The sequence below is a fragment of the Trematomus bernacchii genome, unplaced genomic scaffold (assembly GCF_902827165.1).
Source record: "Trematomus bernacchii unplaced genomic scaffold, fTreBer1.1, whole genome shotgun sequence".
In the NCBI taxonomy this organism is placed as follows: Eukaryota; Metazoa; Chordata; class Actinopteri; order Perciformes; family Nototheniidae; genus Trematomus; species Trematomus bernacchii.
The window spans coordinates 17,412,494-17,556,672 of NW_022987714.1; the positions used below are offsets into that span (position 1 = coordinate 17,412,494).

Here is a 144,179-nt window from a genome sequence, read left to right on the forward strand (position 1 = left end):
GAATGTAACTGGCTGATGTGCAAACAGATTATCCAGAAAGGTCAGTGGGTTGGTTTGGACTCATCTAAGGAAAAGGTACGCTGCAGACGTCAGCCATCCGTCACACAGTTTATAGTAAAGAGTCACTCCAGATGGGATCAATCACACAGAGGCATCCAGGCTGATGCTGTTTACTTTAACCATCTCCAGCTCTGAGAACTGCTTTCAGTTAGATTCCCAGGTTTAGAAACACTCACACACATACAAACACGCACGAGCAAACACACGCGCAAACACACACACACAATAATATTTAAGTCCTATTTAGTGCGTGCCTGATCAGCAGAACTAAAGCTGACATACACACTAAAACACACACATGAGGACATACTCACATATTTAGCATCTTTTCTCTCCCTCACACCCATACACACACACACACACACACACACACACACACACACACACACACACACACACACACACACACACACACACACACACACACACACACACACACACACACACACACCACTATATTCCACAAAAGTAGTGTGTACCTCATCAGCAGAACTAAATCTGACATGCACGCAGGTACATACACCCAGAGTCACACATGTGTACATACTCACATACTGTATTTAGCACCTTTTCTTTCACACACACTGATACAAATACTCTCACACACATACACTTTTACATGTGGACAAAAAGCAACAAAAGTCATTGTTGTAAAAGTGTTTTTGTCCTAGCTCAGTTTTATTATTCACACACACACACACACACACACACACACACACACACACACACACACACACACACACACACACACACACACACACACACACACACACACACACACACACACACACACACACACACACAAACAACATTTGATTGTAGTACTTTAAATATACAGGTAAAGTCAAAGTCAAAATCAGACAGCATAATAAAAGGATTACGAATAGATTGCAAAAAAGGAAATGGATCAAACTTTTTTCTCACTAACTTCATCTTTTTGCTTCAATCAAAACTTGCCCATTAACGATGAAACCCTTAAACCCTATATTTCCATAATCCCTCATACATTTGTCTACACTATAATAAACTGGAGGAGATGAGAGAATAAAAAAGGTGCGGTGATGAGGAGAGTGACAAGATTACTAAGTAGCTCCAGAGGAAGGTGCAAACATACTATGGTGACACCTAGTGGCCAAAACACCTACTCCTATTAAATGCAGATATATCTTGTGAAAGTCTTTATAAAGGGATTCACAGCGTTTGAGGAAATGGGAGTGCTTTATATAAACCAGATGTCCATTCAGAAAAGTATGCATTTAATCCACAAGAATATTATGGAATAAAGAAACTACTGCTCATAATGAACATATCCTTTAAGGTTTTTTGGAATCAGTGAGGAGCAATTATCAACATTTGAAGTTCTTTTTTGCTTGTGTCCTTGTGTGACTTGGACCTAGAAAGCACTCCAGTAGTTGCTTCATATGTGATATACCATAAAACAGTCCCCTCTGCTCATTAAGTAATATTCATTGCTCATTTGATAACAAAACACTTGGATAATGTGTAATTGCGCAAATGACAGGACCAAGTTATGACCAGAGGTGGGGAAAAAGTACTCTGATCTTGTACCATAGAGTACAAATACTCTGTTACAAGTAAAAGTCCTGCATTCAAAATGTTACTCAAGTAAAAGAACAAAAGTATTAGCAGCAAAATATACTTAAAGTAGTCATTGTGCAGATTGGCCCATTTCAGAATAATATATATGATATGTTTTATAATGATTGATCATTAAAGTGTTCTCAAAGCTGGTAAAGGTGCAGCTAGTTTGAATGACTTTGTATACTGCAGGGTAGCTTGTGAAGTTACACCAGGTGGAACTCAAGTCTGATTTAACACTTGATTATATTTCACATCAGTTACTAAAGGTACTTAATAATGTAGTGGAGTAAAAGTACACTATTTACCTCTGAATTGTAGTGGAGTATAGAGTAGCACAACATTTAAATACTCAAGTAAAGTACTGAAGGAATTTCCTTTATGGTTTATATTAAGGCTTTAATTCTGTTTCATTTTAAATACATTTATTTGTATTAAGGGTTAGGGTTAGTTAGTTCGTTTTGATTAATGTATTTGATTAAACAGCATTTGTAAACTATTACTGTTACTACATTTTTTATATGAAAAATCTCGGTTTCTTCTTCAAGGTTACATTGTTACATTGTACTTAGGCTAAGTACAAATAAATCTCATTGTTATTACCTTTCTTTTTATATGCATTGCTACGGAGCCCCTAAAGGGACATGGATAACGGGTTAGTATCTCGTGAGCACGAGAACGTTTCTCGTGCTCACGAGAAAGTATCTTGTGCGCACAAGAAACTAACCCGTTATGTTTTTTGAGAAAGTTACCGGTGCGCCAAGTAGGAAGTGGAGCGCACTGGAGACAACCATTTCATTGCAGACTGTTATGTTTATGTGGGGAAATGACAGTGCATACATTATTTGAGATATATTTCGTACTCAGACTTCATTTTAAGGACATTTCGGCCAAGAGGCAGCGGGACGTGTAACTCAGAGAAGAGCAGCACCAGCGCTCAAAGAGCTTTTACACACCGCCTACACTGTGTTTACCTTCATTCGAACAGCTAAAAAGAGTGACCGCAGGCTGTTACGTTTTAACCACACACACCTCTACACACACACACCTCTACACACACACACACCTCTACACACACACACACCTCTACACACACACACCTCCACACACACACACACACACACACACACACACACACACACACACACACACACACACACACACACACACACACACACACACACACACACACACACACACACACACACACACACACACACACACACACACACACACTTTGGATGCCTGCAAAAGTACAACCAGCGAGTATTGAGTCTCATACAGCGAGTCTCGTTAGACATTGTAATGCTTGTTATTAACAATCTAAAAATGCATGAAAATATGTTTTTCTTACAGAAATTAAATTATGAACAACAATTTGTTGTTATTATGTTTTTGTTTTTTAATAACAAATGTATTTTGTATGTCAGATGTAAAAAGATAGTCTTTTATATTTGTCTTATGAAATTTGACATACAACGTAAATTAATATATGTATGTATGTATGTATGTATGTATGTATGTATGTATGTATGTATGTATGTATGTATGTATATATATATATATTGTAGTGTGAAGCTGACCGTTGAGCGGCCCGACCAAGCAAGGAGGCAGAGGCAGAACGTCCCAAATACAACCCGGTGTGGGCCTTTATTACTCATGGACACATGATTCACAGCCTCAATATTGCTGTCCACGTGAACACAGTCAGCAGCCACAAGGATCTCACCCCCACACTAACAGGCAAAACAGAGCCTAAATACACACAGACTAATCAAGCCAATAAGACACAGGTGAGGGCGGAGGAGACAACACAGGCACCAGGTGAACACAATCACCAACAATGAAGCTATACAATCCGTAACGGAGGCCGAGATCTATGGGCCCAGAGATCACCTCCGTTACATGTAGTAATAATGATATAATCTATTTATAATTGTAAATGTATATTGTATGTAGACATACATTTAGATGTATAGTTTGTTAAAAGAAAACAAAAATGTTAATTTAGTTTTTGGGAGAAGGGGTGGGGTTAAATACGTGTAAACTCCTTCCCACGCCTTTTCGGATGTGTAATTAGGTAGATCATTTGTTTATATATAATTTGTAAGTCAATAATATTTAGTTTATCAATTTGATACTGCTTACGTTTCTACAGTATCATAATTCTCTTGTTTCATTTCATTATTATATTACACGTTCTAAATAATCAAATCAAATGTGTCTTTGAAGAGGTAGTCGATTACTCAAAAACAAAAACAACTGTACAGTGTGTTTATGCACCTGGCTGCCAAAGATAAACATGCAGTTTGACCGAGAGGCATTTCAGTGCAGAATCTATCTTTATTTATTTAGAAGACGGGAACAATTTCCTTAACACGGACACGGAATGACCTCTGGAGTCCAGCATGTCTTTGAGTTCCTCTGACCCTTCCTCTGAAAGTGGAGAGGACACTGAGGATTCTTCACTGGGGTGAGGTGGGGTCTGCTGTTCCCACAGGCACCAGAAAACAGCTCCAGCTGCAGTACCCCGGGAAGCCCTCTTCGGAGTAAAAACCCTCCAAGATTCCTCACCGTCCACTTCCCTGGTAGCCTGCTGTGCCAACGTCCTTATAAAGATGGTCGCATTGAAAGCACCCGGTTTCATTAAACAAATAAACAAAAAGGCTAACAGTTGGTTTTGCAGCGAGTCATCATAGGCTAACAGATGACTGTTTCCCTGTAAGACTCACATTTAACACGTGTTACTTGTATTGCTGTCCAATTCAATACACCAGATTAGTTGTTAACTTTAAACAAACAACACGATTCACATTACTCACACTCTTACTGTAATTAGTGATTAAATCAACAATTAATGTAGGACACCTAGTTGGGCTTGCCAAAATCACGCTACAGTTTCATTAAACAAATAATAAAAAATGCTAACAGTTTATTTTGCCGAAAGCTATAGCTAATGAATCATTGTTTTTAGTGCCTTTAATACGGTTAGAAGCTATCATAAGCTAACAGGTGATTGTTTGTATTGCCTTAAGACTATCATAGTTAACGTTCGCTAATCACACTTCATTTCAAGACACCGGAATTGTTGTTAATATTAAACAAATAAAACTTTAAAAGCACTTCACATTACTCACACTCAGTGCGTTGTCGTTCATATTCATGTCTCCTACTCGCAAGGTGACAGTGTCACAAAAAACTAGGGTCCTAGGAGTGCAGTCCCAGGACTGCGGTCCTGAAACTGCAGTCTCCGACGCTGCAGCTTCATGCTACTCGGACTGGGACTAAAAATCAGCCCGGGAATCTCACTCAGCCCAGCCCACGTAAACTGTCAACAGGGGGGGGGTGCTAGTGAACTGTCAACGGGGTGGGGGGGAGCTCATGAGAAACTTTCTCGTGCGCACCAGTTACTAACCCGTTATCCCTACTTTATTTTTTTTCTCTCGCTCTCTCTTTTTTTTTTTTTTTTTTTTTCATGTGTCTTTATGGTCTCCGTACATTGCACTTCATATTGACGGCTCAATCTGTCCCCGGAAATGTCCCCGTTTTTAAATGTGCTTTATAAACACATAGCAAGGTGAAATAAAATGGTAACAAAGTTGATGTTTCAATGGTGTGGTGCTTGTTCGCAGCAATACAATTATTGTAGCCTTAGCGTTAGCATTTAGCGTTAGCAGCCTCATTCTTCTTCTACTACTTATTTTACTTATTCTTCTTCTCCTTCTTCTTCTTCGATGTAATTGCCCGCGAAATTTTGAATGAACATCTCGTTTCAGTGTGAATTCATTCCACAGTATGACCACAAAAGTGTTTTAAACCAGGTACGTTTTTATTATTTATGTTCTATATCGCTATGTGTGTGATTACATGTTTTACATATTGTATTGGTGCCGGTGCGTTAAAGACCCAGGGACGTGCACAGACATTTGGAGGGGTTATATATTTTATTATCAGTATGTCTGCACAGCAGTTACAATGGTCAAACTACATTGAAACAGAATTGTCCCCAATTTTTCTTTAATAGTTATAACATTACATATTTTTAAGAGATACAGTATGGGCCGCAAAACAAAAAATGTCCCTTGTTTTCATTTAAAAAATCAAGTCACTGAATAAGTAGTCGCCTTAGCTTATTTTGTTATGAGATGATGATGTGAATTACTGTTCAAATTAGTTAATGTAATAATCGTTTGGTTATTTTATGCATAGCCTAATGTTACATTTCTGTGCTTAAGAATGCTTTCAAGACAGAGGAGACTGCAGAGAGAGAGATATCTGAAGGAGGCAGCTAAAAGGACTGCAACTTTGCAGAGCTGGATAAAAGGTGCCAGCAGGGCATCTGCAGGTGAATCACTGTGATTATGTCAAGCAACTACATAAGTTGGAGTACACAAATAACTCATTAAAACAAATATTTAAATCAGTGATAAATGCAAAGCCTGTCTCTGTGCTGAGTGAAGTAAATATTTTTCTGTTGGGGGCTAACCCCAAGCCTCCAGTTCAGAGCGCATTTGAGAGCTTGGTGATCTAGTAAAAATACTACTAATAGCTGTAGTATAATATGGATAAGATGGCCAGATAACTGGTTCACAAAGGCTTTACAACAGGTTGTAAATATTCTATACAAGTAGGCAACATATTTATTTTCACATGAATGACTAGATATAACCTTCTCCAATCTAAAATGTAACTGACTGCACTAGTGTTCAGTTGTCTTTGTATGTTTTTATAGCAGTAAAGAATGAAGTGTATATGTTACTTAATTCTGATTCTAATAATTCTGTTTAAGAATACGAATATATGTAAAATGTTTATTTTGGAGACAGCTCCATCTTTGAACTCCTTTATAGTGTGAAAATGAGATCACAACAGTAATAATGCTTTCATTATTTGAACACTTAGCAACAATGCCTTACAAAGAGCTCTAAAACATTGTCTTAATTGTATTTGATAGATGGTGAGCCTGAGACAAAACACAATGATGCCCAGAACAGTTCAGACTCAGAGAATGAAGAAAGGATAGAGACATAATCTGAACATGAGGAGAAAGAGACAGGAATTGAGAATGAAGAGACAGGAACTGAGGACAAAGAGATGGAAGGGGAGGATATGGAGATTGAGAGGGTAGAGATGGAGAATGAGGCAGTAACATCAGAGTCCACAAAAGTGAAAGCACCTTCAGAATATTTTTTTTTTGCTACAGCTACCAAACCCCACCGATCCAGCCCATGTCCAAAATAACAATATCAAGTACAATGAGGCCTTCGTCAAATGTTCAAACTCAATTGCACCCTGTCGTCCTCTGGTCCAGTTCCCAACAAATCAAGATGGGCGGTCTTTTCAGGGCCACTCAAGGGTGTAACTTTGGTTTGAGAAGTGGGGGTGACACAAAACAGGGGGTCCTCCGCAATGAAACATTTTCTCAATTTAATTCCATTTCCTGCCTTTCTACAACTATATTAGGGACTATAGTGTTAACAAATCCAAGAAAAATGTGTTGTGTATATAATGAGTGTGCACACTTATCTAGTATTCTATCCATGTGAACCTGTTTTATTTGTGATGACCTCACATCCTCTAGGGGGGTCCCGGTGCATGCACCCCAGGAAGATTTGTTTTCTTTAAATTGAAGCTAAATGCATCAATCTGGTGCACAAATGAAGAGATGTATGGATACAGTTCTCAACACTCATATACAACAGAACTGTATATATTGCAATACTCCAAAAACCATTAGAATATGCTCACAACCAATAACACATCATTGATATACTCCTCTCTCCTATCTTTATCTTACCTAGTCTGCATTCTTTCTTTTTATTTATGCATATTTGACTAATCACTCCCCTTTCAAACTGTGGTTTTTTATTTTTGTACTGACCTATAGTACACATTGGAAGGATCTAATATTACATAGATGGAAATATTTGTTTACATCGATGACCAAACCGTTTGAGACCCACTGAGATAACTAGACTAAAGTTTACAACCTAATCGCTCAGCGAGTCCTTTACCTCCCTGAGCTGACGTTATCTCTCTCAGTCCCACAGGAGAGGACCCTCCCTCTCCTTATTGTTGAAACAGCTTCTAATTCTCCGTTAGCTCCGAGCTAGCACCAGATGCTAACAACAACCCCTGTAACTCTCTCTGTCTCTGTCTCTCCCCGTCTCTCTCTCTCTCTCTCTCTCTCTCTCTCTCTCTCTCTCTCTCTCTCTCTCTCTCTCTCTCTCTCTCTCTCTCTCTCTCTCTCTCTCTCTCTCTCTCTCTCTCTCTCTCAGTCTATCAAAGTCTGACAGGAAAGAGCTCTCCCTCTCCTTATTGTTGAAACAGCTACTAATCTCTGTTAGCTCCGAGCTAGCACCAAATGCTAACAACAACCCCCGTAACTCTATGTCTCTCTCTCTGTCTCTCTCTCTTTCTATCTCTCTCTCACAAGATGCGCTCGTGCCACACACACACACACACACACACACACACACACACACACACACACACACACACACACACACACACACACACACACACACACAGACGCTCCTCCGTGACGATGACCACTTGCTAAAAAAATAATAATAAACACATTTAAAAAGTGGGGGGGACACAAATGGGATTTTGAAAAGTGGGGGGGACATGTCCCCCCTTTCCCCAGTGGAAATTACGCCCATGGGGCCACTGGTATGATGAAAACCCCTGGTTGGAGTATCTCCACAGAATGATGCTATGTACTGCTTCAGCTGTCGCATTGTTATGAATGACGATAAGTACAAGAGTAGGTCTACAAGGAAGTCTGGAGGTGTAAAGAGTGGAGGCAGGCAAAAGTAAGAATGAAGGAGCACTGCTGCAGTGAATCGCACATGATTGGCGTGACCAAGTGGAATAAATATAAGATAAATCCATTGAACATGGCTTTTGCAGTAGCAGATTCACAGATGCAAGCAGCAAAAGAAAGAGAGAGGCAAAAAAACAGAGAGAGAGAGGGGGGGGGGGGGGGGGGCTTTTTCCAGTTTAGAGCAATAGCCCCTCCAAATGTCTGTGCACGTCCCTGGTATCAGGGGAGGGCTGGCTCTCAGCGCGGAGCTCCAGTTTGGTCCTTCCCTCGCTCCAGTCTAGTCAAGGAGACAGCCGCGCCTCACTTATTAGGCGCCCCCTCCTCTCCATCCCCGCTGCTGCCAAACTCTCTATCTACACCCACACACTGATCCTGGACCAGCAGCAGCTCCTCTCTTCTCTCCGCACCGCTCCACCGTGGTGCGCCCCGGACGCGCTCTTCCTCTCCAGTTCAGGATGGACTTGTCTCCTTCTCATCTCCTCTAACACTGACTGTGACGCTGCTGCAGTTTGGTGGGAGTTCCTCTGGAAAAGGGCTGAAGCTGCCTGTCCACTTATTTTGATCAAACTCCACACTGCGGGCTCCGAAATGGGAATGTATCTACATGTGCTGTTTTTGCAGTACTATTTCCTAACGAGTTTGGTTTGCAACGCCGTCGCTTTCGTGGAGGAGCCCTCCGGAGGAAGGTCGGACGGGTACTGCGGGCGGATCCTCCGGGCGCAGACGCAGGGGACCCGGAAGGATGGGCACCATGAGTTCAGGCTCCGTGTGGAGGGGGACCCGGAGTCCTACCAGCCGGGCAGCACCTACAGAGGTACGGTCCTTCTGCCCAATCAGTGCGTAAACTTGTGGAGCGTTTTGCAAGTTGGTAAACAGGGCATATGTATTCCAAATGTAATATTAATTGTATTATATTTCCACAAACCTTGAGTAGGCTACGTCTAACCAACTTACATTGCAATTAATAGCCATAGAATTAAAGTACAACTTCCAGTCAGTCTGCCTCCTCTTACCGGAGCTGGGAGAAGTAGGCTACTTAAGTAGAAGTAGAAGTACCAGAGTGTAGGAATACTCTGTTACAAGTACAAGTCCTGCATTAAAAATGTTACTCAAGTAAAAGTAGGCCTAAATGAAAAATGTAAGTACCAAAAGTAAAAGTAGTCGTTTCAGAATAATACATGTTTTATAATTATTGATAATGAAAGTGTTCTTAAAGGTGCAGCTAGTTTTAATGACTTTGTATACTGCAGGGTAGCTTGTGAATTTACTCCAGGTGGAACTAAAGTCTGATTTAAGACTTGATTATATTTCACATCCTTAATACAAATCTGTAAAGTAACTAAAGGTATTAAATACATGTAGTGGAGTAAAAGTACACGATTTAACTCTGAATTGTAGCATAAAATGGAAATACTCAAGTAAATTACAAGTACCTCAAAATTACACTTAAGTACAGTATTTGAGTAAATGTACTTCCACCCTTGCCTCTTTCACAGTGTTATTATTGCAGGAGGTCTTAACATGTGTTTCTGGTACAAGATATAGGCTACAAATCAAACCGTGAGGAATGTCAATGGTCCAGGCTAAAACAAGATCTGTACGAATACATGGTGCAAAAAAGATGACGCGTTTCAGTGAAGTATATAGCCTACTGTAAATTAGGGAATTATGTCACACAATGGATTAAAACAGACAAAAACAAAAAAACATTTACTTGCTAAATTAGACAGTAAAAATCTAATTCGCAATACCCAAAAGTAGATCAAAGTTGAATACTTTTACATCAATAACATTCAAGCATTACCTAACGAAAGAAGCTGAACATTTTCTGCATTGTTTCAATAGAGGAGAGTTGTGGTTTGTAAGGCTACTTCGTTTTTTAACGACCAACCTGCATTCACTTCCTCTCCTCACACACAGACAGTGTTGGAAGAAGAGCTTGTATTTAGTGAAAGTAGTAAAACCAAAGTGTGGAAATACTCTGTTACAAGTTTAAGTCTGGGCATTCAACATTGTACTTATCTAAACAATTATAACCATCAACAATACATCAAGTACCACACTTAAATTCTCATAATGCATAAAGGACATTTTTGGAATAATATATATTCTACCACTAGATCATAATTAATTAATGTGCTTTTTTCAGCTGTTAAAGGTGGAACTAACTTGAATGACTTTTTATACTGCCAGTGCCGGTTATATTAATACATAATATAACATCATGATTCATTACTTGATTATATTTTTAAATTAATAGTGGCAACCTGCAAAGTAACTCATCGTGTCAAATAAAGAAGTGGAGTGAAAAGTACACTATTTGAGTACAAGTATGAATTTGCTATACCTAAGTATAAGTGAGGTAAGTACAAGAACCTCAATATGCACTACAGTGGCCTTACTTACTCAGACATTCTTGGTGAGTTTATAGCAGTTTCAGAAACAACAAAAATACAGCTGTATCCCTTTACTTTTAAATCCAAATAGTATTCAGAATAAAATATCTCCACTGATAAAATGGGAATATTTCAGAAGACCAGGCATGCTACAGTGTTGAGACAGGGCTCAACAATACAGACGAAATTCAAGGGTCCTCATCCCCATATAACACTTGAGATTATGGACATTTTTGACAAACCAGGACTCTGTCAGTGACCTGCAGACATCACCCAAGGAAGACGAATAAAACACTGCCTTAGGTAGCAAATAAGTTCACTTTTTAGAACTGTGATTGCAAATATTGACATCTTCCTTATCAGCACCAGGAGCACAGTCTAATATAAATGGACTGGTATGAAGATGCAAGGTAGGGCACAGGGGCGATCCAAATAATATTCCACTCAGTTTTATCATGGATCCTCTTCTTAGCTGTGCCCTGCAAAAAACTCCCTGCAAAATATATTATGAAGAAGAAGAATTGGGAGGGATGAAACCCTCTTTAAATGGTCACACATGCAGAGCACACAGCACACAGTGAAATTTGGCCTCTGCATTTAACCCATCCTAGTACCAGGAGTCTAGTACTAGGAGCAGTGGGCAGCTATTGTACAGCGCCCGAGGAGCAATGGGAGTGAGGGCGATGTCCGTTGCCTTGCTCAAGGGCACCACGGCAGGGCAGGAGGTGAACTGGGACCTCTCCAAGTAGCAGTCCACACTCCATATTTAGGTCTGGTCAGGGACTTGAACCGGCGACCCTACGGACCTATAGTGTGAGATACATCTATTTCCAGACCCCACTCTTCCACATCACACTGAATCTCACAGAAATGCTGCTTTTGTGTGTGTTTCCCTCGCCTCATCCACTGACCCTGATGTATGAGCCACTTTAAGCACACAGTTACATCGGAGTAAAATATGTCATGTCATATAATTCAAATCAATACTACAGCTTTTTTTTTTCTTTTTTTTCTTCTTTCTGAAGAACCAGCACCTTACCGTGGTAGAGAGGTTTGTGTGCCCTGATGAACCTGGGGGCTGTGTTGTCTGGAACCTTGTGTTCCTGGTAGGGTCTCCCATGGCAAATTGGTCTCAGGCAAGGGGCCAGACTAAGATTGGTTCAAAAAGACCTCATGAAAGACGACACAGGAAGTGAGGATACCCGGCCCGGAGGAAGCCTGGGGTCCCCTTCTGGAGCCAGGCCCAGAAGGAGGACTCGTCAGCGAGCGTCTGGTGGCCGGGCTTGCCACGGAGCCCGGCCGGGCACAGCCCGAAAAGGCAACGTGGGCAACACCTCCGCTTCTCCGTCCCGCGGGCCCACCACCTACGGGAAACAGCGATGGGGTCGGGTGCGCTGCCAGAAGGGTGGCAGTGAAAGCAGAGGGTCTCGACGGACTAGACCCGGGCGACAGAAGCTGGCTTTTTGGACGTGGAACGTCACCTCTCTGGGGGGGAAGGAGCCGGAGCTTGTGCGGGAGGTGGAGCGTTACCAGTTGGATCTGGTTGGGATCACCTCTACTCACAGCGTCGGCTCTGGAACCTATTCTTCTCCGGAGTTGCTCAAAGTGTGAGGCGCCGGGCGGGTGTGGGGATACTCACAAGCCCCCGGTTGGGTGCTTCGTGGTTGGAGTTTACCCCAGTGGACGAGAGGGTCGCCTCCCTACGCCTGCGGGTTATGGGGGGGAAAACTCTGACTGTTGTTTGTGCTTATGCACCAAACAGCAGTTCAGAGTATACGGCCTTCTTGGAGACCCTGGAAAGAGTCCTGTATGGGGCTCCTGAAGGGGACTCTTTAACCTTGCTGGGAGACTTCAACGCACATGTGGGCAATGATGGAGACACTTGGAGGGGCGTGATTGGGAGGAACGGCCCCCCTGATCTGAACCGGAGTGGTGGTTTGTTACTGGACTTCTGTGCTAGTCATGGATTGGCCATAGCAAACACCATGTTCGAACATAAGGATGCTCATAAGTGTGCGTGGTACCAGAGCACCCTAGGCAGAAGGTCCATGATCGATTTCGTTATCGTATCATCGGACCTGAGGCCGTATGTTTTGGACACTCGGGTGGTGAGTTGGGTCGAGTGGCGGCGGAAGCCTCTGGACAGACCTGGTAAGCCCAAACGTGTAGTTCGGGCGAACTGGGAACGTCTGGAGGAGGCCCAAGTTCAGGAGGCCTTCAACTCACACCTCCGGCAGAGCCTTGGGATCCCCCAGTCAGAGCTGGTTGATGTGGCCAGGGAAAATAAAGTTTGGGGCTCTCTGCTGGAACTGCTACCCCCGCAACCCGACCACGAATAAGCGGGAGAAGATGGATGGATGGATGGATGGACTACAGCTTTTTTATAGTTTAGATTTATTGATATTATTGAATTAACATTATGGTTATGTTTCCGATATTATTTAGACAGGTGCCCTAAGAGCTTTCAGTGCGCATATTAAAGTGTTATTTAGTTCTCATGACACGGCCTAGTTGAATAGTCAATACTGATTGGTCAAATTGGACATTTGTGAGGTTGTTGATTTTCGCTAACAGACCGCCGCTAAGGAGAACATAAATATGTGCAGTCTTTTCAATCTGCAGAAAAAGTAACAATATATAATATAACATTAGTTTTCTCCATTGGAAAACACCATGGAATACTTTTTAAATACTTCATTTTATATTCACTTTCGTATTTGTTGAGAGCAAGAAAATTCCTATTTCCTTCATGATACCTAAACTGTCGCTAGGGAAAGAATGGAAAAATAATCATAAGAGAAGAAAAGAGGTCAAAAGACTGGGAACAGCAGAAGAAGACAGACAGGAAGTAAACACTAAAGGGAACAGCAGAAGAAGACAGACAGGAAGTAAACACTAAAGGGAACAGCAGAAGAAGACAGACAGGAAGTAAACACTAAAGGGAACAGCAGAAGAAGACAGACAGGAAGTAAACACTAAAGGGAACAGCAGAAGAAGACATACAGGAAGTAAACACTAAAGGGAACATGGTATGGGCTCTGGTAGTGTTTAAAGACGGGTTAATAAAGGAAAAGAAACCTCGAACAGACTTGGACAGTTACAGAAAACCTTATTCAGTGCGTGCTGCATTTTACGTTATGTTGTTGTCGCCGTAGTTCCAGCCAGTTTTACACAATGGAACGGATCATTTCTTCTTTCTGGAAGGAATACAATATTTTCTTTTCTCACGAGAAGCAAAATGATTGGTGTTCTTTTTAATTAATGTCTTCCTTGCGGAACATTTCTTCTTTCTTAAATGCAGTGGGATATAACAGCCAGGGGTTAAATTGGGCCGGGGCTGTCCGGGGCTCAGCCCCGGCACATAGGACGATGCTCTGACGTCATCACCCTCGCTCATTTGTCATATGTTTAAGCCATATGTTAAAACTTTTCTCGTTCTTCTTAATATAGACTATATTTAAGGTGGATATGTGTTGACTTTAAAATAGCAGATCTCTGTGACAGGATATCGTTTTTTGGCTTAGTGAACGTGTGTCTCTGCTCCGATCAGGAGCTGCAGCACCCCCCGGTCTTGTAACTCGGAGCCCGTTTCCTAAACCATGCTAAATATATGTCTGCATAAAGCTGAGTTATGATCGGTCATAATTACACAGAATTTGGTGATGATTAAATAGTTTACAGTGAGATCTACTCACATACTTTTGGCCATACTCACGCAGCCCTACAAATAAACTGAGATTTCCACACAAATGTTCTTTAGCAAGTGTGCAGAGCAATGTTGATTTAAAAAAGCAATTTGAAGGTTGGATATTTGTAAACCTTTTTTTGTGTATACATTAGGGCAATTCTTTTTTAACGCCACTAGTTATTTGAACGTGCGATTAACGCATGTGTATTTGTCCTCGGCCCGCCCCGTAGTTTCAGAGCCCAAAGGCTTGACGTTGTTGTTATTGTTGTATGGTGGGAGATTCTAGCGAGAGATATGGATACAAAAAAGGTGTTTTAGACAGCAAGCCAAGCACACAGCTGATGCTGACACGCTTGAAAGTTTGCCGGGGAGACGCCTGGACAACAACAGCGATAGCTAAATGGGTGGCTACAGCTTAACATTGTGGAGGACGAGGGGCTGCGTTAGATAATTCGGATCGCATCCAACGTGTCGACTGCACATCACAGCGCATTATTTTGACCCACAGTGGGAACTTCAGTCTCATGCTTTGACTGAAGATGAAGACAGAGGAGCGGCATTTCGCCGACAACTATAAACAGGCTTGTCTGTTTGAGCAACTGGCTCAGTGCAGAGAAGTGCACAGGGTTGGGGGAGAGGGAGAGGGAGAGAGGGAGAGAGAGAGAGAGAGAGAGAGAGAGAGAGAGAGAGAGAGAGAGAGAGAGAGAGAGAGAGAGAGAGAGAGAGAGAGAGAGAGAGAGAGAGAGAGAGAGAGAGAGGTTCCAGGTTGTTGTGTTGAGAATATTCATGAGAATATTTGTCATTGTTCCAATGATAATAAACAAACATTTGCATAAAGCATATTTGTCCACTCATATGTTGATAAGAGTATTAAAAACTTGAAAAATATATAAGGTACATTTAGAACAGATAAAAAATGTGCGATTAACTATGGACCTCATGCGATTAATCGCGATTACATATTTTAATCGACTGACAGCCCTAGTATATATTAATAATTTAAGATCCAAATTAATTCCAGTTTATTTGTAGTACTTTCTATTTTTATTGTGACATTTGGTGGCATCAATGTGTGCATTTGATACAGATAATGGAGCAGTTGCTTTAGGGCCTCATATACCCCCCCCCACATTAAATGATCGGCCACTATACATGCACCATGTGACGTTAACCTTGATTTGTTAGTGTATGTGCCTCTTCCTTACTTTGGGCTCTCTTCTTTAACAGTGATGCTCCTGGCAACCAGCCCGTCTTATTTCAGAGGATTCACCCTCATCGCTCTGAAGGAGGGCAGAGAGGGCACCACAGACGACGACTACACCGGCCAGTTCCAGGTAAGGATGAGCAGGTGTGGAGAGGGATGGAAGAATCGTTGAATACTCAATGAGTTGTTCTGAGTTGGGAACTCATTTACATGCATGTGGGAGTCGACTTCCCGCTGTTTTCTGATATAGAGGTTAACACAACACAACAATATTCACGAAACGGTGTCTCAGGGCTTCTTAACATTTAACAACCTATTAATGTGTCATACCCACTTAACGGGAAGAAACTCAGCTATCAGACAATATTAAAAATGGTTAGCTAAACGAAACACAAGGGTAATACCAAGCCTCTGAATTAGCACTAAGCGAAAAAATGCTAACGCACTTAGCACAGAACTCACGGTAGAAATATTTTATACTTCATCGGATCTGCACAAACAAGATATCATATGAAAGCTGAGATTCCACAGATTCCAATGGTTCCATCACTGTGCGAAAACTCAGGGCAGCGAAGGCAAGCAAAGACAATACACAACTTCACTTTACGTGGCCAAAACGGCAAATAGGTCTTACCTTTGCTGTTTTCTGATCAAAAGTTGTGTTCAATGGCATTACAACGCATATAAACGCTGCTGAAGGTTAATCCAATGTCTCTGTGTCACTTTGAAATGATTACTGATAATCCATCATAACATTTATGGCATTAAACAGAGTTTTCATATATAGCTGCTATGAGAGCTTCCAGTTTGGGCATGCTGGCTGCGCATCACTCTAACTCACCAATGGTAATGTTTAGATGGATTTACCGATGGGTTCCAGAGACATGGCAAATGCACCTAAATGACACCAGAGGTGGGTTTTATTTCCTAAATCTCTCTAAAAAGGTCAAATTTCACTTGTTGTGCATCAATCTTGATACAGGGTACTTATTATATGTTATAGTTTGGATTCCTAAAGCTTTTAGTCTACTATCCCATCATTCAAGGGTGGTTTTCACTATAAGTAATGGGTTTTTTTTTGGACATTATTTTACTATGTTCAATCTGAATTTACTTTAAAATAAAAACATCTATATTGATTCCTACTTTTCTACAAAAAGATTTTTAATTTACCCCTTTTAGAAGGGAAGATATAGTCATTTGTTCTGGAAATGTCATTTTCGAGCCGGAGACCTGAAAAACAGGCTCAGGGTTTAACAGGTTAAAGGAGGTGTTGCTGACAGACACAAAACTGAGCTGTGACTGAAAAGAAAAGGGAATCTAGTTGCCTCTTCTCTGGTGAGGCAGACATGGCATATTTTCACTAAGTAGCAAATATTTCCTTCAGGGGAAGAAAGGATAGAGAGGAAGAGGCATGTGAGGACAAAGAGATAAGAGAGATTTTGAGAGAAAGCAGGAGAGAGATGTGAGATGTTTGACTCAGCAGAAACACAGCTCCCACTGAGCAACAGAGAACTCCTGAAGAGAGAGCCAGACTTCCTTAATTACCTCCCGCTCAGTGTAAACAGGAACACACATCGGCGGCTGTGTTTCCACACACTGATCCTAACCAGACTCTTACCAGACGAGCAGGAGGCGGCTTTAATGCAGCCAACAGTGAGAAGATGTTGCTTCTTGTTTCCACATGCCCACCAACTTCGAAACAATGTTTGTTGAGATTTTGTAGGAATGCTGCCGTGCAGACAGAACAGGGAGTTTAGGGAATCTTTCTGACTTTTTATCTTCTTTTTTTATCATGTTAGCAAAATCTGTGTTTGATGGCACTTTTTTGGTTTCCATTGATGATGGAGGGAAATAAACTACAATGATACATTTCGGCCTATCATGTAGCAGCTGGCTCAGGCTTTTGACATTTACCATAGTTCCGTATTAGCATGAGTACAAACACTGTTTTAAAATGATCATTTTGTATTTCAATTACAATATATCACCCCGCGTCAGCAGGAATTTGTGAAGAAAACTTCAGGGGAAAACTGAGAAAAACTTTGGGTAAAAGGGGGATGCGTTTAACAACAGCAAAACCAACAAAAAAAAAATCTCACTTTCACACAACTTACTTATCAATTTGGGATAAACAGTCTTATGCCTGCACAGTCACGCTATTTTCAGACTAAACCAAAGTTTTAATTCACCTATTTTTAGACGCACCTCTTTCTGTTTATTATGGCCTTTCCTCCAGACACAATGGCATTTTTAGTAACATATAACCAACCCTTTGTAAACTCCAGCCAGGGTGAAATTCTTCAGAAACTCAGTTTTTAGTTTGTACGGTCATTGCCCGCCATTTTCTTCTTTATAAGGCATTGCAAATGAGACGTCAGTTTGTGCATTGGCTTGCATACATCCATCAACAATTCAACTTTTTTTTGTTTCCAAAAATATATGTGCTTACATTTGAATCCTTCATAAAATAAGTATTATTTCAGAATGGTTATATCAGACTGTATGGGTTTTAGCTGTGTTTACCTAATAAACTGGCAACTCAGTGGAATGTGCAAGTCAATGCCTTGGGGAAGGATTTCCACAATATTGTTGAACAAGGCTGCAGGAATTTGCTACGAGATCATAAGTGAGGTCAGCCACAGCAAGCACTGGCTCACAGTCAACGGTCCAGAACTTCTGCTAGTTCTTCTGAATTAAAATGGCAAAACCATTTCTCCATGGACATGACACCGGGGAATTATCGTATTAAACAGAAAAGGGCTACAAATGGCTGTTAAAAAATTGCAAGCATGGTTTTGTCATTCACTAAACACTTAAATGGACTAAAGGAAAACCACTTGAATCCCGTAATTATCTATCACCATTTGTGTTTTTATGCAAATCTAAATGTAGTGCTGTTTTTTACAGATAATTTTTATGATGTCTTTCTCTTTATTTGACAGTAAAGAAAGATATTTACTAATTTAAAAGTTTCTAAATATTTTTATTTTATTAGAAGAATCATAATTGTATAGTCCTAGGAGAGTTATAGGCTCTTCAAGTTCTTTCAAGAGCATTTATTCATTCAGTGTGAATCATCCTGCCTCTGGGAACTTGGTTTCTGACACTGTATGTCGACACATGTTTAATTTGGTCAGTCATTTATTCAATTTCCTTCTTCTGCTCGTGTAAAGTCTTGCATGCCTGGCCGAGGTTTGAACCTAAGCATCTTACTTCAGCTTTGACTGAGTTTACTCTTCTTTTTGAACCACTACGTTATAATGAAAGTATTTGCAAAAGTATAATCAATTACTGTCATAGTATAACACATAACACAACTCATTGTTTGTGTGAGTTTCCCAAACAGGATGGATAGAATTCGATTATATGGACTGATGTTTTTTTAGGGTTAGGGTAAGGAGTTGCTTGGACTTCAGAGTGTTACTTCTGATCAGTTCTTACAAACCAGCTGGTTTCAATTAAAACTAAAATACCATGGACCCTTGGTTTTGTCTGAATTGAGCCAAAGGTAATCTTGAAACCTCCAGTCTCTGTAGTTAGTTCTAATATACTCGGATCACTTTGGTACAAAGGTTTATCTGATTTCTACTACCTGCAAAACAAATACCTCAATGTCTCAACGTCAGAGTCCGAGCAGAGTCTGGGGTAAGGGGGAGAGCAGAAACTGGAACATTGTTGGAGCAATGGACTGATGTTTTTTAGGGTTAGGAGTTTGGTGCTAAGACTTCAGTCTGTCTTCTTATCAGTTCAATAGACACAGATTGTTTCAATGAAAACAAAGATACCAGGGAACCTTGTTTTGTCTAAAATTATCCAAAGGTAATTCTAAAACGGTAAATTGTTGAGCTAACTTTCTCGGTTCAGTTGGTAAAACAGTCTATTAGATTTCTTCTCCCTGCACAATAAATACCTCACAGTCTCAACCTCAGAGTCCCAGCAGAATCTGGTGTGGGGGGGTGAGCAGAAACTGGAATAACATTGGAGCTTGAACAAAGTTGACAAACTGAATAGATATAGATCTAGTACATAGACTGATTTGTTTTTAAGGGTTAGGAGTTTGGTGCTTAGACTTAAGTGTGGTTCTTCTTATAAGTTCTCCAAAACTAAATGTTTAATGAAAAGAAGGATACTAGGGACTGGTGAAACAGTCTATAAGATTTCTTCTCCCTGCACAATGAATACCTCAGAGTCCTAGCAGAATCTGGTGTAAGGCGGAGAGCAGGAACTGGAATATTGTTGGAGCTTGACAAAGTTGACAATCCGGCTTTACAAGCTGTTTAATACATACATTATTGGCCAATCCATCAGACACTTCTTGTCTTGTAATTGACAGTTTTATCCACACGTGCAAAATAATTAGGGCCTCTTGAGATAAGCTGCCGTCAGCTGTCAAGTGTTTAAAGGAGATACTTGGTTCTGAGAAGTACAAAACAAGATGTGTCCTGCATGAAAGATGTAGCCACATAAATGAGTTTTAGATTTTCTTTATCAAATTTGCTGTCCCAGTTATATCAGTGGATGGATAAGAGAAGATATGGCGTGACAGCGAGACTGACTTTTTAACTAAATGACCCCAATCCATCAAACTCAGCTTCTCTTTATCAGAGTGGTTTACATAATAATACTTATGTAAAATGAAATTCATACAGCAATTCATATTCTTGACAGTTTATTCTCCAAAAGTTAATTATGCGGTTAGTTTTGCAATGTCATGATTGTTATTGTTCTGTGGAAGAAAATGAACACAGTTGTGTGTTCTCCCCCCCCCGCTTGCTGCTACTCGGTTGTTTCTGGCAGCTGTCCTGGAATGTGCCCGCCTGCTGTTTCAATAAAACACCACAACTGAGACTTGCTTATTGTTTTTTTCCTTAAGCAATATCCTGCTCCTTGCACCAATTACTACCAATAAAGGACTTCTGTCTCAATGTGTCAGACCTTAAAGATTTTGTCTACAGGCATTGTCTGCTTGGAAATGTGTGTCTTTGTGCTTCTATATGCACAGCATGGGCATGTGGGTATATGTGTGGGTCTGCATGTGTGTTTTTCCCAGCGCTCCTTGCGTTAGTGTGGGACGTGGGTCATATTTATCTAGGCCAGCAGCGTGTTATTGCTCAGGGAGACAAACACAGCTTGTTTGGATAAGGGGAAAGATGAGCAGACATGAGATATTATCTTCTTTTTTCCCCCTGCACGGATTATCTAGGGTTCTGAGTTTAGCTGGGGATAAACAAACCCAATCAGTTTAAAGTGCCAAAGCTAAGTCATAGGTTTCAGATAGAGGCAATTACATAAGCCAAACAGAGCTTAGAGGGCTTCAGAGAAAAGGATGTGTGTGGAGTTGGAACGATGGTGACCTGATATGTAGCATAATCACACACAAATGTGATCCTTGAGTACCCAAAGACATTCAGGAGCCCTAGTCACACTGTTTTCCTCATTAAGAGGAGTTTACAAGGACAACTACGAGCCTGTTTGCTTCCTGGAAGACAATTTGCACATCTTTATTTATGATCCTTGACAAGCTGGTTGGTTCAGATGCTTGAGGTTTGCATACATAATGTTGTACTCTGCACTGATTATGGCTTATTTGCATCCTCACTATGAACGTGAAGCCACTGTTTTTTACTTATATGACATGTTTGCGATTCAGTTGTGGATGTCTGAGAAAATTTGTTTGCAGAAGGAGGTGACAAATCATCGGGGCGGAGAGGTTGTAAATTGATGTAAAGAATGTGAGCAGAATTGATTTTTTGCAGTCATCCATAACATTCAATCTAAATGGTCCTTATGCTAATGATTGCACACAGATGTGTTTTCATAGATTATACAAAGCTTTCACACATGCTGTTCGAAAACACTTTGTTTACTACTTATGGAAATTTAAAATCCCTTCTTTCAAAGAAAAGCAACACAGACACCAGTGTTTTTATAATATCATTGGACAGATTTTAAGCTGTGCAATGACAGACACTTTTGTCACCAAACTTTAAAAACTGAAAATACTTTGATGCATTAACATTATACCAAACAATAGCTACGTACATTTTTTAATCGTAGATAATGCCGAAGTATCCTAAAACTCCTGAAAACATGTCAGTACCGTAGCTACTGCAATGCCAACAAGCTTTAGACCAATGTGTGTAAAAAACTTATTATAGAGGAGATGAAAAAAGAAACAAGTAAATTATAAGAATATCGTGGTGTGTTCACCTTGTGAAGTCTTGTGAAATATTGTTTATGGCATGAAACTTGAATAATTATGTTTTTTTTCACAGCATTAAACAAAAGATAGGGAATTATGACCAGTTTAACCTCCTAACACAAACCAGTTTGATGACTTTATGATGAGATTTAGCCACTTGTTAGCAACCGCTGTTTTCGTAGAACAAAACGTGAAAATCTCTTAAGCTTGTGTTAACCACAGATCTTATTTCAGCAATAATACCAAACACGTTAAAAAAAACATTGAGATTGAGATAAGGGAAGCCAAAGTGCTCACGCATTTCCGGGTTTTGAGGTCTTGTTCCCTCACAACTCTATTGTCTTCCAACATACTTTGGGCTCTGCAAAGACGCCGCAGATTCCCCAATTCCACTGATGCTTTGGAGATGGCTACTAATGATCTTATGGAAAGTTTTGATCACTCACTGCGGAGCCAACCTGCCCTAAGTCGTGCAGAAACAATGCCAGTTTGTAAGGAAATAGGAAACAGTGTACTTTGTTTTGATGTTTTGATGGAAAATGTCTCCACTTATATAGTGTTTGGAAGCCAACATCGATTAAGGATGACCTCTGTAGTCTCAGCAGCTCTGTGACTCAGCCTGAGCAGGAGCCTGGCTAGTTTATTCATGCTGTCTCAATGACAATAGCCTTAACTAACTGAGTGGGCAAAGCTGGAAAACAGACAGAAGTAGGCGCACACAACACACACACACACACACCCACACACACACCACACACACACACACACACACACACACACACACACACACACACACACACACACACACACACACACACACACCCCCACACACACACACACACACACACACACACACACACACACACACACACACACACACACACACACACACACACACACACACACAGTCAACCATATTCATACGCACATGCATACACATACAGTACACAATGCCTGATTTTACATTTTCAGAATAGTAATGACCCCACTCTTTACTTAAGTGATTTACTTTGGCAACTCATGTATACAACTTGAGTTTTGTACTCAACTTGAGTCATGAATTTGGATATATAAACTAGAGATATTCTGGCCCTAAAACTGACAGGAGTCAATATGTTAACATGCCACAAAGGAACAGGTCAACCAAATAAATAATAAAAAGGTCTAGCCATATGTCATAGAACGTATTTCACTTTTACCACATTGCATTTGTACATCTTTGTGTGTCATTTAGTCATTTGCCTGAGTGGCCTCTTTAGTCAAGGTGACAGACTTGTCTTTTTTTGTCAGAGCTTTTCACACCAAAGCTCTGATAACGTCAAAGCTTTGGCACAGGGAAAACAGAGATGAGAAAGGGACATGACAGACGTCATTTGGGCTAGAGAGAGAGTCCATTTAGGTATCTTGTCTGCATGCAAACAAAAACAGACCACTTTCGTTTGAAGGCCAGCATTACCGCCCATAGAACATTTATCTGACAAACGGTTATTGTGCTAAAATGGATATATAACTAAAATAACTGGATTGCTTAAAGACCCTTTGGGTTGTTGCTGTATATTAAACAGGTTTTTGAACAACATGCTCCCACTTCTCTAATGTTGTTTTGTGTAAATGAATGCCAAAAGCCACAGTATTGGTTCCATTTACGAGGGAATAAGCCCTACACACAGTACGTTTTTTACAGAGTAGACGTTTAGATATGTGACACCACTGCCATGGTTTGATGGTTCAGACACAAAATGTAATATGATGCAATGTGTGTGATAGCCCAAAGATTTCTGCGGTATGCTGCAGTAATGGTACGGCTTTGATGGATGGAAGGCCCAAGGCAAAACGATGTCGCCTTGCAGGTCTTCATTCAGCAAGAGAATCTAGTTACTCTCTGAAATAAGTTAATCTTCAAGTGTGGATGTGACATTTCAATGTATGTCTGCCTGCATGTGCTCTCCTCTGAAACCTTTTCCTCTCTGCACTCAAGTCTCAAAGGTTTTTAACTGTATTCACTATTTGTATCTAATTTGCATTTAATTACAAACCTGCAATGTGTGCGCATACCGACCAACAAACACATACTTATACACCCCTTATTCAGTTTTCCGCCAGGGATCCTGGGTTTGCATTGTCTGTCACCCGCTTTCTGTCTCTTTGTGTGTGTGAGATGTGTGTGCGTCTGTGTTTGAACAGGGCTCTGCGTTTGCTTGTGCAGGCACTCTGAAGCATCTGTGTTTACCGTCTCGACGGAGGGTGAGAGATTGAGATAGACGAACCATGGACACACACAGACATGCCAGCCTCTGCAGTGAAAACAAACGCTCCTTTGCCACTCTTCCCACACTCCCTCTCTTTGTCTGTCCCTTTCTCTCTGTCTCTCCCTCCAAATCTCACACATTCTCTGTTATTAGTGATTGAACAAAACATATTAAAACAGTTTCTTTGTTTGAATAAAAGTCAGGACAGCAATACAACTAATTTGTATGTACTGGGTAAAACTAAATAAAAAAAAGACTTTCAGAAGTTTTGACTTTAACACTACAGACTCCTGATTTCCAGACATCACGCTAGAAGCTTTAAAGACTAGATTTCCCCAACGGAGCCCGAGGTTGGGAAGTCTTGATTGGACAAATACCATAGTCTAAGGCAGAGTTAGCAAATATACTACCCTCAAACATTCTGAAAATATTTTAGGGCAGAGCAACGAGAGCCAACCCTAACCATAACTTGGAATCCGAACTGAAGGACTTGGGATTTGGATTTACGCCTTCAGTTTGGATTAACCCTTCTTTGAGCTGAGTTTGGGACTTGCTTGTCGTAAGCTTGACTGTATTGCCTTTGGTCTTCTTGACTGTTTTGATTGGGATTAAAGTCAGCTGTGACTTCAGAGACACTTGAATGTGGAATCACCTGTGTTGTTTTTGCTTGTAATTTTAAAGAAAATATTCAGAATACATAAACTTAAAGTTAAGTACTAAGACTTACTTGTTTTTTGTGAAACACAGCTGCCTGGATATTTTACCATAGTCAATGCAGAGTAGGCAAATATACTGCCCTCAAGCAGGGGAATAACATTTTTTAAATATTTGAGTGCTGAAGAACTAGAGAACCCTAACCCTAGCTTGAATGCCAATTTGGGACTTGACTCTTTTTACTTACGCCTTCAGATTTGATTAACCCTTCTTTGTGCTGAACTTGGGACATGCTTGTCATAAGCTTGACTGTATTGCCATTGGTCTTGACGTCGGACCGGCTTGTCTAAAGTATGATCTGTTGATCTATTGACTCAGGACTATGTGCCTGTCTTTCCTGACTAAATTAAATTGGGACAGGACTTGGTTTTACATTTTCCTGGCTTTAGACCCAATATGGGTCTTAACTGTTTTGATTTGGGATTAATTTGAGTCGGCTATGACTTGAGACACACATTTCTTGAATGTGGAATCGACTGTCATGCTTCCAAAACATTCACAGTCTATATCCTCAAACTTAACATGTAGAACTAAAGACTTTAATTTCTATGGAACAAGGCCATGGTCTTTGGACTTGCCTTTGTTTATTGCTGTTTCACTGTCTTCACCTGGCTTTTAAACTTTCCAAGTATTTGACAAATGAAGATAAGTTAAGATCTGACTTTCTTTACTTTGGACTCAACTTGTGTGTCCTACATTTTGACTGTCTTGGCTTGGGTTTTAATTGTTTGCGATTCTGACATGGTGATATTGAGTTGGAACTTACCCGTCTTAAATGTATGCTGGGTTCACTTGTCTTCAGATCTGTTTTTAGGCTTGTTTGCACTGGCCAACGCTTTCCCAAGTTTGGGACTGGGCATATTAATTAAGACTTACCTGTCTTATTGTTGGCAGCAACTATGTGAACTTAATTCATGATTTAATTGTCATGATTTTTGACTCAATGTGGAACTTTCTTTCTTCAGATGGAATTTTACAATCTGAACTAGTCAGGACTTGACTGTCCTATGTTTAAACATGCATGTCTTAGATTTGGACATGATGTTCCTGATTTAAATTGGAACAGTACTTGGGACTAGATTGGGCCGGTATTACCTCAAATGTATATGATTATAACGTTTTATATCACAGAAATATAAATGAAAAGGATACTCTGCAGAAAAACAAGATTGAACCTCTTTTCAATCTTTCACTATTGGCAATGTTAGAGAACATAGCTTAAAGGTCACCTATCATGCTATTTTTAGGCAATAGCATAGGTCTCAGATATATAAAAATATATAAAAAACATGTCTATGAAGTGTTTTGCTCAAAATACCCAACAGATCACCCATTCTAGCCATGCCTCATATCCCTCTATTTCACTTCCTGTTTCAAAAGTGCTGATTTTGGGTATAAAGCTTTAAAAAAATGTAAATGGATAACAAATAAAAAAGGAGGGGGCTGAGCTCATGCGGGAGCTACTGTCTAAACTAAATACTGCCGTGATGAAACGCCATATCATGGATTATCAAGGATTATTTCTGAAACAGTATGGAGCTCAAAGGCTTTCTCTCTTGCCGGTTATACCACAAGGTGAGTTCCTTTTTATTTCCTGCTTCTTCACACACATGCTCTCCAGTACAGGTTAGCTCTGAGTGTTAGCGATGCTAATGTAAACACCTACCATATTACGTCCAAAACAGTCGGGCATTGTTTCTGATAGCAACGTTTCTGATAGTGCCGTGGGTCCACATTTCCGATATTACGTCATATCGGACGCAAATCTGGATCAGCTCCGTTGTACCCCCGTTTTTAGAGATTTGGGTACGGAGGAAAAGAGAGAGGGTTTTATTTTCTGACGCTGCGTGAGTTCCCTGACACACCGGGGACACATATTTATGTATAAAAGACATCAAAAAGTGCATTTTGCATGATAGGTCCCCTTAAAGAAAGAAAGAAAATAAACCTTTTCCTAAGCTAAAACAGAGTGAATATGATTTGCTGATAGCAGCAGTAATTTCAGGGATGCACTGTAGCAAAGACTACCTTTATTGTATTAATATTGCTGTCATTAAACAAACTGCGGTGCTGTCTGATGAGAAATCCAGTCTGAGAAGAGAAAGTGATGGATTATTGTCCTATTCATGCACTCTGCCTATCTTGTGCTATTGTCATCTCAATTTTAAGTGTGTACTTATACATCCTAGACAACAGCATCATTACACAAAACAAGCTTTAGTTGTCTCATGTCTAGACAGCAGCTCTTTATTAAGTATTCTCCTTGTGCCAGTGGCGAGCCGTGACTTCTATACCTAGGCCCTCTGACCCCCCCCCCCGCCCTTCCCTCGAAAAAAAAGAAAAAAAGAAGAGTTATTACGTCACAGCGTATACTTCAGCGGAATATCAAAACAGCGGCCCGGGGTGCAAAACGCATCAATGACAGCGACCCTCTACCACACAAAACAACACCATTTATATAAACACCTATCATGACAAGGCACCCACAGCCAAGTAACAATTACAAATGAATTAAGTCGGCACGGCGGCCCACATTGAAAATGACTTAGGCCTACCTTTGATGATCAAATCACTTAAACACAAAGTCCATCCTCCTGTCCTTTTGGATGAAGCACTTGATGGCGGGGTCATGCAGCTGATCCTTTGCCACTCCAATTTATCATTGTAACTCAATCTTGAAAATGACTTGGTTAATAATTTCGCAACGATGTCATCACTATCACTGACATGAGCCATCATGAACGAACTTATGCTAATCATAAATCTATCGATCATAAATATATCGATTAGATTTATGATTCGAAAATAATAAAAGTAGGGTAGACATGTGGATATTATCTGGCTGAACAAAACGTGCATTTATCTAACAGGTTCGTTTTCCACAGACCTTATTTCGAGCTATTTTCAAAAATCCTATGGAGAAATCCCATTGCTTTTTTGTCGAGGGAACCCGAGCGCAGCTTACTTCCGGGTGTTCGGACGCGTCACTGCACCACTCTATAACACACAGCATAAACTTCACAGCGGGCGGAACTTGTCATAAAGTCCGCGAAAATAAAGCCCACCCATTTAGAGGGAAGATATGATTGGTCAATTGTACTGTCATTTGACATTACTCTCTCGTTGAGCTACTATAGCGGGCCCTCTGTGAATTTACAGCAGGACCACCAATCAGCTCCTATCTTCACAGTGACTCGCAGAGACGGCTGAAGGAGCTTCTTTCATTTAACCATTCACATTCAAACAGAAACTGAACAGGCAGATTCGAAGGATTTATTTATTTGGAAATGTTAATTTAATTACTATTAAATATTGGAAAAAGAATATTTAAAAAAAACTGTTTTTTAAAGTTTTCAAATATTATTTTTTTGAATATCTTAGGCCTTCAGAGAAGCCTGTCTTTCTTTTTTTCTTTAATGTCACTCTTCACTCTCTGCCATTTTCTTCTTTTATGCTTTTTAGCCAGTTTTATGTGTCCTCTTTTGACAGACTGAACTTTAGTCCTGGAGACAAACTGTGTTAAAGAAAGCACAAAGAATTCCATACAGAAATACACAGAAGTATATGTATGTGTGCTTTAGATTCATGTGTCTTTCCAGGCATGTGATAGTTTAAGTATTTCTCAATGTAGGCATCTGTGTACTTCAGTGTCGATGTGTACATTTTAGAATAAAAATATGTGTTTTTGAAAGTACGATAAAAACAAAGAATGAAGCAAAGAGCTTTCTGTGACTTTTATCTCCCTCTTAATGTCCTATCAGGGGTTTGGGACGGGATGTTAGGTCATTGTTATTGTTGAGCTGAGGCAGCTGGGGAACACTAGCTACAAGGTCATAGGCCATGTGTGCATGTGCGTGTCAGTCTTTGTGTGTTTAGTCTTGAAAAAAGGTCCACCAAAGGAACTGGGCTAGACAGGTCTTGAATATACAAGACTGTTATTATCCAAAGATTCATTCCACTTTTTGGAGAACTACCTTCTTTCACATAACTTTGCTTTTAGCTCAAGCTGGTTCAATTTGTGTGATTACATTTGGTTAAAGGGATAAAAGTATTTTCCTGTTTCCAAAGTAGAAGCATGCACCTATTTTCTAAGCATCTGGTTCGGTATCTTAAGGTTTAACATTGCTATATGAGTGACAAAGAGAACTCTTGTACATGCTACCTAAAAAAAATCATCTTGAAACTTTAACCCTTTATAGAAAAATTAACACAATTAATCACATTACCAATTTTGACCCCAACTCCCATAGTTAAAGCAGGGATGTCTACCATGCATGGCAAAAAAAGCAGAGAAATTGGCAGAAACAACATGTATGGCACTGACTAGAGACCACTGGACATCAGTAAGAACCATCACTACTTCGGTGTTATGGAACACCTAATCCAGGACAAATCTTCTTCACTCATTCTTTACGTGTGGTAAAAACGGAGTAAAAGCATTTTGCTGAAGCATGCGCCAATTTCTTGAAGTTGCTCAGAAGCGGACATGGTCACCACTGTAGGAACAGATAGTGCTAACAGTATGATTGCGGCAGGGATAAAATGCCCTGTGTAGCGCACATTATACAGAGGTCATCACAGTGGCTTTGTCAATGCTTTAGCTACATTTCAGGGTTTATGCCAATCATTTAAAAATCATGTTATAATAAAATATAAAAACCCTTTAAGTACTCTTACCAGTTTTAGCATTTCTTTATTTCAACACCACACATGTATTGGTTGTATCTCCCCTCAAAATACAAGTGAATACTAGTATTTTAAACTTGTGATAAATCATACTTTATCACAGATTATGATTGTGATTAACACGACTAATAATGAACCTTGACATATCTGAGAGAGTAAAAGTAAAAAGCTCTTGTGGGCTGTCATTGCAAAGCTAGTTGCTATCTGTCGCGATGATTTTGGAAAATGGCCTTAAAAAGTGTTTGTGGTGACATTTTCAAAAGCAATGTCATTTCAATATGTTAATGCTAAATCTGTCCTTCATCTGCTCCTAGAACATTGATGAGGAGGACACGCAGTTCATGACCAACTGCCCCCCTGCAGTGACGGAGAGCACCCCCCGCAGACGCACCAGGATACAGGTCTTTTGGACGGCGCCCCCTACTGGCTCTGGCTGTGTTACCCTGAAGTGAGTTCCATTTTTCTATTTATGCTTCTACCTTTAAATAAGATTACATTTTAAAAGACAAGTCTTATTGTGAAGTAACTTCTGCCCAGAAAAATGAAGATGCAGGAGAACTGGATTTGAGGTCTTACAAAGTGAAGGTTTAAATTGAAAGGCTTGGCTAGGTAAAACAGATGATGAAAAGTACAAGAGAATACAAGTATGCAGTCACATTGAATGCCACCATCAATTCTGCCAAACTCTCCTAAGGTGTGCATATTAACTGATTCTTACGCTCCAAAACAAGGGGGAAGCACCTAGAGATTAAAATGGACGTCACAGATGTTAATATCTGCATGGTGTGACCTAGCAGTGATCTCAGACCTACTTAAAGTAATATAAAAAGGACACTGCCTTAAATATGCCTTAAGTCTAATGTTCGAATATATTAATTTGGGGATATTAAAAGATAGGAATAAGCTCATATATATTATTTATACTTAACATTTATGATGCTATTTTTAAAAATATTTTTGGAGATATAAAACCTACTAATTCCAAATCAGCTTGAAGATTCTTAAAAGTTGAGCTATAACGTTCATCACAATCAACATTAAACCACCTTTTGAAGCAGAGACTGTTTGAAATCTCCTTAAAGCTGAGACGTCTAACATTTCAAAGTCAGCAACAACCATAACATCTTGCATTAGCTATGTTGGTAGAAAACCACAAATAAAAAGAGAAGCAACATGATCTTGTGTTTTGCTTTGCATTAAAGGGCTGTTCAGAAGTTAACTGTCAAGTCAAGACATGAAATCAAAGACAGAATTCAAATGATTCCCTGTTCACAGTTTATGAAAAATAAAAGGGGAGAACATGTTAACTGGGATAAATGGCTTTCCTCAATCATGTTTCTGCAAGTGTGAGGAAATTAATATAAATCAATTGCTGCCTTAAAGAAAGGAAACCAATCTAAAAAGTATATGGTGCGATGCGGCTAAAGGAGAGTACTAATGGAAAGTATTTTATAGGTACAATTAAAAACCACATGCATGATCCCTCAAGTTTTATAATCCCACAGCAGCATGAGCACTTTATGTAATGCTTCACATTCACTTGCACAAAAGTAGAAATGTGGAATGCCTCAGTACCAATGAATACTTTCCCCTCCACGGTTATTGTCGTTTTAACAGATAGTTGAACACATAAAGTAAGCTAATGCCAGGTGTTCTTTCAAAGCCATTGCACGCTGTAGCTTCACAACAAAGAGACAGATATTGGGCAGGGGGGCAATTTGTGGTTTAAAGCAGGAGTTACTCTAAACCTGCACTGTGTGTGTGTGTGTGTGTGTGTGTGTGTGTGTGTGTGTGTGTGTGTGTGTGTGTGTGTGCGTGCGTGCGTGCGTGCGTGCTTGCGTGCGTGCGTGCGTGCGTGCGTGCGTGCGTGCGTGCGTGCGTGCGTGCGTGCGTGCGTGTGTGTGTGTGACCTTAGTTGAGTGTTAACTGCTAGTGCTGTGTCTTTCATAGTCCTTTTAAATTGTGACATAAAATGGCTGATAGCGCTTGTTTTCTGTGTGAATTCTAACAGTGGTGTGAAACTAAATCAGTGATTATGCCCGGAATGTTAATGATAGGAATCATAATATTCAGGAGTTAAAGAAGAGTCTTCCTGGCCCAGACAGGTTGATCAGTAGACATTATTCTATATGTAGAGGAGGACATGAAACGATTTGTTAAACTGCAATCCATTCACATTAGCCCTTACATTCACTTTTTATTCTTGGGAAAACAAGTCCTAACCACAGCATTCAACTTTAAAGGGGCCCTATTATGCCTTTTGGGTTTTCCATTTCCTGTTCTGTGCTCGATAGGTTTTTGTGCATGTAAATGGTCTGCAACGGCTAAAATCCCCAAGTTCCCTCCAGATCAAGTTCCCCCCCTGCCTGAAACACCTCAATAGTAGCCCTTTTTTTCCTTCCATAACATAATGACATCATAACGTAACAATCGCTCTTCTATTGGCCAGCGCTCTAACACTTTGTGATAGGCTGAGGGGCGGGACATCTCTTAGCGGTTGACAAATCACAACAGAGCCGGCCAGCTTACCAATCAGAGCAGACTGGGCTCTGGTTTCAGACAGAGGGTGAAAAGAGGTGCTGCAGCACAGGCAGTATGAGAAAAATAAAGAGCTTTTTGAACATCAAAGCATGGAGACATGTCCCAGTAGAGACACTTAATACAAATATGAACCTGGAAATGAGCATAATAGGGCCCCTTTAAGGTTTATTCAGCTTGACGTGACGTCTTATATGTATTCTTCTATAAGCTATGTTTTGGTCTACACTGCCTGTGATCTGACACAAGTTCTTGCATGCAATTTAATCATCCTCCTTTCCAACCCAGTACTATTATCCTACAGGGATTACGTTAACATACTTTAAATTGGCCTTAAACATAGCTACACACACAGATGAAATTCAAAGCCCCCGCTTCACATGCTCTTTTGTTCTGACCTAACGCGTGTGTTCATGCTTGTGCAGGCGGAACATAGGGTGTCAGAACAAAGAAACATACATTCTTTCTGGCATGGACTCCACAGGTGCATGTCTGCTCACACACACATGTACTGTAAGCTCACAAACACTTCCCTTTTGTTTCTTAAGTTAAGTATATTTAGTACAATTATATATTGTCTGATTTTAATTCTATTATCTTAGAAAAAAATGCTCTTGAATCTGTTTGCTGGTCTATTTGGCGTTGCACAAGAAATAGTGCTGCCAACCTACTATCCAGAACTCTGAAATCATTCAACCATTACTATAAATTGGTATGGTAATTTTTAGATGTAGGTGGAAAATTGCATACAGTGCATTTGGGTCTGTGGGAGGGGGGGCTGGTCACTGAGGGATTCCCCGCTGGAATCTGAGCTAAACAGGTTTCTGTTGAACTTGCATGATTATGCAGCGTAAAGAATAACTTCAGAAATACTAGATCTTCTCTTCGGTGGTCCCATTTATCCATGCAGGTTAAAGGCATCAATATTAGATTGAGAGTGTTTCATAATGAACCAAGTTCCTTGTTGCATCTATTCAGTCTGAAAACCCACCTGTTTTTCCTTCACCTTGGCCAATAAACCTTTAGGCTAGGTTTGATTCTTGCTGTTATGAGTTTGTTTCTTCATGTTTAATTGCACTTATTGTAATTTGCTTTGGGTAAAAGCATAATTTTAATAAAATGTAATTGTAATGCCCTTTAACATGGAGCATGTCCATCACCTCCAGCTAATGTTCCTGAAATTGGTTAAAAGGTAAAGGGAGACCTACAACTCAAAATCGATTGGGACTTGTTGTATGGCCCTGAGTCATGTTCTGAATCCCAAAAGCATTTACACAATAATCTATGCCACACCCATACTTAAATGTGGCACGAGAAGCTATACTCCCAGCGAGAGTTGCATATTTCTGTTTAGTACATGCACCATTACCTCAGCTGCTCTGAGGGGGAAAAGAAAGTTTGAACACTTAAATGTAGTGAACTCTGTGCTTAGCCTCTGGACTACAATACTTTTACGCTCATGTCATGATGCACTCATCAATTCTTAATGCTTTCTTACAAGAGCCCAGGGCTGTTGTGGAATTAAGAAAAAATCGATAGGTAGGAAGCTAAAGAACGCAAAAGACTCCAGTGAAAGGAATAGGGGATTGATTTGAACAAACAACTAATGTTCCTACAAATGTAATATTGTCAGAAAACAAATTGCTTTTACAGTTAATACATGATGCAAAGTACAATATGTGCTGTGAGAGCACAAATCATATGTGGGCTCGTGCAGTTACAGTGAATTATTCAGAAACGTTGCCGCTAGCTACTTTTAGACAAATTGATTACGCAAATGATAAACAGCCTATAACTCGGAGAGAACACACTTCTGAACACCATTGTTCCTCGCTCCATTTTGTCCACATTTCTACTTTTTTCCCTTCCTCTTGTTTCCGTCTAACCTCTCTGGCATGCATCTCTTCCTCCTCCTAGCGAGATGCTATACCTTACCTCCACAGTAAACTCACAGCTGTTACTTTTAATTTATCCGCCGCTGCTGTATGACAGATTGCACGTTGCCATCCCAGTGTTTGCTTGTCCAATAAATCCAACCCTGCGAATGGGAACATCTGCTATGCAAATTCACCTCGTATTACTGTTACTTTTGTCTGTCAGCGGCGAGATAGATATTTAGCATTACCTCGTCTAACGTGTTCTGTCGCACTCTATCTTCTTCCATAACTGTCCTCTATGCTGTTGCTTGTCAATTTATCTTTGTTGAGGAAGTATTTCTGTTTCACCCAGGTTGCTACTGGCACATACAGAAGCAAATACACTTTAGTCCTGAAGAGAAACTTTGCAGTAGGTCTTTTCTATAATTAAGCGGACAACATTAGCAACCGTAGCCTGTAAATCATGTCTCTGTCTACTAGCCAGTGGAAAAAGAAAGAAAACATAACTTTTTAGTGTCATCTTCACACCATATCCCACATCATATAGTCATTGGAAGGTATTGCCTCAACTGCACCATGGCAATGCTCTTTCTTCCCCAGTCTCTTTCTTTCTACTCTGTTATCAGTATACTGTATGTTGGCAAACCATAATGTCAAACTCTTGTCTGTCAGCTCATTCCAAGACAAATGGAATGCAACTCCTTATATTGTGTTATGCTCCAGCTCCCTTGAACACATTTCATTCATTTGGGCAAACCTCCAAGGTTGTTTTAAAAATATAATTCCACCTTCAAAATCTGCTATTTCAACATCAAGGCAATTCTCTTTTAGGAAGAGGGGTCACAAAACTGATACAATCTGTGTACAATACGATTTGATTAGTTAATTATCTAAAGATTAGATTTTTCAAATATATTTATTAAGATCGTTTTAAAAAGAAATATGGGCTAAAGGAATAGTGACATATTGTGAAAAAAGCATAACTCTAACCCTAACCCTACTGAGATAAAGAAAGATGAGAATATGGATACCTCTGTTCATACCATGCCTACATAAACCTGTGGATGGAGCTTAGCTAGCACTTATAACAGCTTAGCATACAACTGGGAAGGAGGAGGAAGCTAAAGCTAAAGGCTAGTGAACTTTCCAATTATGGCTAATCTTAAGTAAACAGGTCTTAATTTCTGATGGATCCTGCCGGAACCAGGATGGGTAATAAAAAATGGGGGCGAAATCCAGCAACAGACAGGACACAAAGAACTAGGATTGACAGGACCCCACTGGGGAAACATTGACGCGGAACTGACAAGAACAAAAGGGAAGACAGGCCTGTTTACACACACACAGGACTTATCACAATTATATGACACAGCTGTGGAGGGCAGGTAGAAAACAAGCGAATACAAGCATCCAATCACACAGGCGGGAACAAAAATACAGGAAGTAAAACCAGACAAGACACAAAGAGAGAACACATTCAAAAATAAAACAGGAAATATGAAACACCAGGATTATGACAGGGGGTGCAAAAACACCAGCCTTAAAGATGCTAGCAAGGTTCTAATTGTCAGGGTAATGTATCCACGCTTAAGGCACCACCTCTTCTGCATTCTTTTGGCAAATCATTTGGATCCAGTGTTTTCTATCTATATGAAATGCACATTTGTAAAGCAGTTCTCAGTTTTTGGGGGCTGATTATTTTAAAGATGCCAGTTTACCTCCTGGCCACTGCTTTGGTGCCCTTGAGCAAGGCACCAGACCCCCACACTGCACGCTGGGCTCTGTATAATGGCTGCCCTCTACTCCTAGTACGAGGATGGGTTCAATATAAAGGCTACATTTCACTGTGTGGGTGGTGCTGTGTACGGGTGTGTGACGGTTATAGAGTATCGTCAATTTCCATTTGAATATACAGTATATATTATTGTAAGCCCCAAAGCCGGTTTGCATTTGTGCTGTGCAGTGAGACGAGTAGGGTCAATTATAATTGCCATTGTTAGGTGTTTGTGGTGTTAGCTCTGCTCTAATGCCATGGAATGACATGCAACAATATTTTCAATGAATGAGCTGCAAACAACGTACTACACTTGAACCTTGTTACCCCATTTAGGGGGCAAAGGGGGCTACAAGAGCTTGATATTGCACACTTTTCTGGCATGCCCCTTTGCTTGTGCCCTACTTCAGTTTTCTCAAAGTCATGAAGCGTAGAACATCTCTTTTCTGCATACCCATTTTCCTCTTTCACTGTGCAAGTTGTAGTCTTGTCATACAAATGACAATCCAAAAACAAATTACATTTTCTGTTGACAATCACCTATATCACCTATATCTTGCTTTTAGTGCCACATGTTTTTGAAGTTCTCCCAGAGGTGTGCTTTTAGAGCTAGTTTGATTACCAGATTGGCCATTGCATCTTTCAGGCTTTACCAATGAATAGCTCTATGTCCTTTTCTGTTCATCAATTCCTGCTTGTCATGATTTTTATGTTGGAATGTATTTTCTATTTGTGTCTTTTCTTGTTTTGTTTTTTGTTTCAGTTTTTCCCCCACCTAGTAATTGTTTGCTCTGCCCTGATTCTTTCCAGTTGCGTGTGATCTCTCACACCGGCCGGTACCAGCCCATGCACTTCCTGTCCAGTCTGACTGTCCAAGTGTTCTTTGTCAGTTTGCCATCATTGTCTTGCCCAGTGTCTTTCAGCTTCCTGTGTTTCCTGTTTTCCATGTTCTTCCTCGTGTTCTCCCTGTGGATTCACCGCTCCATTGGTTTCATCCTGGATTGTTCCCTTGTTTTTTTATTACTTCCCTTTTGTTTTAGATTGCCTGCTCCTTCAGTCTTTGAGTTTTTGTGCCAGCTTTAATTAAATAAAACTTGCATTTTGTGCATACTTTTATGCCAGCCTCCCATAGTTTATACTGCACATGGGTCCTTCCTTCGTTATCCTCGTGACACTGCTGATATTGCACTCTAGAAGCTGAAATGTTCATCATGTTCTTTGACCTCCACCCTGATCCAATGGGATCAAGTTGTTTAGAATTCCTTTGCATGCTCTTAGTTTTTCTAGCAATGATCTTTAGTAGTCCAAGTGGTTTGCTGCTATCCTGAAGTCTATTTGTGTCCTCCTGAATGTATGGCATGCCTTTGGAAAAACAAGCAATCTGAGTATGTGAAGTTATCTTAGAGACATTCTGTTGAAATCATTCATTTGATAAACCAAACAGGAAAGTCATCATCAAATACAATGCTACTTTCTCTTGACCACGTACTGTAAGACATCTCTTGGGTCTACACTTGTTTCTTTTCACAAGTTCAGCCTCAGTTAAATGATGTGGGAGCTGAACACCTGAAAGAGGTCAGCTGCTAAGACATGTTCATCCGGATCTTGGCATCAGAACGAGTCAGCAGATTTGAAATAGCACTCTCTCTCATGTGTTATCTCTGCTTGTCTCAGCCGTTAGTTACTGGCACTGAAACTAACAAGTGCTTCAAGATACAATGTGCAACTTCTCTCCTTGAGGCAGAACATGTACTGTCAGGCCTGCCCTCCTCCCCCCCTCTTCCTCCCCCCCCCTCTTCTTCCTCCTCCTCCTCCTCCTCCTCCTCCTCCTCCTCCTCAGTTGGTCAAGTTTTCGCCTCAACTCTTGTCATTCTTCCCGCTGAGCTGTCTGCCTTGAAACAACATGTAGCCGGAGGCGTAGGAAACTAGCAACTGCAAATACTTCACAGGCAGAGCAGAAGCCCACATTTGTGTTGAGCAACACTTGCAAATAGGAATTGTTACATTGCATTGTTGTAAAGTTTTAGCTTGCAACATGTACAAGTTATGAAATACTTTAGTAACTTTGATTCAAAGATTCAATTTTGATCCATCATTTGATATGTGATAAGTCTAGCTGTTTTGCCTGTTGCACCTAGTTTTTCCTACTTGAACCAATAATGTGCAGTTTGGCACCAGTGATTTCTTTGATCATCCCATGATAAGTGTTAAAGTGTTAATCAGTGCCGGCTGAAAACAAGAAGCCTTCCAATGGTACTTGATTTATTTCCTACGTTGCAGGGAGGGTTGATCGGGGAGGGTTGATCGGGGAGGGTTGATCAGGGAGGGTTGATCAGGGAGGGTTGATCGGGGAGGGTTGATCAGGGAGGGTTGATCGGGGAGGGTTGATCGGGGAGGGTTGATCGGGGAGGGTTGATCGGGGAGGGTTGATCGGGGAGGGTTGATCGGGGAGGTTTGATCAGGGAGGGTTGATCGGGGAGGGTTGATCAGGGAGGGTTGATCGGGGAGGGTTGATCGGGGAGGGTTGATCAGGGAGGGTTGATCAGAGGTTTGTAAGCATTTCAATATATTAAATCAGGCTATTTTAAAACTGGGAACTGTATGCAAAGTGAAAGTGACTTCTAATGTATTGATGACATACAGTAATGAATGTGATGTATGTAGTTCTTCAACAGTAAATGATCTGTTAGGCAGAACTATTGAAGAAACATCCTTTTAGTAAATTACAAAGTATTTTCTGTAGCTATAGTTTAAAGAGGCTTCAAATACATTGCACCTTACAAATTACTTCAACAATATAAATCGTTTTTTTGCCATATGGTCTCAGCAGAAACAGGAAAACAACATACTATCCTGACAAATATTAATAACTAGTTTGGTAGTGTAAGTCCCATATTCACTTACTTTTGCTGAAATATCTTTTTTAAGCAGCTAAATCCTCTTTTTTGTTTGCCAAAGTTCAGTAATTCAGTGTATTAGAGCTTTTGAGTTCATTACACTTGTTGTAAATTACATTTCTGAGCAGTAAGACCTAATCACGACAGTAACGGGATGCTAAAATATGCTAAGTTATACTTCTCACAGCTGAGGGAAGGAGATACTTCTGTCTGGTTTTATCAATAAGAACCTTTCACATAACACCAATTGTCAATTTTTACAACTGTTTGGTGCTTTACGAAAAAAATACGTATTATTTTAGTGTTAATCAACAATCCTTTTGAAGCATTGACAAAGTTGCTTCAATGCAAATGCTAAAAAAAAGGATTTTACCAGCAGAACTTTTTAGCTTCAAATAAAAACAAATCTGAAATGCTCACGCACATAGATCTGTGAAATTATGTTTCAACCTCTATTTTGACAACCACTATGGATAAAAAATGGTTTAAAATGTTTTTGATTACCCTTCTGAATCATTAGGAAACTGTCAAATCTTTTTCCGAGCAGTCGGAAAAAGATTTTCTGGTGTCACCCACAATTCATCCACTCTCCTTTCTCTTCATATCATCCTGTTTCAGATGCTGCATGCTATGAGGAGGATTTTCAGGAAAGGCTTTATATGTTCTGCCTTGTTTTGACTGTTCACCTTTTTGCAAGCATGACACGCATAAGCCCCTCAGGGTGCGACAGGATGTGTTCGCACATGTGAGCGTGAGAGATTGTGTGTGCTTTTTGTCTTGTGATTTCCCCCCCAGGTCACTAGGTTCTTCTTATCGTTCTGATGAGCTCATCCCAAATCTGCTCTTTAATCTCAAGAAACTTCTGAAAAGTCTTTCAGTGTCTGTAAATGTTTTCGCCCAGAGCTAAAAGAGAGAATTGTGAGTGTGTTTGTAGAAAGAAGGTGAAGAAGACTGCTTTCCAATCTTAGTTTTGCTGTTCTGTTGATCACCTGTTGTCTGGTTATCAAGTCTACACATGCATCTCTCCTCTTGCCTCATCACTGCCCTCCGGCCGTGTGTTCATCACATGTTCACCTCACATCAACCCTCTGCCAGATCTACCCATCAGTATTCTGCTGATGTTACTCCGAGGCCCCTTGGTGAAAGAAGAGGCCACCAGTCATCTCCAAGATTTTCGACAACACAAGTTTGAGACTCCGGGAAGCTGCTTGACAGCTGGAACAAAACTCTTCTGTCTGAGTCACAGACAGAGACAAGCCCTTTGTGTTGATCACAGGAATAGATTATTTCAAGTATGCTCAGCTGTCACAACCCACTGCTGCCTGGCTACTATCTAATGTCGGCCTAGCAAGGTCCTAGGGTAATAAATGCAGGAATGAACTATGCACCCAATAAATGAACAAGAGTTCATTAAATGAGGATACATTTCTTTTTCTGAAACTCCTCACTGCATATTTAGCAAGCCATATGCAGTTTATTCAGAAATTCATTCTAGCACCACGATATGAGACATTCATATCGACCCCAGGATGAATTGAAACACTTTTGTAATGATTGTTATGCCTTTTACAACCTTGTACCAACAACAGGGCAACCTTTTAATTTGTCCTATTCCTTTGTTAATAACCAAATACTTCGTTAAACTGAAGATGTCCCCATGAACTTCTTACAAGAGAAATGTAACTAAACAAACAAAATCACCCTTTTGAGGAAAAATACTGTATAAGGCACTAGAGGCAAAACAATAAGGTTACTCTGGCTTGACGACATGCTGGTTCTCTGACTCACTAGACAAGACGAACTGGCACAGGAAAAAGGGAGACTAGGACAATATATACACAAGTTAATGGGGCACAGGTGGAAACATCAGGGCAGGGTAGACCATCACAGACGTGGGTGACACATGAGGGAAGGAAGCACAGAGACTTGAAACAAGAGGGAGAGTTACTTTTCAAAATAAAACAGGAAGGCTTGATACATACATTTTTTTTTAGAGGGGCCTTTCAAAACACCCAAGGACACCTTCCAATTCAGAATATAAAAATCATACAAAAGGACAGTAACAGGGATCATGTAGGAAAACAGGGGACATGTATCACTACAGTGAGTAGGCTGATCTGAACCGGTGGGTTTTGAGGAGGGACTTGGATGTGGTGATTGTGTCAGACTGTCGGATGTTCTAGGGGAGTGAGACCCAGAGTCTGGGAGCAGTGCAGCTAAAATCCCGAGCCCCCATGGTGACGAGGTTTGGGGTGGGGACGGTAAGCAGGCCAGCAGAGGAGGAGCGGAGGGAGCGAGAGGGGGTGTACTCCTGAGGAGGTCGGACAGATAGGTGGGGGCCAGGTTGTGGAGGGCTTTGTATGTTCGCTAGAGGTTTTTGTACTTAATCCGGTGTTGTATAGGGAGCCAGTGCAGATGGATGAGGATGGGGGTGATGTGGTCAGAGGATTTGGTGCAGGTGAGGATCCGGGCAGCAGAGTTCTGTATGATTTGGAGTTTATTGAGGAGTTTGATGGGAAGGCCCGAGAGGACAGCATTGCAACATCTATTTTGTGACATGACACAATACATTAAAAGAATAAGAATACAATAATTAAAAGCAGTGACAAAAGCAGTAGTAGCAGCAAAGAAGAGGTTAGAGTTAGATTCAATTCAATGTACATATTTACACATTTTACAAAAGTGTGGTTAGGTGTTTATCAATAGATGTTTGTCTATATTAATTTGTGATTGGTAAAGTGGTCATTTACAAAGTGTACCACGCTAACATGCTAAGCTAAAATGGTAAACATGGTGTGAACACACTTAAATGTCAACTGAACTGTGGTATTTGTATAGTAGCTGTTTCCTTTTCTTTATGTACACTCAATACTTGAATTAAAAAGGTTACAGGAGAAATGTGTCAATCTGAACACACAGAGGTGAGATTTGCTATCACGCCAAAATAGCTTTATTTTTCAGCAAGGCCATCCATTTATAATGGAGTCACCAATCCTAGAGCCCTCTCTTGCTTTTTACCAAGTATTTCAACAGTTGACAGCAGTAATGTGAAGGGTCATTTGGTATTTTTTGGTAAATGATTTCAGAATTTAATTAAATATCTAATGAGAGGTTATACCTTTCCCAAAATTGATGTTTGGTTTTTCCGCAGGCTCACTGAGGTTCTCCACTGCTGTCAAAATGAAGTCAGCTTGAACTAATGAGAAGCTTGTCTGGTTGTAAAAGTCAAAGCACAAGGAGCGTTGAAGTGCAGATTGCAATAAATGACCCAGATCATAATGAAAACAATTATTGTAAATTACTTATACAAACTATTTATAAAACGTGAACCACGGTCCATACTTCTTATATTCATTATAGCTTGTTCTCTTTCATATTTAATCGTATGTGGGCATTTAAACCTAATACTAACGTTTTTCAAACAAGCTTCATGCTTTTAATTAATACCATTTTTAACAAGGACTTGTAGAAATAAAGTCCTGTCAATTATGCTTTTTGGGGGTTTTCCTTTCCTGTAGTGTATTATATATATTTTTGTGAACATAAATGGTCTGAAAAAAGGCAAAAAGTTTCCTCCAGAGGGTTTCTCTCCCACACACTCCCCCCCTGCCTAAAACACCTCCATTGGACTCCTTTGTTTACTTCCGTAATATATTGACATCACTATGTAACACACGTGCTTCTATTGGCTAGCGCTCCAACACAGTGTACATGATAGCTTAAGGGACGGGACATCTCTAATCGGTTGACCAATCACAACAGAGCCGGCCAGCTAACCAATCAGAGCAGACTGGGCTCTGGTTTCAGACTGTTACAAAGTGAGGTGCAGGTGAAAGAACGATACGTGGAAAGAGGGTTTTCTTGCAAAAATAGACAGGCGTTTTATTCTCAGCCTTCCACATTATTCCACAGAAACAAAAACTGCATGCCTGGTGCTGCGTTCACCAGCAAGGGACAAACACCAAAATGCCCTTTCCCCTCTCTTCCCAACCACATTTATAGGAGACTGCCCGCCTTCCCAATCCAACCTGGCCAATCAGGTCATGGTTCTGAAAGCGGAGTGAAGGGTTAAATACAAAATTAAACACTGTGGTCTACATTTAATACAATCCTAAAGGCTTAAGTAAATTCATAATTGCATCAACATAAACATTGTACCTTCAAAAACAACAAGTTCTGCTTAAAACGGATAGTTTTTAACCTAATTGACACTCATAAAATCACTCATTTCCTGACCAATCACGTCCAAGACTCCGCCTACTCATACGGCACACATAAGGAGTACTTTGGAGGCGTGCTCCCCCTTTGAGCAGTGACACAAAATGGCTTCCAGGTCTGAACAAAGGAAATGGTGATTACTTTGTGATTGTGTGTTTTACAGACTGACAAATTAATTTAGATGCACTTTACTAGTTTTTCTATGTAAACTGTTTTTATAACTTTAACTGAAATAAAGACAACTCTGAAGAAACATGTACTACCTTTCTTAACAAACAAATTGTTAAGCCAAAATGTTAGTGAGGGAGTGTGTGCGCTTCCTCACACAGACAGAGGGTGAAAAGAGGTGCTGAAGCAGTATGAGAAAACTAAAGAGCTCTTTGAACATGAAAGCATGGAGACATGTCCCAGTAGAGACACTACATACAAATATGAACCTGGAAATTAGCTTAATACGGTCCCTTTAATATTTGATTTTCTACAAACTAAAATAAATGTATATTTCAAATTCTACAGATACTTGTGGACAGTTTCACAAATTCCAATCTAGATACATAAGAGTCACTTAGAAATCATATTAGGAATTCTCCATTCTTATCAAACAATCGAATATCTGCTTGTGGTTCCCATCTGCACAAGGTTATTTATATGAGTAAATCAAAAAAGAAGATAGAAGCAAACATGAGGAACTGCTTTGATTGTGTTAGCAACGTGTTGGGTTCTGTCGTGATTAATATGGCAGTCAGCAGGATTTATCATGGAACATGATTGTATGAGCAGTCACACAGCTGTATGCGTTTGAATCCAAACAGCATCGTAGAGATTCAGCTGTCCAAGCCTCCAGGGATCACGGAAGAGAAGTCAGCACACATGTCGCCGAGATGTGGAATCAGTGGCCTAACTATCGACGGTGCAGCCGGGGCCCAGAGCCGGCAAGGGGCCCATGCAAAAAAAAAAGAAAAAAAGAAAAATTATATATTTTTTAAAAATATTATTTTTAAATATTATTTTTTTGGGGCCCCCAATGGCATTGACCGGTTCACGCAGTCTTCAAAGTAACCAAGCAACCTAAATTAATTTGTAATTTGTCTGTCCAATGACCTTGCTCCCTTTCATGTCATGTGATACCTTGCGTGACGAGCGAACCGTTTAATCAACCTGTACTGTACTGTAGCTAGCAGCAGCAAGTTCTGCAGCATTATAAAAAATGTAATAGCTTGCATTTATAATGTACAGCAAACCAAAGCACAAGAGCAGCGCTCAAAAGAGAAAGGACAAGAGAGAACATGGAGATGTAACAGCTAAACTGACTAAATTAGACCGTTTTTTTTGTCATACATCGTCCTCGAAATCGAGCGCTAACGTTAGCAATGTTGAAGTGTAGCGGCAGCCGGAGCCAGAGGCTAACGATAGCTCACCTGCCTCACCACCATCATTGCCATCTAGCTCCACAAGTGAAGCTGTATCCGTGGCCGTGGCTGTGCAACCTTCTTCTCCAGCCAGCCAGGAGGAGAGGCTGGATTTGGCTGTGCCCGTGCCCATTCCCCAGAGACAAACATCAAGGAAACAGTTGTAATCCTCTTCTTAGTTCGCTGTGCCGTTGTCAGGCCGTGGTGGTCTGAGGCCAGGGCAGGCTGTTGTTGATAGCCTATACATGTGGCGCTTCTGAGTGGTTGTGTATGTCCGTGCGTGTGTGAGCGCATCGGCGTGCGCTTATGTTTGGGGGGGGGGGGCCCAAAACAATATTTGCACCGGGGCCAATCACAACCTTGTTACGCCACTGTGTGGAATATATATAATGCATGAGGCAAGAGATGCAAATGGGAGTATGTTTAAGAAGAACAAAAGGAGAGCTGGGAATAAAAACACATTTCAAACAGCAGTATGGCAGGTTGGAAGCAGATGGAAAAATATAGATATGGCAGCATTTATATTCTTTGTTTAAAGTGTTGTCACCGAGATAAATCCCTTTTTACCATAAGCATTGATGTTTCGCTTTTCCATGTTTATTCAGAGTTGAGCAACATCTTATAGGCGTCAGCTTTACATTTCGCTGCCAAGCATTCACAGTATATCTGCAAGTGTCAGAAGCATGGTGCTGTTTGACAGAACTGAGAGAGAATTTCTCTAGAGAGAAGCTGGATTTACTACACAATGTGAGAGTGTTGGTCTAAAGGGAGAAGCCTGGTGCTGAATCCCACAATGAGAGGGGAAGTGGCAAAGGGAAGAATCAAATCCTTCTGTTTGAGGAGGGGTCAGGGAGGAAAACTGCACATGAGATCTTGGTCTTTGTGATATAATCATTCATCATCATTTTCTGATTGATTATTTGTTTAACTTAAAGGCGCTTAACCCTCGGAGGACTTACCTTTTTTTGTATTTGTAGTTGGGGTGGTCTCCTTTTGTTAAGTGCTTGTACAACCTCAACCTTGCAATGCAACCAGTAAGTGTTTTTCTGTTTTCAATGTCTATATGTATACTTCACAGGATAAGTGTTTGGGCTTTGCCTCGTCTGTAACTAGGCCTTAATGCCATTTTTAAAAATGAATACAGTTTTTGGTCATCAGCCGTACCATGTTGACAAATACAGGTTAGCTATACATGTTGGTATGTTTCAGGGAATGCGAGGGTTGGGGTTAAGTTTCATTTTGCTCTTTACTATATGTGCCATTGTTTTCATTTGAAGATGTGAGATGTAAAAGTTGGTGGAGTGGATTGCTCACAGTATTGAGTGTATGTAAGTCGCTTTGGATAAAAACGTTTAACAAGTGACATGTAATGTAAATTACATAAACAAGTCAGCATTCACCCATTCACACAGGCACTGCCATGATCCAATACACCTGCCACGTGCTCAAGAAAACTAACATTCACATTCCATTGGCCATGCCTCAGGAGCAACATAAGGTTAAGTATCATGCCCAAGGAGACATGTGGACTACAGGGCCTGGGTTAACGAACTCATAACATTCCCATTGGTAGACGACCCCACTACCACTCAGCCACCGTCGCCCCCGTCATGTTGCCCGTCTAGGTGGAAGCACTACCGTTGGCATGGTGAACCTCTTTGTATTGCCACGAAGTGCTGCCATCTAATATCAAACTTTTTTGCCTTTGAATTTGGTTGCTAGTGACCTTTTAAACTGTAATCAATGACAGCTGTATGTCATTTAGCCAGAAGCAACATGGGTAAGCAGGAACGTTACCATAGAAACAAAACTACTATTGCCTTCATAGCAAGGCTCTGTACACTACCTCCCAGTAAGCAAAGAGATGTTTTACTATCATGTGAAGGCAGGTGTTTGGTGAAAAGAGTCTTTTAAAGTAACTCAAATAATTATTACTATCTCTGCACTGTGTCTTGGCTCTACTGACAGTTTTAGTGTCTTGTTTCTTTGTTTTAAGTTGCACAATATTACTGTTTTGGTCTTATTTGGTAAAATCTTATAAACCTTTATGATCTACTTGCCAAGGGCCAACCAGCATTCGGGAGAAGTAAGCAGCTATAGAGCCATATGCTTTACTAAAGATGTTGGTAGCAAATAAAAGCTCTTTGCCTTCTGGAAATGTAAATTGCTTTCCAACACATACATAAATAACTTTATAAGCTGTTAATAAATATTCCACTGCCTTCAGGGGGCCACAGTGAAATGTCAAATGAAGGTCAATGATTATAGCTTTAAAAACAATCTGTCTGACACTTTGTTATTAATTACTGCCTGGAGTAGTTAAGGCACACTCAATACGTGCATAATAAAATGCAGAAATCCAGACTAAATCAGGACTACTTGGAAATACCTGGTGAGAGTGGGAGTTGTTGCAAACACCTTTTTATAGGTTTAGGCACCTGAAACAGGCATCCGAAAATGTGATTATATTAAAGGGGACCTATCATGCAAAATTCACTTTTTCATGTGTTTTATATATAAATATGTGTCAGGGAACTCACGCAGCGTCAGACAATAAAACCCTCTCTCTTTTCCTCCGTACCCAAATCTCTAAAAACGGGGGAACAACGGAGCTGATCCAGATTTGCGGCCGATATGACGTCAAATCAGCGGCGGACCCACAGCACTATCAGAAACGTTGCTATCAGAAACAATGCCCGACTGTTTTGGACGTAATATGGTCGGTTTTAACATTAGCATCGCTAACACTCAGAGCTAATCTGTACTGGAGAGCATGTGTGTGAAGAAGGAAATAAAAAGGAACTCACCTTGTGGTATAACCGGCAAGAGAGAAAGCCTTTGAGCTCCATACTGTTTCAGAAATAATCCTTGATCTAATAATCCTTGCTTTTCATCACCGCAGCATTTTAGACAGTATCTGCCAGGTCCCGCATGAGCCGGCATAAGCTCCGGCCCCTATTATTTGATTTATTTTCAGTTTAAAAATAAAAAGAGCTTTATTTTATTTATTTGTATGCCTTTATTTATACAGGTGAACATCTAATTGAGACACAGGGTCTCATTCTCAAGAGAGACCTGTTTATACCCAGAATCAGCACTTTTGTAACAGGAAGTGAAATGGAGGGATATGAGGCATGGCTAGAATGGGTGATCTCTTTGGTTTTTTGACCAAAACACTTCATAGACATGTTTTTTATATTTTTTTATAAATCTGAGACCTATGCTATTGCCTAAAAATAGCATGATAGGTGACCTTTAAAGTTAATTAAGTTAAACTTCAGTAGGCTTTTGCTGTCAGATCCCACAGCCACGGCGCATCACTAGCATCTTTTAATTCCCTTCCTAAAATATCTAATATGCTGGGTTTTATCATCCCTCCATGGCCGTTTTATGTATACTTTATTTGATCCTCTGGTGTTTTTAATATCCCTCTGTTCTTTGTTTTTTCTTTAGCATATTGATGTGATATTTCAGTTTTTTATATTTGTATCATTATAAGAAAAATGGCTATAGAAATAAAGTTGAGAATATTGTGATATTAGATACTTGCCCACACCTATAGCTCCATTTGTAGATGTATAAAGTATGACCTCTTTACAACCATAGGGAAATAAAGCAAAGTTGTTAGATCTTGTTTCCTCCTACACATATCTCTGTCTGCATTCTCTGAGGTGCAGTGATCTGTAATTGACACATTTTCAAGATAAACTCTCAAACTGATGCACAGGTTGGACATCTATTGAGAAACTGTTCATAAATAAAGACAGTAAATGTAGTTTACATCATTCTTACTGAGAACTAACAGGGAAAAAGATGCAACACCAGTTTTTCGTTGACCATTAGCCTAATTGGAAACGATTACAGAATTTCCTTAAAGACTCAAGGACAGTTTGTCTGTATTCTTCACTTTTGTTTTTCAATTTCATGCCCAAGCAGTCAACCCATGTTGCAGGGTGTATTGCAGCGTTCAGTCTGTGTGAGATTTATAGGAGCAATATAAGTGATAACTCCTTCTTAATGTCTCCAGTCCCTCCTCTGTCTCCACGCTCTGTGTTGTTCAGCTCACTTTCATGTCCCGCCTTTATGAATCTCAGAGACTCTCTGAAGACCCTGCTGCTGCCACGCAAAGACTGCTGGTAGAAAAATATATAACTGGTACATATTTCAACCATATAATACAATTACATAAAGAATATTTTTGGTGGCATCATTTCCAAAGCACAAATCTGCAAAATTGTAGGCATTCCAACTGTGAAACTTGATCTTCCTTAGAGCTGTCTGCTGTCCAAACAACTTTGCTTGAATAGAACATTGCAAATCTAATAGTCCGTCACGAACTTGGATACACAAGGTAAAGGACTCAAATGCACGACCCGGGAGACAGAGGTAAAGTATGAGTAAATACTTTATTTTCAAAATAGGAATACAAAAAAAGATCGACACTCTTAAACGAGGTGAAAAAAGGCACAAAAGAAAATCGCTCACTAAGTGAGGAACAAAACTTACAAAGTAAATCAGGAGCATGAATCAGGCTTGAGATAAGATCAATAATTGCTGGTACGCAGACTACTGACATGGAGACAGGACAAGACGAACTGACACAAGACAAAGGAAGGCTGGGGAATTTAAAGGGGACCTATCATGCAAAATGCACTTTTGTACGTCTTTTATACATGAATATGTGTCCCCGGTGTTCCAGGGAACTCACCAAGTGTCAGAAAACACAACCCTCTCTATTTTCCTCCATACCCAAATCTCTAAAAAAGGGGCTGCAACGGATCTGATAAAAACTGATCCAGATTTGAACACTTTACTGACGTCAGTAAAGTGGCGCTACGGCTATTGGGCCAACTCTCCACCTATCAGGGGAATGTGGGGATGGGCCACGGCCGGCCATTGCCGCTCGAAAGCGCTGGAGACGCTGTAGTACATATACCAGGCCTGTAAGTGGCGCTGTAGTCTGCCACAAAAGCAGCGAAGAAGTCTTCCCGCCCATAGTTACCATGGTTACCCTTCTGTTTATTCTCCGCTGTGGCTTTTTTTCTCCCTCCCCGAGGCAAGCGTTTGCTCCCGCTGCTTTAATTCAATGCAATCCCTCCCCGTCGAGGCAAGCACTGTAATTCTCTCCGGTTAGTCCACCAGCAGATGACAAACACCCACCTCTCTGCCTCTTCCAAGGAACGAGGGGACCGTGCGGCAGAGTTTCAATTTCAGTTTCTTTCGCCGGTCAAGATGTCCGTTAAAGTTTAAATCTTCCGGACAAAATTAGAAAAGTGCCGGTCAAAGGTCTTCTTTGTTATTTATTGAGCTTTAAAACAAATGAATAACGACTCTATAGGCCTATAATAATATAATAAAACACGGAGGACGGAGATCTTTTTTTCTCCCCCTCTTGACTTGATCAGAGCACGGCTCCCCTCTCCTGCAGGGGGGCGTGGTCAGCTGCAGCTCACAGAATCAGCCCCGTAGACAGCAAACAGCACATAGAGCGAAATGAGGCATGGCTAAAATGCATGATCTGTTTGGTATTTTGAAAACAGAAACGTATTACCTTATATAGGTATGGCCCTACAATATATCATTTAAATATACCATGATAGGTCCACTTTAAACAAAAGGTAATTGGCACAGGTGGAAACAATCAGGGGCGGGGCTGACGCTGATGAGAGCGGGAGACACACACAAGGATAGGGAATGAAGGGACCTGGAATGAAACACAAAAGGTGAGTACCAAAATAAGACAGGAAGTGGGAGACAAGACAAAAAATGATTAAACATGAAACATGACTGAACTCAGCACTTTTGACGGGACACAACATAGTCAATATTAATAGTTCACAGTTTAAAAGTCTGTAATATAAAACTATTTCTGTTTTCAGTTCTACTTCTAATTCTATCAGGCCGACATGATCTGGTTTATTTTTTCTATTGGAAATGTTAGGGTCTGCAAAGTCTGGCTAGTGTTTCTTTAAGTAGCGAAGGCCATGGAGCCTTTATGACTCATATAGTTACTCTTTATCGCTAAGTGTCTGCTAATCTGTGCATACATTTGTTATTAAGACAATTGTCATGGGGTCCTGTCAAACACCTGACTGTCTGTCATGTTTTTATTTATGTATTTGTATCTTTTTCTGTTTTCAATATGGAACGTACCCATTCCTGTTAGTAGTCATGAGTGATGCAGTATTGAGTGTAAAAACCCAGAAAAAAGTAAGCATTTCAGCACTTCTGGTTTCCTGGTGTTGAAGTCAACCATTTCTAATGTTTTTGCTTAGATTCCTGAAATAAGGTCTGTTGTTGAAACAAGCTTGAGAGATTTTCACGCTTTGTCCTATGACATAAAATACATCAGTAATTATCCCCTTGATGTATTCTATTTGACGGTGCAAGAGGTTCTCCTGATGGCATGGCCAATGGTATCTGAACGTGTGTATCTTAGCTTCCTAGAGCAAGTGGCGCAATGATCCGTGTGAATTGGTGAACGATGACTTAAATGTAGCAAAGACCGGAAACAGTGGAAAATAAATAAAGTCAGTTTACCATTCTATGTGTCATAAAACGGCGGTTGCTAACAAGTGACTTTATGAGACTACTACCCATCATCACAGCGAACATTTTTTATTTTTTATTTAACCTTTATTTAACCAGATAAAAACATTGAGATAAAATCTCATTATCAATGCTGACCTGGCCAAGAAGGCAGCAACGTTACACATAACACATAACAAAAACATATAAAATACAGAGAACATAACAAAGAAAACAAAAGACGAAAAAGCAGTCACTACATTGTGCACATTAGGACAATAAAAAAGTACACTACTTGTTACTGCAAGAGCAGCTGGTGGTGAGGACTTCAGACAACTTCAATTTAAAACATGATATAGAGACAAGTGCCGTCAGTTTGAGGCGTGATTGAAGGTCATTCCAAGACCAAGGACCATAATAAGAAAGACTCCTTTTTCCAGCCTTTTCCAGAACATCAGTCGCCTATAGCTTAGTGGTGTTGAAGTGTAGTCATGCAACCGGCATGCAGTTGTTTTTAGGCTAAAGTTAGCTTTTTACTTCTGGCTAGTGCATGTACACTTAAAAAAATATAAAAGTGGTGGTGATATGTGGAGATTATCCTGCTGAATGTATTAATATAAGCCCTGTTTCAGTTTGAGTAGCCTTTAAAATTTGGATAGGACTTAATACAATTTATTCAGCTGTTTCCTAAAATATATCTTATTCAGAGAATTTCTGATAAATTACTAAGTAAATTGCTCCTGGTAATATGTTTTTCTCTGTGTTGCTGTAGAGCTAAATTATTCATTGCACTGTCTTGCACTTATTGAGGCGAAGTGACGGTACGCTGCTGCTTCAACCTCAGCTTCGGCAAATCATTTTCCTTTTCGCTGGACCATACTGCAGGGAACTAAGCCACGTGTCAAAACAAAGAACTGTGCAGTGATTTTGTTTTATATTCCAAAGTCATGTCAGAACATAAACATATATGAACAACTGTCTGACGGTGTGTCAGTAATTGGAAACAATGAGGAGCTATTAAAGCAACACATTGCACTTTTAGCACCTACCTTACAAGAGAACAATATGGGTTGAGGAACAAAAGAGAACACTTGAAAAGACGGTGAAAGTGAGTTGGTACTGTTTTCCAAAAGAGAGATAACTCACTCACTAACAGGTTATATAAGTTCAAAACGTAAAACAGGGTTTTCTTAAATTTGATTATTTCTAATGAATATTTATTGGCCAAAGTAGAAATTATGTATTAATGAGCTTTGGGTGCTCAGGGCACACTCTTTTAAAATGTTGGGTCGAAGGTTTAAAAAGGAGAACCTGATTAATAAAAAAATTAAAAAGCACCCAGATTTATTATGGTCAAATGGATTTCATTTCTTAGTTTTCTGTTGTGTTTTGTAATGTTTTAAAGGGCTAACGCACAGTTTTCAAGTCATCCAACAATTGATGACAGAGAGAATGAATATTTAATCTGAGAAAAAGGTAGGTGCAAATGTACAGAACTGTTCAAAGGGAATGTAGGAGTGCTGGGAGTAAATGCAACTCTATTGCAATAGAACGTAAAACTTATAGTAAAAGCGTTGCAAGGCCTTATTGTTCCTCTGACACTTGTTATACTTTCTCCACCATCTCCAAACTCCATAAGAGTGGCATCACACAAAGTTTCATGGCTCCATATGTGCAATAACAGAAATACATTTCATTTTTACTGAAGAAAAACTCCTTTTGGGAAAACAGCATCCTTTGGAAAGTTTCATTTCCAGCTGATATTAGCTCATAAGTTAGAACTGTGGTCTGCTTGCTGTCTACGGATCTATAACTCCCGACTGTAATTCTGGCTCTTTCTTTCTCCGTGTCTGTGGGCATGATTGCTCTGTTACATTTCATACAGCAGCAGTGTGGTGTTTCACGAGGAAAATAATACATTGTGTTTCTGTGAAAAGATGTGTACTCTACCAAACATCAGGGACCCCATTACCTTCCCATGTTGCCGCGGATTATATGGATCAGATATTGAAAAAAACAACAGTATTATCCATCTAATGCACTTTTTGCACCCCTATTACTACCCAACTCATCATTTTCTCTTCATTCTCCTTCCCCTTCCCCTCACCCACTACCTCTCTCTATGTCTCTCCAGGGCCAGTATTGTCCAGAAGAAAGTCATTTATTTCCAGGATGAAGGCTCTCTCACGATCCCACTGTGTGAGAAAGGTAATGACAGCTGCCCATCATGTCCCCATTCTTCCATGATGGCTGCTTATCTTTTCATCTTTGACCGCCCATTATGGTTCCATTATCCCCTTGTTTTATCCCTTTTTTTCCCCCTATTTTGGAACAAAACAGCTCCCAGTCTTTTATACCGTGTTAAAACAAATATGAGGCCAGTGGAGAGAAACTGTGAGGACAACGGATAATGGATCTCATGGGAGTCCATTTGGATGTTAAATATTCCTCTGTAGTTCATCACAGAGCAGCAACATAGCTTTTATGTTACCTGTGATGTCACGCCAGATTTGGAAAGCTGTCTGCTCCCAAATGAAACACTTCTGAGACAGACCATTTTAGCTCTGATGCACACATTTATTGTACAATAAAAACCAAATCCCAGACAAAGTGTTTGTCTAAACTTTATCTCAGGGGAATCTCACTTTAATAAAATCTTCCTCTCCTTGCAGAAATCTAATTTTCCGGGCTATTATGCAAGCCAATAAAGCCTCTCCGTTTCAATTTGCTGTCAAGTGAGGCGCCTCCAATGTTTGACTCATCCTGCCATAACTTAAGTGTGGATTTTTTATAATTTGGGGACTCATAAATATTCAAGCACTCTCCTTGACCTATCTTTCAAAAACATCGGTCCAGGCCAATCTTTGAATATTCATGAGACTGCGCCAAGGCTAATGTGTTATTTAAATAGAAGTTTATTCAGAGGAGGTAATTTGGTGACATTCTCCCTGGGTCCAAATTGAAGTCATTTATCAGGTAATGTATGCAGGTACGCATTAGTGTCAAAGCTTGCTCTGGCTGGTCTTTGTTTGTCTGTCAGCCCCTGAACTGTGTTTACTGTCATTATTTTTGCCTTGTGCATCTTGTCTGCCGTTAATATGAGTGTGTTGTCCTATCTTGTCTCCCTGTAGAGCGTGTGTTCGGTGAGGCCACAGAAACTCCGGCTATAGAGTGCTGCGCCTGTGGAACAGCCAAGTACAGACTGACCTTCTTCGGCAACTGGTCAGAGAAAGTACATCCCAAAGACTACCCAAGTAAGTTCAAACCATTGACTAGTCAAAACAGAGTCAGGACACGGCAATCAGAATAATAAGATGGGTTTTGTTTGAAAACCAAAAAATTATACCAAAAGAGGCATATTGGGTTTCTTGTTGTGAGTAAGATCTAAAATTAGAGCTAAAGTTAGAGAGTCACTATAGATTCGGCTGTTAGCGCATTTTACTTAATGATAAAGAAAAAAATGACTATTTTTGTTTTCCATTGGGTAGTTGATTTCGCTCAGATTTTTTTTTTTGCTGTTTTACTGATGTCTCTTTCCCTTAAGTACCCCATGGGAAAAGTATTTTTTGGCCCAATGACATCAAGTGGCTGACACAGAAGTTGTAGTACCACTGTTTGGCCACTGTAGAAATTTGCTTCAATGTCCGGCTCACTTCCTTTGGGCTTGGCTCAGTCGCAGTGACTTCTGCTTGTCTCCACTAGTTGCAAATGATGACCAACCAACTGAAAAGAACAGTTTATCATCTTTCTTTGAAAATACTGATAAACAGTCTTCAGGCACCCAGCTATCTACTTATTCAATCAGCTGATATTCACTCCCTTCTGAGTAAAATAACCTAAATGTCTTCCAGGACGAGCCAACCACTGGTCGGCTCTGATTGGTGCGTCTCACTCCAGAAGCTACGTGCTGTGGGAGTATGGGGGCTACGCCAGCGAGGGCGTCCGTCAGGTCGCTGAGTTCGGCTCCCCCATCAAGATGGAAGAGCAGATTCGACAGAAGGTAGGGTATCAGATGGAGCCTCTGCGGGTTCTCATGTCTGATGTAACGGCACTATTTCCATGTCTTTCCATCTGTTTTTCTGACCCCCATGTGTTAGTGGTAAAAATGGAATGCACAGAAAGGCTCCAACCATTATGAGTGCATGCAGAATGTAGATACAGTATCATCATTATATGTGCTCATGCCAACCTGCCATTTGTCAGGGCCTATTATAACATACTGAGAGGTTAATGACAGGCTGAGGCAATAAGAATCCAACGCACACACACACACACACACACAGCAACCAATGAATGCAATACAGTGAAATTCTCATTTCCACATCAGCAAAGCATTTACATGGCAACGCAGGACGTCCTCATACTCTCACCCTCTCATTATCTTTCTTATTAAACCATCAGCAGACTTCTTCTGAGTTAACTATGCCTTTAGGGGTTCGATATTTTTGGAAGGCATCCACAAGATTACACCGTGAAAGGACAGGCTGTTGGCTGAGTGTGTGTGTTTGCAAAGAAAAATGGAACATACCCCTGACTGGAAAGCATGAAAGGATACAGCTAAGAAGAGTGTCTATTCAAATACTTAAAGGATGGTTAAAATGAGAAAGTGTGTACTGTGAGACAACAGAAATTGACAGATATATTGCTATACAATTTATAGAATGTGCTTTAGCTAGACCTTTACAAATATAAAATGAACACTCAGTTTTATGTCAGGGTAACACTGTGGACGGGCATACAGTCATAATAGACCAAATACATTACTTGCCCAACAACCCAACCTCAGTATGTTCTCGAATTAGCTTCATCACTAGTCAAATAAACAAACTATAATTTGTAAAATACTAAGCATGTTATCAATTATGGGACAGCCGACACACTATAACTATAAACTGAACCTTTCTCACATATTACACTAGAAGATTAAGGAAAATTGACTCTGGCAGGGATTTGGTGTATAAGCGGGAAAAACAAAGCGTCCATTTGGCATTTTCGGAGATTCATACCAATCCTAAAACTTTGTGCAAATTGAAAGTGTTCTTTGGACACATACCTTTACTGTAGGTTCTCGACAAGAGTGAGGCGGCCAAAACTGTGTTGTACATTTCCAATGTAATCACTCAAAGTTTATCAACTGGCGGAAATATTTGTATATTTCTAATGACACACATTTCACTCAATAGGAACTCCAAATGTTCATTGACACTTGATATTTGGTCAGGATCTGGGGATCAAACCTCCAAACAGGTGATAAATAAGCTGCTCGCTGTATATACTGAACTATAGCTGTACATGGAATTAATGTAATTATGATTTAGGCCTTTGAAGGGAGTGTTTCCTAAAGTGAATAGAACTGATTTCTGGATCTATAGCATTCTTAAGATATTACCTTACGATTGCCGAATTTTCTCAAGTATTTCATTTTCTTAAAGTATTCGTTTTTTTTGTTCTCTTAAATCAACCAGTCAAATATCAAACAAAATGTGTATATATTGCCCAATATAAAAAATTACACATTTGTCTCAAGTGGCTTTACAATGAGTACAGAATACAACACACTCCGTCCATAGGTCCTCGCATCATGCAAGGAAAAACATCCACATATCCACACAAAACATCCAGGATAACATAAAGATAAAGAGAAAAATAAGTAGGAGAAGAAAGGTGAAAGGTAAAAGGGAAAACTCTCCTGATACTGACAGTCTAAGCCTATCTAGCAGCATAACCAGGGGCTGGTTCAAAGCAAGCCTAAGCCAGCCCTATTTATAAGCTTTATCAAAAAGGAAAGTCTTAAATCTGCTCTTAAAAGTGGAGAGGTAGTCTGCCTCCCAAACACAAAAGAAACCAGTTCCCAGTTTTACCAACAATTTCCAGAACATGGAACATTTCACAATACACAATATTTAAGTGTCATCGAATATATATTGTTTTTTTTCCTGATTGACCAACCCTAATCAGCATATGCTTCATTTAAGTGTTCTGAGGCCAACGGTATATAGCTGTCTCTGTGTGTCCTCATGCTGAGTGTCCTCTCCTTTTCTCTGGCCTCTGAAAGGTGTGTCCTGGCCATTTGCAAGGGAACAATGCTGTGTTGTTAGTGGGCTGTCAGTTTGGTGTGTGCCTGTCAGTTTAGCTTTGGGCTGCTGTGTGGAGACATCAGAGGCTGACGGACAGCCCTAACTCCTCTCTTGGCGGGCTCTGTCTGTCTCTGGGGCTAACTACCCTGACACAATGGAAACCTCAGCCTGATACACAGCAGAATGACATGGCTTGATTGTGTACTTTAAACTGGAATGTTAGCTATTGAGCTCTGAAATGAAACAGCTCGATTGCACACTTCACACTGGAATGTAAGCTATTGAGATGTTGGGCTTTCTAACAGGGGGTCTTCGAAACCTTTTTTAAATTCATGAATGAAAAGGTTTTATGTTCCATTCACATAGCAAAATATAGACCCTACAATTGGTTCTGTCTTTTAAACACAAGAAAATCGAAACTGATAAGTAGGTTGCCGTATTGTTTTCCATTTAAGAAGCAGCGTTGACCCCAAATCCAAGAATACAAGAAATCTAAATCTTTTATACTGCATTTTAAAAGATTTTGAATAATAGAACAATATACATATTAACAATTAACTCGGTGGCCGAGTCAATAATATAGGTCCAGTATATGTCGGATCTCCTGCCGAAATGCAGGAAAAGAGCATTTGAAAATCACTGATAACCACTTTATCTTTCCTCACTAAGGAAAACACATATCTTATATTTGTATTTGATAAGTACAAAATCCAAAATATCTAAACATTGATCTTCTTTTTTTGGACATATGTGTTAGCTTTAAAGTTAAAATAGTGAGTAAACAAGTATTGTACCTAATGTACTACATCAAAATAACATTGTCTCACAAGCATATCTGGTAATTGTCACAGTACAGTATTTCACATAAATCCAGTTCAGACAGAGGTTGCAGCATGACAGATGGCCTCTGGCAGTTACAATGATCATAAGGTTATTAGAAAACATGACTCATAGGTGATGATTATTCAAAGGATTTGTCTCATAGAAAGCATCCAAACATCAGAGAATGGCTGAATGACTATTTTCCTTCAAATATTCCAGCATTTCTGTGTGTCTTCATCCAAACCTTAACCCTTATAGGGTTCAAGGTTCAAGGGTCAAGGTTCTTTATTTGTCAAACGAACATAGCTACAGTGTAGTTATGTCGATGAAAATCTTGTGTCACAGGCTTCTCCAACAGTGCAACACAAAACACAGATAAACAGAGAAATATAGTGCAAGTAAATATTAAATACAAGAAGAAAATAGTTTAAAAAAGTGAAATAGTGAAATAGTGCAATAAGAGTCTATATGCAAGTCATTGAAATATGATATATTAGGTAAATAGATAAATAATTTTTAAGTAGCAGCCAGATGAATATTGTGGATGTTGTTTCAACAGTTCAGGTGTTTAACAGACTTATTGCCTTATAGTATCAACCTTTAGATAAAACAATTAAGGTTAATGATTGTTGAAAGAGATATTATTCATGGTTTTAGACACAAACTAAAGCATACACATTGATATCTTATTCCTTTTCTGGGCCTTCTATGTTCAGACTGGCTGAACACGCAGTGGTTGCTGTAAAGGTGGGAACCCGACATGGGTCAGTAATCCCTGTTTTAGCTGAGAATCCCAACCATCCAGAGGAGCAATCAGCTGTGGTGATGTGTGGACAAAGCCTTAAGACCCACCTCTCCAGCACCAACTAACACAAGCCTGATCCCAGCACAAGACAAGCAGACAGACAGGCAGAAAAACAAGGAGAGTTCTCACTGTCATGATGTGAGAACATGCCAAAACACCACCGTCAGAGAGTGGCCTCTTCAAACGTGTCAGCACACTGCAGGAAGACGTCATGTTGGTGAAGAAGTCATGAGGCAGCATTTATTACCCAATGAATTACTCCCAGGTATAGTCTGTTAGCAAGTATTGAGACGCTGAATCGCTGTTGACACAAAAGCCTGCTCTATCTTGTGTTGTTGAATTGGTTTTGTTTCCATTACTGTGCAAAATCTTGGCCTGTTTAACTTGGCCATCATGCAGTCCGTCAAATCCTCCTTGCATGTTAGCACAAAGGCCCGCTGGACAGGGCCAGACATGCGAGAGCTTGTGGAAAATATGTGTGATAAAGTTCATTTTGAAAGGCTTCAGGCACACATCAGTTCATTCCACAGCAGGCACAGCACACCGGCTGAGTCACAGCTCTGACTGCTCTATGAAAACAGATCTCCCTAAATGCTGACACCAATGAGTTGGCAGCATTCAGCAACAGGTTTCCACATGCCGAGATCCTAAAATGCTTTTGTCAGTTCACTGAAGCTGTCAGAAGGTGTGCATCCTTTTTGGACAAATAAGAGCTGCATGGTGTCCACACTTGCTGTATAAACTAGATGTGCTCGAATGAACAAGGTTTTAACTAACCATTTTGTTAGTAGTAGCACATTGGTAGTTTTTGTTTAATATCATCATTAATGGCTCCAAATTTGTAAGCAAAGCAAACGTTACTGTTTGAGAATCCTTAAAAATTGCAATTGCCATTTTAACATGATTCCTTTTTGAACCAATTGAAAAACTGATTTACAACATGAATTTAGGAGGTGCTGGTAGCTGCTCCCCGCTTTTAGCCATCAGGCTAGGCTAAGATTACATAGCTACTTGCTATTGCTGTCCATATAGGCGTAATGGTATCAATCTTTCATGCTACCTCTCAGCAGAAAAATGAAAACATATTTCCAAAAATGTTAAACTATTGCAGTGATTCCCACAGGATTTTGAGATACTAGTTGGTGGATTGTGGTGTTCTAGGGGGCATGCTACTCCGGAGGATTATTTTATTAGTTAAACGCACTAATCTGGTGAACCTTAAAGGGGACTTATTATGTATCAACTTTTTCATGTCTTTTATACATCAACATGTGTCACTTCTGTGTGAAGAGATTCTGAACGTTTCAGGAAAAAAGATTCTCTCTCTTTTTGTCCTGATCCATTTATAAAACAACCTGTCTGAAAATGAGCTGATCAGATTTTGGCCACTTTATGATGTCATAACGATTTTTTGTCTTGTGTAACCATTAGCCAATAACCAACCAAGGTAACACCCCCCCCCACCTTATCACCTGAATCTCCTCCTAGAGCACCATTGTGTTCTTTTTAACCAAATATCTCTCAGAGGGGCGTGGGGAGGGGCTCCTTATTTTCATCTAAAGTAACAGACAGAGAATCAGCACTTTTGAAACAGGGCTGAAACAGAGGGGATTATGGGATGCTGCAATGATCTGTTTGGTGTTTCGAGCCAAACACTTCAGAGACATGTTTTGTATATATCTGAGACCTATCATATATTGATGAAAAACACTATAATAGGGGACCTTTAAGTCCATACTAAGTTACATCTATGAAGATCTTTGCTTTCTTCTTGAAAACAATGTAATATGTATAATGTTATGCCCTATATACAATGTGGTTTACCCACTCCCCCTGCACCCTGAGAAGAGTACAAATATTTTAGGTGGATAATGTCACCTGGGCGAGGCAATTTAAACTACGGCTGGCCCTACAGTCAAGGTAATTAGATATGACTTTAGTTCAGTTTTGAACATGTTCAAACTCAAAACTCATTCAGTGTAATTATTCAGAGGGTGCTCCACAGAGTCGTCACTCAATCCTTTTCTTCTGGCGCTTATCTTTTTAGACTTCTGGCGTTTATCTTTAGACTTTAGCTCCATTGATGCGAGTCATTGTCCATGTCGATCAAAACCATGTTTTCCATTGGGTTTTGGTAATTATGCGCTCTACCATCTGTGATGGATCCCCGGACTCGCAGGAGGCACTGTTCGCGAGACCCCACCTCTTTAGTGCTGCCCTGTAGCGTGCAACGCTGGTTCTCAAGCAGTTGGGGTTGTACAGTGCTTTCGGGGCAGAGGCCTGGTAATTATGTCAATCTCACATCCCCAGACTTATTCATTCTAAAATGTATAGTGTTCAGAGCCAACCGACTGCATTGCCTCAAGTGACATCACTTACGATCACTTGAGACAATTGATCAGATATATCCCTACTTTTTCGAAAGAATAACATGCTTCAGAGGTGAGGGGTGAAATACTCAATACAAGAATCCTTGATATAACAGAACTGTCGAGGCAACAACTTCTCCAGAACCCCTCGTTCGTGCCACTTAAAAACAAATGTGTTTACACTTACTGGGCCTCATGCAGGAACTTGAGCAGCTGTTCACCAAAAGAAGCCTTCTTGAGATATGCTTCATCAGGAATAACTCTTAAATCCTCTCATCTTGGAATATATCAAGCGAACACAATACCCCTAGCCTTTATGAAGTCAAGGAAAGTTGCCTGAGCTACGAAGTGTCAGTAGGTTAAGAAGAGAGGGATTTGTTTCCCTTTGGCCAGAAGAACTAAAAGTAGTTTTCTAATGTCACCACTCATACTTGAGAAACAAAATTACACGGCACATCTAATTACTGATTGCTTGGAAATGTCACATGCAGCCGAGAGTGTATAACGATCGTAAGAGCGTAGGTTGTAAAATCTGAAGAGCTGCTGACCAAGGGGTAAATCCCCAGACCTTTTAATGCCACAGAACAGAAAAAGATGTGTAGCTCCCTAATTATTAGTCCCTGTGAAATGCCACATGCTCTCAGCCAGGTGTGATCACGCAGTCAGCGAAATGTCAAGAGCTGCTGACCAGCGAGCCGTTTGTTTCAACTTTAATGGGGAGAAGTGTAATCACAGGCCCAGTCAATTACATTTTAATGAAGTATATGCAATTCGATGCCTCCATAGGGATTTCTGCATCCAAGATCTCTTGGTCTACTGCTGCTGCCTCGCTCCACGGTGCACTTCTGATCACCTTTTAAAGGATTTGTCAGTTGGGTTCCATATGTGCTTCGGGCTACTGCCTGTCATGGCCGCAGCTGTTGCGAGAAGCCATTTGACGAGCGATCCTTTTGTGTAGAAGCTTAGCATGTTTAAAAAAACGGCTCAGCTTTTAGCATTGTAGGGATCAGTGAGTAGCTCACCTTTTCCTCTTAAAACGGGCAGACAAAGGTGACAGGAGAATAGAGACAGGTGGACACACAGGTTCAAATGTTCCCTTCAAACGTTGCCCTGAGCCATTTGCCTGACCATATGTTGCCCTGGGCTGGAACCCATCAAGCCTCTCAGGGGAAAAGCTGAACAGTTTCCTTCCCTCTGTACAAAGCGAGTCTTTTTTCCATTACAAAGTCTCAGCTTGACAAAAGTTTGACTGGTAGAATGGGAAATGTGTCACAGTGACCTTCTCTGTGCACGGGTCATGGCAGGAAGTACATTTGCAGCATTCTATTTTGGTGTGAGGCTGCTTCGCTTATTCAACCTCCTCCTCCTCCACAGTCTTATGATCGTCATTTTCTACCTATTTGTCTCGGTTCATACCCCCAATTGATAGCTTCTTCCTTCGTCGTTGTTGGGATCTTGCTTCTTTGGTGTCGTTTCTCCTTGAGTAGTTTCTTTCTCTTTTCTCCTCTCTTCCACTCTTCTCTTCTGTCTCCTTTTCTTTATGCCTTGTTTAGTTCAGGCCTTCCTAAATTCGTTTCATTTCTTCCCTTTTAAACCTCCTTCCTCTTCCATGAATTAACCCCATACATCTGTTACTTTTCCTTCCAAGACCCATTAGCATTAGCCAACTACATGCAGCTTAAGCTAACTTTAGCCGAATTTAGCCAGCATTACTGGCAACTTTAACCAACTTAAAGAGATGTAAGTCAACCTTAGTCAACGTTAGCTGACCTTACCTACAACTTAAGTTGATGTTAGCTGACCTTACCTACAACTTTAGCCATTTTAGCCGATGTAAGTAAAGTTACATTGCAACTTTAGCTGACGTTTGGCGACCTTTCTTGCAACTTTCTTTTACTCTTCTCTCCACCAATCCAATTCACTTTTGTTCTGCATGTTACATGTTCTTCCATCCCTGCTTTTCCTCCAAACCCCTCACTGACCTACTGATTGACATCATGTCAGAAATACCTAAAATGTCTTATTTTGCTCTTGCGGGTGTCTTTTCTCTTCTCTTGACAGTCTAAGTTTTCTTCCTCTCCCTTTCTTTTCTCTTTTTTCCTCTCATATTTTTTAAAGCCCTTATTTCAGACAGATTGTCAGCGAGGGGTGGATGGTGAGAAGGAATGAGAGAAAGCAGGCTGAACGAAGAGAAGCAGGAGTACTATCCTTCACTTTCATCTTTCTACTCAAAACACTTCACAGGAAATTGCCACAGATAGACAGAAAGGCGGACAGGCGAACACACTCACACACAAACCACTCCCTACATCTGTATTACTTCTTGTTGAGGTCCGGATCGCACCACTGAATAGAGAAAGAAAAGACAAGGAGCCCGGAGAGGCTCCAAAGTCCCCTTCCATTCCTTTCACATGGCTGACACCTGTCAGATTAAGAGCAAAGGTAATGCTAAGGGATTTACTTCCTTTTTCCCTTAGTCTATCTCTGTGTGCATGTTCACAAACTGTCGAGGCTCTCCGAGATGTTTTGTCAAGCCTTCACAGTTCCTACACTCTACCGAGATAAATATTTTTGTGCCGCTGCTCCAAATGCCTCAGCGGGGACATTTTCTCTCCGTCGGTTTGGTAGTTAGCCAGCATCGCAGCTCGGCGTGCGTGCAGCGAAGAAGAGCAGTCAGCTCCAGAACAGCAACAGCAACTTTTTTTCGCTCTCTATCTGCTCTCCACACTCACGCAGAAAATCCTTACATTTCCTCCTGTTGTTCCATAACATCTTTATAGTTGTTCTTCTTTTTATTTGACATGAGGGTATGAACATAACAAAAATATATATTAAACTCACTTCATCATGTTACTGTTTAGTTTGTCTTTCGATAGGATTAGGGTTAGGGTAATTTGATTTGTAGTCTCATTTTAATTGTACCATTTTAATACGAACCTCTTCAAAGCATTCTAAAGCTTCAGTGGTCGGCATGTTTGTTATTTACTGTTAGTCAGGGTCCAGAGAAGAATGGTTGAAATTCGAGTCTTGGGTCTGCCTGGTTAGTTTGCCTCCAGTACAGTACATTAGGGGTGTAACGGTTCACAGCATTCACGGTTCGGTATGTACCTCGGTTTGGGGGTCACGGTTCGGTACGGGTTCGGTACGGGTTCGGTACAACAAGAAAAAGCAAAAAAAAGTCCCAAATGCATAATTCCAGGTTTGTTTTTTATTTATTTTTGAACAGTAGTGCAAGTTTCAGTTTAAAAATAAGGAACTCTAACATTTTGAATAATTAACTGAATTACACAGTTAAAAACAAACCACAAACAGTACCACACACACTCAGATGGCCGTATTATCTATAATGGCTGATGTCAAACTAAAAGGTTCAATAAGCTGTAAAACTAAAAAGAATGTCTTGAAAATATTACAAAAATAAATAATAAGATAGTGTTTCAATCACTTTCAATCACAATCAATAAAAGCCGGGGTCCTCTACTATTGCATAAGGGTGCATAGCAGTTGAAAAACATATGCCAAAAGCTTCCGTTATTTATTTTGGTCTTTCGGCTTTCATGTCTATTGGCTTCTTAAAAACAGCGGGGATAAGCTGTTGAACTGCTGTTGTCTTTTTCCGGGCTCCGGTGATTGGCAAATCTGGGTGATGCCTTCTGATATGATTTAGCATGTTTGGCTTGTGTTACCATTAGCATACCGCACCGCTATCGAACAACGCCGGCACACCGTCCTCGTCCGATCCACCACCCGAAATGTTCCCACACAGCTGATTTAAAAGAAGCAGGTGGGTCAGGTCTTCTAGCTCCTGGCTATTTCAAGTATACTACGTCATCGAGTGGCGCCGAATGCTGGGCATTTAACATGCATTTAAACAGTCCTTCGGCGCCACTCGATGACGTAGTATACTTGAAATAGTGGCTCTGCAGCAGGTTTACTCGACATTGAGAAACGGCCCCTGTGTGTTATCTGAACTCGCAATACTAACTTTTCTTCTTCTTGTATTTTGTTCGTTTTGTTGTGTTTTCTTCTTCTTCTTCATTTGTTGTTTAAGGGCGGCTGGCAAACAGCTTTTAGGCGCAATACCGCCCCCTGGATTATATATAGTGTAGTGGATACTGCCCTGAATGACAGACTTTTTTCCCACTCGTAAAAAAAAGGCGTATTCGTCGTGTGACTGCATGCACCGAACCGTGACGTCTGAACCGTGACGGTACGGGACGAATACGGATACCGTTAAACCCCTACAGTACATCATTGTGTGTTCCGCCTCAAAAAACAATAGAAATCGAAGTTAAAAGTACTCTTCCTACAAACTTCTCTTTATTTCAAGACAAGTGACATCACTTAAAAGCACTGGCAGATAAATAATGTTATTTAAATGCAACAGGCACCTTATTCGTGCAACAGTTCAAGCAGCTAATTTGACTTCTTCAGAAGGCATTACATTGGGCAGAGGATCCCTAATGTTTTATCACAAGTACACGCAGGGCTCAATATGACTTTGTAGTAAAACATTAAATATGTCAAGCCTTCATATTCCACATAGTTGTTTTGTTCGGCCAATTGGATTGCTACTCCCTCACTGTGAATGAGACCCAGGTACCAATCAACAAAAAGATTGCCTGTTTCCTACCCTGGCTCCAAAAAGAAAGTCTGTTCCGTACGTATCACTTGCAATGGATTTAGCTTTAAGTGAATAAGTAGCATTTAGGATTGGGTAGGGTTGGGCTTATAGATAGGAAATGTACCTGCAGATTCTTGCTTATGAGTTTGTTTCATCATGGTTGAATGCACTTATTGTAAGTTGCTTTGGTAAAAGCAGAAGTTAAATGAAAGGTAATGTGATGAGTCACCTGTGGGCTGTGGCACATCACTTTGTCCCTCAAGGAAACACAAGCTGATCGGCAGCTTGTCGAGCCTTCATTAATAATAACCGATGCCAACAGCGTTTTCTTGTGGAAAAACATGGGGAATAATTACATTTGTGTTGCCTCCTTGTTATTCATCATGGAACGACTCCCATCTTGACATCTATTGGTTTGATATGATGAATTCATGCTGCTAGCCTTACACGAACCTGACGCCTCGCACTCCTCTCTGCCTCGAGGCATATCGTTTTAATCAGATACGTATCATCTTCGCTAAAAAACAAGTGGAATGTATTACCCTTTCAACCCCAATTCTGCTGTTTCATAGAAGATGAGACTTTTTATTTATATAGTTTACAAGTTATTTTTGCACATTTGCATTTGCTATCACACCCATACAGTCTTTCCTTCATTGTGCCTCGGAGTGTTTTGACAGTGTCTTTCAAGCTGGTGTTACAGCGGGTTGCAATGAAGGGTGCTGTCAGCCGCACTATATTTGGACTTAACTTCACTTGTCTCCGAGAGCGAGAGGTGGGTGGAAAATGAGAGACAGCTCGGCTCGCCACTGGCTTTGTGTGTGCGTGCGTCTGAGTGTGTCTTTTCCCTCTGTGTGTTTCTTCGTGATTTGTGCACACGTGGGAGTATTATTATGTAGTGCTATCTTGAGTTGGAGCTGTGAAAGAGTGAGAGGTAGTTAAGTCAGGGAGCAGCTGATGACTATGGGACGTGCATACACACACACACACACACACACACATACACACACACACACACACACACACACACACACACACACACACACACACACACACACACACACACACACACACACACACACACGCACACACATGCACACACCGCGCTCACACATTCGGTCCTGGGGGATTTTTGAAAGCTTTTGGTGGCAGACAGACGGACAGCATCTCACAACTAACCCTAATTGGCTGAAAGTTTCATGAGGTAGGCAAGTGAACGAATGAAGCGGAGGGTGACGACAGTGACAGCCAAGAAACACCCTGCGCAGTTTGAAAGATTATTTTATTTTATTAAGGCTGTCCACCTATCTTTCTTGTACCAATTAATGACTGCATCTCTGATAAGGTAGGACCTGCTGCCTCTAAAAAGGGATAGTCGGGGGGCAGCAGGTTGGATTGCATATGCAGTTAATAGAAAGATGGAAGTGGACGGGAAAACGAAATTGGCACGGTCTAGGTAGCTTAAATTGAGGTGAGGACATGTCTGTGCAAGTGTAGAATGTCTCAAGTTGACTGAAAAATGTGCACTTATTTGAACATGGTTTGACTAACAGATCAATCCATGTTCATTTCATGGTTAGTTTTAAAAATAAGACAGTTCTTGTATTTTAGACCATACGTATTCAGAAAGTCACCCCATAAATGCTGTTTATCTCTGAATGTATTTCACTATAAACTAAGCAGCAGTTCCAAAAAAAAGTCAAGTTAAAGATCTTACCTGATCAGTGTAGTTAGGACTAACATTTATTAAGTTTCATTTAACTTAAAGCCCATTTGATTGCTGCTTTAGTGAAACCCTTAGGGGTAGAAATGCCAATAGCTCCTGTGAAGGAACAAAGCAAATGTTATTCGTTGAGGGAGGTGATGTGAGGTGGTGAGGCTGCCCGCTGTGCAATGAAATGTGCGTGGAATTAGAATTACAGATTTATAGACCTGGTAATGAATGATAGTTAGGAGCACGGAAAACAAGTTATTGCTCTTTTGGAATAAACGTATATTTTATATTTAGGAAGAAAGAGTTAGCCATACATTATATTAACCCTAATTTTTTTTTGAAAATGCACCTGGTCAAGACAAAATCATTAAGGTTTTTAGCATTGTTATCCGCATTGCTCTTGAAATAGCTGCTCTGTTAAATGATTTATCTTTTTGATCCACATCAAAATAGGTATTCGAATTTAGATCGAATTGAAATCTTGTACACATATAGATGGTCCTCATCGGATGAAACCTCAGGTTATCCTGTGACCTTTCATTTAGCACCAGGTCAGATTTTTTACTTCTCAAGTAGAATATGTCAACACGAGAGGAATTAACACAAAGTATTGTGAATTCATGATGAGGATAAAGGCTTGACTTGGGGGGATTCTTCTCCAGCAGCCCCATAAGGTTGACGTTTGTGGTTTTAGTGAAATAGCTCAACAACCATTGGCTTAATAGCCATAGAACTTTCCAGTTATGTCCCCTGCAAGATTAATTTTTATAAAATTGGTGATCACTTAAGTTTAAATCTAAAGCCATCATAGGGTTGAATTTTAAATTATCCTATCTTTGGTTTATAAAAAAAAAAAATAAACAGTCAGATTCAGCTCTACTTTGTGTTAGCATGTTCATGTTAGCATTTTGCTCAAAATTGTATCTAAGAACATCCTCACTCGCTACTATGGTTTCAGTCTGATCAAAGTACCTGTTTGACTCTGCTGGTAGAAGGTTCTATTCAAGACTTAGAATTATATTTGAGCGGAGACAAATCCAAATGCAAACTCTTGTAAACACCATAGGTGTTTCTCAATCGCGAGTAAAGCTGCTCCAGAGCCACTATTTCAAGCATACTACGTCATCGAGTGCCGCCGAAGTACTGTTCCAATCTCCAGCATACTTGGAAATCTACCGAGCCCGGCGTACTCCGTTTGGAGAAATATCGAGGCTGCACATGAGTAGACTCCGCGGTCTTAAAATCCCCACAATGCTTTGCGCACGGACCAATTTCCCCAAATCTGTGGCGGAAGATGTAAGGCGCGGCCTCTCATATGACGCACACCTGCACACTTGCTAGCGTGTTCCACACTTCGTTTTCCGAATGCCAGGAAGTATTCTTGACTCGCTTCTGAAGCAAGATGCTCGGCAGACATGTGCTACCAAGCAAGCGTACTCGCGATTGAGAAACACCCCATAACTCAGGAGACAGCTGATCTCATAGAAAGAAGATATATTTATTTTTGTATTGCCCTTTGGGATAAAGCAGTTCCATTAGCTGAATGATGTGCAGTTTATAGACATCAAAACCCAGAGGCTGGTGTGATGAAATTCTAACTTATTAGTTATCAGTTTTGTCTTACTGCAATATGAAGGTTCCAGCAGGGTTTTACTGCAGAATCCTACCTGGGACAAATATGTTTATTCTTTAGACAGATTGATATGTAATCCAATAAGATTTTAGAGCAGGTTGTCGGCGGGGTTTACAACTCAATAATGGTGTTATGACATCTCCCATGATGCATCTCATGCCTCTGTCTTTCTTTCATCTAATGTTGAAAGACTTTAACGCTCCACTTTGTAGTGGGACTTCATTTAAGCTCAACTCTCAGATGCACTAAGGATATTTTGCTTTCACTGCCACTATTGTATCATCTCTCTTTACTTTGGATGGTAATGCTGCCTCTTAAAAGCCTTTTCTTCCATAATTTGCCCACATTTATTCCCTTAATATACCTTATGTGACACTTCATCTGTTTGTTAAATTATCCTTTATATTATTAGTCATGATTTTTCTTTTTTCAATACAGGTGATGGATATTTTTGTATATGCCACAATGAAAGTCTGTTTCTGTAGATAATGTGACAGCAGACCCAAAAGGGATAAACCAGTGATGTATAAGTGATGAATTAGGTTAATGGAATTGTGGTTGTAATAACTCTTGCCCAGCCTTAAATGTTTAATAAGGTTTTTCAAAAAGCATGCTGCTGACAGAAAGTGTTGTCCAGAATTGATCGTTTTTACTCGAGGCTAAAGATCCCCTGTCAGCAAATCAATGCAGGAGATTGAGGCTGGAGCAAGACAGTTTGTTAGATTGTCTTGTCCTTGTAAATGTCTTACTCTGTTTCATTGTGTATGGTCATTTCACTTTTCTGTCTCGGTTTTCCTTTCTCTTTTTAGGGGAAGGGTGAAAAAGAATTTGCCTGAGCCTAAGTAAAAATAAAGAAATGGAAAAATTCAACGAAGGCAGAAAAGGGACAATGAATTCTCAAAAAGTTGCCAGTGAATTTATAAACTGACCACAGTTAAACTTGAACGAAACCTAAAGTATCATTTCTTTTAATGCTCAAAGACAACAGGGCATCATCTAGATTAGAGAATCACCAAGTTTTAAAAACTGGAGGTCTTGCAACTTGGCAAGCTGGATCTAGGTTTTTAAGGCTGGCTTCATTCTCTTTCTATCATCATATACCCTTTTCTTTTCCTCTAGGGTTTGCCTATGACACATACATTCCATTATTCACATTATAGTATCATTAGTATCCCTCAAATGTACTTTAAGACTATGTTTAAGTGTGGTGCGTTTCTTTGTTAGCTACGGTTTGGGTACTCTATAAATGTAATTGTGTACATTTCAAGGTTCAAGGCTTTTATTGGTCATACGAACATAGCTACAGTGTAGTTATGTCGATGAAAATCTTAGGTCACAGACTCCTCCAACAGTGCAACACAATACAACTGAAACAAATGAAAAAGTAGTGCAAGTAATACAAAAAAGAAATAGGGAAATAGTGAAATAGTGCAACAGTACAATAAGAGTCTATATATAAGTGATTGGAATATGATATATTAGATCAATCATTTCTAAGTAGCAGCCAGATGAATGTTATGGATGTTGTTTCAAAGTTCAGGTGTTTAATAGTCTTATGGCCTGCGGGATGAAACTGTCCCTGAGTCTGGTGGTTTTAGTCCGGATGCTGCGGTACCGCCTGCCAGACGGCAGCAGACAGAACAGTTTGTGGCTTACACTTACCTCAGCCACAACGTAGTCTCTATATGCATTACATTAATGCACACAATGTTCATACTGCTTACTGCACATATTTCTTGTTTCATATTTTATATCCTATAATTCATTCATAGCATTCTATTTCCATGTAAATTACTGCTTTATTTTATTGCTATTTAACTATATTTTATTACGGTGTCCTTAAAGATTTCTTGTTTTATATTAGATTTCTTGTTTTATATTTTATGTATGCACCACGACATCAAGTCAAATTCCTCGTATGTGTGAACCTACCTGGCAATAAACCTGTTTCTGATTCTGATTCTGATCTGAAAACACACAAAAACAGGAAGTAAAAACTGACATGATACAGGGGGATAAAAACAGATTACCACAAACTCAAGACCTTTCCACACACTCTACCATTACAAGACTGCTGTTTAGAAATGTCGACTGCAACTGTGGTACAACATTGTATCTGTTCTTGCCCTGCATATAGTCCATCCTTAACATATCACTTCCTCAAAAGCAATGAAATGTAGGCAGCAGCTGAGAACTATGGTGGCCTTCAGGTGGTATAATAATTGCCCACTCTAGAGTTTCTTCATCTCATCAAAATGGCGAACTGTGGAAGAGGACCAGCTCTCTTAGTTGGTATGAAGGGCCTATTCAAGCAGTAATACACTTACTAAACATAGTTATGAATATTATATTTTTGTTCTGCTAACAAATCCCTTTAAACACTGGTCCTTTAAGATGTTAATATTTTGATTCTGTGGTGGTTTCCTTTCTTTCCTTCTGATCATTTTTGTATTAGTGTACTAAGGATTGGCTTTTGAAAATGGTAACATATTATGATGATCAAGATTAGTGACAAACTTTTGAAAGAAAACTTCAAAGCAGTTTCGAAAGTACATTTATCAGAAGCTGGAGTCCCTCTAAAGGTGGAAAGGATTCAGTTAATAAAAAAGTCAAGACAAAAGAAGATAAAAAGTTAATATTGCAATTCAAACGTGAAAAACAACAAGAACAGCCTGGAATGCTACCGGGATTGAAGAGAAAATAATCAAAACAGAGGAAATTAAATTAAAGTTGGAACAGTACAAATTGCATCTGTCTATAAGTACTGTATATGGGCCCACATCATGTGCCTACATGAACTTTACTCCATGTTTGTCATTGACATAATGTACATTTAAGGTTAAGAAAAATCTTAAATTGTTTTTCTTATTTGAGCGAGTAGAGTTTACATGTAATTGGACAGACACTGAGATGCTTCAATGTGTTTTTTTTTTTTTTACTGGTGAAGCAGAAGAAGACTATTCTGCTGTAAGCCCTGTATTAAAGACTTAAAGGAGAGGTGTCATGCTTTTCCGGTTATTACCCGTCCCCTTGTGTGTTATGAAGGTTTTTATGCATGTGTGCAGAGTCAAAACCCTCAAAGTACACCCTGTAGCGAGTAAAACTCTAACACAGAAAATACCTCCCCAAAACGCCTCGTTGGAGATACGTCATTGTCCATTTGATACTTCCGGGTACGGCATGATGTCAAGCCGTACCCGGAACGAAATGGACCAATCCGTGGAGCCGTTACGTTACGTCCGCGGAGCCGTTACGTTAAGCCCCCGCTGATTGGTCCAAATTGACCAATCCACGGACTTCCTCACACACACATCTGTGTGCAGGCAGCTCTGCTGATTTCTCCTCCCTGGCTGCAGGCTGATAACAGACAGTTGGGAAATTCTCTCTGCAGACCCATTCTCACAGCGTTTATCAACCTTTTTCTTACTCAATATCAAGCCACACTTATTGTTTTTACTTCGGCTGTGAGTTTGTGTGTGCTCAGGATGAGTTTGGCTGTGTTTCGCTGTGTATGCTAAACAAGGAAACAACACCTCCACGGAGCTCAGCGCGATTCACAACGTCCCGACCAATCAGAGCACACTGTGCTCACAGGGAGGGTGGGGGCTGGAGCTATTGGAGCTACAACGAGCCGTTAAAGGCAGAGAGTGAAATTCAGTGAATACAAGTAGTTTACAGAGATGCTGTAAGAGAAACCAATGTGAGTTTGGAAAAATGCACAATATAAATCTATTTTAGTAGACCTCAACAATGGAATTATGATCAGTGGAAATGGCCATGACACCTCTCCTTTAATGCCAAAGTAAACGCTGCTGAAGAGTAGGATGCATGTGAAGTGAGCTCCTCCGCCCCTTTAATCGTTGGTGTTCTGCTTTCAGTGTTGATATCTTGGACAAGCAACCCTCATATACAACTGAGAAACATGTTGCCTGAATCCATTGCTTAGTATGTCAATCATCAGCACTCATAGCTATTAGCTCTTTATAATCAGCAGCATGTGCTGGGTGGACTTGTGCTCAGTTTGTATGGACTTGCCTTGGTAACCAAATGGTCACTGGTTCAAGTCCCAGATGAAAGAAAATGAACAAAACGTGGTGAGGACTGGTAGATTGAGAAGTGCCAGTTTAACTCAAGGGGCACTGCAAGGATGTCCTATAGAAAGGGACTGCTGAAGCCCCAACAGCCCCTGAACCAACACCATATATACGCCATTAAGTGTTTATCATTCAAATGTTCCAGGAACAATATTATCCTTATAGGGGTGTAGAGAAATGTTAGCCCACCTTCACTCTCCCTTTGATTATCCAAAACATATTTCCACCGGGAACAGTTTTGAAACACTCCAGCTGCCACTTTGTGTGATTGCTTCTATATATCTTGTATCTGTGTGTGTGTGTGTGTGTGTGCGTTTGTGCCACCATCCCCTCCTAATTGGGAATTTGTTTTGATTATAAGCCATGGATGAACACTAAGATGCAAGTCCACACCTGTTGTTTGTGTCAGCGGTGACTCTTTGGGGGGGGGGGGTCAGGATTAACATCAGCCAACCCCCCCCCTCTCTTCTCTCATCAATAATCACAATCACATCATGAATCCCCAATTATCTCCCAAGCTGCTTCCCCTTAGGCGAGATCCGAGTATATCTTCCCGTTTCGAAATAATGAAAAGATCTCCTTTATTTCAACTATTACAGCGTTTCATTCCCTTCTTATTATTCTTTTCCATTTGATCTCATTAGAGTGAAAAGGAAAGATTAGGTTTTGATTAAAAGGGCTGTGTTTTGGCTTTTCATGCAGACAGATCAGTTCAGTAACCGAAATGCACAGGGTAGCTTGTTAGCCTCACATGCCTAGTAGCTAACAATATGTTGGGGGCTCTATAATGAGGCTGTTTCTTTCATGTGGACCGAAGCTTTAATCCCCAGCACATCAGCAGCCTGACATATGGTAAACTGCGCATTGTTTGTCACCTATACACATTATGTCTCCGGTACATTTTATTCTCAGTACTCCCCTCTGAATCTAACACATCTGCTCCTTTTTTACCTTACTCCCTAATTGCACCTTTTCTTCTCTTTTTCTTGTTTTTCTTCTCTGTCCTCCCTTATTTCTTTTTTTTCTTGTTAACCCTGCCAGTTTACATCATCATTATTTCAACCACCTCATTATTTTCTCGGTTCGAAGGTTACTCCAATTTATTACAAAGTTCTGCACTTTGCTTCAATTGTGTTATTTGCCTTTATTTTACTGCAATCATGCAGCTCGCTGTGTCTTATCCACAAGAGCAACAATGCTTTTGACAGATTTATAGCAGAGTTATTGAAATATCTCTGTCCATAACAAAGTTATGACCGACTTAAATTCACTCCAAAAGACTAAGTTGTAGTAGAGTCAGCTCAAAAATATTAGAAAGGAAATAAGTGGCTTGAATGCATCCAACATGACAGTTCATTTTACCAATACCTGGTCAACTCGGATAACTTCATTAATCAAAATGCATTTTTTATCAATACAGTTTATTTCGCCCTACTTAACTGTGGCGATAGTGCCAACATACATTTATTATATTGACTTATACATGACCTTTCCACTGGGTGTAGTTAGGTACATTTAAAATCACACCACTGTGAAAAAGTGTATTTATTAACAATGAAACAAATTATAACACCATGTTGAAAATCTACCAGGTCAGTTGCCAAAGATTAAAATAATAGAGACCTATAAAGACCATAAGAATTTCATTCAAGAACTCAACAATTTCCCAAATTGGGATCAATAAAGTACTATCTTATCTTATCTCTAAAAGCTTTTCCATCCACTGTCTGACCATTTTGTCTCCATGCTGCGTAATGTCCCTGCCGTCCTTTATTTCTCCTTTCATTCCTCCTTTCATTACTCTGCTCCGTGCTTTCCTTGACATCATTGTTTGACACCAACTGCATCAGCCGGATATTGGATGATAAGATGTAATCAGGGCCCCCCTCACCCATCTCGGTGCCTGTGTCAGCGCTGACATGTGCGTTGGCATTTACAGCGCGACACCAGTTCACATCGCTCTTCATTAGGGACACTGGAGCCAGTTATATTTTGCGCCAATCAGCCTTGTGTAATTGGTTGTGTTCACCACACCAATCTAGCCTGTGACAAGATAATTACTGCGGGTTCCCGAGGGAGACGTGTAGTCGGGAGGAACTCAAGTAGAAGTTGTAACTGCCTCCCATAACCAGTGGCACGCTAGGAATAAGTGGATTAAGTGTGCAAAATATTTAAATTGTATTTTCGGATCCTGAACGAGACGCCAGAGCGCGTCTCCCCGTTACCTGCAGAAGGAAGCCATGCACGCAACGCAGCGCAGAAGGATTCACTAGCAGGAACCACGCCACAACAGTGTGATGTTTGTACGTTTATTGAAGTAACATGTGAATGATATGAGGGGGGTGAAGGGATGATCTGGGAGGACGAGCTATGGTCCGTGCAGTGGGAGACTCAGAGTGGGGGTTCCGTCTCCGGCATGATCTGCGTGGACTGATTACGGGCCCCCAGACGATACCTGGAATTGAATGTTAGTATACGCAGTATAAATATGCACCGTTTAAATATAAATGGTGATGGGCAGAGGATGTTGGGATGAAGGGATGGAGGGATGAGGGATGGAGGGATGGAGGGATGAGGGATGGAGGGATGGAGGGATGTAGGGATGTAGGGATGAGGGATGAAGGGATGAGGGATGTAGGGATGAGGGATGGAGGGATGAGGGATGTAGGGGTGAGTGATGTAGGGATGAGGGATGGAGGGATGAAGGGATGTGGCATTCGGATGCCGGGTGGGGATGTCGGGATGCGGGATGGGACTGGCGGCTGCGGGATGCGGGCTGGCGGGCTCGGGCTGAGGGATGTCGGGCTGAGGCTGCCGGGCTGGGCTGCGGCTGCCGGGATGCGGGCTGGCGGGATGTCGGGCTGAGGGCTGCCGGGCTGCGGGCTGCCGGGTGCGGGCTGCCGGGTGCTGGCTGCCGGCTGCGGCTGGCTGGGCTGGGGCTGCGGGCTGGCGGGCTGCCGGGCTCGGGCTGGCGGGCTGTCGGGCTTCGGGCTGCCGGCTGCGGGCTGCCGGGCTGCCGGGCTGTCGGGCTGCGGGGCTCCGGGCTGTTGCGGGCGGGCGGCCGCTGGCTGGCTGGCTGTATTGCTCGGTATGACGGAAGGGGCTGTATCGGTAGAAAGGGAGGGGTGGGTTGAAAGGATGGAGACAAGCGGTGGCCGGAAGTTTTGCCGGATATAAATAGGGGTGGCCGTGGTTTGAGGCGGAGTTTTAGGCGTGGCCATGCTCCTGAACCTATGTTAACATTTTAACCTCATTAACTTCTAGGCCCCGCTCTCTTTAACTCCAGTCGACTTTCTGCTGCTTTCCTCCATGGTGAAACGATCAGGGGTGTAGTGCTGCCGGAGCGCACCGGAGCGCACTTCACAAATTGCAGTACCCATAAGAAGCTGTACACATGCCGCAGTTTTTGCGTGGCTGTGTCTTTAGTTGAAAGCCCAGTGGCGATCTGCTCATCTGTCATCAAAAATAATATGCTACACAGGGACGGAGAATCACCGAACGGTTGGTCGTCAGCGGGCCGTTGACGGCTGGCTCGGTTCGCTGACGGCTGGCACTGCTCTTTATTGAAATGTGTTTAAACGGCATCATGTAAGTTGCGCTGACAGGCGAAAGAGGTCCACTGCTTCCCAGCAGCGAGGCTCCCCCGCCCTCCTGTTGACAGTTCACGAGCGTCGAGCTCTCCCCCCCCCCCCCGTTGACAGTTCACGAACGTCGGCACACTGATCACATTTTTTTTTAAATGGCACTTCATATCAAAAAGGTGGCTGACCCCTGGAGTTCAGTGTCACTATATTCAGACAGTTTAATCAGGGTTTTTTGTGGCTGTTTTTAGAAAAAAAGAATGGAAAGAAGAAATGGAAATGTTTTCCTTAAAAGGTCAATGCAAAGAATATGGAGTGCTTAACCACCTGCAGGAGTGCTCATGCAACTCATAACGGTACGTCCACACAGCAGCGTTAAAAAAATCTTCCAACGCTTCTGCCCATTCACTTTGAATGGGGTGACGTCACTTTGCCTCACTTTTCGCCGAACTGCATTGTGGGAAGCAGAGCGGAGCTTTGCTGGCGTTTCAGGCTGCAAAAGTTGAGCAATGTTCAACTTTTGAAGCTTCTGAAGCTTCGGTGGAAGCGTCAGCCAAACAAATCCCGTTTATGCAGCCAATCAAACCGCGTGTATGCTGGGAGAGACACTCCGCAGGTCATTTCCTCATATTCCAAAAAATTGAGCAAGCTTCAACGCACGCCGCTGTGTGGACGGGCCGTAAGAGTGGTCATGAGAAAAAAACACTTGCACTTCCATTTCTGACCCTTTTAATACTTGTACCAGTCTTCATGTCAAAAGGAATTATTGTACTTTTGCCAGAGTTAGATGTAACCTGCTGTAATGTTAGTTACTCAATTAGTTTGATATAAATTGGATTAAATTAAATGAATTCAAAACTTTTCACCGGGTATGCCTCTTATTGATTCTTAAATAATCATATTTAATCTAGACTGTTTCATAGGGCCTACAAATAAGTGGTTGCAGGTCACATTTAAACCTGAAAGTGGAAGCTAGAGAGCTAGGCTAAAGCTACCTTCACATAATCAGCGCTAATGGCTCTGCGCTGATGTTGACGTTGTTTCTATGCACTGTAAACCCCAACAGTAGGCCTACTACTAACTCATAAGTATTATGGGTACTGCAATCAAAACCAAATATCAAGTCATAATAATTTTGTATTCAACTAGTAAAGCAGAGTGCCAAACTAGTGTGACTATATATCTAGTGCAATCAAAGAGCCAACTAGTGTCGACAGCTGCCGTCTGATATCAAGGATATGGAATAAATACTCAATGTGTCTTTTTACAAAAAGAAAATATAACTAATTTGTATTAATTTTACTTTTTCAAACATTTATTTTAATTTCTAATTATTTTATTTTGAAATGTAACTTGCAGTTTGATGGTCTTTTAAAAAACCAAAACAAGTGTTGCAGTTAGACATTGCATGTTTTAGAATTCATTTTTTGATGATTGGATGAACAATTCAAGACTGAATAAATTAAAAAAAAACTAAAGTGTACAGCTGAAGATGTCTGTGCGTTCTTTGAGTATTTTGTACTTAAATAAATAAATAAGAAAATATTGGCCAATGACTTATTTACAAATATATTTGTTGATTTCAATATTCATGCAATTAAGTACTTTTGCATCAAACTAATTCATTATGGAGAAATTAAAAACTTAAAATGTGTTAAACAATATTTTGAAGTACAGTGTACTTAAATAAAAAAAATTAAACTTTTAAGTTTAAGTAACTTATCATTTTTGATCAATCATTTATTCTATGTCTTAAGTTAGGTTGACTTAAAACTTGTGTGGTAATCAGTATCCAAATCAGTTTTGAGTACTCCAAACTAATCAAGTTTTACAGTGTGGAGTGGTGCCACCTGACTAGCTAGGCCACGCTCATAGTTAGAAAATTCAACTTTGACCATAATTGCAGCTAAACTTGTGACATGCAACCAATCAGATAACAGCTGTATGAAGCGGCACAAGTTGCTGGGAAAGTAAGCAAAGACAGAAAACTTAGCTAGTTGTTTTAACTGAAGTCTCTGGAGAGCAAATTGTATATAGTGTGAAGATAATATTATTAGTAAGAAAGTGAAAACGCCAATAAATAAGCAATACTTACACTGTCAGTTGCTAACAATTGGGAAGAATGCAAGTCTGTCAAAGCAATTATTTTTGGGTAATTATCATCATGAACACATTTGTGAACAAACCAAACCAAGAAAACATTGATGTTTTAGCAACTTTTAATTCCATTTCAGGATCAAGAAACTTGTACCACAAAAAATATTGGATTTGTTAGAGTTGCCCAAAACATCATAAAAAAGCCAGGCTCATAAAAGATAATTTTTCATACAGCGTGTGACATGGCAAGCCATTTCAGAAAATGTCATATTTTCCTGTAGCTGCTATAAGCCTCATGAAAGTTTAATGAGCAGGAAAAACCTGTTAATGCATTGATTGCTGGAAAACTGCTGCACCCTAACAGAAAGGAGCATAAAGAGAAGCAGTGTGAATGCCTCTCTTTACAGATCTCAGCATTCATAAACATCATCCGTCTGACAGGACAGACAGTTCATCTGTTGCAACTGTTACAAATATTTCAACTGCAGTCCCTCTTGCTTCTCTGACCTTTAAGCATCCCCTCCAGTCCGTCTTTTCCCTTTACCAGTTTCCGTGGGCGGATGTGAAACCCGCCCGCTCAGATTCTCTTTTTTAGTCTTGTCCTCCTTCAGTGTTTTTTTTTCCAACTGGTAATAAACAAAAATCCCTGCGAGCGGTGACTTTATTCCCGCGACAGGGCTGAGGGCATGGAATTTCTTAAACCCCGGCTCAGCTCAAGGTCAAAGCAATTACTCAGGGCTCGACATTATAAATGGCCCGCTGGCCCGGAAGCACTATTTAGACACCCCGGGCCAGCATAACGTACTTTCCACTTGCCCGCTCGGGCCACTAAAAATATTGCTTTAAAAAAAAAAAAATTGTCCTGTGGTATTGGTATTTTGACAAGCAATTTTGTTAAATTGTTTTGTTTATTAATGCTACAACATAGCGTTTCGTGAGGCGGTTGTCGTTGTTGGGTGAAAAGCAAACAGCTGTTTGCTGCAGAGTGCAGCGCGAGCAGGCTCCCGTGACCATTCGCCAAAATGTTTTTAATACCAGCGGTAACCGGCCAAGCGCCGGGCAAAAAACAATCTTCAAATAAAAGAATGTCACCGGAGGAGTTAGAGGAGAGTGACAGGGAGTATGAGAAGAAGAGGGAGAGAAAGTTTCAGCCACACTGGCTTTATATAAGTGTTTTTTAGTGTGTGGTCGCGTTTTAGTCACTTTGCTCAGCGCTACTGCTTGTTACAACTTGTATTCGCCATGAACCGTTATTGCTCAGGTTAATCTCGACCCCCTCCAATGTAAGCGTGACATATTTGGTTCTTAGATCTTGCCGGGTTGCCGAGTGGGACCAGACTCCAGCAAAGGTCAATTGTGTCTAGAGTGCGCCATCTAGTGGGATCAACTGAAATGCCGGGTATTGCAGGAAAAAGGCATAATTAATGCGGTCTTTACTATAATTTGGAAAATGTTGTACCAATATTCGGTACAATTAAAAAGCCCAACAGGCCTAGTTTGCCCATGCCTGAACTATAGGCTCTGTGTGCCGTTGCCCACAGCCAACGAATTATGTTTTGTTTTCTAGTTCAACAACGTCAGTGATGACAGTCTGAGATTCGAAAAAACAGCTACCATCTGGAGACCAACAAATTGTAATAAGGCAGCATGAGCTTCTTGCCTTTGTTGAGTCTGAAGCCTAAAGGCTCCGGAGCCTTTTTGAGATAAATTCATCTAGCAAAACATCTCTAATGCATGGTAAACATTGATCACTCCCTATCACAGTAAATTCAATAATGTAAATACAACAATTGCACAGAAAGTGTCTTCCATTTATAATGAAGTAAGGCAAAGCATGTAATGGCCTGATCATGAACAGTACATCTTTCCAGTGTTGTAGTGCTGCAAGACAGGTGGAATTGACACGTCTATATCTACACTATACATCAAAAGATATAACTATCTTATATATCTAATATATATTAGGTATAAAAGATCCTTTTTAACCAGACTCCGGAACAATGCTTAATGTAGTGTTATTTTAAAGAACTACACAGGTTGGAGTTGATTATCCCAAATATGTTGATATACTTTCCAACAGTTAAAAAGTAGAACACATTTTCTTATTTTGCTGCGACATACTCTTCAAAAAGGGAAAAGTGTGTTGAGGTAGTGTTTGGTTTAAGACATTCCTAAGAGTGATATTGATGAGGCAACATCAGAGCTGTTCTCAAATGTGGATTTTGCCGTGAACATATACAGTGTTGGTGCAAACTTTGAACTTGAGTACTGACAGTATATTCAGAATAAAAAGTTGTTGATGCCCTCATCAAAATGTCATTTTTACATGAAGTCAACAAGTCTGTATCTTTGGTTTGTATTTTTTCTCATAGAAGGATTTCCTAGCTCAGTCCATCTACTTTTACAATGCCAAAGGCAATTTCAAAACCATCACTTCAGCTGCCAGAATCTCAAGACCATTTCTCTGTTGAGCACATAATGATCTTTGCCTTCTTCCCAAATCATAGCTGAGAAAAAGACTGCTGCATCTTTAGCTGGCTAAAGAAAAAGCTACTTTCATAGAGCCAATCATTGAAAGTTAACCTGACCTGTGTGATTGTAATGGTATGAAAAGAAATCTCACTCACCATAGGCTCTAAATGATACAGAACACAGACAGAAAACGGGGAAGCCAAGACATAGGACATAGCCTAATGGTACAAGACCTTCATTACACAAGATAAGGCAGTAGGATACAAAGGTTTACAAAACTATCCACCCCATACTGTTCTCTTTTCTTCTTTTCTCTTCTCTTCTGTCACACCCTCCGGAAGATCTTGATGATAATGATGTTTCAGATTTACACCAGAGTGCCTCGTCCTAAAGCCTTTGAGGTGTCTCGGATGAGTGGCTGCTGTCTGCTGAGTAGCAGTCTTTAAAACATCATTTCCATTTCCATAACCACTTCAAACGCAAATTCAAAAAGCTTCCTGCCTAAGCTTACACGTTTCTTCTGTATCAAAACCTCCGTTTTCAAAAGCGCTTTCATGGCAGTACATTTTCATTCTAGTGACATCATCACATTTTGTATCTCAGCATGAAAGTATTTTTCTTGTGTTTTTCTCATCTTTCATAAAACATTTGTATACTTATTTGGTACATTACTTATTCAGTGGAGTCATCCATTTCCCCAAACTACCTCAAAGTTAAATGGTTTGGAAACAAACAAATCATTAAGTTATATCAGCAAGAGGCATATTAAAACTTTGAAATAGGATGATCTGTTGGTACAATTTTGCTCAAATTTCCTCACATAACTACAAATACAGTAGCCATGCATTAACAGGCCTGAACCACATATTTCTGGGACTGATGCATTCACAGTGTAAAAAAAGTCGCAACTCCACCTCATCCTTCAGCCATTATTAATTGTAACTGTTTGTTTTTTTGTAATAAACAGAAGAGTGAGGTATGCCAAGACGAAGTTCAAAAGTGATCCATGGTAATGTGACAATGTTTCCTCAGGTGAATGTGTCACATATTACACCTGACACTGGTGTGATTGATTACCAAGCCTTCAGGTTATAATATATTATAGAATGCACACAGAGGCATACAAACACACACACAGGCATAAGAAAACCCACTCACACACATCCTCATCTTAGTGGAGTTGTGGGGTACACAATCAAGAACATCCCATTTGGGGACCACCCTTTCTGAAGGTTGTACAGGACTAAAACAAAAAAAAAACAGGCTAGAACCTTAAACAGCCTTATTAGGTCAGCTTTTAGCTGCCAGTCTAGTAGAGTGTCAAGTGCTCACATGACCTCAGGAGACCTTACGGCACTCCCCTTTAGGTCCTATCCACATACTGTAGGATCTCTTTCTGAGTTGCAGAATCTTTTTTCATGTAGAGATGTTGTCTCATCTCGGCTGCCATGATAAAAAGCACTGTACCCAGTGTAATTTTTCTGAGCACATTACCACAGCCTCTCTGAGAACTTTTAGCTGAAAACATTTCAACAAAAAAAAAACACTGGTGACGTCACTGTTGAAAATGGAGGATAAGCTTTTTTTTGGCCATGTCTAAGACAGAAATGATCATAACAAAGAAAAAAAAAGCACATTTGTTGGAGCGGATCGGCCTAGCGTAACCTGGATGATGCTGCCAGTGAGATTTGTACTTTTTCCGTCGTACATAGATCTCCTCGCTCTATGGCTGTCAGACAGAACAGTGAAGCTCATTGATACAGAGTTTGAGAGCAAACATTTTCCAGTTAAATTACAATGTTAAACAAATATCCAGTAGGGGTAAAACGACTCTGTTTTACAAAAGCAGTGCTATGTTGTCAAGATATAGTTGTAAACAATTTTTTTTTTAAAGTACTGGGAGTGATTTTCAATGAAACCCTGGAAGGAAATGTCCTAGTGCCCTGCAACAGCTTCCTGCAAGACAAAATGGACAAAAAGGCCTTTCTTGTCTGCTGGCAATCCCCGACCAGATAGCATCAACTATTGCCCTTATCATCTGAGGGATGCCACTAGAAACATCCCTTCCCCATGGCCTTTGGAACTCAAATTATCACAGTGGAAATACTAGACCCTATCAGACTCCATCGGTAAAGTTTGGAGAAGGTCATAAACCAAACACTTTACATACTAGTAGTCATTTAACCATTCACACCTCATTCATGCAGAGCAGAACCACTTGCTCTAGGGAAGCTAACATTCATAGACATTCAAACGGGAGCAACTCAGGGTTAAGTACCTTGCATAAGTTACTGCATCGACATGTTGACTGGGATCGAACACACGACCTTCTGGTTGAAAGATGACGCACTCCCTCACAGCCACAGTCGCCCCAAGTAATCTTGGGCTTGATGGCTTGCTCTCATCAGGTCAATGCTCCCCACTGCCACATGTTGTGTGCACTTACTTCCTACCAACCTTCCCTAACCTCTTCTTGGAAGATGTGAGAATGAATCTTTCCTTGGTTCTCTCAGGGTATACAGGAACTCTACTCTCTGAACACTTCCTGTGCCCTCCAATTCTTGACCTATAAATGCAATAGAGAAATACAGTACTTAAGATTGACAAACTATTTCTCATGGGCTTTAATGTGGATTGGGTTTAAAAGTAGGGGATGTGGTGTTTGCTGTCGCAGCAGACATATATAAATCCTCAACCACAAGGGAATTATTCTTCTACAAAAACACCAGGAATTTAATTGGCTTAATCTAATTAGACACTGTTTTTTCCATTGCGTCTACAATTATTGCTGCCTTCATTACAACTGGAAACACAAAGTTTCAATAAATACTTGGCTCTGTTGGTACGGTGCTGCAATTTTTTCTCCCAAGACTGGAGCTATAAGCATTTGTTTAATGTGACGTTTTAACATTGTACTCAAATGTATGCAATGACAGGGCTATGATAGCTTACATTCAGATGGGAATGAAGACACTCCAGGGGACAAATAATTATTACTGGAATCAGTAACATTTCAAATAGCAAGCCCTTCCCTGTCAGAGTTAATCAGATGCCTTGAAGTGAAACACATATTAAGTATTACATCATTAAATATTGAAAATGTGATTTTTAACTGCCAGCCTTCAGGTGAAAGAAAATACAGCGGTTGTTTACTTCAAGTCAATTTATTGTTTTTGCTGTAGGGGAAAGCAGGCTGTCATGTTGTGCAGTACAATTACAGAAGCTAGCTTGAGGGAGAAGTAAATTACAAAGTAATTGGACAGATGATACAGCATGGCTATTGGCTTCATATCAATGTCACAGGTGATTGATAAATAACCTGGTGAGCTAAAATTGTTGTGTCATGGTGAAATTACGTATGACAAATGATCAGACATCTTGCTAGAAGAGGGGAATTACAACTTATTTCCACAAGGAAAGGTATGTATCAGTGTGGCATGAGTGTAAGTCAGTACAAACGTGTGTGAGTGCGTGTGTGACAATCCAATTGTAATCTTAGCTGTGAAAGTTATCCTGTTGAGTTGAAATCATGCTTGTGGAGTAAATGATTGCATGTATCAAGATTTTACATAAAAGGGGCCCTGTTGGGGTGGGGGGGGGAACTCAATATGCTAAAGAATATTGAGTTCTAACTCAATACCTTTAGCATATTGAGTTAGAACAATGAAAGACACTAATGAAAGGCAGGTTTTCAATAATAAAAAAATGAAACTTCTCTATAATCACACTTAGATTAGGGTGCTGGTTAAAATGTTTTACATGTATCTAGTAAAAGTAACAGAATACTTTTTTTAAGTAACCCTCCGAAGCCTGGTTTTTGCATATTTTCCGGGTCCCCTATGCAATTGTAATTTCATTACTGCAGTGTTGAATTTTTTTACGAGACACCTTTTCCCCCAAGTCCCCTGGCTCATTTTCCTTTATAGACCGAATCTGGAAGGACAATACAGGGCCTCAAGCTGTCGCCCAGAGAGTCCCCCCAGGGTAAACTTCATTTCTAACTGAGCGAATGATAAGTGGGCAAACTGAGACCATTGAGTGATATAGGCAGGAATGGTGCAAGCTGTCCATTTTCATACCTGTCCTATTCACAAGTATGTTCCAGCTGTCAAGAAAAGTGGTATGTAGAAGGAAACATCACGCAAAACGCAACATGGGATTACTGCAAAACAAATTATCTGCTACAACAAACAGAAATGTTGAAAGAATAAGCAGGTTATTTCTGTGTCAAAGTTCATGCCACTATCTGAAGACAAAAATGAATAAATGTTTTAACTTAAATTCATTACCTATGCCACAAGTACTGACTAGCTTAACCATGGAAGCAACAGTGTTTAGCTGTGCTTAAAAGTGCAGTTTTTGATCTTGGAGATGGTTTAAATATGCTAAAATCACTTTTTTAAATGTATTATAACAATCAATGTTTAATGTATTATTTGTATTAATAAGAGAGAAACTCCCTCTGGAGGGAACTTTGGGATTTTAACCTTTGTAGACCATTTAGATGCACAAAAACCTATATTACACACTACAGGAAAGGGAAACCCCAAGAAAAGGCAGTGATGCACACACAGTATCTTATTTCCTGCAATTTCTATGTTTTGCCTCACTCTCACTGCTCTTCAGGCTTTGTTGTATGACTGCAACAGGCTGTTGTTTTCAGGGAAAAGGCTTCAAAAAGCTCCAACCAAAAGCATGCTCTTTTATGTGACTCAATTGTGACAATATCTATCCGGATTGCTCAAATCACTGGGAGTCAAACTTTTGGAAGCCATGCTGCCTTTCTTCATAATTTATTTCACAAAAGCACTGCTTATCTCTTAATTTCCTATTTGGCAGTTGAATAAGCTGTACTTTTTTCTGAAAATAAGAATGTTGTCAACCCCAGCCTTTTTCATTTAACTTTTAATTTGATAAATGTGTAATTCGCAAAACAAATGTTGAATAAAACCCAGCTCCAGCTTGGTTTGTTCATCTCTGTTTTAAACTGGTCCATCTTCTCTGCATTTTGATCCCTCTGTCCTTGTCTTTAACATTGTCACCGTTTTTCTTTCCAATCGTCGTCATAGTCTAAATATATTTCATAATGAGTCACAGCTCTCTTTTCTCAAGCCTTCACATCAGCACCTTGTACCTGAACTTTGGCCAGCACTGTCTCTTACTAATCCTTGTCATTTCTTATAAAAGATGTGTGCGTGGCTGTGGCTCTTTCCTCTTTGTTTCTCTACTGTCACCTGCTGCTGTGACTGAGAGAACATGAAGGGCAGCAGGGACAACAGTGTCACTCAAGTCCAGTGGCGAGCCGTGAGCTTTATACCTAGGCCCTCTGACCCCCACCCCTTCCCTCGAAAAAAAGAAAAAAAAATTGTTATTACGTCACAGCGTATACTTCAGCGGAATATCAAAACAACGGCCCAGGGTGCAAAACGCATCAATGACAGCGACCCTCTACCACACAAAATAACACCTGTGAACCCAATTTGTGTTCTTTGACATTGAAAATGATATTGCATTGTGTTTGTTACTTTCGTTGCAGTTGTATGTCTTAAGTGTAATTTGGCATGCTTTTATTTTGAAGGCGAGTTCACGCTGTTGACAGGAAGTTGTTGTTGCTATGGAAACAAGAAAAGTTTCACAGCGGGCGGAACTTGTCATCTAGTCCGCGATAATAAAACCCACCCATTTAGAGGGAAGATATGATTGGTCAATTGTACTGTCATTTGACATTACTCTCTCGTTCAGTTACTATAGCGGGCCCTCTGTGAATCGCAGAGAGGGCCAGACGAGCTTCTTTCATGTAACCCTTCACATTCAAACAGAGACTGAACAGGCAGATTCGAAGGATTTATTTCTTTGGAAATGTTATTTTATTAAATCAAGTTTTTTTTTCGGTAAAACTAATGAAAAATATAACAAAAATAATATTAAAAAAAATATATATTTAAAAAAAATATATATTTTTTTAATGTTTTTAAATATTATTTTTTGGAATATCTTAGGCCCTCACAGAGGGCCTAGAGGGCCCTGACGGCTCGCCACTGCTCAAGTCTCTCGCCTTAGTGAGTCATGTCACTGTAACAAGAGCTCATTCAGGGGATTCAGTGTGGATCACTGTGGAATTTACATTTTACGGTTTATTTAAGAGCCAAGTTTATTTTCCATCTATTTGTTGGATTTGAGACAGGGGCTGCAATGATTCTGTTACAATTAGTAAATGTATCGATTTATTCAGCCATGCTGAAGGAATGTGGATCTAGGGATGGCAATACCGGTATTGGGTGTTTTATTGCTTTTATACCATTTCATGTTCATATTTGCCTCTACTGTGACATGTTTTCATGCTTTAATGTTCACAAAGCTCTTTATTTTTCTCATACTGCCTGTGCTGCAGCACCTCTTTTCACCCTCTGTCTGAAACCAGAGCCCAGTCTGCTCTGATTGGTTAGCTGGCCGGCTCTGTTGTGATTGGTCAACCTTTTAGAAATGTGTCAGAAATGTCCACCCCTTAGCTTATCACTTACAATGTATTGTAGCGCTAGCCAATAGAAGCGCAAGTGTTACATACTGATGTCATTATGTTACCGAGGCCTTTCCAGCAGGGGTCGGGATTTAGCCTCTGTCGACCATTTACATGCCCAAAAACCTATATACCGGACTTCAGGAAAGGGAAAACCTCAAAAAGCATAATATGGCCTCACAGTGCCCACACACATGGAGCAAACAAAGATAGCTGCTGCAGCTTTCTGGAGCTCATTATGCAGAGCCTGGTGAGGAGCTGGGAGCACCTGGGAGAGGCAGCACCTGGAGGGAGACAATCAGTGAGAGGGAGAGAAAGCTCAATTCCAAACAAGCAAGTACAGGAGGGAGTGAAAGAAGCGTACAAAGCAGAAAGCACAGAGGGAATGATTGTAGAGTTATTTAAACTACATGTGTGTCACCTCTCTTCTTATTTTCCTCTGCTACTTTTTAACCTCTCTTTTCGTAGATTTTACTTCCATCCTTTTGTGCAGTCTTGTCGTTTCCCCCTTTTGACCCTCTTAGTTGCCTTCCTTGTTCTTGTTCTATGTCTCTTTTTCATGTTTTTTTCTTACCCGATGCTTTCCTCATCTTGTCTTTTGTAGCTTTTTCAGGCATATTACTTTCCTTGTTCCGCCCTCTCCTATCCACCTCACTTTGTTTCTTTCTTTTCTTCTCCTCCTCCATAATTATATCCTCCTTTTTTCTTGCCTTCTCTGACTCCACCCACCCTTTCCTTCTGTTCTGCTATTTTTCTCGAAAAGGTACATCCGTAAATCACAGTCATTTTGTGCCATTACGATAATTACCATAAACAAACAAGACCATTACGGTAAGATTTGCATCTCTTACCGGCCTCCACAAAACATTTTGTATTATGTGATGCCGGTGGAGGGGCTGTTATACAATGTGCCTGACTGAAAAGGATGCTTTTCTTGTAGCCTAAATTGAACCAAAGCGTGAATAGTAGCTTCAGGTAATAGCAGATGTTAGAGAGAGTGATGGAGAAAATTACCTTCAAGACGTTTATCCTTTCAATATCTTCCCAATGGGAAACATTATTACACGTTATTTGAGTTCACATTGGAAAAAATGATTATAAGTAGCCTATACTTCAGAAATTAAAGGGAAGCTACACCACTGACCTTTCCTCCAACCCACCCACCTGGCTGCCTTTGGACATTGTGAAGAATTGATGTCGGATTTTTACACCTGTTTTATTGGAGCAATTTTATTTGACACTGAATTTTATTGGAGTAAATCAATATTGGACTTCTTTTGACAATATTGATTAACTTAGTATTGAATCTTGTTTTTCCCCCTTTTTTTTAATTAGCAAAACAGCTTTATTTGTTCAAAGCCATGCATATAAAGTTTGCATTGCTATGGTAAATTACACGCATTCAATCGATGATGCAAAGAACTGACTGCAGGGGCTGGGTTCAAACCCCTTACCTTCCGATTGTTAGACCACACAACCTCACAGCCACTGTTCTTTGTATATCACCCCTCAAGTAACAAACAGACACGATCCAGATCTCTATTGACTCAATCAGCTACCTTAACCTCCTTTGTACGCATTTCTTGCAGTGAAAAACCGCCATTTCTATGGTTAACTCCTCTGCTAGCTTGTGCCGCTACATACATCTGTAATCTGAGTGTGTGTGCGTTCAAAGGTCAGTGGGAACTTGGTAATAGTCAAAATCATTTGAACGCTCTGCAATTGGACAAATTCGAGTGGTCCGTGACCCCGAGGGTAGCACTTCCACCTAGTCGGGCAGGACCGCTATATCCATAGAAACACAGTGGCAACATCAGGGCAGAGCCGTTTGACCGCGTATCATGTGAATGCAGCTTAAGACTCAACACTGAGCATTGGTGTGCTTTTAAAGGGCACCTATTGTGCAAAATTCACTTTTTGATGTCTTTTATACATAAATATGTGTCCCCGGTGTGTAAGGAGAAGGAGACTCACAACGTGTCAAAAGTAAAACCCTCTCTCTTTTCCTCCTCACCCCACTAAAAACGGGTGTACAACGGAGCTGATCCAGATTTGCTGTGGTCATGACGACATTACCATAATGTGGGCTGGCTCTACGCCCACAGCCCTATCAGAAACGTCGCTATCAGAAACAATGCACGACGTGTTTTGGACGTAATATGGTCTTTGTTTACATTAGCAACCATTGCTAACACTCAGAGCTAACCTTTTCTGGAGAGAGTATGTGTTAAAAAGCAGGAAATAAAAAAAGGAACTCACCTTGTAGTAAACCCGCAAGAGAAAAAGCATTTGAGCTCCATACTGTTTCAGAAATAATCCTTGATGTGGTTTGGTACATACGGCATGGCTGATCTGTTTGGTATTTTGAGCAAAACACATGTTTTTATATATCTGAGACCTATATTATAGGCCTAAAAATATTATAATAGGAGACCTTTAGAGAAAAAACACAAGAAATAAATGCATTTTTGAAAATACAGTTATTGCTCCCAATTTGTGATATATTTTTCATAGCTTGGCTAACGTGCTTATTCATGACTTGCATCTTTTCGTGTCTCTGAAATTGGGACAAAGATCCTTAGGCACTCGTGCCTCTGTTCCCTATGGTTTTATATCCATAAACATATCTGCTTGTGTCCACCTGTGTGTTTGTAAGAAGATGGAGTGAGGGGTGAGGCTGCTAGGAAGAGAAGGATGGGCACTGACTTATAAACTTGTTTTCATCCACACACATACACACACACACACACACACACACACACACACACACACACACACACACACACACACACACACACACGCACACACACACACACACACACACACTTGTTTTCTTCACTTCACCCCAGGGAAGATGGGAGGCTTTCAAGGCGACTGTGGAGCCTTCAGTCAAGCAGAAAACAGTTTTTTTTTACTGGGCATATCCCAACCTGAAGCTCTTTTGTGTGCATGTGTGTATTTTTGGATTAGTGTGTGTTAGTGCTTGAAAAAGAAACAAACAAAAAGACGGAGAAAACTCAATAAAGGCTTTTATTAAACAAGAAAGGGCACATAATGGACATTCCAATTCCGTTAATCAACTGCAGCGCCACACTACATCCATCATTTGTCTTTTGGCTAAATAATAACATCCAATGCATTATGATAGATAATGTGCAGTTCATAAAGTGGCCAAAATGCCACAGAGATACAAGGGTGAATAACGATCCCCTCTCGAATAACAGATGTCTATTATCAGACTGCAGAGAGCCATTTTGTCCTGATAAGAGACTGATAAGAGACTGATAAGAGGCTCTTAAGCCTTTGAAACTCACCCTCAGTCATGTCAATTTGTCGATTTTGGCCTTTTTCCTGTCAATGTTCTTTTTATCTCTCTTTATTGTCATCCATTTAGTGACAAATTGCTTCATGTCGCTCTCTTTTTCCCTGTCTATTTCTCTTCGCAGGGAGATGAAGTACTGACTGTCATTAAAACTAAGGCTCAGTGGCCGGCATGGCAGCCGCTCAACCTGTAAGTATCACTCAATGTCAGTTTCACTAAATGTAAAGAGTACTCTCGTAAGAGATATAATTGAAAGTTTAAAGGGGCTTATTAAGCTTTTTGGGGTTTTTCCTTTCCTGTACTGTGTTATATAAGTTTTTGGATTATTGTGCATGTAAATGGTCTGCAAAGGCTAAAATCCCAAAGTTCACTCCAGAGGGAGTTTTTGTCGCCCACTCTCCCTCTGCCGGAAACGCCTCCATTCGACTCCTTTGTTTACTTCCTTGAGCAAATTAGGACGGCCAAATCACTATGTAACACTCGAGCCTCTATTGACTAGCGCTCCTACACATTGTACGTGATAGGCTAAGGGGCGGGACATCTGTAAGTGGTTGACCAATTACAATACAGCCGGCCAGCTAACCAATCAGAGCAGACTGAGCTCTGGTTTCAGACAGAGGGTGAAAAGAGGTGCTGCAGCACAGGCAGTATGAGAAAAATAAAGAGCTTTTATAACATTAAAGCATTTAAACATGTCAGAGTAGAGACACAAAATACAAAAATTAACCTGAAAATTAGTTATTAATATGTCCTCTTCTCCTATGTTGATTTGTTGAACAAATGTTTTTTTTAAGAAGAGTATACACTGTTTATTATTGGTGTTTGGTTTAACTAGTGTTCTTCACCCAAATAAAACTATGTACGTTGTATGTACTTTTTAGCAATGGAATAGTTCACATATATTGATGAGTCCAACTGAAAATGGCAGTTCTTTTATCTGATGAGTTCAATGCATGTGTGGACAGGCACAGAACAAAAATATTGTTGTCATATCACTCCCACCAGGCAGTTAACCAGCTGCGGGCCTATGTTATTAGCTGACGGTTTGTCCCATTTGTCAATCACCATGTCCCCACAGTACACTGTACATTTTTATGTGCATTGTTGAATCCATACATTCCCTGATGAGGTAATGTATGTAGTGTCGCAAATTGCTTTGTGAGTTTAACAGTATGTATTTACGAAAACTGGACCCAGTAGAAAAAACAGCGGGAACCATTGATCTGACTGCCTATTTTCCTGAAAGAGATTGAAAAATATCCCATTGGAGCTGAATGTTAGGGATATGGAAGGCAGTTGGACCTAAAGGTAAAAAAATAAGTTAGAAGTTACAAATACTGGTCGACAAGAGACAAAAGACAAAAAATGAGAACTGGTATAACTTAAAATAGAAACAAAATGGGATGTCAAGAGTGAAAAACGCAGCAAATCCACAGGAACTAAGGAAGGATTAATCCAGGGAACATAAACAGGACATGTTAACAAGAAAGATTAACAACTACATCGACTTCAAACTGACAGAGAGCACTGGGAAAAATGTAAACGCACAAAACTAATCGCAGCAACAAGATTCAGCTGGAGAGGGCAGGCAGAAACACATGGGCAGCAGGTGATTGGACACAGGTGGAACATTTCATAGTGGGGCAAACAATCACAAAAAGGCAAGAAAACTAGTGAAATTATGACCAGACATTTCACAAGAGAGTGATTTTACAAATTAAAACAGGAAACAAAATTACAAAAACAAAGATCATGACACAGAAGCCCTACTTTGTCCCACTGCCTATTTTCCGTGCAACGTACGGCCTTCTTCCAAAGACCCATTGCTCCCAAAATACACACTTCAACTGAAACAAACGGATAAACATGGCTCATTATTATGCAGAGCGATGTCATTGGACCTCCCCAAATGTTAAAGGAAAAAAAATGCCATCTGGATTATTCTGCATGTAATTACCCAAATGCTATTTAGAATGTGAATTTCCAAACCGATAGACTGCTGGAAGAATGGCCATTTGTGTTGTGGAGTAACGGCTGTCGGACAAAAGAGCTTTTGGTCCGAAGATACATTTTCCTATTTTTTTTTTTTTAAATTGGCATGGCACCAAAACATTGGTTCTCTCTGTTCTACTGACAGTTTTAAAGGTTAAGATATTTAAAATGGCTTATGGCTACATAACTAGCATTGTGTGTGCTTGTAGAGAGTGTACAAATATATCCTTCATTGATGTATAGGCTATGAGCTCCAGTCATTAACGCACCTCAGAATTTGACAGCCTGTCAGTTATGGGCTGTCATTATATGAAAAGCGGCCATGTACTGTAGAGGCATGATGCATATACGCTGATTCCAAAAATATGCACTGATATTTGTTGCTTCTGCACAATCATTGTAGCAAGAGTTTGCCCTTTGACATTAAATCAGTTCTCTCTGACAAATTGCAGTTATTACATTTTACATTAAGTTGACCATGAGCATGTCGTTCACACCGGAGCTCTTGATGGATGTATCAATCGTTTATTCATCATATTTTCAGCAGCATTATTTTATAGTTCGTTTCTGCTGGATGGAAAACTTCCAATTCTGTGTGTTCACTTGAAGAATAACATGCTTCTCTGTAAGGTTAAAACATTGTTATAACTTTGGGTTTATGAACGTTTTGGTCTGACGGACAAGCTGACAACAAAGCTGATTTTCTCTCTTCATGAGAGGTTGATAAATGACAAAACAATCTATCATTGTTTTCTGTTGAGATTCTTGCCAAGCTTTCCTTCAGGCGTAGATTATTCAATTTTTAAAGCATAAATTAATCTACTGGGTTTGAAGTAAACAAAGCTATTAAGAATGCTTGGTCAGTGATTTAAAAACATATTGTTAAAATACTGCATCTTCATCATTTAGGACGTGCTGCATCAACGGAAACAATACAAAACATATATATAGTTTTTTTTTATACAGAAATCTTTAATCTTCATCACATTATATCACACACAGCCTCAAATTATTTGATTGTAATGTATAGATTTTCTCTTGCATCCTGTGAGCTCATTTGATACGTTTGTAATTGCTCTTGAACTAATTCCAATTGAAGCCCAAAGCACTGCAGGAACACACGCACGCACGCACGCACGCACGCACGCACGCACGCACGCACGCACGCACACACACACACACACACACACACACACACACACACACACACTAATGTTCTGTATCTTTCACCAAACATCTGCTTAATTATCCCTTCTAGCGCTGTCTGTCATTTGCGATATATTGTGCCACTATTATTTTTACTAATGAGAACATTCAAACACATGTACACACACACTGACACACAATCATGCGACTTTGAATATAAAATCTAAGCTTATTTGTTCCCAATTTGCAAGTTGTCAAGTTTTTCCAAAAGTAGTTTTCAAGTATGTTTAGACATGATTGTTAAGATACCAAAGACTGTTTTTCATAAAGAAACTGTTAATAAGACTGTTTTTTATTATGAATCAATTAATTAAAATCTTAACATAAGAGCTCGACTTTCTGCAAGTAATTAAAAAAAATAGTAACAGCAAATTATTGTAGGAAAGGTTATAGAAAATTATATAACATTTAATTTGATTATTGAGATATTCCCTTTGTTTGTTTCATTTATTTCTCTTTTCTTATATTTACCCCCCTCCATCACCAGGCGAGCAGCTCCATCTGCAGAGTTTTCTGTGGACCGGACCCGTCACCTCATGTCCTTCCTCACCATGCTGGGGCCCAGCCCAGACTGGAATGTGGGGCTGTCCGGAGAGGACCTCTGCACCAAGGAGTGTGGCTGGGTCCAGAGGCTGGAGACAGACCTCATCCCCTGGGATGCAGGCACTGACAACGGTGTCACATATGAGGTAATCTCTCCTAATTTCACTGTTGGCAGCCGTAGAAACCATGGAGGTATAACATCCAGTAGAGACTTGTAGTTGCATCACAGACTACAAAAGCTGTTGTCATTACAAAGGACCACTCGATAATTGTCTGTAATTAAATAATGATGAAAGAGGGGTTTTCCGGTGGCCAAAGGCACTAAAAAATGAAGACACAAGAAAAAGGGAATTAATAATGCTAACCAAAAAAGTATTTAAGTAAAATACTGACATAAGTCAGTAATGATACATGTTTTCTTATGGATTATAACCAAATCAGTAATATTATCTTAAAAATGTAAGCCTATAACACCAACTTTGTAAGCTCGCTAACTACTGACCGTTGTTATTTTGTTTTCTAAAATAACTTATAAAAGCTATATTAATGTACCTAATCTCTAGCTAACTAATGCTAGCTAACTAACATAAGCTAGAGTTGGAGGTTTGTAGAGGATAAAAATGGGCTAGCTGATCAAATACTGTAACTAGATTAAAAACTCTGCTCAGTTGGCTATAGAGTGATGCAGGAATTTGTCCTAAAACCCAGAGTTACGTTAACCGTTACGAGAGAGAGAGAGAGAGAGAGAGAGAGAGAGAGAGAGAGAGAGAGAGAGAGAGAGAGAGAGAGAGAGAGAGAGAGAGAGAGAGAGAGAGAGATAGAGCGGAGCAGAGATAGAGAGAGAGGAGGAGCTCTCGTCTCTATCGCTCTCATCTCGCTCTAGCTATCGCTCTCTCTAGAGAGAGAGAGAACTTTCATCAAACACTTGACTTCCAGCTGGCTGTTAGCCCACTGTGCCACACTTCTTCTTCTTTAGCTCTCCACATCCTTGAATTGAAAACAGCTCATCCATCTTCATTATTTAAAAAATACAACAATGTATTTATAGTTTACAACATCATGAATAAGCAAGGAGCATATCCTGCTGGAAGGAGGTGATAAATCCCTTTCAAATCCTTTCTGGCTTTCAAACAACAATGCATTTTACAATTTCTTGCCTTTTTACCAGGGCCTTTACTTGGTTTCCTCAGCTCTCAGAAACACATTGGCGCTCACTTTTTTGAATGGTGTCCAGTACTGTATATGTATGTGTATTCTAAATTTGAAGATGTTGTGATCATAGATATTATAATTAGAGTAGTAGGGTTAGGGTTAGGGTCATGGTACTAAACATAGACAAAGGAAACATAGATTATACAGCAGTATTTATTTTCACACTAGATTAAGGTACATTTGCCATTGTTCAGTCTTTGTATAAAATGTAGAGTATCACAATTATGTAACTGTTCAGCACTTGGAAGGCCTTTTAAATTGCGGTATCCAACTTAATAACGTCTTACTCTGGGGAGTGTTCCCTTAAAAACACAATTATTTTCAAATGTACCATCAGATAATCCATGCATCCTACTGAACAGAAGACATTAAATCACTGCCACCTACGGACAGAGATAGGGAAGTACACGTCTTCTAGACAATACGCTTGTTCCAATGTGCAGTTTATGAAAAGCAAAGACTTCAAAGCTTCTTTCTGTTTGCAGAAATTAGAAGTACATTTGCATTTTGTAATTATCTCAAACAATAGATGAATGTCTTCTGTTTGGTCTTCTACCGCACAAAATCTTGAAACCAAAAAGTAAGACAAGAAAAAACTTGTGTTCACTACAAAGAGAATCATCAACACTGTTGTTACAGCGCTGTACAGGAAGATGTAACTTCATATCTCCTCTGATACTTTCTTTGTAGATGTCATCCTTTTGTCTTATGCATTACTCCTGAATCTATTCAATCCAAAGTTGGTGTGAAACTTGAAACAGCACAGCGAGTGAAACTGTAGGAACAAAGAGAATGATTCATGTTTGTCACATGTTTTTATCTTTTCTCTCTGTAGAATTTTTTTAAGCTCTAAGAAAACACACATGCTACCAAACACCTGAGAAACTTAATGGATCTTGTATTAAAAGGCATGATATTGTGTTAGTGTGTTATTACTTTTAATTATTTCTAGTTACATGCGTTTCTTTCTTAAGAAAAATCATGTTGTTCTCTTTCTACAAGCCTCTTTTACAGATATGCTGATATTATATGCAGATATAAGATTAGTATTCTTGTCCCACAAAGAATTCCCATGTCCTGAATTTCTGCTGTTTAACTTGAATTACTCTTATCATTGCTCAGCGGAAGACTCGGTCATATACGCCTGAGGCAAGGCAGTCTCTCAGTATACAAGAGCAGATGTTTTCCTATAGGACATCAACCATTTCCACACCAAGTGCACAATGCTAATGTGAGAGGGTGGAAATAGTTCCCCTTCAAATCATGACCTAATCTTCCCCATCTCATTTTCACACGTCCATTTCCCCCTGATTGTTAAAGAGACGTCAGAGTAGATTCACCTTTAGTTTCACATTGACTTTGGTTTTAATGAACCATAACGGAGCGTCCACACAGCAGCGTTAACAAAATCTTGGAGGTGGGCGTATCTGAAGCTTGGGGATTTTTTGCGAGCAACGCGACCAACAACCAATCACATGAATCTCCCGCCCCCGACATACAAAGCAAAAAAGCCCAAAGTAAACTGGATATAAACTCCCCAAACAGGCGAAAACATACCACTGTCTCTGCCACCTCCCTCCATGCCTGGCTCCTCCGGTTTATATCCCGGTAGGTAAATAGGGACTGGTCATAAAGCACCGGGTGATTCCCTACCGCTAATTTCTCCTCCATTTTTTGGAATATGAGGAAATGACCTGCAGTATGTCTCTCCCAGCATACACGCCGTTTGATTGGCTAGCGCTTGAACTGTCAGATTTCCATACACGGGATTTGATTGGCTGACGCTTCCACCTCAGCTTCAAAAGTTGAACATTGCTCAACTTTGAATCCTGAAAATCCTGAAAATCTCCGCTCTGCTTCCCACAATGCAGTTCGGCGAAAAGTGAGGCAAAGTGACGTCACCCCATTCAAAGTGAATGGGCAGAAGCGTTAGAAGATTTTTTTAACGCTGCTGTGTGGACGGGCCGTAAGAGTCTTATATGACAACTCTGTTACAAAGCAGTGTTCACACATCATGCAGACATGAACCAACAATAGCATTCTTTTGAGTCATGCTTGTGTCAACAAATGTAATATAGGCCCAGTATTAAGTATTTTCTTTGGCTTTGTTTTGGTCTCCAGTGGGACAAATCTTTATCTCTCTGAGCTAAATGCTCCGCTCACTTCATTGGACTGTGTTTGGGTGCTTGGTATGAATCATAAAGTTAGTTTATAGAGCTTGTTTGCCAAAAACATCTGCGCAGAATTGTTGTAAAACACAGCAATAAGACTTAACCAAAACTGTTACATCAAAACAATGAGTTGAAAAGCACAGAAATGCTCTGTAGAGTTGAGGAGTACTAAAGAGTTGGTCACTACATGCAAACATTTGTACATTACCCATAATCATTTGATCCATAGCTAATATAAAAAAACTGATCATTGCAGATTCAACCATTAAATACTGAACTTCAAATTTGCTCACCTACCCTCTTGTTTTGAATTCTTCCAGTCACCAAACAAGCCCACCATTCCTCAGGAGAAAATCCGACCATTGACCAGTTTGGACCACCCCCAGAGCCCCTTCTACGATCCTGAGGGAGGGGCAATTACCCCCATCGCCAAGCTGGTGGTGGAACGCATCGCTAGAAAGGTACAATGTAGTACAGTATGTTAAAGTAAGAATGCATGTATAAAGAAATAAAAACACAGAAAAAGACCATGTTCCACGTTTTTATACAACTTCCAAACATCTACAGCAATGTTGCCAGAGGTAGACTCTTCAGAAATAAATTGGAGAAGAATGTCACAAGCCAAGGATTTAGTATCCTACCAGTAAGAGTGCAATGTTTAAAACACAAGTATTAGTAAGTTACATAAGAAATGTTGCCAGCTTTAGCAAGTCGCTATCCGGCGTAACCTATCCTAATCCTAACCCTAAATCCAGAATTGCAAATACTTATATCTCGTAGGTAATTGGGTTTCCTGACAGTTGTATCATTTTTATAATAATAATAATAATTTGATAACATAAAAGTAAAGAAAAAAAAAATGTACATCAACAGAAAACATTGTATTAATGTATCTTTCATTTTATTTAATTCTTAAATGGAACAAGTGTCTAGGAAACCCAAAGTATCTTTCTGAATTTAGGGTTAAGGTTAGGATAGGGTACATCGGATGGCCATTAGCTATCACTGGTGATTTTTTGTTCATCTAACTTACTACCTGTGATTTAAACATTGCAACACACTAGTAGCATTTACATACAAGTTGGCTTTTCTAATCTCATAAAACTAACATGACCTCCACAACAAGAATCTGCATTGAGGTTTCTGATTGCAATCCTAATTTCGGCTCTAAGAACTGCATTGACAATCCCTACTGTAACCATGCTGACCCAAAATACATGGAATACCATTTACACATAGACACAGCCAATGGTGATCAATAGAACACAAAACATTCAAAGGTTAAATCAAGAGTTTAGGCTTGAAGATAGTTTTGTCTTTTAAGAAGCTAGGGCTACATGTGTGTGTGTGATGGATGTTACCCCAGTTGTCTTTGTGTGTGCAGGGAGAGCAGTGCAATGTGGTCCCAGACAACATAGATGACATCGTAGCTGATATTGGACAGGAGGACAAGGAGGAAGGTACTGTAAACACACACACACACACACACACACACACACACACACACACACACTTTCATTTACGGATCTTCCGTGAAAGAGCCCAAACTAGACACAATGAATTTACTCTAAGGGCTTGATGGAGCGTTTAAGCTAATTACTTAGACCCTGTCATTACATGATATTGCATTCCTTTAAGTTCTTTGAACCATTATATTCTCTTTGTGTTTGCTAAACATTCTCTGTGACTAGACACTGTGGTGGTTCAGTGTGTTATTACACTCAAGGACACACACACATAGCTCATTAAAGTCACAATGGGTTTTAGTCTCAGATGTGATCTGGTCAGTTGGTCAGAACACACATCTGGCAGTATCCCCCCCGCTGTGAGAGGGGAGAGGGGGTGGGGGGGGCCCACTGCTGCAGAGCCAGTCGTGTCCCTATCAGACACACTTTATATTCTGTGACGCATCAGGGATCCTGTCACTCCTGACAATGATGTTCCAGCAGTGCTGCATATGAAATCTGTCTGCAGCGGAGAGTTTTGTCTCTGATGTATAACCACAAAGAAAGAAGGAACAAATAAAGTCTTACTCTCTCCCACATTTTTGCTGTGGTATTTGTTATCATGTTTGGGGGATAGAAGGACCACGACAGAACACAAATATTCAATATTTTGATTAGTTCGTTGACGCCCAGCACTCTTTCTTTTAACCTCTTTCCGTCTGCTGCTGTTTTTCTTTTCTGTGCTTGGCATAGTTTAGCAATCATGAATCCAAAGTTTAATGCTCTACACAAATATAAAAGTGAATATTCAAATGTATACCATGGTGGTTTCTGATGGATACAAAACGAATGTTCGTTGTTCACAGCTGACCTTGAATCAACAGCTTGATTAAAGACACTAGGCTAATCCCGTGAGCAGAATTCTTGTAGGCAAACCGGAGTTAAACAATAATGACTCTAACCCTAATAAAGCATTATGAATAAATGAAGAAAATCCTTCACACTAATGTTGACAAATACTAATTACTATATTATTCCCCACCATTATTATGAGCTGAGCTGCATGCACTATTATGTTCTAGGCTAGGGTAATAGAGCTTAAAGGTTGGGGATGCTTGGGACTGGAAGGTTGCCAGATGGAATTAAGCTTGTTAATCACATTGAACTGAGGGGTTTATTTAAAGGTTGTTAAAACCAAACTGCTTTCTTCAAATTACATTCCCTTAAAAAGCGATCAGATTGCATTTTTATTAACATTTTCAGAAATGTCAAAGCCATTTGTTAAAGGTGAGAAAATAGATTTTTAGAATCACAACCTCATTACTGTATGTGTACTGACTTGTTATTGTTGAGCTTTAGTGGTGCATATGTTTAACTTTTGACATACTATATATGACAGCAGCGCTACGTCACTGCCTGGCAAAATGACGGCCCGCCCACTTTCCAGTCAAAACAGAAGAATCAAAAGAATTGGCGCCATGAGGAAAAAAAGGTTTTTACCATGCCTAAAAGCTGCTGTGTCGTTGCACCTCAAACAACAAAAAAGATGCAGAAGAAATGATTTTCTTTACTTTTAGTTAGAAAAAAGACGTTAAAAGTTCATATCTATGGGTTCAGGCCTCCACCGAGAGGACGGAGATAATAAACAATGGGGACCCTGTCGGTCAATACATGTACATCTGTAGGAAACACTTCATCACAGCAGAACTATGATGCTAACAAGCTTACCGTCAATCAAAGTTAGAAGTTGTAATGGTAAAAATCAAAATAGTGAGTGTAGATGCTGCATTGAAATATAAAACACTGAGAAGCCAAGGAGGTCACCGTTTGTACACCAATCATTGATCTCCAATGACATGATGTAGTTGTTGCCTTTCTAACCATTGTAATTGGGCTCTTTATAGATTTCACTTTTTACTTGGCCAACTGTCACTGTTAGCACAGTTCATCTGTTCCATTAATGTAAGTGTTTTGTCAGTATATTTGAAATGTCTAGGTTAGCTACATTAGATCGCTAGTTTACAGCAGATCCGCAATAATTTCGGAAGGAATCTTATGATCACATTAATTAAAAAAGTCAATAAAACGTACATTTTCCATACATTTCCAGGGACGTTTGCCAACTTTTATAACCCCCAGACGTCAATAACAGTCTGGCCCCAGCTGTGCGCATCACTTTTTAGTGTCCCTGTTTCCGTTGTGTTTTGAGCCTCTTGCTGCGTTTTGTATTTGCAGCATGTTCGTTTACGCAGCGCTTTTAGTAAACGCTGCGCATGTTTGGTCATCGTTAATGAAGATGTGTCTTCATTTGCATGTGTTTTGGCACATGTTTGTTTTCATATTTGCATCGTTTTTGAAAAAGCAGTGCGTTTCTCCCAATAGATTCTTAGTGTTTTTTGCCGTTGAAATGCATTTGCACGTCAACCACTTTAGCAGTCTATTCCAATGTGACTTTCCAACAAAATGATGAATAGAAACGGGAACTTAACTCGCATAAACGTTATAAACGAAGGAAAACACGTCTGCCATTATACTGTAGGCCAGTAAATTACAACATTATAGTACTACATATTACAGTAATAACAAGTGTGTGTCAAAGTGCGTGCGTGGGTGTCCCTTTTTGGAAAGATAGAACACATTTCAACACACTAGTTATTTTCTGTTATTACCCTGCCCTTTTTCTGATCACTGCTGTGACATTATAGTTACAAGATGAGCTGTTCCTTCTGTCCTTTTTAAACCACAGAGGGGCTAACAGTGCAAACAGTGCATGACGTGTTGGGACTGTACGCTTTGTGGCTATTTTAAGTGGCAGAGAGCAGGATTTTACCCACACTGCACAATTTTAACAAGAATCCCCTGCCGCCTAACACACGTCTTCCTCAGTCAGTCATAGACCATTTGCTTATTTCCCTCCTCTCTTACTCTACCTGTACGCTTGTTTCCCCTCTTCTCTGTATGAGATGACACTACGGAGACGAAACGGGTCCCCAAAGTCTGCCGGAGCTTCACTGCTCTCACTTACACATCAACTCCCCTCTTACCTTCATCTCTGCTTCTCCAGCTCCTTTGTTCCCTCATTCTCCACGTTATCCCAGAGAATTGGACCCACTCAGGTTTGTCCCTGAGGCTTGATGCTCTATTCTCTCTCGTCTCTCCCCTCATTATCTCAGCCTCTCTGAACCCAGAGAGAGCATTTTAATTGAAGCCAGTCCCCCTGCTACTTCTCCTAGCTCTGTTCGCTCTGATAATTGGGCGAGACGTTCACAAATCCTCTCTTTCGCTCCAACTCCATCCGTTCTATCCCTCTCAGATGTCACTCTGTGGCTCCTAATGGTCCAGTACTTGCAGTAATCACCTTTGGACAAGTTGTGAAATAATAAATGTCAGCCTAATCTTCTCCCCCCTCCTCTAACTGTGACAAATCAGTTCAGCTGTTGTAGTGGGATGAAAATGAAACAAAACTTTCTTGAGCAGATTCTAAATGGTAATGATGACCATATGGTCTGTACGAGGATCTAGCCTGGGCCGGAAAGAGGCCTTGAAATGCTTTCGGGGTCTTCCCTTCCCTGTAGTGTGTTATATAGGTTTTTGTGGATGTAAATGGTCTGCAAAGGCTAAAATCCCTGGGTTCCCTCCAGACGGAGTTGATTGTAGTCAAATTGATATCTGCAAACACTGCTGTTAGTGTACATTTTGAATAGCAAGGGAAGGCACATCACTGTACATATCTTAACATCTCCTAAATGTATTTCTACTGAAGAAAATTGATTATGCTCCATTCAGAGGTCGCGTTAACCGAATATTTTCCGCCTATGACGGATTATTTTTAACAATGACGGAAAAATCAGAAAGCCGTCCGTCATTTTGACAGATTAGAACAAACTCCGAACAGCGCCAAAGTTTCCCCGAAGCGGGGCTCCGGTATTATGCCTTGTTATGCATGCCAAAAGGAAATGATATCGTTTCCAAACCTAACTTTGCCGAACAGATCAACGAAAGTATTTGCTTTATGCTGTGCACGTTCCCGTGAGGTGCTGTGGGCATGCATAACACAGCGCTAACAGTTCATGAGCGAGCGTCCCCCCCCGTCCCCTGTCCCCCGTTGACAGTTCACGAGTTGTGTACAGGCCGACGGGTAATAATGGATTTTGACGGAAATTTCTCGATCCTGTCCGGGCAGCGAAAAAGTCTAGCGCAACCTCTGGCTCCATTACTTAAAAAATATAAAGCATCGCAGTTTATGCAATCAATGAATGGGCACAATTTGAACGGAAAAACTAAAAAGCCTTTTTTCTTTGGCATCTCCTGCATTCACTTAACACCCCTTTGTGTTTCTCTCTCAGATGACACACCAGAGACATGTATCTACTCAGCCTGGTCTCCCTGGTCGGCCTGTAGCAGCGCGACGTGTGAAAAAGGCCGCAGGATGAGGCAGAGGATGCTGAAGGCCCAGCTGGACCTCTCTGTGCCGTGTCCCCACACTCAAGATTTCCAGCCCTGCATGGGCCCGGGATGCAGTATGGAGGGTAAAATCCCACACAGACATACAATACAGAAGATTTATGAGAATTGGGTTGGGATGTGGGGGACCACAGTTGTGAAAAATAGGTTGTCCCTAAGCTAGGCACTGTACTGTAATTGTAATTAACAGATGGAACCATCTCTAAGGGCCTCAGCAGGTCGGTGAGGGTCCCTGCTGAGAATTATTTTCCTTTGCTCAACAAGTCTTTGGCCCTTAGGAAACCAGCTGCAATGGTTTATTTAAAGCACTGATGGATACTGCCACAGTTTAACTCAGCTGGTCTTATCATATCTGCCAGGAGAGAATGTTCTTCCATCACAGACATAGAACAGCTTGATTTTTGTATGCATAAAATAACGACACTAGTTAACGGTTATATCGTATTCCCTCCATAAAAGCTGGTGAGTTAAAAATGTTATTAATAATATAAACTACAGTACTTTCAAGGTTTACTTGAAAAGCTAATGATAGTAGTGCAGTGACACCTTATTGAAGTTCAAGCAACTACTGTGTGTGAGGGAAACATACTGTGTTAACCATGGCATAAACATTGACAACGATATTTCAGTGAACCTTAGCGGGGTTTTTTAGAAATGTTATACGGAGACTCCCTATCATTGTTAAAACCTGCAATTCAAACAATGGGCAATGTAACAGTTGTATCAAGTCACGGCCAAGTAAGGAACCAGGAGGAGGGGGGCAAACTACCAGAGTCTGGCATTTAGACGGCATTCGGCTGTCAGTTGGCTGTCAGCCGGCTGGCCTTAAACTTGGAGGGGAACACCCAAGTGGATGCATCTCTAAGTGATCAGCCGCACTTGTACTGGGAAGAGGTGATTTTGTAGAATTATAGAGATATAAACCGATCACAACAGAGCCGGCCAGCTTACTAATCAGGCTGTCTGCCTGCTGGCCTTCAACTTGGAGGGGACCACTTGTGGGTGCTACTGTAAGGGTTCAGCTGCTTTTGTAGTGTGGATGATGTTTGTTTGTAGAATCATCAAGATTTAAATTAGAGCGATTTGGAAAATAACCAACTGTAAGTGGAGCAGGGTGGATCTAAAGGCTGAAGACAGGAGCACTTAACAGCAAACACCTTCATTAAAGGTTTGGTCTAGATACAACTAATGAGGGGATAAAGTGCAGGTTTACAGGAGGTCAGGTGGTTTTAGGGCTAATGGGAAACAGTTTAAACTAATAAGACAATCAAAACAGGTTGGAAAACACACAAAGACAGGAAGTAAAACCAGACATGACACAGTTTGAGAAAACAGTTCAACTAAAAAGTAGGTTAATGACACGAGCATTCTCAGCAATTTGCCCGTTAATAAATAACAGTTATCTGGTTCTGTCTAAGCACTTCCAGAAACAGAGCCAAAGTTGGAGAACAGCTCATTTTTTATTCACCTCATTACATTAAATGTAACTGCTCTTTTATTACCACTTAACATGTCCTTAAAGGGAACTCTTGCCTCACCAAAGAGCCTTCACAGTCATAAAACCCACTTACTTTTTACAAGTAAAAAGTGCACAATGAATTCAATTGGTAAAAAAATAATATGGTTAATAAGTAACATTTGTACTGCTCTTTAGCCATGTTTATGTTGGTAGTCAAGTGATGGCAATGGCAGCCTATCCATCATATAAGAATTGGCTTAACTGCAACTATTGAATAGTTTGACATTTCTTTTACATATATTTGTGCTTAAAGGACGAATTTGATTGTAAACTCAAACATCAGTATTTCAAGATGTCTAATTTTTTGGTTTGTCATTTCCAATGGCCTCGGTTGAACTTTTTGGTTTTTGGTAATTAGGAATTGTTAACATGATAACACAGTAACATACTGTAACATGGCCAATCTTGTAATAACCTTCCATTGCAGATGATCCCTGCAGCAGAGGGAACTATATCTGAAATGAAACGTCTTTAGAAAGCCATTTTACAATTGGAGGCACTATTTTTTGCAACACATAAAAAGTATGAGACTGAAGTGAGCAAAACAGTGATTCAGAGGACAAGCACGGACGAGAACTACAACTGTTTAACATATTACAGACAATGAAAAGGCTTAAGGGAAGGCAGTAAAGGACATTCCACGTTTTTTAAAGTTTCTAACACTAGGTCTGTACTGAAGTTTAGCAAGGGGACAGACTTGTTTTTACCTTCTGTTTTTCACGAGTGATACATGTCCTCTTGTGTTGTGACTATATGATCATAAGCAGAAACCACTTTCTTTTGATTTCAATTAAGAAATGTGCTAAACGTCTAACAGCAGCCCAGCATCAGTCCTATTAACAACACTTTATGCAAATCAGATGTGGCTTAGCTTGTTTATTACATCTCTGATCGTAGTCAATACTCCTCTTAATTACATTGTTGTCTGCCAATAAAAACATAGGCTGGCAGGATTAACCAATATCTCCCATTGTCTTGTTCTTAATATTACAGGAAACACATTTTTTTTTAAATGTGCACTTTGTTTTAAGTTAAACTTCTGCGTTTGTAACACTGTTTTTTAGGTAATTAATAGTTTAGGCCACAAAGAAGAAAAACCTTTTACTTTTAAAGTGAATAGTTTATAGACAGTTTGCTTAAGCATTTCATCACACAAAAACTGTAAGCATTAAATCACAAGGATTGCATTTTCTTTTGTAATACTTGAGTTGGGGTGTTTATACCCTATCAACAAGAGGGGTGATCAGTGAACCCTGAAAATAATAAGCAGATTAAAGCTTAGCCGTTTCAGACAATTTTTTGTTTATTTTGTCTTAAACTTTGGAATGTGTGCCGCTTCCTAATTTATATTCATGTCCTTGAGGGAATATTTAAACCAGGACTATAACTGTGCAGCCATAACACAACTTGCAGTTGAACTGAAAAAAGGTACAACTGAAAGTGAAATGGATGCCAGCTCAGTGATTACAGAGGAATCAGCTGAAGTGAATATGGTTACATCATCAGCATATGTCACAGCATACAAATCCCTAATCACACAGTGTAAACATTGGTGATTGGATACAGTAATTACTCCTCTGAAACATAAGATGATGTGGATCAGCTGTTAATGCTGAGGATCCAGGATGCTTAAATCAGGATTTGATTAGGCTTATCCTTGACTAAGAGAACGCACCATGCTTTCATCGTTATGTTAAAGATAATGGGGACAACATGGGGGCATGTACGTTCATGAATTTCATTCCATTGAGATGCAGAAACAAAGTGTAGAGCTTCACGGTAATTCAAGTATCAAAGCTGATGTGTTTTAAACAACTCAGTCAACTTTCTCTTCAGTATCTATGTTGTCGTCTTTCTTTCTGATGTCCCCAAAGTTTTGATGCTCTTTTACTCCAAGTAACAACTCACGACATTCCAACAAACACACACACACAAGAACAAAGCTCCAGGAGTTTGACTTTATCCAATTTCCAGTGAATTTGTCAGTTTGGAACAAATGCTGAGAGGCAGCACAGTATCTGTCTTCTCCTTCTTTCCTCTCCTTTTAAGATGTCTAGACGAGTGAAGCTCAGAATGTTTAAGGCTGCAGGAACATTACACACACACATAAGTCTTCTTATCGATGTACATCAGATAGCTCCACACACACTGTAGCTTTTTGTTCCTGCACACCTCTACTTTGTTTTCATTTAGCGCTCCGTTAGCGCTGGGTGGGAGATTGATAATTGCAGGGTTCATGCTGGGGCAGGGGCGGGGGCCGACGCCCTGGGTGATTCATATTCCTGGGAAACACTTTGGCTCTCTGGAGAACTCGTCTGAGCTGGAAGAACCTGTATCTTTTATAAATGATTCACTTAGTTCTGCTTTATTAGGCCACAGCCGGTAAGCAATTATGTTCTCAGATAGAAACAGAGGGAGAGTGTAAGAGAGTTTGTATTGTGAGTCGAAAAATAATCTGAACACAAGTTCCCATAAGTATCTATAATTAGACAAAAGGTATGCACCAAATAAAATAAAAAGAGACAAGGGGACACAAGAAGAGGTGGATGAAAGGATGTAGGGAAGGAGGCATGTAGTTATCTATTAAGGGAGGGTTAGGATGGGACTAAGGTATGAGGGAGGGATGTAGGGATGAATGGATGTAAAGATGTAGGGAGCATGGGATAAACAGATGAAGACATTTAAGGAAGGAGAGATGATTGGACAAATGAGCGGGATGTAGGGGTGAATGGAGGGATATAGGAAGGGATGAAGGATGTAGGGTACAAGGTGTAATTGGACGAAAGGATGTAGGGATGGATGGACAAAGGGATGTAAGGAGGGATGTAGGCATGACTGGATGAAGGAAGGGAGGGATTAAGGGTCAATTGGATATAGGGAGGGATCAAGGGATGAGTGGATGAAGGGATGTAATGAGGGGGGGATGACGGGGTGTAAGGAAGGAGGGATGAATAATTGAAGGGATGTAGGCAGAGAGGAATGTAGTGTTGAAGGGATGTATTGATGAAGGGAGGGAGGGATGGGTGAAGGGATGTTGGGAGGGAGGGAGGGAGGGAGAGAGGAAGGAATAAAGTGATGTAGAGAGGAAGGGATAAGTGTGTCAAGGGAATTTAGGGATGAATGGATGAAGGGATTTAGGGAAGGAGGGATAAAGGAATGAAGAGAGGGAGGGATGAAGGTCAAGGTTATGGAGGGAGGGCGGGATGAAGGGAGGAAGGGATGAGGGGTCAGAGGGATGTAGAGTGGAGGAGATGAAGAGATGTAGGGATGCGGCAAAGCATACGTAGATTTGGAATGGAAGGAAAATGGAGGCTGGGTTGTGAAATCTGGTAGCTCAGCTGCTCCTGAACCTAAGCTAACTAATTAACGTAATTTATTTAGAAGTCTAGTTCTCCCATAATGGCCTCTTCTTGACAACATTTGAATATACTATCTGCTCCATTGTTAGAAGAGGTGCTTAATGGGGACAGCAGTAACAGACAGGGCTATTAAGCTTGTATAGCTACTCTATAAGTGAGGAATAGGGAGATCTTGAAGCGTCATGTGGGCTAATAGTGATGAAATACAACAGAGTGGAGCCTGGTTACAGAAGCAGCAGCTCATTTTATAGCTGACACAAGCGAGGGTCATGCATATTGACTTTCACTCCCTCAGGCCCCTGCTGTGAGTACGACGGTCCCTCAGGCAATTCGCCTTATTAAAAGATGGTTGAAGCAGTTTCTGAAAAAGAGCTCTTTGAAAATTGCACCTTCAACTTTGAGATGACTTAACAGACTAAAACCAGGCAGGTGTTAGAGAGAATCGTAAAGTGTCCTATCACTGGAGGACCTGTGTTCAAGTATTCCAGTCAAGAATCCTGCTTGCTAATATGTTGACTTTATTTGAAGACGATTTAGCTGAATTGAGAGAGCATTAGATTGATGAAAAATATGTCTGAGTTGTTTCGTTTTGGCAGTGGAGTGATTTTACCATTTTACTATATCTGCAGCTGGAAATGTTGAGTTGTTTTCTGTTGTTTAACGTTTCCTTGTCATCCAATTTTATTTTTTCACATGGGTGTCCTCACAATCTTTTATATAACATGTTCCTCCGAATGTATGGAGGACCCCCGCATTCAATACATTTATTTTCATTTATCTGACTCTTTTATCCAAGCAACTAACATACATTTCTAAAGCGTAGACATGCCAGGTTCAGTGTCAATAGACACTTTGACATATTGAATGCAGCGATTGAACCACTGACCCTCTGATGATAGATGCCCATTTATCCCCCTGTGCCACCGCTGCCCATTATTCATGTTATGGACAAACTCTTCCTAGAGTAATGAATTTATAAGTATTTCAATGGACAGAGCAAAAAAACAGAAACAATTCAATTAAATGAATAAGATAATTATATGCATTTATTTCCATGTATATTGTTTTATTTATGTAATTGTATGTTTACGTTTTTAGTGTGTTAACTGCTACCACATTAATACACATAAACAGAAATTAATTAATAAATCAAAACACATTTAGAAATTCTGACATTTATGAAAAAAAAAATAGATTTTAGAAAAACAAATACATGCAAATAAAGAGAAAGTTAAGAGAAAATTAAGAAACATGCTGGTTAAAAAGATAGGTTTATGTATTATTAAATTATGTGTATATTCATGGAGTAATGATTGAAATGTATTGTGCCTTTGTAAGAGTTGTGAGAAGCTGTAGCTCAGCTGGCCATTAAACGTTGGGTTTGTGACATCTTCTGTTGGCAGGTGGAAGTATTTCTCACCAAGAAGTCTAACATTAAATTCTACTGTATGCGCATAGGGAAAAAATAAAACTGCCATGTATGGTTATAAAAAGTGACTGTCCTTTTCCAGACATTTTGGGAAACATCAAATGTATCATGATCCAGAATAATAGAAACTACCATAGAGTATAATTATGAGTGAATCCACATTTAATATAAATTACAGCTTGCACCAGGCCAACATCGTACAGTGACAGATTGCATTGATAGACCTATTATTATGGTTGGCACCATGATTATGGTTGGCACTGTATAAACACAGCCAACTTCAGTCACAGCTGCTTAAGTAATACAAATATCTACCTTAAGTATTATCATTAAAGACATTTCGTTAAAACGCTGCTGCAACATGCAGGCTGAAATGAATGTTAAGATGTCTCCCTTTCCCAATGATAAAACACAGCTTTAATCATTCACAATTATTAGAGTTAGGTTGCAAGGTTGACTGGAAATGTCTGAATGATACATGCTCATTTAAATGTTGCTGGAGAATACTGGGATAAGCTTATGTTTTTCCCTTTCACAAATAGTGTCATTTCCTTATGTGAAGGAACCACATGGCATGATTCTGTCTAATGTACATGATTATTCCTGTTACAGTCGACCAACTTGTTGCAGTGGCAGACACAAACATTTTACCAAAACTTGCCTGTGTATATTACTCATTGAAATGAATGGTCAACTCCAGCAGTGGATCTACCAATGTATTAGTTGTAATCAGGATTTAACACTGAAACATGTCCAATATAAAATGTCAGGATGTTCTTCTTATAGCATCTTGCTATATTTTTGTTGTTCTCCTGATTGACAGAGCCGTCGACCTGCATGATGTCGGAGTGGATCAGCTGGTCAGCCTGCAGTGTGTCCTGTGGGATGGGCATGAGGTCCAGGGAGCGATATGTCAAACAGTATCCTGAGGACGGCTCCAACTGCCAGCTCCAGACGGAGGAGACGGAGAAGTGTGTCGTCAACGATGAATGCTGTGAGTCTTAGATCACACTTAGATTGAATCCCTTTTTTTATACATATTTGTTTAAAGGTCCCCTATTATACTGTTTTTCATCAATATCTTATAGGTCTCAGATATATGCAAAACATGTCTCTGAAGTGTTTGGCTCGAAATACCAAACAGATCATTGTAGCATCCCATAATCCCCTCTCTTTCAGCCAGTGCTTGAATTGGGCCGGTACTCACCGGTACGCAGTACCGGCACTTCTGATTTTTACCCATGTGGTACCGGCACTTCTTACTGAGTACCGGCAAGGTGCCGGTACTCAGCCGCCGGCATGACGCATGACAACAAATATGCCCAGCGTAGATGCACCTAGATGCGCCATGCGTCATGAGATGCCGCCGGTTGTCGCCGGACAAGGAGCCGACTGCTAATACAGAAATGCTGTGCCTGTGTTAGAAATGTTGTCTAACGGGGAGCCTTCTCTGGTCGAGCCTCCTGCTCCAAGTTCTGTAGCACTAGCTCCCACAGAGCCTTCTCTCCCGTCTCTCATTGATTCCCTCTCTTCTTTCCTGCTGAAAGGTGAGTGTACTCAGGGACGAGGAGTCATTTAACCAGCCGCCAGTAGGAGTCAGGCTTTACTTTCTTTTATATCCATAAATAAAAAGTAAATCTGTTTACAGTTCTGTTTCATATGGATGTTGAGAGGTATCCATATATCTCTTCATTTTGCTCTCAAAGTGCACCAGATTGATGCATTTAACTTCAATATTTAAAAAAAATCTTCATGCCTCCGGACCCCCCAGAGGGTGTCAGGTCCACTCCACACTTATAAATATAGCACTTTACCACTGCACCCCCTCTAATCTCAGATGCACCCTGAGTCATTTTATTTAAAGTGGACCTATCATGCTATATTTAAATGATATATTGTAGGGCCATACCTATATAAGGTATATTTATACGTTTCTGTTTTCAAAATACCAAACAGATCATGCATTTTAGCCATGCCTCATTTCGCTCTATGTGCTGTTTGCTGTCTACGGGTCTGATTCTGCTGACCACGCCCCCCTGCAGGAGAGGTGAGCCGTGCTCTGATCAGCTGCTGGGCTCTCAGAAGAGGGGGAGAAAAAAAGATCTCCGTCCTCCATGTTTTATTATATAGAGTCGTTATTCATTTGTTTTAAAGCTCAATAAATAACAAAGAAGACCTTTGACCGGCACTTTTCTAATTTTGTCCGGAAGATTTAAACTTTAACGGACATCTTGACCGGCGAAAGAAACTGAAACTGAAACTCTGCCGCACGGTCCCCTCGTTCCTTGGAAGAGGCGGAGAGGTGGGTGTTTGTCATCTGCTGGTGGACTAACCGGAGAGAATTACAGTGCTTGCCTCGACGGGGAGGGATTGCATTGAATTAAAGCAGCGGGAGCAAACGCTTGCCTCGGGGAGGGAGAAAAAAAGCCACAGCGGAGAATAAACAGAAGGGTAACCATGGTAACTATGGGCGGGAAGTCTTCTTCGCTGCTTTTGTGGCAGACTACAGCACCACTTACAGGCCTGGCATATGTACTACAGCGTCTCCAGCGCTTTCGAGCGGCAATGGCCGGCCGTGGCCCAACCCCACATTCCCCTGATAGGTGGAGAGTTGGCCCAATAGCCGTAGCGCCACCGTCCTGACATCAGGACAGTATTCAAATCTGGATCAGTTTTTATCAGATCCGTTGCAGCCCCTTTTTTAGAGATTTGGGTATGGAGGAAAATAGAGAGGGTTGTGTTTTCTGACACTTAGTGAGTTCCCTGGAACACCGGGGACACATCTTCATGTATAAAAGACGTACAAAATGCATTTTGCATGATAGGTCCCCTTTAAGTACAGTGAGCCTTTCTAAAATATACAGTAAAGAGACAAACCCACCAGCATTATAGGATATACTAGGACCTATATGACTTTGAGCCAAATTCTTGTTTTTGGGCTGTATAAATAAATTGACTTGAAACAGTTGCTGATTTAGAGTACTGGCACCTTTTTTATTTCAATTCAAGCACTGGTTTCAGCCCTGTTTCCAAAGTGCTGATTCTCTGTCTTTTACTTTAGATGAAAATAAGGAGCCACTCCCCACGCCCCTCTGAGAGATATTTGGTTAAAAAGAACTCAATGGTGCTCTAGGAGGAGATTCAGGTGATAAGGTGTGGGGGGGGGGGTACCTTGGTTGGTCCATATGTTGGCATAGTTTATAATTTATTAAGCAAAAATGCAATTGCCAGAAGTAAAAAGCTAACATTAGTCTACATTACGGACCAACTAACTTCTAACAACACCACTAAGCTAACAGAGGTTAATGTTTGGCGTGATGAGGTTTATCGGAGGTGGGAGAAGTACTCAGATCTTGTACTTTAGTAAAAGTAGAAGTACCAAAGTGTAGGAATACTATGTTACAAGTAAAAGTCCTGCAGTCACTCAAGTAAAAGTGCAAAAGTATACGCATCAAAATGCAGATTGGTCCATTTCAGAATAATATATACGATATGTTTTATAATGATTGATCATGAAAGTGTTCTCAAAGCTGGTAAAGGTGCAGCTAGTTTGAAGGACTTTGTATACTTATAGCTTGTGAATTTACTCCAGGTGGAACTAAAGTCTGATTTAACACTTGATTATATTTCACATCATTCATCCACATCTGTAAAGTAACTAAAGGTATTAAATACATGTAGTGGAGTAAAAGTACACGATTACCTCTGAATTGTAGTGGGGTGGAAGTACAAAGTAGCATAAAATGGAAACACTCCAGTAAAGTACAAGTATCTCAAAACGGTGCTCAAGTACAGTACGTGAGGAAATGTACTCAGTTACTTCCCCCCTCTGAGTCTTATTTAGTCAATTGTAATTGCACGTGAAAATCTCTTAAACTCTTGTTAACCACAGACCATATTTCAAGCGTCTAACCTAAAACATGTTCATAAAACCCATTGACTGCAACACCAGGAAATCCGAAGTGATAAAATGCTAACTCATTTCCAGGTTTTAGAACTCATTCCTGCACCACTCTATTGTGACAGTGTGTTGGCTTCCTTAAAGAGCAACCAAAACGGAGCTACGTAAATCACACGACCTAGACATTGCACCACACCTTATATGGTGAAAAATGGCCCATCTGATATGACTCATGATCTGACTTTAACAGTCAATCGAAAACTTGTCGTGGAATCTCGTAAACACTGATATACTGATAAATATTGGTGTTGTGTTTTTGGTATTTTGCACTCCTCCACAGCTCCCAGCAGCTGCGTGGTGACTGAGTGGGCAGAGTGGGACCCCTGCAGCGCCACCTGTGGCCTGGGCATGAGAAGACGTGAGCGCATGGTGAAGATGCCTCCTATTGACGGGTCCATGTGTAAAACAGAGTTGGCCGAAGTGGAGAAATGCATGATGCCAGAATGCCGTGAGTAATATTTATATCGTTTTATATCTGTTGTAGAGTAGCATAACACATACTTTTCAGGGGCATTTCTGCATAACTGTACACACACAAACTGAAGAGGGAGACATACATGAGCTTTATTATGCAAGTTCAATGCTTTAACGTGGTAACTGCTAATAACTGTAGCATACGTGTTTAAATACTTGTGTTGACAGACAGCTTCCCCTGCATGCTGTCCCCCTGGTCTGACTGGACGGAGTGCAGTGTGACGTGTGGGCGGGGCTTGCGCACACGTCAGAGGATGCTGAAGTCTGACCCTGCAGAATGCAGCGAGGAGCTGGAGCAGAGCGAGAAGTGCATGCTGCCCGAGTGCCGTGAGTACCTGAAGAACAAAACAGGAAATGGGCATTCTTTGTGCATTTACTTTAGTTTGAACCTGACATGCTTGTTTCCTGAGATTTGGGTTGTGTTTCTGACCGTTTTTAAGGTGTTATTTAACATTCATTGCGTATATAATTTGTCCCATTTCAGGAGCACCATTTAGCTTTTTATTTATTTTTTGGAAAATGCAGCTCTTACAGTATGTTTTTGTTTTTTTACTTTCCATTCCCAGTCTCTATAGTATATATATATATATATATATATATATATATATATATATATATATATATATATTTATATAGTTTAGTTCAAATAATTCAATATTTGATGATGAATACTTTAAGTCTCATGGTAAGAAAAATAAATGTAATAGAAATGAATAGACTGAATACTTACAGTAAGTTCAGTGTTACATTACATTACATGTCACTTGTTAGACGCTTTTATCCAAAGCGACTATGTTAGCATAGAAAGTTGCATGTTCTGGTCACACAATAAGCTGATTATGTAGTAATTTAGGTTTAGTTTACACAATGTGAGCTCACATTGTCCAGAAGACCCGATAAATATCAACTTGATCTCACAGAACTTAACATGATCTGCCTTTAAATTCAGAAACTCTAAGGTGTAAAAGTAAAAGGAAAGTTAAACTTGGGAAATGCACCACTGAACGCAGATAAGACAAAAATGATTTTAAGTGTATCTATCAATAGATCTAATCACAGTAAGGTTTAACCATCTGCCCCTCCTTTGTTTTGATTTTTCTGACCTTTCCTTTTGTTGTCTTCCTTTGATTCTCCAGCCGTGGACTGCATGGTCTCTGAGTGGTCCGAGTGGTCCGAGTGCAACAAGTCGTGCGGTAAAGGACACACCATTCGAACCCGTATGATCAAACTGGAGCCACAGTTAGGGGGCAGCGCTTGTCCCGAGACCATCCAGAGGAAGAAGTGCAAGATCAGGAAGTGCCAGTCGAAAACAAAGGAGGAGAGGGGGGGTAGAGGAGGAGGAGGAGGAGCAAGGATGAGGCGACGGGGTAAACAGGGAAGAGACGGAGCGGTCGAGGAGCAGCCAGGTTAGTGGGAATAATGATGTCTTTATTCTTAAAGCTAATACATGCCTCCAGAAATTGATAAATCGTTTTTCTAGCAGGTTGCAGAATGCAGCCGTGGACCAGCTGGACGGACTGTACCAAACCATGTGGAGGGGGGATCCAGGAGCGATTCATGATGGTGAAGAAAAAAGCTAAAGCCGCTCCGACGGGCAGCTGTAAGGACAGGAAGGAGATCAGGGCCTGTAACGTTCATCCTTGCTAGGGGGCACTACTGAGCCACAGAGGAGGGGATACTGAAATAGAAAATATGGGTTAATTTGATAAAAAGGATGATCAGAACCATTGGTGTACAGGGAGGTGAGGTTAGGGTGAGATAATGGGCTGGTTTGACACTTGGAAATGGGATATACGTTTAGGCAAGTAGAGGAAAAAGAGGAGCAGAGGAAGCCATTATAGGCATGTAGTTACCAGGGCTGGCATTTACTTAAGAACACAATAGAAGTATTAGAGAGTAAAGTCTGTGTCCTGCAAAAAAAATTCAGCAAGAAATGATGACAGGAGCTTTGCCTTTGATGCACGCATTTTTTTTTCTGGCGTATTTTCAGTAGTTCTTTTCTTTTGGGTATGAAATAGGGTTCCTGGTGTTTCCCCAGAATTCTAATTGCCTAAATCGACTCCTATTTTCTGAGAGAAATACCTCCAAGAATCTGAGATGTTTTGCATGTGTCTGCTTTGTGCTATTATAATGACACAACAATTCCTTCTCCACACTATTTCAATGATAAAATGCTAGCTAGTTGTAGATATAGTCTCCCCTAAAATGACATTACTACAATAATATAACTTCGGTTTTTCAGAATCTTATTCAAGCTAAAATGGCGACCTGCTTCTTTTTAGAAAAAGTAAGAAAATTAAAAAGTCCAACATGTTATTTTTGTCCTAAGAAAGTTCAATCAATATGTGAACATGAAATAATCTCTCTCAAAGAAACCAGTGAAGCAAGTCTCAAACTTGTCCGGGAGACTGATTTGGGATTTGTGGATATATACAAATAAGCCAATAAAAAAAAGGCGAAATAATGATTACATTGACAAGCGTTTCAAGCTACAGGGAAGAGTCGATGAGGACAGCAACTAAAAAAGAAATCAATATAAAAATACAATACAAAATGTAGTCAATTAAGTCAAAATGCAGAAGTATTATAAGCAAAATGTATTTAAAGCAGACCCGGCGCTGTGGGAGGGCCAGGCTTAATGCTGGTGTCAGATTAGTGATGTCAGATAGTAATATAAGAGAATAAATGAAAAACAGGTATGAAATACTATATGACAGTAAAACAAGAATACAGTTTAAAAGGGGAGTGATTAGTAAAATATCCATAAAGAAAAAGTAAATCTGTTTACAGTTCTGTTTCATATGGGTGTTGAGAGAGGTATCCATAGATCTCTTCATTTTGCTCTCAAAGTGCACCAGATTGATGCTTTTAACTTCAATATTAAAAAAAAAATCTTCCCGGGGGAGCATGCCCCCGGACCCCACTAGTGGAGGTTAGGTCCACCCCCCACTTATAAAAATAGCACTTTACCCCTGCTTACACCTATATGCCGTGAGCTGATTATCGAGCCTTCATTGTAACAGTCGCGGGTGTACTGTGTATGTGCGTGTGGGGAGTGTTGCAGTAGAATGGGAAACCCTAAATGTTTGAGCACACTCTATGAAACGTCAAGCTACCCCACAGCACCCCCAAAAGAAAATCTCGGGCCGCGGCACATGACGGTTTTGTGGGCCCTCCCATGAAAATCATATGCCCTCTCTGTAGATTTGTTCTGGCGCTGGGTCTGACTTAAAGTATCCGACAGAAATGTATTTAACTTTCAATACAAATCACAGGTAGTCTACTTGTAGGTTAGGGTTAGGAATAACCTTAGCAATACAAATCTAAGAAAAGTTATATTCCAGGGAAGTAATTTTAAAAATCAAGGACTTACTTCCAACCTTAAATGGGTTATTTTGAGTTGCCAAATGTCACGTAATTGAGAAAGAAAAACGAAACTGAAGATGTAGGATGTGTTTTTTTGCAAGACATAGATGCTCACATGGGAAGTCTCTGAAGACTTAAGGATGCACTGTATATCGACTATCTAACCCACACTCATAAATGACATATCTATGTAAGTACTAAAAACCACTTTCCCTAATAAACGGATACATTACATTGAGATGTTTTATACTGTTTGAATTAGTCTTTATATACTGTACTGCTGTTTATCTGTTGTTCAGCTGATGTAGCATTAAACCTGCGATAGCTCTCACTCTGTGAAGAGAATATTTTTAGCATGTGCATAGATAATTATGTCGGGTATTTTTTTCGTAAATGTCTTGAAACAGATAAATGACTGTATCTGCCTTTGTTGGTTCCTGAAAACACGGAGTAGACTGTTACGACACAATGTATTCTCCTGTGCGCTTTCATCTGTGTTGCCATGATGAGGGTGAGCTGTCACATTTTCTTGATTATTATTTAGCAGATCAAGTTTTCTTTCAGTTTTAATAAGAATGCCATAACCAAAGTTCTATTTTCTGTAGATGTTTTTTCTTCTCTTCACTCTTTTCTGTTTTCAGGCCTTTTGCTTTATTTCCTTGCCTCTGTATCATGTGACTATTTTCTAAGAAACCACCTTTACAATAAAAAATGTAAAAGTGATGTCAATTGCCTATTTAAAAAAAATCCATTCTCACTTTCTGTTTGCAACCTCTTAAGGCAACACAGTCTCACGGCATTTCGTGTTATAGTCACGAAATGAATCTATTGATTCGTGTTCACCAACACGATTTCACAATTTTTTTCGTGTCACACAGAACGATTTTAAAAGCAATGTAAATAATAACAAATTAGAAGGAAGAACAGATAAAAAAAAATACAGATTTCAGTATTCTGACACAGAACGATTTTAGAAGCAATGTATTTATATTGGTAGTATGTTTCGTGCCTGCACCAAATAATAACAAATTAGAAGGAAAAAAAGATGACAAAAAATACAGATTTCAGTATTCTGAGGCTCTGAGCCATTTCTTTTCCTCACTGACGGCAAAAAAACTCCGACATTATACAATTTAAAATAAAAGGGTTAGGGTTAGGCTTAGGGTAAGATATTGAGTAAGAACATGTTTTTATGAACCACACAGCTTCTGGTCTTCCAAGACCCGACCGGACAAAAAGACGTGGTGCAGGCACGAGACATACTACCAATAGAAATACATTGCTTTTAGAATCGTTCTGTGTGACACGAAAAAAATGCAAAAATCGTGTTGGTGAACATGAATCAATAGATTAAATTAATTTCGTGACTATAACACGAAATGCCGTGAGACTGGGTTGTCTTAAGGACGACGGTCCTTAAGTGGACCCCCCCACCGTTTTTTTTCGAGACTGTGTCTCAGGGCTTCTTAACATTTATGAAACTATTAATGTGTAGCACCAGATTAACGGGAAGAATCTCAGCTAACTGAAGATATGAACCATTTTTACCAAAACAAAACACAAGGGTAATACCAAGCCTCTGAATTAGCACTAAGCGAAAAAATGCTAACGCACTTTAGCACAGAACTCAAGATAAAGATACCCTTATTACTTATCATAGCTGCACATACAATATATCCGATTAAAGCTGAGACTCCACAGATTATATAGGTATAGTATCATCACTGAGCGATCCGAACTTGCGACAGGGGAAGCAAACACAGACATCACAACACGTACCTTTACGGAGCTTTTACGGGAGATCGTCTCACCGTAGCTGTAAAAAAAACGCAGCTGAATCTGTTGATACATAGGTTAATAATGTATCTGTGGCTTTGAAAACATTATTTATAATCCATAATTCCATTTTTATGTAAAAATCGGAGCAAAAAAGTTAGCTGCTAACAGCCAACAGCTTCCGGTTTTGGCCACGCGTCACTCTCACTCCTTATTTGTTAATGTGTTGGTGTGTGTAGAACTTTCCCTCGATTCCATTGGCTCTAGCGGTTATAAAGAGATTTCATTCATCAAAATCGAGCAAGGGGGGCCAGAGATAGGTCAAATCCACCCAAATGACCCCAGAAGTGGTTTCTTTTTGCTAAATCTCTCTAAAAAGGTCAAATGTCACTTGTTTTGCATCAATCTTGATACAGGGTACTTATTATATGTTGTACTTTGGATTCCTAAAGCTTTTAGTCTACCTTACCATCATCCAAGGGTAGTTTTCACTATAAGTAAAAAAGAATTTTTGGACGGACACTATAATTTACAGTTTTTTACTATGTTCAATCTGAATTTTCTTTAAAATAAAAAACATCTATATTGATTCTGACTTTTCTACATCCAACTCACAGGTTTTTCATTACTTTGAGAATAAAGATTATTAATTTAACCCTTTTAGAAGGGAAGATATGGTCATTTGTTCTGGGAATGTCATTTTCGAGCCTGAGACCTGAAAAACAGGCTCAGGGCTTAAGAGGTTAAATCCTTGTACAGCTCAAAATCAGGTGTTAAGATAAGAGATAAGATAAGATATACTTTATTAATCCCAAAATTGGGAAATGTTTTTCGCTGCAGCAGCATGTAAAACAAGTATTGCATATATTTAGGAATAAAAAAGAGTGGAAAATAAACAATTATACAATATAAACATCTCAAAATAGAAGATTAAACAGATCTAAAAGAGTGAAAATATAGAAGTGGACCGTGAGAAGAAATATGTAAACTATCTGACAAATAAAACACTATTGAAGGGCTAAATAACAGCTAACACAATATAAAAGTGGGATATTATTTACATTTGGTGTGCAAGAATGGCAAAATTAATTAAATATAAATATAAAATGAGGCGTGTGGCACAGTGGATAGAGCGTTGGTGTTCGGATCAAGGGAGCACAGGTTCAAACCCCACTGCAGTCAGTATGTCGTTGTGTCCCTGGGCAAGACACTTCACCCCAAATTGCTCCTGTGGGGATTGCCCACAGTATTGAGTATGTAAGTCGCTTTGGATAAAAGCATCTAACAAGTAACATGTAATATAATAAAATGTACAGTGTGAAGTTATAAATCCAGTTAGCAAAAGAGAAGCTATGGAGCAGTGAGTCCTCGGCCAGCCAGAGGTGAGTTGTTATCGAGAGTTATTGCTGTTCTTCTTTATCTGTCCCTGTGACAGCGGAAAGATTTTTGGTGATTTTGCCATTTGGTTTTTACACATGCAGCAATGGGGTGTATGGCAGCCTGAACAATGAGGAGTAAAACCAATGTCCGGAAAACACAAGGTTTAAAGAATGAAAAATGAAAAGCATATACTGTAAGTGTGTGGAAAAAAAGCTCTTCAGTGGCATTAACTTTCTCATCTCTTGTTCTAAAAAACGTTTTACTGCATGGCCATTAGAGTCTGTATCTCTAACAGTTTTCTCAGGTCTGGTAATCTACCTACAATTTCAGTCCACTAGATGGAGATGGAAGAATGAAAAATAATTCGACCTGTAGTCAGAATGCTACTGGGAACTGGATAAATACAATAACTAATACAACTCAGACATTTAGTCATACTTCTTTTGCTCTTTTTTATTCCTTTTTTGTATCTACCATTTTCCAGACATGAGCACACACATACATTAAGGGATAGGAAGGAAGGATAAAACATTACAAGAAGATTCATAAGTGATAGTCATCCATCAGTTTTCACTCCAGAAAAAGACTTTCAAGTGCACAGCAAAATCAAAAGTGTTATATTTTCAGTGTTGGAGTTGGGAATTTAAATATAGAGTTGTTTCAACTCATTTTAAGTGTCATTTAACTCCAAGATAGTTATTATTCAAAACGAGTTGGTGTTGAAACAGGGAGTCAATTGTTGAATTCTCCAAACAACTCTAGAGTGTAGATTTAATTACAAAGCCAGTGTTACAATCTCTCTTTCTGTGGATCACTCACTGGCTGTTGCTCAGTTGGGTGTGGCTTTGACTGTGCGCAATCGAGGTGGGAGATCAAGTCGGAGGAGCATACCACCACATTCTATTTGGAGGATAAACTGAACAAATTGTAAGTACTTCAGTCAATGTTTCGACCCAGTAGCCTAGTACAGGTATTTATTTATTTAGCTGATTAATAAACCAGCGCTTACCTTCAGCTACATACATACTAATGCTTTTATGGCTGCTGTCTTCGCTCCACGTGCCAGTAATATTTGCTGCTATTGTTACTAGGAATTCTTAAACCCTGAGACCAGGATAAACTGAAAAGAGTACAAGGAAGCTTATACAAGTTAACAGCATTTAATTAAACTAATTAATGCGATGATATACAAATGAGATTGTGCGAGTGGAGGCTCTCCCCCCATCAGCTGTTGCCTGGCGCGTGGGGTAGAGCGGAAGAGAGCGATTCTTGGCTTGCTCTACCTGTTGTCATCTGTGGTCTTCTCCTATTGGCCGGCGTCGACGGGGGCGTGTCCAATACAAATCCCAATGCAAATCCTGTAGTTTTTCTCTTTGATTTTATAATATTCTAATGTCTGTGGTTATTTAAACATTCCCTAATAACAGTATTGCCGCGTCAATAAGTGAGAGTTAAAAACAGTGTTTTTAGTGTGCAACACTATGTGTCATTTAACCTTGAATTCACTGTTTGAAAACGTAGTCTTTAGCCACATGCTAATGCTAACCTAAAATTGAAGCTAACAATATTTACTCGCAGGAAGTCGTTGTGAGAACTTCCGGTTTTTCAGAATAAAACAGTTTTAAATTAAAACGATAGTTACGGCTGTAACTACGGTTCTATGAGTCCCGGATTACCACCAGAGGCGGTGCTTTAGCACTGGATATGTCCATCGCACGCATGCGCAGTTCGAGTAATAACAACAAAGTCACCTGTGACCCACGTGACACCGGCTACATAGGATGGCGTCATCAGAGGATCTGTTCCCAGAATCTTCTCGCGAGCACACAAGAATTCTGAGTGACAGGATACTCTGGCGGTCATCCGAGACTCATAGAACCATAGTTACAGACGTAACTATGGTTCTATTTCGTCCCTACTGACCGCCAGAGGCGGTGCTTTAGCACTGGATGACTTATACCAACCATGTCATGAAGAATCCAAGCCCTTGCTCACTACTGGAAGCAGCGGAGCTCGGCAAAAGGACCACGCCCAAAGAATGGGGAGTGGCGACATTAACCCAATAAAAGCTGGAGAATGTGCCAGAAGACGCCCACGACGCCGTGGCGCAGATGGTCTCTAGGGGCACCACTCTCAGGGCAGCCCAAGATGTTGAGATGCTCCTTGTAGAGTGGCATCTCAGCCCTGATGGCAGGGGGCGGCCACTGGCCCCGTAGGCATGTGAGATGGTATTGACAACCCAGTGGGGCAGCCGCTGGTTAGAGGGCACAACCTCCTTTAGAGCCGCCATGGCGAACAAAGAGCTGCTCCGACTGCCCTATACAGGCAGTAGCCTCGATATACGCCCTTTGGGCACCCACAGGGCACAGCAACTTCGACGTGCTTCATCCGTTCTCCTGAATGTCAAAGCGTGCCAGCTGGACAGGCTGATTGAAGTGGCTTTGTGGAAGCACCTTGGGCAGGAATGCCACATTTGCCCAAAGGGCAACACCTGAGAGTCCCACCTCGGGCATGTATCGCTTACAGAGAGAACATGCAACTCCCCAACTCGCTTCCCTGAGGCTATGGCAAGCAGAAATGCTGCCTTCGTGGGCAGCCACCTAAGCCCCACCTGGGCCAGGGGCTCGAAGGGAGGAGATGATAGGGCATCCGGCAGCAGGGGCAGGTCCCAAGCCGGAGCCCTCGGGGTGCTAGGGGGACGCTACCGTAAAGCCCCTCTCAGGAAGAGGGACACCGACCTGTGGCACCCCGTCGTGGCGCCGTCAACCCGAACATGTCGGGCAGAAATAGCAGCCACATAAACTCTCAGAGTGGAGTGAGAACATCCACTATCTAGAAGGGACTGCTGTCTGCGCAACAGTGTACATGCTGTCCCAAGGAACAAGCACATGCTTGCCCCCCAGTTGGGGTAGAAAGTGCGTGAGTGCAAGCTGCACAGCCCGAAGCTCTAGCACGTTGACATGGCGTGCACCCTCCTGGGCAGACCACTGACCCTGAACAGTGCCGCACTGCACCCCACCCTGAGAGACATGCACCTACGGTGACGGTCTCCTGGCGGGATGGGATGGCGCCCATGGGCACGCCCATCAGGAGATAGGCCCCTCCAGCGTGACAGAGAGTGGAGGCAACGCTGCGACACCCTGACTTTCCTGTGCCACTTGGTGTCCAAGTGAAGGCTGTTCAGCCACATCTGCATGGGGCGCAACGACAGCGGGCCGAGGTGTATAATATACTCCCTCCATTCTTCCATGGATTTGGTATCTAGTCCCACAACGTCTTCCAAGCGATCCTGTACAGGTGTTGGAAGGGCTTTTGTGACTGCATTCCTCCACAACATTATAACAGCTGGAGAAACATCAGGGCGTTCTCCTGTGCTGTCCATCCATACTTCTTCACATCTTTTCAAGAAGGAATGCATTTCTTCCCCCGTTTCTTTCTTCAGGCTGGAGAGGGCAGTTAAACTGCGTTTTGTCAGGTAGGTGAGATGGATATCCGCCCAATACTGCGACCTATAATGGTTGAATGGAGTGTCATCTGGTTCATCACTACATTGGGCCCTGAAATCTATCTGTCTTGCCTCTGGTCTTCCTTCTATCCGTCCAATCAGTGCCCTTAGATCTCCCAAGCATAGACGGTCTTGGGCAGTGTACTTCTCCAGGTCACTTACCCACTTCTGACCACCCTTGGAAAGTGGGGGTAGCTTTGTCACTAGTGATTCGATGTCCCTGTGTGCCTCGATTCTCCTTTTCCAGCTGCTATCAATGGTAACATGTGTCTTGTGGGTTCCTTGAGTCTTCCAGCTATATATTCTGTTCTTGTTACACTTAAACTTCCGCCTTCTATACTTTTTTGTTCACTTTTTTTCTTCTTTTCTCTTTTTTCCTGAGTTTTCTGATATTCTGTCTTGTTCCAGGGATCCTTCTAGAATTACAGAATGCGATCTGAACTCTTCATCTTCTTCATCTGCGGAACTTATATCAGGCTTTTTTCGTTTTTTCCTCAGTGTTTTTCTTTCTTCTTGTTCTCTTTTCCATCTTTGTCTCTCTTCCTTTCTTCTGTTGAGTTTTTGTTCCTCTTCTCTCTCTCTCCCTTTTTTTCTTTTGTTGAGTTCTTCTTCTTCTCCTCTTTGTCTCTTTTCTTTGTGTCTCCCTTCCATTCTTCTGTTGAATTCCTCCTTCAGCTGGTTGACTTTACTGGATAGGATTCTCACTTCATACTCCAATACTCTGACACTTCTAGCTGTGGGGACTCCATCCAACTCCAATACTCCTCCTAGAACTCCAACATTTGGGGCTTGAATTGAAGCTTGGTGAAAAGGGTTGTTCTCTGATATGTAGGGAGGAGGCACTTCGGTCAGTCTTGGATACAGCTTCGGAGTTTGGATAACTGGAGCCTCTTCTGTTTTTTCTGCTGTGTCTTCCTTTATTGGTAGATCTGCTGCTTGAACCACATATATGCTGTCTGTCAATCCTTGGCTGGCATATTTCAGATGGGGTACTAGACTTGTAACTCTTGTTTTTCTTTTTTCAGCTTTGTTCATAGCGGCTTTTTCAGAGGGTCATCCGGCTTTCATCCGTGCATTTTGCTGTTGTAGGTATACTTCATTCTCATAGTCCATTACTGCTTTTCTATTGGTCCAGGCTGATCATCTGCTGGGATCAGTCCTCTGGCCTGCCACAAGTTCATCATCTTCTTGATTTGTTTCCTGGCCTTCTGTCTTTTACTGGGCTTTGTTATAGCATATGATCTTATGTTTATCCTTTCCTTAATATCTGCAGTTGAGCCTGGCAATGAGAATGCTCTTAATTTGGAATTTGTCATTTTATTATTTTTTAAATACTTGGATGGAATTATTAAGTTATCAAAGATGAATTGCTCAACTGAAGTACTTTTGTACTCTTAATAAAAATGTTTTATGTGTAATGCTTTAATGTGCCCACTAGAGTTTTATGACAAATGTTATGTGGGTGCTTTTAACTGTTAAGAATATAATGGAATTTATAATGTGAAAACGCATTAATTGTAATGCATGAGATTAAACAACAGTGTATCAAATGTATTCTAGAGTCTCTGAAATAATATGATGTGCAATGTATTTTACATAAAAATATGAATTGAAATGTAATTTTTCTAGCTTTCCAGAATGTATTAAGTGCAGTGGCGGCCGGCCCATAGGGGCGCTAGGGGCGCCGCCCCCCCTCTTCCCACATAAAAAAAAAAAATATATATATATAGCCTATTAAAAAAATATTTTTTGTATTTTTATTTTTATTTTTAATAAACAAGGTAAATATTATATAATTGGTATCAGTAAAATGTATAATCTACAATAAAATCTTGTTTAAAATTGTGTTACGATGTCTAAAGTTACTGATAAGTCACATGTTTCCTGCCTGGCCTTGCCCGTGTATCATTACCCTCTCTCGTCTGGGCGCTATGCACAGCGCCCAGACGAGAGGGCAGCAAGTGCAGCAGAAGCCAACTGTTGCTATCTTTAAACTATGCCGCCGAAACATAATTTCAGCCAATCAGCGTCGTCAAATCTGATGGTCACAGGGCGCCTACGTCAGCGCCCGGTGCAGTCTGTGAGTTGTTTGGACTCGTATCCAAGGAGACAAAACAGGAAGCTGTCATACACTCTGGAAGCTACCATTAGCAGCTAATGAAAACTCAGTTTTTGACATAAAAATGGAATTATGGATCATCAATAATTTTTTCAAAGTGACAGACACATTGGATTAACCTATGGATTAACCTTCAGCCACGTTTTTCTCGTTTTTGATCAGAATAACAGCAAAAGGTGAGCATATCTCCGTGTTTTGCTACCTAAAGCTACGTCGTGCGATGTCTGTATTTGCTTCCCCTGTCGCGAGTTCTGATCGCTCAGTGATGATACTTATATTTCTAGAATCTGTGGAATCTCAGTTTGTTAGCATAAGCTTGTTTGTGCATATCCGATAAGTATATTGATTGATTTATACATGGGCGTCGCAGCCATTATATGAGGGTGGGACAAGTCCCCCCCACTTTGTAGAGCGCTGTGTCAGTGCTTCACTATCAAATGAAATCCATTCCACTTGCTTATTGAGAGAATGCCCAAATCAATGAAACTCCGTACCATGTTTTCACTGCTACTTTGTACCAAGGCAGATTCTCACATAGCGCGCGCATGTTCAAGGAGTGTTGTCATAGTTGGACAGCTCACATCTGTTGTATGAAGCGATGACGGTGGCGGAGGTAAGGCACACACACCAAATGTTCGGGAAATGGTTAATACAGCGAAAATCAAAGCTGACGATCTCTTGGTTTGATATGTTTTCTCCCCCAGACAACATGGGCATAAGAACATTTTTTTCAAAGAAGAGGAAAGTAAGTCATCAGCTGGTAGCAGTTAATCCGTTAACAGTGATGGCGGCGTCTCACTTCTGGAGAGGAGTTTCGTCTTTATGTCATGGTTGAGAGATACCTACTGCTTGGGACTTTGAGTCTTCAAAATGTCCAATGTCACAGACTGGGACTTACTTTAGAGTCAGTTGTATTTACATTCAGTATGACTTGTTATGATTCAATGTGAAAGAGTATACTGCTCAATAAATAATTATCACTTCACCACCTCTCTTGACATCTAGGCCTTTGAGAGTGAGTCAGAGGCAGAATACAGGGACAGTGGAGAGAGGTCCATTGCTGAGGTGAGTGATGAAAGGGAAATGACAGTTGAGAGTAAATTGTGATGTGGACTCTCATCCCAGGATTTTAAGGAAATCAGTGGGGATATTGAACAGGAAACATTTCAGTCAAGGGGCATCATATGACCAATATAGACAGAAGAGCAACATTTATTTGAACATTTAAGTCAATGATACCATTCCTAGGTGAACTTAACATCCGTATGGAGTCAGATCAGTCTCAATATTAATAAATGCTCACAGAAGGATTCACAAATGTATTTTGCGATTTATATATAAATGACTCTCCACAACAATATCTCTCAATGCACTCACAAATATTTATTGTTGTATATAAATGTACAAAAAAATGGGCATTTAAACTGCTTTTTATTAATTCAAAGACAGCTCTGAATTAATAATCAAATATGTTTCCTTTCTTTACTACTGGATGAAATTACAAAATGTACCCATCATTTTCCTCATGCTAGTATAGCCACATAAAAGTATCAAACCACCTGTTAAAATGCACCAGAATACAGGAAATCTATATTTTTTTTCGCCCCCACACCCCCCGTTAAAAATGTCCCCCCCACATTTAGGATGCTTCCTACGCCCATGGATTTATACCTAGAGTGCATTAGCATTTTTTCGCTCAGGGCTCATTTAGACGCTTCTTGTGAGACTTGTGTTTTGTTTCGGTAAACATGGTTCATATCATCAGTTAGCTGCGTTTCTTCCCGTTAAATGAGTAGGACACATGAATAGTTTATTACATTTTAAGAAGCCCTGAGACACAGTTTTGTGAGAAAAAAAACGGGGGAAAAAAGCCCCTTAACAGGTTAAATGGGAATTAAATCATTTTAAGTAATTTTGAGTGTTCCCAAAGCCCCGGTGTTCTGCAGTTTGTGTGGGCCTACTGTACTGTTGCACAGTTTATGCTGTAGAAACTATGTCCAGGACAAGGTGTTTGGAAGTTTTGAAAGATTCATAGCTAACCACACTGAAGATTATGGAGGTATTGATCAGTCTTCTCATATTTTTAAGCCTCAATTTGTCCTCCCCCCCCCCCCCTCTAACATCACCAGAAGTCATAATTTAGGGGGTCTTTTCTCAATTTTATTTACCGGGAGGGCCCCCTAGTATTGTTTGGTCACCATTTCCACAGCCCCACCTAAAATATTTTCCACCAGCCGCCACTGATTAAGTGTAATACATTAAATCAAACACCAGTGTGTTTATACACACTAGAGTTTATTAAATAATACTATGTGTAATGAATTTAACTTTAAAATCTAAATTGAGTTAGAAAAATATGAATAATGAAAAATCTATTAATTATGAAAAATCTAAATACACAGTGTATTAATGTACACCAGTGTTTATGAAACAATACTATGTGTAATGGATTCTAACAAAAAATCTGAGTCAAATGGAAAAATATCTGAATATTGAAAAATGTATTAATTATGAAACATCAAATTAAACAGTGTTTTAATGTACACCAGAGTTTATGCCAAATGCAAATGTCATAAAATACGTTAATTACAATACATCAATTCAAACACCAGTGTATTTATGTACACTACAGTTTATGCCAAAATACTATGTGTAAGGATTCTAATTTAGAATTAGAAGCCACATGTAATATTTATCTGAGTGGTAAGAAATGTATTAATTGTAAACACCAATATGTTATGTCCACAAGGGGAGCTGTTTTATTTTTAACTCCTTTCAAATGTATCAACTTCCGGTTCACAAAACTACTTCCGGTGTATATTTTTTCAAAAATAATAAAGTTAAAATGACTTTCTTTGAAAAGCATGAAAAATTAAAACTGCGGTCACAGACGTGCACGCAGTTGTGGGCGGGCCTTCGCGTCTGTGCGCCTGTCGGGGAGGGTCGCCGGTAGTCCCGGCGTAAAGCAGACGCGCGCGAGTCCTCCGAAATGAGACGTTTGTCATTTCTCAAATGTTCACGTCCTCGACTCCTCGGTCCTCCGGCAGCGACCCAGAAACGGATGTCGGCGCGCCGCCTCAAAGGAAAACAAATGTCTCTAAAGGCTCGTCGAGGATCAATTATCGCGGAGGCTGTCTGGAGGAGCCGTAACCGAGGATACACTGATTTAGAGGAGAGAGGAGTCTCTCTGGAGGAGCTATAACCGACGGTACACTGATGTAGAGGAGAGAGGGGAGAGAGGGGAGAGAGAGGAGAGAGAGGAGAGAGGAGGCTCTCTGGAGGAGCCGAGGGTACACTGATGTAACCGAGGGTACACTGATGTATCCTCCGGAGACGATTTCAGGCCACAGAGACCGGGTTTAAACGAAATGAAACTTTATTCACAACAACCTATAGTTGCGAGATAGTAGGATGTAAACAGGTATAAGTCTAAGTGTAATTAAAATACATTAAACTGTAAAGATAAGCATTAACAGTTAATAGACACATATCAACAGTAGAAAATATAATATTTTCACTGGAAAAAGTAAAGACTAATGGAAAGAGGTGCAGTACAAAATGAATAGCATCAAAAGTAATCAGTGTACCAAAAACTAATTTTGTCATCTCACTCCAAGCTGAACTCTAAAGGTGGCAGCCCTGGACTATATGTATGTGTGGTCTATAACAGACAAATACAAAATTGCAAGTAGAATGAGAATCAGTGACTTAAATATATTATACAGCAAACAATAAGCATAACTTTCTCTTCAATGGAACATATTCTCCAATAATAATAATTAACGGTTCAACAGGCAGGTTGTAATAAAACCATTACAAATATAAACATGTAATATACTGCACAGATAGCTCCTTTAGCTTACAATGTAACAGGTTAATATGTCATCTAAACATGAGATTGCCAACATTGTCAAACAAAGCTGGACTTATTTGCACGCAGCTAATGTCAAGGAAGCACAGCTCTGCAAACTGTTCCCGTTGCGATTATAAGTTATTTAAGATGATCAAATGTGCATTAGACTTTCTGCCCTTTACCGTTTGTTTACTCACTAAACGCATCTCCTCTGGATATTAGGCTATGTATTTTGTTAATACAACTGCTTTAATTGTGAGCCAACGTTTACAGTGAGAACAGCTGCTGAGGCCAGTGCAGAAAGCAGAACAGTGTGTATAATATATATCACTCAATAATATAAGTAACAGGCCTACATTACACACTTTATTTGTATGCGTTAGTAGATATCTACAAATAAACAGTTGATATTTTTCATGAAACCAAATAGTGCTTCACATCATAACATAACATATACACGTGTGTGTGTGAGAGTTGATGTCCCACGCAGACAGGCAGGTGAGTAGCTTATCTGACATGTACATGGTCAAAAAGTGGTACTTTCTAGCCTGCGAGCTCCCTTTTCGAGCGACTGACTATTCCTTCGCAATTTAGCTTCGCATTGGATATGGGCTGAACTTGTCCTGGAATGGAATTTTTCCGGTCATTTCCCGAGGAGTTTGCAAAAATGTGCTTAAAATACATTTTTCAAAATGGCCGACTTCCTGGGGGGCGGGGCTAATGGAAGGTAATTTGAAATATGTATGCAATCATAATAGCAATGTGTATACAGCGTTTCGTGAATATCGGAAAAACAATATGTGAGTAGTTTGGAGTAATTTGCGACATGTAAATCGTCAAAAATGGTATATTCTCCGTTAGCTTACGACCTCCCCGATTGAGCCAGCAACTATTTTATTCGCAATTTAGCATCACATTGGATATGGGCTGAATTTGTCCTGGATTGGATTTTTTTCGATCATTTCCCTAGGAGGAGTTTGCAAAAATGTGCTGAAAATGCATGAAAACTGCACATTTTTCAATATGGCTGATTTTCTGGGCGGCGGGGCAAATGGAAGGCAATTTGAAATATGTCCGCAATCATAAGAGGATTGTGTATACAGCGTTTCGTGAACATCAGAAACATGCGAGAAGTTTGGAGTAATTTGTGATATGTTAATCGGCAAAAATTGTACAATCCCCCTTAGCTTACGACCTCCCCGATTGAGCCAGCAACTATTTTATTCGCAATTTAGCATCACATTGGATATGGGCTGAAATGTGGCCAGCCGGGATGTTCTTCATCATTTTGTACTTATTCAGGGTTCAAAAAGCACCTATTCAGTCTGCACAAGGTTCAACTATTACTATGGACAATGTGGACACTCAACGAGAAACTGATGAATCTTCAAGTCCTCAGGCAGTTTGGACTGACACTTCCGTAACCTCCCAGGTTACTTTTGATAAATGAGGTTAAAATGTTAACATAGGTTCAGGAGCATGGCCACGCCTAAAACTCCGCCTCAAACCACGGCCACCCCTATTTATATCCGGCAAAACTTCCGGCCACCGCTTGTCTCCATCCTTTCAAAGACTGACAGGCAGACCGTGATTCACGCCGCACGTCGTCACGGTTCAATACAAGCTAAAACGCTACCACGAGAACATTCTACTCACCATGGATCCCGAACTGCTGATCAACTCGAAGATCTCTTCGACACCGGCTACCCGCCATCCTCGGGTCAGCAGTCGGATCTAAGCCAAGCATCCGAACGGAGCCGCGTGCGCTCGGCAATCAGTGTCCCACACACCAGCCGCCACCGCTCCCACGCAAGCTCCCCCAACGAGATACCTCCAACTCCAGACAGGTCCCAGGCTTCGTCTACTCCACCAGCGAGGGGCAAACAGCCGGGGCCACAACAGGCACAGCCAGCTCCAATCTCCCCACCACCGGCAGCCTGCCTCACTCGCAGCCCCCGGCCACTCGCAGTGGCGCATTCGACACGGCTCTCGGACGGAGCCGCGCTCCGAAACGGAGCCCGAACTACGGAGGCGGACAGTCATTCAACTCCAACGTTTTCTGAAAGAAACGGCATCCACTTTCACCGAAATGACAACAAGGCTAGACTGTTCAACCTCTACAAAGCCTACAGCAGCACAACGGCAAGAACAACGAGACACAGCTCTTCCCGCTCCAGAGCCAACCACCGCGCGCGCGCGCACCACGGGTCGTGACGTCACAGGCCTCCGTCCTCCTCCACGGACACAGCCCGACTCACCAGCACCCCCTGGCGGGGGCCAGGTAGTATCGCCTTCCGTGCCGCTCTCTGTGTCTGACATGTCGCAGCTCATGTCAACCTTTCTCTTATCCCTGCGCCCACAGGCTTCACAAAATCCCCTTGCACATACATCCCTTCATCCCTCCATCCCTTCTTCTTCTCTACCTTCAGCAGTCCACAGCTACCCAGCTTCTGCTTACCTTCCTCCTTTAGCAGCTAACCCTGTAGCAACAGCGCCCCACCCAGTAACCCAAGGGGCCATGCTACATGCTAACCCATTAGCCGACTCTTACCCAGTACCTTCTTTTCCAACTGGTCTATCCTTTCCCCCTCCCCCTCCCCCCATCCCTACCCCATCCCTTCCCCAACACCCAAATGTTTTTCCTCCCTGTGCAACCAGCTACACCCTAGCCACAGCTCTCTCCGACCCTCGCCGTGAGCAGACGCTCCGGTCTCTCTCTCTCTGACCCTCGCAGTGAGCAGACGCTCCGGTCTCTCTCTCCCTCTCCGACCCTCACCGTGAGCAGACGCTCCGGTCTCTCTCTCTGACCCTCGCAGTGAGCAGACGCTCCGGTCTCTCTCTCTGACCCTCGCAGTGAGCAGACGCTCCGGTCTCTATCTCTATCTCCGACCCTCGCAGTGAGCAGACGCTCCGGTCTCTCTCTCTGACCCTCGCAGCGAGCAGACGCTCCGGTCTCTCCCTCTCCGACCCTCGCAGTGAGCGACGCTCCGGTCTCTCTCTCTCTGACCCTCGCGGTGAGCAGACGCTCCGGTCCCTCTCTCTCTGACCCTCGCAGCGAGCAGACGCTCCGGTCTCTCTCTCTGACCCTCGCAGTGAGCAGACGCTCCGGTCTCTCTCTCTGACCGTCGCAGTGAGCAGACGCTCCGGTCTCTATCTCTATCTCCGACCCTCGCAGTGAGCAGACGCTCCGGTCTCTCTCTCCCTCTCCGACCCTCACCGTGAGCAGACGCTCCGGTCTCTCTCTCTGACCCTCGCAGTGAGCAGACGCTCCGGTCTCTCTCTCTGACCCTCGCAGTGAGCAGACGCTCCGGTCTCTATCTCTATCTCCGACCCTCGCAGTGAGCAGACGCTCCGGTCTCTCTCTCTGACCCTCGCAGCGAGCAGACGCTCCGGTCTCTCCCTCTCCGACCCTCGCAGTGAGCGACGCTCCGGTCTCTCTCTCTCTGACCCTCGCGGTGAGCAGACGCTCCGGTCCCTCTCTCTCTGACCCTCGCAGCGAGCAGACGCTCCGGTCTCTCTCTCTGACCCTCGCAGTGAGCAGACGCTCCGGTCTCTCTCTCTGACCCTCGCAGTGAGCAGACGCTCCGGTCTCTATCTCTATCTCCGACCCTCGCAGTGAGCAGACGCTCCGGTCTCTCTCTCTGACCCTCGCAGCGAGCAGACGCTCCGGTCTCTCTCTCTCCGACCCTCGCAGTGAGCGACGCTCCGGTCTCTCTCTCTCTGACCCTCGCGGTGAGCAGACGCTCCGGTCCCTCTCTCTCTGACCCTCGCAGCGAGCAGACGCTCCGGTCTATCTCTCTCTGACCCTCGCATCGAGCAGACGCTCCGGTCTCTCTCTCTCTGACCCTCGCAGCGAGCAGACGCTCCGGTCTCTCTCTCTGACCCTCGCACTGAGCAGACCCTCCAGTCTCTCCCTCTCTGACCCTTGCAGCGAGCAGACCCTCCGGTCTCTCCCTCTCTGACCCTCGCAGTGAGCGACGTTCCGGTCTCTCTCTCTGACCCTCGCAGCGAGCAGACGCTCCGGTCTCTCCCTCTCTGACCCTCGCAGTGAGCGACGCTCCGGTCTCTCTCTCTGACCCTCGCAGTGAGCAGACGCTCCGGTCCCTCTCTCTCTGACCCTCGCAGTGAGCGACGCTCCTGTCTCTCTCTCTCTGACCCTCGCAGTGAGCGACGCTCCGGTCTCTCTCTCTGACCCTCGCAGCGAGCAGACGCTCCGGTCTCTCCCTCTCTGACCCTCGCAGTGAGCAGACCCTCCGGTCTCTCCCTCTCTGACCCTCGCAGTGAGCGACGCTCCGGTCTCTCTCTCTGACCCTCGCAGCGAGCAGACGCTCCGGTCTCTCCCTCTCTGACCCTCGAAGTGAGCGACGCTCCGGTCTCTCTCTCTCTGACCCTCGCAGTGAGCAGACGCTCCGGTCCCTCTCTCTCTGACCCTCGCAGTGAGCGACGCTCCGGTCTCTCTCTCTCTGACCCTCGCAGTGAGCGACGCTCCGGTCTCTCTCTCTGACCCTCGCAGCGAGCAGACGCTCCGGTCTCTCCCTCTCTGACCCTCGCAGCGAGCAGACGCTCCGGTCTCTCCCTCTCTGACCCTCGCAGTGAGCGACGCTCCGGTCTCTCTCTCTCTGACCCTCGCAGTGAGCAGACGCTCCGGTCCCTCTCTCTCTGACCCTCGCAGTGAGCGACGCTCCGGTCTCTCTCTCTCTGACCCTCGCAGTGAGCGACGCTCCGGTCTCTCTCTCTGACCCTCGCAGCGAGCAGACGCTCCGGTCTCTCTCTGGAAAAAAATTATAATAAACTTCGCTAGCCAAGCCGCCGGCCGCATCAAGCAGTTCAACCAGGGAACATACCGGGGCGCTCTAGACTCCGAGCTTTACTGCCGCATCTTCGCAGCACGCGCATCCCTCTCTTGCCTATTATGTGGAGCCCCCTCCCACCCGGCCTGAGCATGCTTAGTCAGCGCTCCACCATCTCAAACACCTCACTCACTTTCCTCTCCATCACGCAACGCCTCAGACTTTAACCGTCTATCACCCGCAGGGAGGCAGGATGGCGTGTAATAACTTCAACGAATGAGGCTGCTTGCTCTCTAACTGCCGCCTAATTCACATCTGCTCTTTCCGCGGCGTCGCTCATACCAGGAGCACCTGCCCCCACAACCCAACCTAACATTTATGGCATAAACGTATTTTCCCTTAGAGCGTAACGGAGGCCCGGTTCTGGGCAAACCGCGCGCGTATCATTCTAACTCCTCAAAGGTAATGTTTAGTTGGATTTAGAAGTGAAGATGTAGTCACTCGTTCCGGGCATGTTACCTTCAAGCCACACGTTTCTGGTCCAGAAACACTTTCAGAACATCCCGCACATTTTGGGGGCACTCTCAGAATTAGAGCCATTTCTCCCGCATCGGCGCAGCGTCCACAGCAGCTAGACCAGGCATCTCTTATCCAACAATCTAGGCCCTCGGCCGCTCGTCATCCCAAGCGTACCACGCTTACATCCGCAACAATCTAAACGACGTCTGACATGTCAGCTGCTTTTAATCCGACTCTTTTGGGGGCCCGTAATCAGTCCACGCAGATCATGCCGGAGACGGAACCCCCACTCTGAGTCTCCCACTGCACGGACCATAGCTCGTCCTCCCAGATCATCCCTTCACCCCCCTCATATCATTCACATGTTACTTCAATAAACGCACAAACATCACACTGTTTTGGCGCGGTTCCTGCTAGTGAAACAGCACATGTTAAACATGTGTGGTTCTGTTGTAGCCCAGTTACAAGCATCTGGTGTTGCTGAGAGCACTGTCCAAGCAATGGTGGGGTCCATGGAAGAGCTTGTAAATGATATTTATAGACAAGCTAGAGATGCAGTTCTCAACTGCAGTTCAGAGGTCCAAGGCACTGATTTGGGTAAAAAGTTGGAAAATAGTTTTGATCTGCTACAAAATCCTTTCACATCGTTTAATACAGAATCCAAACGACAAAGGTTCTTTGAAGAAAAGTGGGAGATTGTTGAACCTGTTGAGTATGTTCTTGGGGTCAGATTTGATGTACGCAGATGTAGGAGTTTACAATCAGATACCTGTAACAAATACATGTGTGTATGTACCCTTGTTGGGAACCCTTAAGTCTATATTTAAGAACAGGGAACTATGTGAATTATTCCTGCAGGCAAAACAACAGGAAGAAGGTACTTATAAAGACATAAGTGATGGTTCATATTTCAAAATGTGTTTTCCAAGCAAAAACACGCTCTACAGGTTCAACTTGAAGTAAAAAGATATGATTCTACACTGTATTTTAGTGAACATGTATTGTTTGAACTGTTTTAGGTAATCACAAACGGGTTTTGATAATCACTTAGAATAGGAATGTTATTCTCACTTTTAAACTCACTGACCCAGAGATTCTGTGTTTCACACACCAACCTTGCCTGTTTCACCCCTAAAAACCAGATGTCGTCATTAAGGTCGTTAAAGACAACATTACATCCTCCTTATCACCCCTAAAAACCAGATGTTGTTTTTAAGTCGTTAAAGACATCGTTAAATAGGTGAAGAAAAGTTTAAATGTCTGAAGGAGGATAGTTTATGTGAAAAAACCCCATGGGAAGGGAATGTAGAGTAGATAGGGTGGAGATAGAGGTTGACTTTTGACCTTAGAGGACTTTGGAATTCCAAGTTATGGTGAAGAACTATTGAACTCGACCAGAAGGGAATCCAGCCAGTCAGGACACTTGGGGGAGGTGATCAGCTTACACAGCTCCTCCTCACGGAACTCTGATTCGCTTGGGAGGAAAATGGGAAGGAAGAGTTGACACATCTCCGCCCCAAAAATAGATATAAATACTGATGTTTCTGTATGTAAAAATGCTTTTTTGGTTTGGTGAGTGGCAGGTCCCGATATCTGTGTCCGCATCGCATCACAAACTTGAAGTCACTTTCATCTCGTTTGACGAGTTGGCGGGTCCCGACACCTTTATCTGCATCGCATCACAAACCTGAAGCCCGGAGTACTCGAGTACTCTGTATAACTTGTATATGTGTTTGGTTTCCTACCAGAAGTAAACTCAGATGATTTGTTATAACTTTGATTCCGGTGTTTTCAATTCCTTTCTTAATTTAATAGAGAACCAGCCTCATCCAACGAACGGCGCGTAGCAGAGGTGTTCTGCTCCAACAAACTCTATTATGAGGATTTTGAGACAGCAAATCCCTTAGGTTCAAAGAAGGGTATACACAAACTTGGTTGTATTTACTTTATATTGAGGAACCTACCCCCAAAATGTAATTCTGTGCTGATGAATATTCATGTCGTGGCACTTTTTCATGCACAAGACCTGAAAAAATATGGATTTGATGCAATACTAAAGCCTCTCACTGATGATCATAAAATACTGGAAATGCAAGGGATAGAGGTGTTTTTCTCTGACTCACCATTGCTAGGATCTGTTATTCAAGTAACGGGTGATAATCTGGGTTTACACGGGCTGTTTTTGAGTGTTTCAGTGCAACATGTTGTTGTAGATTTTGTTTAAAGGAGAGGTGTCATGCTTTTCCGGTTATTACCCGTCCCCTTGTGTGTTATGAAGGTTTTTATGCATGTGGGTGTGCAGAGTCAAAACCCTCAAAGTACACCCTGTAGCGAGTAAACCTCTAACACAGAAAATACCTCCCCAAAACGCCTCGTTGGAGATACGTCATTGTCCATTTGATTCTTCCGGGTACGGCATGATGTCAAGCCGTACCCGGAACGAAATGGACCAATCCGTGGAGCCGTTACGTTACGTCCGCGGAGCCGTTACGTTACGTCCGCGGAGCCGTTACGTTAAGCCCCCGCTGATTGGTCCAAATTGACCAATCCACGGACTTCCTCACACACACATCTGTGTGCAGGGAGCAGGCAGCTCAGCTGATTTCTCCTCCCTGGCTGCAGGCTGATAACAGACAGTTGGGATCGTGGCGAAATTCTCTCTGCAGACCCATTCTCACAGCGTTTATCAACCTTTTTCTTACTCAATATCAAGCCACACTTATTGTTTTTACTTCGGCTGTGACTTTGTGTGTGCTCAGGATGAGTTTGGCTGTGTTTCGCTATGTATCCTAAACAAGGAAACAACACCTCCACGGAGCTCAGCGCGATTCACAACGTCCCGACCAATCAGAGCACACTGTGCTCACAGGGAGGGTGGGGGCTGGAGCTATTGGAGCTACAACGAGCCGTTAAAGGCAGAGAGTGAAATTCAGTGAATACACGTAGTTTACAGAGATGCTGTATGAGAAACCAATGTGAGTTTGGAAAAATGCACAATATAAATCTATTTTAGTATACCTCAACAATGGAATTATGATCAGTGGAAATGGCCATGACACCTCTCCTTTAACTACTAAAGAAGATTTACAGTCTGTCTTCACTGAAGATGAACCTGGTATGGTTTTTCGTACTAAAGAAATCCATGCAGAACATTGTGCAGCTCTACAGGAAAATCCTATTTTAGGGTCAACATTTGGTGTCAAGAAGACATGCTTGCTCAATACACTAACATTTTTCCACACCTCTGATAACTACGCGGTGGACATCATGCACGATTTGCTTGAAGGTGTAGTGCAGTACGTACTGAAACTTGTATTTCATTACCTTGTCAATAAGAAATGTCTATCTCTGGAAACACTGTCAATGAGGATCCAAAGTTTCAACTATGGATATACTGAGAGACGGAACAGGCCAAGTGGTTTAAAAATGGATGAGAGTAGCAAAAATCTTGGATTGAATGCAATTCAGTCATGGTGTCTCTTGCGAAATGCTCCCCTTATTCTTGGTGATGTTGTTGAAAGAAACAACAATTGTTGGAATCTGCTCCTCCTCTTGATTCAGATTGTGAGTATTGTTTTTTCACCAATTATTACAAATGGTATGACATATTATTTGAAGCATTTAATCATTGATCACCACAAGCTGTTCAAATCTTTGTTTCCTGACAGAAGACTTATTCCAAAGTATCATTTTATGATACATTCCCCAAGGTGTATTCGAAAAATAGGTCCACTCCTCCATGTATGGTGCATGAGATTGGAGGCCAAACATAATTTTTTTAAAAGATCAGTGAAGAATTTCAAAAAGCTTAGTAAAACAACACCAAAGACAGTTGGCTTATCACTGGGAGAATTTACATTTTCAGAGGTTCGAGTTTGGTCCAGTCAGGAAGGAAATTATTGACAGCTTGGAGGGTGGTGAGGCTTTAAGTGCTGCATTTAATGTGAATGCATTCTGCCACGTGTCAACTACTAACTGGGTAAAGAACTATGGAACTGATTATCAAATTGGAATGTTTGTTTTCATAAGAACTGATAAAGAAACTCCTGTTTTTGGAAAAATCAATAATATCATTCTAAATGAAGATCGAGCTTTCATTTTGATTTGCAAAGTGGAAACACTGTATTTTGATGAACACTATAATTCATACTGTATCGAGGAGACAATTGATTCATTTTCTGTTATTTCTATTGATGATTTGCGTTATTATAGACCCTATGACAAACAGTTTTCTAATGAGATGGATGGAAAAACATACATAGTGCCACATTGTCATATTGTGTGACCTGTGCTGTTAAGGACTGAATGGATACTGTGGAATGTTAATGCAAGCCAATGCTGTAGGTGTTGTTTTTACACAAATACAGTTCGATGTTAACTGCAAACATTGAAACTTGGCTTGTGTCTTTCTTTTATATCGTTTTTTAAATAATGTTGCATTGTGTGGTGAGATTATAAATTGACACCCTACAGTGCTTTTAAAATATGAATCAACTCTAAAGAGTTGAGTTACATTTTATATCCTTAATAGTGTTAATATGACTTTGACTCTATTTAGTGTTAAAAAAAATTACACTTGTGGTGTTAACTTTTGACTCTGCACGCTAGTGTTGCGTAAATGTAACACTGACCGGTGTTGACCAGAGTTACATTTTAACTATAGAGAGATTTGCTGGAACTCTGTCCTAGTGTAAACTTTTTAACACTTTCAAAAGTGTAGTTTTAACTCAAAACAGTGTGGACCAATATAGACTTTAAAAGTGTTGTATTTGACTATGACTATATAAGAGTTAAATTAGCACTGCTGATTTTGCTGTGTGAAATAAAAAAATGAATCACCTAAGTCAAAACAGCATCGGTTGAAAAATCCTGACTTTTAGTCCTTAGATCAAGCTCCAAAAACACTGTATCAATTGCTTCCTTTGTTAGAGCCTCCCTGCCTAAAAGTAATAGGGGGTTATTTTATCAGATCTGACAAAGACTTCCAAAAGCCATTATTTAGCAGTTTTGAAAAATGTACGAGTATTTACTGGTAAATAGGTCTGAGGTTGACCAATAAACCGAGCCTCATTCAGACGAAAGAGTTCAAACAGGTTTATCTTTTACTATGAAAACGGGCAGCAAAGTTGTATTTGGAGCAGATTTATGGAGGACTGCTCTGTGCATTACACTCACAGAATGGTTTTCAAAAAAAGGGTTAGGGTTAGTACAAGTGTCAGCCTATGTATTTTCTTAATATTACTCGTTGCACCTGCCGCGTTGTCCAAAGCTCTTTGGATTTGATGTGGCTCAATTGTCTGAGACTTGTTTGTCAGGCTATACAGAGAAATGCAATAATTATAATTGATTATCACTTGTACGCTCAGGCTACAAAGTGTTTTCTCTTCTAACTTCTGGTGGGAGCTGGCTTATAGTTCAAGGGAAAGGCTGAGCATATTGGCTTTAAAAAGGTTTCTCTGTTTGACTGTGTTGTTGCAAACTGTTCTGAAGCTAATGCACCAGCACTTGAAATGTGTTGGCTTATTGAGAGCTAATGAACTTGCAGAGTTCTTGCTGTTCTCAATTTGTATCCTCGTGGTTGATTGACCTTATTATAAGTCGCTTTGCATAAAAGCATCAGCTAAATGTCGTGTTGCTCCACTAGTTGGACGTCGATATGGACTTTAATGGGTAGATCTAGACTTTTATTTATTAATCAGACTACATTTGAACTGATCTACTTTATCCAAGTAAAGGTCACGTATTATACTGTTTTTCATCAATATATTATAGGTCTCAGATATATACAAAACATGTATCAAAGTTTTTTGCTCAAAATACTGAACAGTTCATGAATTATAGCATGCCATAAACCCCTCCGTTTCAGCATGTGTAGCTTTCATTGCAAATGAGCTGCTGAATGAACCTTTCTGAGTCTCTTCACACCCAGGGGAGACATATATACATATGTATACCATACATTTAAAAGTACATTGTGCATAATAGGGGGCCTTTAAGTTACAGTTATTTTAACTGCTGCAAACAGTACTTTTACTTTAGTAACTGTTAGAAAAATATCACTCGTCAATGGCTTGAGCTTCAATAATCAGGATACATGTATTTATTATACTTGTAAGAATGGAAGTAGTCATCACATACAGAGCATTTGGTACAACTAGTTCCTGAGTTATTCAGTCACAAGATGGAGGAATACCGGTTGAAAGCAGTATACAATGTTTAGTTCAGATTAGCTAAGGCCTGCGTAAGCAATAAACATGACAGTCATATGCCTATCTCCATCAAGCCCCCAGGAAGTGCGCCGGACTCTGATGAAAATATTCGTGCTGGCCAAACGGCGGTACTACACTTCCTTTTGGTTGCCAGGCCCGGAAACACTTTTTCCCATTGACTTACATGGGGAAAGAGTGGTCTGTAAATCGTTGGATAATTTTTTTTAAACTAAATAAACTACCCAGTATGAACACTTGTATAGCCCTTATTAAAAACATTCGTTCCTCAAGTTGTAAAATGTGCTAATAACGTTATTCTGAGAGTTATTTCCCTCTGCATTATGAACGCGCATCTAACCCACGGGACCGCGCCGCCCGGCACGTTCATGTTACGTGTTCAGCACTACATGAGTTTATCTTTACCCATGGATGCACAATAAGAACGGACCCATATCGCCTTACTGCCAGCCCACGGAGCTGTAATAATGGATATATTGCACATGTTTGCTGTAATTCATCATTTGTAAAATATTATACTACATGGGCTGTATGATTAAATCTTGTACCGTAAATGTTGTATTAAATAAAGTTAATATTACCGACGTAGATTAACGTCCCTGTAGCTTCTTATTGCACTAAGAAGCTTATTGCACTGTGTGTGTATGTGTGTATATATATATATATATATATATATATATATATATATATATATATATACAGTGCAATAATTATTTCATGCTAAATGAAGCTCTGTTGCTTGGATATCACTAGATCCTGTTACAGCGTAATATAAAAGTACATAACGATTGATGTGTAAATTAGCATAATTACTAGCTAACCGCTAGCTGCTAACTGCAGCCTCGTTAATATCAAATCTATCATAACAAACATTACCATGCTGTCATGAACGTGCGGTGCTGTTACGTGTACGCAAATTGACGTGCTTGATGTGAACGAGCATTTTGGGGGGCATGGTTAAAGTTGCGCATGCGCTATGAGCGCACATACGGGTACTTCTCAGGCATGCCGGGTAATCTGTGACGTTTCGCTCTCTCAAAAGTTGGGCCATTTTATCATCATGCGCGAATGAGCAACTCTCATAGGAATGAATGAGGCCCCGCCTCCCACGCTGTATCCAGTTCTTATTATACATCCATGATCTCCATAGGGGCTGAATCATCATGCTAATCGTTGGAACATAGCTATTGTATGTTCAACACAGTGTCTCATGAGCTTCTTCTACAGTATGTAATCATACATCCGGTTACAGTAAGGCCTTTGTTATCATGTGCTACTCTGATATTGAAGAGTACATTCAGTATTTTCCCAACAATAACACACTCCAGCAATCTTTCAATCCCTAAATGTTAAAATTATATTTTATGCACTGAAGTTCAAGATCTTATGAACTTGTTGAACTGAATGAACCGGATGTTGAACAGGGATTTCGGCCGCCTGTTTAAGAGGATTGTGCAACACAATGAGACACTAAGTGTTATGAAGTCAGCCCACATACTGTATCATGGGTAAAGGATGCTAATGAATAATATATGATAGATGAAGTACAATAGGCTATTATCTGCTTATTATCAATATTGAATGATGTTTTGCAGCAGTTGGGTTTGGGATGGTGTTCCAGATGATACAGTGAGAGCAGACACAGTTTCAGAATCAAACTGGGAATCAGGCAGAGGTACTTTGTTACCGTGGTGATGATAATGCCTGCAGTATGTTTCCTTTAAAATCTCTGGGACCTTTTATGAGGATAGCATCCTGAAGCAGTTCACATATTTAATAATTTATCATCTTTCAAATGAAAGACTTAAGTTGTGTTCACCCGGTAGCACCTTTATAAAGCAAGATGATAAACATTGAGAATGTCATTGTGA

General features: G+C 40.8%; 1 protein-coding gene across 2 annotated transcripts; it reads left to right on the forward strand.

The window, feature by feature from the left end:
* The first annotated feature begins 8,769 nt into the window (after positions 1–8,769).
* Positions 8,770–116,668, forward strand: LOC117491336 (spondin-1-like). 2 transcript variants are annotated; one of them, XM_034141253.1, is made up of 16 exons: positions 8,770–9,302; positions 15,800–15,906; positions 29,945–30,078; positions 53,006–53,079; positions 54,003–54,125; positions 54,723–54,871; positions 91,123–91,187; positions 94,684–94,885; positions 98,443–98,583; positions 99,507–99,582; positions 103,914–104,096; positions 111,162–111,332; positions 114,580–114,747; positions 114,942–115,100; positions 115,910–116,179; positions 116,254–116,668. In XM_034141253.1, the coding sequence occupies exons 1-16, from the start codon at positions 9,077–9,079 to the stop codon at positions 116,418–116,420; spliced, it is 2,415 nt and encodes an 804-aa protein (XP_033997144.1). In that variant the 5' UTR covers positions 8,770–9,076; the 3' UTR covers positions 116,421–116,668. The 2 variants fall into 2 exon arrangements, with proteins under 2 accessions (XP_033997144.1, XP_033997145.1); XM_034141254.1 differs by having other exon boundaries at positions 9,077–9,302; positions 116,257–116,668.
* The last annotated feature ends 27,511 nt before the right edge of the window (positions 116,669–144,179 follow it).

Coding starts and splice junctions, on each gene's coding strand:
- LOC117491336 (XM_034141253.1), top strand. CDS start 9,077: ATGGGAATGTATCTACATGTGCTGTTTTTGCAGTACTATTTCCTAACG. Junction 53,080..54,002: donor GATCCCACTGTGTGAGAAAG/GTAATGACAGCT, acceptor GTCTCCCTGTAG/AGCGTGTGTTCGGTGAGGCC. Junction 114,748..114,941: donor ATGCATGATGCCAGAATGCC/GTGAGTAATATT, acceptor TTGTGTTGACAG/ACAGCTTCCCCTGCATGCTG.